The sequence below is a fragment of the Cololabis saira genome, chromosome 6 (assembly GCF_033807715.1).
Source record: "Cololabis saira isolate AMF1-May2022 chromosome 6, fColSai1.1, whole genome shotgun sequence".
NCBI classification, from domain to species: Eukaryota; Metazoa; Chordata; class Actinopteri; order Beloniformes; family Belonidae; genus Cololabis; species Cololabis saira.
Genome location: NC_084592.1, coordinates 43371012 through 43515190, shown reverse-complemented (window position 1 = coordinate 43515190; position 144179 = coordinate 43371012). Strand labels below are relative to the sequence as shown.

The 144179-nt window shown below is 42.1% G+C and overlaps 2 protein-coding genes across 2 annotated transcripts; one reads left to right on the top strand and one right to left on the bottom strand.

Annotated features, from left to right (window-relative positions):
• Positions 1 to 35434: 35434 nt before the first annotated feature.
• Positions 35435 to 131249, top strand: st6gal2a (ST6 beta-galactosamide alpha-2,6-sialyltranferase 2a). Its single transcript, XM_061724626.1, has 7 exons — positions 35435 to 35644; positions 86496 to 86553; positions 91483 to 92507; positions 107343 to 107440; positions 110368 to 110469; positions 117790 to 117964; positions 130808 to 131249. The coding sequence occupies exons 3-7, from the start codon at positions 91547 to 91549 to the stop codon at positions 131053 to 131055; spliced, it is 1584 nt and encodes a 527-aa protein (XP_061580610.1). The 5' UTR covers positions 35435 to 35644; positions 86496 to 86553; positions 91483 to 91546; the 3' UTR covers positions 131056 to 131249.
• LOC133446573 (pinopsin-like) lies at positions 126047 to 142660 on the bottom strand. The gene is made up of 2 exons (XM_061724627.1): positions 142500 to 142660; positions 126047 to 126314 (listed from the first exon to the last, which is right to left on the bottom strand). The coding sequence occupies exons 1-2, from the start codon at positions 142650 to 142652 to the stop codon at positions 126132 to 126134; spliced, it is 336 nt and encodes a 111-aa protein (XP_061580611.1). The 5' UTR covers positions 142653 to 142660; the 3' UTR covers positions 126047 to 126131.
• Positions 142661 to 144179: the final 1519 nt, after the last annotated feature.

The following is a 144179-nucleotide window of genomic DNA, read 5'->3' as shown; positions in this document are numbered from 1 at the left end:
GGAGAACTACAGGGTCAAGAAACAAAACAACTTCTACTGGGCTGTTGATTATCCACCGTGCTGCTGTTATTGTTGTTGTTTTGAATTTGGATACAGGAAGAAGAAGCGGAAATGACGGGAATTGCGTCATGACGTTCTCCGTGCGTCGCTGGTTTGATCCAGTATAGGGCTGCAGCTATCGAATATTTTAGTAATCGAGTATTCTACTGAAAATTCCATCGATTAATCGAGTAATCGGATAAAACATATTTTTGTTTAGTTAAAGAGCAATTATAAATATACATAAGATGTTAGATGTTAATTGACATTACTAAGACTAAATGATATAATACAGTAGGTTCATGGCTGTTCATTTAAAAACCCTGAACTTACACCAGTCGACCAAATTCACTGCCTTCACTCAAAAAACTAAGGATCTTACCAAGAAATGTTCTTATTTCTAACCTAAAAATGCCATTACACCTGATAACACACATCACTTAAAAGATTAGGTGTTTTTCCCACGTGTTAAAATTTAACTTTCATTTGTGTCAAGAACATTTTAAGTTCTAATTAAGTTTTAAGTTAAACTATAAGATTTTGAGTTTGTGTTAAAAATAAAATTATGAGACCTGCTCTATTGGAGCACATTTTCTTTTAGTTAAAACTGTAGCGGGAACAGAAGGCTGATTTATGGTTCCGCGTTACAACAACGCAGAGTCTACGCCGTAGGCTACGGCGTAGGCTCTGCGTTGATTTAACGCGGAACAATACTTTTGGCTTTAGAGGGGGAACATATAGGAGAACGGACCAGAAGAATATAGAGTGGATTAAAAATAAAAGTTAAGCACTGAGCTACATGTGTCTCCCGTCTGAGCATGATGTTACTAAAACCAAACAAATCCGCCGCCTCTTTCTTCTTCCTTTTACGTGCGCGACGACACCGCGTTGTCTCGCATTAAATGTGGTCCGGGCAAAATACCTGCTTTGAGCTGGTGAAATTAAACGATTCATCGAGGCAGAGAAAAATCCTCGATCATTTTTTGTAATCGAATTACTCGAATTATTCGAGGAATCGTTTCAACCCTAATCCAGATATCCCAAATGATTAATTACCATGTAAAGAGGGATAACCCTGTTTGCTCACACATGGAAACACATTATTCCCAATGTTTCAGTAACCGGAATACTGACCTTAACCCCAATTTTGACTGCATGGAAACGTAGTAAGTCATGTCCACGCCGCCTCTGAGCAAAGGAAATAAAGCTCCTGCTGCAACAAACAGCATGATTCATGAGCCGTGCACGTGCGTAGGAGAGGGACAACGTACCAACTTGTTTAAATCTGGGAGCTTTGATTCTTATTTACTTATTTATTCCTGCGTTGAGGGATGAAACTTCACACATCATTCACATCATTCACATCACACATCAGGCTGAAATTCCTCTGCGTCTGCTGCTTTTGTACATTAAAGCAGATCCTCATAAGTGCCGGCTGGTTTGATTCCCGCGCACGGCCCGGCAGGCGCAGATATGCAAATGTGCTAAGTATCCTGTTCTCAGGACGGCGGATGGGGTGGGAGCTCACGCCGACCTGTCCATCAAATAACCGGTTGCCATGGCAACAACCTAGTTCCCCACTAGTGCGGCTGCTGCGATGGAGGCAGGAGGACGGACGCTGCCTGGAGGACGTGTCTCCGCCACTTAGAGGGAAATTACAGGGAGGAAGAGAGCGGACCCAGAATATACTCTCTGTTCTTGGTAACGGATCAGGGCTGCAGCTATCCAATATTTTGGTGATCGATTATTCTATCAAATATTCCATCGATTAATCGAGTAATTGGATACAACTTACTTATACTTTATTAAAGCTCAGTTATAAATATACAATAGAAAACAAGAAGGAAAAGCAACCAATTTTTCTTTTATGAGAATAATTGACATTTATTTATATATTATGCAAACTAGTAAACTGTTACATTTTCCAATAAAAAAATAATTAATTAATTAATTAAAAATAAATAAATAAATAAAAATATGATGTATTAATAAAATAAATATATGATATATTAAAATATATATTATATATTAAAAATGCATATATATATATATATATATATATATATATATATATATATATATATATATATATATATATATATATATATATATATATATATATATGCCTTAGGTTTTTACCAACATGAATCTATATGCAGACAAAAGAAAATTCCAATAAAAATAAATACAATTATTTGAAACTTAACATTTCCTGAAACATAAAAAAAAAAAAGAAACTTGAATCGGGACTTGGAACAAGAATCTTACACCATGTGGACCAGGGCCTTCATTTTTAATTTGAAGTAATCCCACACCTTCGACATCTTCTGTCTCTTGCTCTTATTACTTTCGCTTTGCTGTGTTTTCTCATTGTTGCCGTCACTGTTAAACTGTTCACACACGCCGCTGTCTTCTTCCACTTCATAAGGGACACATGCGTGTTAGCACGTTGTGTCACATTAAAAAGAATCCGTGTGAATCGAGAAGTTTAAATTTATTTTTTATTTAAACAAGGCTTCAAGGCAGAGGAAATTCCTCCATCATTTTTTTGTAAAAATGTTACTCGAGGAATCCTTGCAGCGCTATAACCGATAGGCCCAAGGCGCGGCAACCCGCGGCTCTTTAGTGCCGCCCTAGTGGCTCCTGGAGCTTTTTCAAAAATGTTTGACCTTTTTTTTCCTTTTTTTCTTTTTTTTTCTTTTTTTCCTTTTTTTCTTTTTTTCTCTTTTTTTCTATTTTCTTTTTTTCTTCTTTTTTCTTTTTTTCCTTTTTCTTTTTTCCTTTTTTTCTATTTTTCTCTTTTTTTCTTCCTTTTTCCTTTTTTAATCTCGACATTTCGACTTTTTTCTCGACATTTCGACTTTTTTCTCGAAGTGCATAATGAAAAAAAAAACTTCCCCCAGTTATAACTAATATAGAAACATGCAGCATGTGTTGCCTTCATTCTAAGGCTGATACAAGACTTTTCATTTTTTGCGGCTCCAGTCATATTTGTTTTTGGTGTTTTTGGTCCAATATGGCTCTTTCTACAGTTTGAGTTGGCGACCCCTGCTCTGGAGATGATGAAGCAGGTTTTAAAAAGCAGTTCGCTCAGAAGAGGAGGAGGAAAGGGGGGGAGAAGCTTGTCTTATCAATAACATGCCATCATTAGAAAGGTCTTACATCCAGCTTACGTCAGGCGAGTAACTGGCAGTTAACCAGCAGCACCGGGAAGTAAAAGAGAGAGGTGAGGAAGAAGAGGGAGCTAAAAGGTCTGGGGGAGAAGAACGGCGCCGAAGGAGCCGCTGATCATAAAAGTGGAGCGTCAGGAGGAAAACACGCCGGCTAATGTTGGTAATGGGGCGGCTTTCTAAGGAATTACAGGAAGTGAAAACCTCACGGTGATGAGTGCGACTTCACGCGGCAGGACGCGCGGGGAGAATACAAATTGCCGTCTCAGAAAGTGTGAAGCCTTTGAGTGCGAGGAGGCGATAAAGTTTCCCGACGCCCGGGAGACGGAGATGGAGACGGAGAGAGAGAGAGAGTTGTAAAAGTGACAAAAGGTGAGGCGAGGCAGCGAGCTGTCTGCTGCCGTTTCCCTGGAAGTGACAGGTACAGTGTGAAGAGATCTCCGGCCTCCTGGGGATGGCGGTGAGAAAACAGCAGCACAAATGATTATTGCAGCTGGCGACGGCGGCTGGCGAGGCCCGAACAGCCGGTATCATCTGCAGGAGAGAGAGAGGACGGATTCCAGAGGATGGAATGAAATAAAAGTGTGTGATAATGCTGGATGCCAACCAGCCTGGTTCTTTTTATCCTAGATGCAAAGAATACGTCTGTTTCTTATAATTTCAACTCTGATTTTCGAGGAGACGGCGCCGACGGATCAGGGCTGGGCGATATATCAAGATTTTAATATATATCGATATGTTTTCAAACGCGATATGGCACAAGACAATATCGTTTATATCGATTTAAAAAAAATAATATTTTTTTTTTTTATGATTTTGATCTAGCTTATTTTGTGACAAATTGACTTGAATGTTTTATTTGAGATTTGCACAAATGTTTTGTTATTTGCACAACTGTCAACCTCAGTGGAAAAGTCTGCCTGTTACTGTCTACATTGTATTAATTGCACAGTGTATTTTAATTTAATTGTTATGCAGGAAAGGGATATTTGTTTTATTTTATTGAAGAAGCATTTTTATTCTATATATGCAGGCAGTTTATTTTTATTTCATTTGTTTTATACATTTTGATATTGTGCAGACTGTTTTTATTAAGGGTTTGCCTCAGAAAAAATGAAGCTAACAGAGATGCTAACAGAGATGCTAACAGAGATGCTATGCTATAATGCTTTGGGGGAAACCCCAATTATGTCACAGAAAAAATATCGATATATATCTCGAGTATCGCCATTCAGCTAGAAAATATCGAGATATGACTTTTGGTCCATATCGCATATCCATATTTCATCTATTAAACCAACATTTATTTGCCTAAATGATTTATTTCAGCCAGTGGTAATTCTCCACAGAGCTGCAGGTTTCTCCCCGGGATGAGCTATAGAAGAACTTTTGACATGTGTTTGACTAAACATTTTCAGAACACAAATGAATTAAATCATCTTACATGCCGTGTTGCACACGAGACCCCAGGTTGACCTGGCGATCACGTCTGTACATGAGCTGCTGCTGCTGCGCCCCGGGGCCGGCGGCTCTTCTCATCTCCGAAAACATCAAATTTCTTAACAGGCGTTATTTGGATAAACTGAGCCCAGGTTGGGGATCTTAACGGTTACTTTTACGCCTGAAAAAATATTAAAACTTAATAAAGTGGCATATTAACAGTGCTACAGCTGAAATTAAAACAGCTTTTAGCTCTCAGCTTCCTGATTTTAGGGGTGGTGCTGAAAGTAGGAGTAGTGGGAGTATTGGGACAGACCTGGGAAGATTTCAAGTGCCCTAAAATCTGTCCCTTCTTTTTTAGGGCTAGTGGAAGAAAGTAGGGGGAGTATTGGGATTGGGCCTTAATTTTCTGAAAGGTTGAATGATTTTGTGTCTTAAAGGGGCTTAAACAGCAGGACCGGGGTCTGACTGCTGTGGCTGTTTGGACCGCGTTGTGGTTCTGACAAACTCTGAGAATTCATGTGATCAAATTAAAATTCCCAGCATCTGGATTCGGCCAGATGTGTTGACAAGAGATGAAAGTCCTTCTTAACATAAGTTTGACTAAATTACATCCATCTCTTCTCACATCTTATAGCTTCAGTTCACAACAAGAATCATTTCAGAACTTCTTACCGAGGAAGTTTAAACAAGTTTAAACAAGTCCAGCTAAGTTCAGTCCAGTTCAACTCCATTACAACTGGAATCTGATCCAATACAGAAATGAGAGGCGACGGTCCAGATGCAGGACATCTGCAGGCGGCAGGAGTTGCAAGCAAAGTTCTTTATTTATAAAAATCACCTCCTGAGCAGGAATGATAATAAAAACAACAAAGAAACAACTGGGCGGGCGGGGAAAGAGGCAGGACTGAAAAGCCAGAAGGACCAGAGGAAGGAAGACGAGACTGACAAGATACAGCCGCAAACAATCAGGGAAATAAAACAGGAAACAAGTCAAACACAACAGTAGACCAGAAGAACTAAGAAAACACGACCGTGACAAAGTGATTCGATAAAGTTCATTTTGTCCAGGGCTTTACAATTTAATTTGCTAATAAATTTTGTCGGACAAGAATATTTAGGTTTTTTAAATACCTGACTTCATCAGAGTCACAAGATGGTGTGTGTGTGTGACCCACCAATTACCAGCTGAATCACCAAAACATGTCAAGTATTTAAAAAACCTAAATATTCTTGTCCGAAAAAAAGAATAAAATAATAATTAAAGCTGCAAGCAGCGATGAACGGGCCCTCGCACCAGCAATTTGCACCAATGAAGGTCAAATACTCAAAAACGAGTCGAATGACACCACCCACGACTCTCTGTCAAACCATTCAAACGTTATAACAGAAAATAGGGAGAACCAATCAGAAGAAGGGGCGGGGCTAATTTGCACCAATTATGGTAAAGGACTCAATACCGAGTCCCATGACACCACCCACGACTCTTTATGTAAAACCTTTCCAAAGTTATGGCAGATAATAGTATTCTAGGGGGCACTGTTGAGCCGTTAGGCCACGCCCATTAATGCAAACCATGAAATATCACATTTATGGCCAGACCTGGCTTGCATGCAAAATTTGGTGACTTTTGGAGAACTATCAAATATGGACCAATCAGATGAAGGGGGGGCGCGCTTTTTGGCGTCTAGCGTGGGTGCACGTTATGGTTCGGGCCGTATTAACTGTTGAAGGAATGGCATAAATTGCGCCAAAATGACACGATTCATTCAAAATGTTCAAAATGGCCGACTTCCTGTTCGGTTTCGGCCATGGCACTTTTCCTTAAGTTGCGACATGATACAGGTGTGTACCGATTTTCGTGCATGTACGTCAAACCGTATTGTGGGGCTTGAGACACAAGGTTTTCTAGGGGGCGCTGTTGAGCCGTTAGGCCACGCCCATTAATGCAAACCATTAAATATCACATTTTTCGCCAGGCCTGGTTTGCGTGCAAAATTTGGTGACTTTTGGGGCACGTTTAGGGGCAAAAAGTAATAATAAAGAATCAAAGAAGCAAATAAAATGGTGACAAACTGAATCCAAGAGCCAACCGTCTAACCGCCATCTTGAGGCTCACATAGATCCAAGTTTGGTTGTAGTTCCTCTCAGGGCCGCTAGAGGTCGGATTCAAAGGTGGGTCGACATCCACCGACCTCGGTGTTAAAACGTCCAACTTTAGAGCAGAAACAAACGTATTTACAGCCTCTTTCAGAAAGTGTCCGTCGTCTGATTTCACGCCCCTGACAACTCTCAGCTGGGACTTTGATTGACATGCAGGGGGTGTGTTCCTGTCGGCCCAGGAACACCGTGAATCATGTGACCTAATGCTTCGTCTATCGTCTTAAACAGCCCATCATTTAAAAAAAACAGCAGTCAAACTAAGGAAACGCAAATATTACACCTTGTATGTCCCACTGGGTCATGTGATTTATGTTATTTTAACAATGCCAGCGTTATTCTCTGGCGTGATCACAAAGCAGCTGAACGAGGTCAAACCTTCGCCACGGCCCTCGGAAAACAAAGCACAACAACCAAACAGCAAATGCAAAGTAAAACACAATCAAACGCTGCAAAGCAAAACAACAAAAACACATTTGACATCAGTGGAAAAAGAAGGTGGAGATTCCCGGTCTTTGTTATCGTACGAGGAGGCTTCATGTGGAGATGTCCACAGTCTGCTCCTTTAATGATACGTCTAACCCAGGGGTCGGCAACCCAAAATGTTGAAAGAGCCGTATTGGACAAAAAACACAAAAAACAAAAAATGAAAAGTCTTGTATAAGCATTCTTAGAATGAAGGCAAAGGGCGAAAGGCGAAATGTCAAGAAAAAAGTTGATATGTTGAGAAAAAAGTCAAAATTTCAAGAAAAACATTCGAAATGTCGAGATCAATGTTGAAGTACAATCTCGAGAAAAAAGTCAAAATTTTGAGAAAAAAGTCGAAATGTCGAGAAAAAAGTCAAAATTTTGAGAAAAAAGTCAAAATGTTGAGATCAAAGTCGAAATGTCGAGAAAAAAGTCAAAATGTCGAGAAAAAAGTCAAAATGTTGAGATCAAAGTCGAAGTGTCGAGGAAATAGTCAAAATTTCAAGAAAAAAGTCGAAATGTCGAGATTAAAAAGGAAAGGAAAAAGGAATAAAAAAAAGAAAAAAAGGAAAAAAAGGGTCAAACATTTTTGAAAAAGCTCCAGGAGCCACTAGGGCGGCGCTAAAGAGCCGCATGAAATATGTAAGTACATTAGTAGATATCCAATCCTCAACCCTCAGCCAGAAGAGACGTTCATGCATTTCTGCAACACTTGTTCTTGTGTATTCATGTAATACACAGGCTGGACAACGGACGGGAGGACCGGCATAAAACGGGTCGCCTACTTGACCTCCAGTCGACGGTGGTCCAGGAAATCGAGACGGGAACTTGAGACTGACTCGTTCAGACTCTGATGACGATCCATGAATCTGACTCAGGTGTCTCGATGTCAAACAGCTGAAACGAGGACTGGCAGAGCTCTGCCGGACCTGTGGTACCAGGGATTCGGACCTGTGGTACCAGGGGCGTTGTGCAATGGGGTATGAAGGTACGGCAGCCGCCACACCTTGGCTTCAAGGGAAAATGTAAATGTTTGTTTTTTTAAATACATTTATGGAATTACTCTGTGTCTATTTGTATTGATTATTCTATTACTTTATACATATAGAATAACTACAAATGCAAATCAGAACAACATGATCGATTTCACTAGTTATTAAACACTGCAAAAACTCAAAATCGCAAGAATATTTGTCTTATTTCTAGTTAGAATGTCTAATTTTTAGTCAAAAAAAATCTCATTACATTTAAGACAAGACTCAAAAACAACCATTTTCACCTGTTTCAAGTAGATTTTCACTTAAAATAAGTAGAAAAATCTGCCAGTGGAACAAGATTTTTTTGCTTGTAATGAGAAGATAAATCTTGTCCCACTGGCAGATTTTTCTACTTATTTCAAGTGAAAATTTACTTGAAACAGGTGAAAATTGTCAAATAACAAGTTATTTTTCTGGTGATGACTCTTGTTTTAAGTGTAATGAGATTTTTCGACTAAAAATGAGACATTATAACTAGAAATAAGACAAATATTCCTGGTAAGATTTTGAGTTTTTGCAGTGAGCGAGACTGCATTTGAAAAAGTTCCAATTTTCTTGACCACACAGATAAGCTACATAAACTTCTGTGATGAGTATTTGCTGGACGTGTTGATTGATACTCTAGTTAAGTTCTGTGACTCGTAACCTTGCCATACCTTAGCTTCAACTGAATTGACGCCACTGCCGTGGTACCAGGGGTTCGGACCGTACCGGCTGATCAACGTTTATTTCTGCTGCAAAGCCACAAAAGCGAACGTCAGAACCACTTCCCAGCTCCTTTAGTCCAGAACCCCCCAAACACACGAAGGAAGCCGTGTCAGCAATTATTAAAACGTCAGCAGCGGATCACACGATTGCATAACGAGGTTGTGTCACGCTACATTCTGAAGTTCTTACAGCAATCCGAGGTGAATAATTCAGGCGAGGTCGGACTTTATTCGACAGAAGTCCTGTGACGTGTGTGGTTTAGCGGCTGCCAGGTCCTGCCGGAGGCCTCCCCGCCGCCGCCGCTGGCGGGGCCTCTTTAGGCGCTCGCTCTCCGCCTGGTTGGGAGACGTTTAAGTGGTCGCCGGGAACTCGGCTGTTGTCTCCTCTGGTTAATTCATCCTCCGACTCGCGGCTCGCTGAGCTCCTGGAGTTCATCCCTGCTCTCACCATCACCAGGATACACGCAGCTTTATTCAGGATTATATCGTTTATTTGATTATAGCCAGTACTCGAGTTGTAAATTAAAATCAGGGGGGTGGTGGATTTTATCATATGGGGACAGATAATTTGTGCTGATTACAAATAATATAATATATTACAAATAATAGCAGTGACCAAAACACCTGCAGAAATACTGCAGGAATGACATAGCAGCAGTTAAATGCAGCCTTCTGTAAGCTTTAAATATCCACTGGGCTTACATCTAATACATCAAAACACAACAATAAAAAACACTTTTCTGAACTTATCAATATGACTCTGTCCTTCACAGGATAAGTAAAATGGATCACTGCAAAAACTCAAAATCTTAACAAGAATATTTGTCTTATTTCTAGTTAAAATGTCTCATTTTAGTAAAAAAAATTTCATTACACTTAAAAAGACTCATCACTGGAAAAAAAAAGAACAATTTTCACCTGTTTCAAGTAGATTTTCACTTGAAATAAGTAGAGAAAACATTGTCCAACAAGGAATTTGGTAATTTCGCTCTTTGGTAGTAAAATAAACAATAAAACAAATGTGGAATTTCTATGATACAGAATAAACAGAATAAACATTTAAGGTGAAGCAGTTTGAGGTAGAGAAAGAAAAGAAAAGGGACAGTTCTGTATAAAAATAAAAAATAAAATAAAAATAAAAATAACCTATTTACAATTTTACAAGACAATTATACAAAAAAAATACAAAAAGATTATACAAATTATACAAAGAAATACAAAGTGAGGGGTGCAGCAGAGTGAGGCAGACATGGTTATCAAGGAAGGTGCTAGATGATTTTATTTTTTTTTTATTGCACGTTGATTGGTTACTATGAGACTTTAAAAAATATTTAAAATTTAAAACAAGACTCATCACTGGAAAAAAACAACAATTTTCACCTGTTTCAAGTAGATTTTCACTTGAAATAAGATTTTATTGCTTGTAATAAGAAGATAAATCTTGTCCCACTGGCAGATTTTCCTACTTATTTCAAGTGAAAATTTACTTGAAACAGGTGAAAATTGTCAAATAAGTTATTTTTCTGGTGTTATTTTTCTGTTAATGACTCTAAATGTTGAAATAGCAGTAAAACCACATTCATTGATGAAATGACATAAGGGATGGAAAGGGGGGATGGCAGTTTTACAGGGGGGATGATTTGGACCGTTTGCCATCCCCCCTCATCCCCCCTCAACTCCAGTACTGATTATATATAATTGGAACTGCATTTCACACAAAGAACAGAAGTAACCTTTAACACTTATTTTGTATTTTGAATTATTTCCTCCCCCAAAAAAGACGTTTTTCTCAGATTCTTGCATTTGCTGGGTGTGAAGAAGACGAGGCATGAATAATACAAACCTTCACGTTACCAGCATTCCCTCACGTCTGGCTTTAACTTTATTATTTCACTAGTTCTGGGAAGAAGTCCTTGGCTGGATAAATAATTCCAGACCTGACTAATGTTTCATTTAAAACCTCCACCAGCCCCCCGACCCGTGCCCCGGTTCAACATTTATCCCTGCTAAACGCTGCCGTGGCTGAACCCTGGCTGGTTTTTAAGATGAAACACTCCATTCATGCCAAACATGCACATTATTCTACGTTAAAGGAGAGTTAAGCAGCAACCTCTCAACGTTGATTTGTCTCCGTGCAGCCTGCAGCAGGAAACACAGAAATAACCGACTCTAACCTGCGAGGGAAATGTCTCCTTCACTTTGACAATAGGTGCAGAGGAAGAGATGTTGTTATCTGTGATGACATGAGCCCTGAGCTGTGCTGGGAAACCACGGGCCTGCCGGGTTTGGACCGGACAACGCCGCTCTGTCATGAAAAAACCCCACACGGACGATGAAATCAGCCTTCCTCGCGTCCCGTTACGCGTTTCCTCGAAGCATTTCGGCCCTGTTGTGTCTCTGTCCAGGGCTGTTTCTAGACCAGGGGTCGGCAACCCGCGGCTCTAGAGTCGCATGCGGCTCTTTAGCGCCGCCCCAGTGGCTCCTGGAGCTTTTTCAAAAATGTTTGACCTTTTTTTTCCTTTCCATTTTTCTTCTTTTATTTCTCTTTTTTTTCTTCCTTTTTCCTTTCCTTTTTAATCTCGACATTTCGACTTTTTTCACAAAATTCTGACTATTTGCTCGACATTTCGACTTTGTTCTCAACATTTTGACTTTTTTCTCAGAATTTTGACTTTTTCTCGACATTTCGACTTTTTTCAATCAGTATCTTACGGAATAGTATTAGGGCCAGGCAGGATAAAAATAATATTTTAGAGGAGGAAGATTTTTTTTCCATTATGCACCTCGAGAAAAAAGTCGAAATTTCGAGATTAATGTTGAAATACAATTCCGAGAAAAAAGTTGAAATGTATTTCAACTTTATTATCGAAATTTCAACTTTTTTCTTGATATTTCGACTTTTTTCTCGACATTTCGACTTTTTTCTTGACAGTTCGACTTTTTTCTCGAAGTGCATAATGAAAAAAAAATCTTCCCCCAACTAATATAGCTACATGCAGCATGTGTTGTCTTCATTCTAAGGCTTATACAAGACTTTTTTTCTCAACATTTCGACTTTTTTCTCGACATTTCGACTTTTTTCTCAAGATTGTACTTCAACATTAATTTTGACATTTCTAATTTTTTCGCGAAATTTCGACTTTTTTCTCGAAATTTTGACTTTTTTCTTGACATTTCGACTTTTTTCTCGACATTTCGACTTTTTTCTCGAGATTGTACTTCAACATTGATCTCGACATTTTGAATATTTTTCTTGAAATTTTGACTTTTTTCTCGACATTTCGCCTTTCGCCATTTGCCTTCATTCTAAGGCTTATACAAGACTTTTCATTTTTTGCGGCTCCAGACATATTTTTTTTTTGTGTTTTTGGTCCAATATGGCTCTTTCAACATTTTGGGTTGCCGACCCCTGTTCTAGAACCTCTGGGGGCCCTGGGTAGGAGAGATCATGGGGCCCCCCAGAATCATGACGAATGAAGTTCAGGGCCACAGATTAGCAACGAAATCTTCTATTAAACAATTAACATATGAAATAAATAATAAATATCGTATTTTCCATATATAAGGTGCACCGCACTATAAGGCGCTACGGTAGAGGCTGGGGTTACGTTCTGCATCCATTAGACCAAGGGTCGGCAACCCGCGGCTCCGGAGCCGCATGCAGCTCTTTCATCCTTATACTGCGGCTCCGAGTGGCTTGGGAAAATAAATTACAAAAAAAAACAAACTAAGTATTTAATTGAAGTGTATTTTATTTGTGTTAGTTCTTTAATATTTTAGTTCTAAATTGGAAGATTATTGTGATCTTGACATATTAGAATAAATATATTTTATTGTTTTTCGTCGCTCAAAATAAATGTCACACTCACGAAAGCCCTTATATATATATATATATAAAGCTGGTATTCCCGCCAAAACGCCATCCATGCGTCGCGACTTTCAACCCCAGCAAGGCCAAGTATGGAGAAATGTAAGAAAAGAAAAATATCTGAAGAAAATGGAGCATTCAATGATGCCTGGACAGATTAATTTGCATTTAGCTCTGATGAGAGTGGCCTACCAGTAGAGAAAAACTGTCTAACAATAAACGCTCAAATGTCGCAAGACATTTCAACAATACACACAGAACCTTTGCTGAAAAATATCCAGAGGGAGAAGAGAGAAAAAAGCAGTTCCAGAACTGATGCGGAAGGCTGATCTGACGAAAAATCACTTCAAGAAGTGGCTGAAGTTACGGCTCAATATTGATCCATATATAAGGCGCACCGGATTATAAGGCGCACGGTCAGCTTTTGAAAAATATTGAAGGCTTTAAGGTGCGCCTTTATAGTGCGGAAAATACGGTATCTATCTTAATGCAAACTTTACATACACACTAACGTATTATGTGGCTATGAATGTGTTTAGAAGAAAATGGCTGAATTCACTTTACATGGACTTTAATGTGCAGTAAACTTGCTCGGTGGATGACTGAGTTTGGGATAAAGTGGCAGGCTGCTACAGTAGCAGCACAACTTTTTTATAATGTAACACACATAGTTTACACATTCCCACTTACCACCGACACCTTTTTTTTCTTTTCATCCTCTTCTTGTTTTTTTTCTTTCCGTGTGCCCAGAGAGATATGTTTTTCATTTTTTTTTCAAATTGTGAATCTCTATTGCCGCAAGTCGATGCTGGCTAATATTTGGGCCCCATTAGGGAGGTTCCTGATGGTTTCAAGTTGTGTCGCTGATATGAAGGGATGTTAGCCGTCTGTCGGGGCCCCCCCCACTATCAACTAGCCAGGGACAACTTGGAAAGGGCCCCATGAGGGGGTTTCTGATGCGTTGTCATTACAGCGTCTAACAGCCTGTCTTAACTGCACACGAGCGTCCGACTGTCGCGTCGCACTGCGTGGCATCGGACGCTCTCTGTCCTGAAACACTGAAAACGTTATCGGCCCCCACGTTATTTTGATTGACAGCTGAAACTCGCTTTTTAAAAGGCTGATTTATGGTTCCGCGTTACACCAACGCAGACCCTACGCCGTAGGCTACGCCGTCGATTTTACGCGAAACCATAAATCAGATTCACCGCATTGCCCGTGCGCTCCTGAAAGAAACTCCTAATATAACTCCTAAAAGAGTAAAGAGACAAGTAAAAGAGTTAGTACTTGTAATCATCCTATGTTTGTACTTTCTAAACAGAAAACAAGCTTGATATTGTGATATTTAAATGTTCTTCTATTTTCTTCCTCGCGTTGAAAGTCGGTTGAAAGCGCTGTAGGAAACAGTCATGGATGAGGAACGGCTGATCCAGTTAGTTGAAATGAGAAGTTATCTCTATGATTCCTCCTCATTTCACTACAAAAACCTCAATAAAGTGGCAGAAAGAAATATGATCCTATTATTATATATGATCTTATTATTATATCTTATTATCTTATCAGAATCTTCCAGCTCCCTGGTGATCTCCCTCCAGCTGCCACTTTATTGAGGTTCTTGTAGTGAAATTTCCTACAGCGCTTTCAACGGCTTTCAACGCGAGCTACATGAAGAAAATAGAAACCAGGCGTCCGACAAATGATCAGCTCAAAGCGGCGCGCTGCGTCGCGCTGCGTCGCTCGCGGCCAGTTAGGACAGTCCAATAGAAAATAAAGCAATGGAATTGTTTTTGTCGCTGACGGTCGCTCGCGTCGCATGCAGTTAGGACACGGTGTAAAGCAGTTCTATTATTTTGTTGTTGACGTCAGCCGTCCCTTGGGCCCCCCTTCAGCTCTGGGCCCTATAATTTCCCCGGGTTTCCTGCCCCGTTGCGGCGCCTCTGCCTCTGCCTCTGTTACTACCAAGGCAGTCGGGGGCAAACACAGCTGAATGAAACGTTATGCTGGGAAGCAGAATAAAGGTGCGATAGAGCCAGAAGGACTGAGCTGTGTGAACGGGGCTCGCGTCACACATCGACAGCAACGACGCCACAGAGCTACAGCGTACGTCGTAGCAGAGACGACTCAGAGAATCACAGTAATGACGGAAGAAAAAATGAGAGGGACGAAGCAAGAGACTGCACAAGAGTAAATATTGGACAGTACACCTTTAGAAATCATATAAATTGCTGGATCAGCTTCTATGCTCCAAATATCTGGAACAAACTCCCAGAAAGCCTCAGATCACAAACACCCAGTTTATTTAAATCCAGTTACTTTTAAACTGGATTATATTTTAACCAGTGTTTTTATCTATTGTTCTTTGTTGTTTGAAATCTGAATCATTTTTTTCCTTTCCTGCTACAGTACGTGCTGATGTTGTTTCTCTAAAGCACTCTGAATCCCCTTGCCGTTGAGTTTTGCTTCATTTCGATGGAAAACATAAAACAATCCCAGACGCTGATAAGAGTCCACGTTAACCCAGATGAACTCTGACCCCGCCGCGCGTCGTGGTGAATACTTTAGCAGCCGCGGAGACGCCCGCATCCATCAAGTCACCGATCCAAAATGAAATAAACACGGATGCCGTGTGTGCGTTCAGGCTGAAAGGCCCGTGATTGGGCGGGTTATGGATGTTTCTGGGCTGGGAGTATTGAATGGAGGTGTGTAGACATCCGTCAATGACAGCGTGTGAGTGTGAGGACCCAAACCACAAAGCGACGGGTACAAATAATCATAAAAACAAACAGGCGTTCACGCTCCTGCGGCGGAACGTGAGCTTTCACGTGAAACCAGCGATGCAGCACCTTTTAATCAGTGGTGGAGCCGCTGATGTGATTACTTCTGATTCAGACGCAGCTGCTTAGAAAAAATCATCACAGTTCTTCTGTGTTTTCCTCAAACTCAACCTTGACTATCTGACGGCAGCTCGGCCGTATCCAAACCCAGACTGATACAAAGTTCACCCTGAAGCTCAGACTCTCCGTCTGAACAACTGAAATCTGAGGCCAGAAATGATCTGAATTGAATTGAATTGAATTGAATTTTAATTGAATTTAATTTAATTTTCATTTCGAACATGAAACAGTAGTGAAAAGTTTGAAAACAAAACCAAACAATAATAATCAATAATTAAAGCTGCAAGCAGCGATGAACAGGCCCTCGCACTCACGGCCACCGCCCCCCATAAGCATATCAGAAACGACACCACCCACGACTTCCTATGTAAAACCATTCAAAAGTTATTGCAGAAAAAAGGGCCAACCAATCAGAAGAAGGGGCGGGGCTAATTTTCACCAATTATGGTCAAGGACTCAATACCGAGTCCCATGACGCCACCCACATGTCTTTATGTCAAACCTTTCAAAAGTTATGGCAGATAAAAGTATTCTAGTGGGCGCTGTTGAGCCGTTAGGCCACGCCCATTAATGCAAACCATTAAATATCAAATGTATCGCCAGGCCTGGCTGGCATGCAAAATTTGGTGACTTTTGACGTCTAGCGTCGCCACGGTAACGCTTTTGAAAGAGAAAAGTAATGCGTGGTGTCAGAGGATGGAGACGCACATTTTGATGTATAACACACCTGGGTGCACGTTACGGTTCGGGCCGTATTAACTGCCGAAGGAATGGCATAAATTTCGCCGAAATTACACGATTAATTCAAAATGGCCGACTTCCTGTTCGGTTTCTTTTTGGGCACGTTTAGGGGGGCGGCCCTCCTTTCGTGCTCGGGCCCTAATAAATAAATGTAAATAATAAAAAAAGACAAAAATATAAATAAAACATGCATCCATCATAATTAACATACTCAAAGGAGTAGGAAGAAGTAAAAACGTATTAAATCCTACCCTATAAATTATTTCATTATAATCAAACTTAATTAGAAAATAATTTTTTTCTGTTTCAGATCTTTTTTTTCAGTTTCACATCTTTTTGTGAATGAGTGACAGCATAACAGAGAAGGCGGGGGACGTTCCTCAGTCATGTTACCTTCAGGAAACGTAGGTTGCAGAAGTTATCAGTAGTAGTTTGATTCAACACCGTATATACACCATATTCACGTGATTGGCAGTGGAAAAAACTGATATTAGTGACACATTTCTGTTTAAAAAGCTGTTTTAGACCGTACTTGGCACCAATCGCAGTATAAAAGCAATAAACTATGCCAGACTACAGTTCAACAGCCACACGTTAAAGTTTGACATTTCCCACTTCCACATACTACCGTGAATGCATCGCAGTATCGTTTGCGATAAAACAGCTTTTTAAACAGAAATGTGTCACTAATATAACATTTTTCCACTGCCAATCACGTGAATATGGTGTATATACAGTGTTGAATCATACTTCATGCCTATTTGCAACATGGATAGTCTTGATTTTGGCCCGATCCTGCTTCTTCCTGTTTATTGACCAATAATAGAGGAGCTGGACCAGGAAGATCCGCCCTCCTCATTTGCATAATGAGGCAGAAATGCATCAGGTAAAGTAAAAAGAGGAAATGTGGGACTGTAAAAACAAGGAATGCACATACAAGGAAAAGGAAAAACAAAGTATATATATTTCTGCTTTTATTTTGAAACAACTTTGGTCCACAGCTCTCAGAACTGTAGCAGAACGCGGTACCTGCAGTAAACCTGTGATCTAAGGTCAAATAAAAGCACCAAACTGTTCTCAGATGAGCTTTCTTTCTGGAGAGCTCATCACATGACGGAGACGTTCACCGTTTACGAAACAGGATTCACCGCCGTGCCAGAGAGACCTTTAACCCGGCCCGTCTGAGTCACGCGGAGGTTGAGCTCGCGCCAAGCTGCAGGGCCCAAAACACAACACGTAGCAGCTTTAAACCGCCAATTAACCTCAAACGCATCATCAGGACACGGCGGTGAACCTCCCACGGTGTCTCGAAGCTGGAAGCTCCTTTACTGCTTCTCCTGGATGTTTTCTCTCTCCTCATCCCCCCATGACGACCACTTCTGCTCATTATCACCCTTTTATTCTTAATAGTTCAAATAATGGCCTTTATTTGAAGAATTTCCCACTGAGGAAAAAGAAAAAGCTTAAGAAAAAGTAGTTCCTACCAGCAGCGTGTCATTTAGGCCCCGTACACACGTAGCCGGGTATCTGCTAAACCAAATTTTCCTACGTTTGGACCTGTCATCGAAAACGCAAATAAACGAATGTTTAAAAAAACAAAGTGAAGATTTTTGAAAACTCTGTTTATGTAGATGCATGTAGACAGAGACTACCAGAGTTTTGCGTTTTCGAACGTCACATTATGCTCCAAAACAACAACAAATCTGCTCTGAGTCTGACGTCTAACGTGCGACCCAGAACTACAGATGATCCACCATCTGTTCTCCAAGCTATTTATTAAATAAATGGTCTCTGCTCTTGACCACCGTTTACTGCGTTACACCGACGCAGAGCCTACGCCGTAGGGTATGCGGCGACGCGCAGCCCTACGCCGTAGGGCTGTTTTTTTTTTTTTAAATGATGTAATGTGGATACAAATTATTTTATAAACGGAGGGGGGAAATATTCGGTTTTAAAAATACCCGGCTATGTGTGGACATAGCCTTAGAAAAAAATCTGAATAGTTTACTTACTTTCCACCGTATTCCTGGTAATGATATACATTACCATAAATTAGTATCAAAAATATTGATATTTTAGTTTGAGAATCGATTTTAGAGCATACAGATCAGGTATCGGAAGTATCGATATTACAGTATTGATCCGTGCATCACTATTGCTCACAAAACCAGACCAATGAGTCTGGAAGGTCATCCAACGGGACATCATTCCAGAATCAATAGAGGGAATGCGCATGACGTCACAGATGCGACTTCACAGCGGGGTATGCCCACTGAGTGTCAGAAAGATTGAGTGTCAGAAAGACTGAATGGAAGCGAAGACTTTCAGTTTGAGCAACTGGAAAACATCTAAAATGGGAAAGAGCTGTTGTGCGATCGACTGTACTCATAGATTTAGCAAGAAATCTGAGTTATCGTTTCACAGACTGCCGAAAAATAAGCTTAAGAGAGACAAATGGATCGCTGCAATTCACAGAAACAACTGGATTCCAGACACCGAAACGTGGATTTGCTGTTCCCATTTTGTATCAGGTAATGTTGGATTTTTGGGTAGCTAACGTTAAACGGTCAAATCATAAAGTTCGGTGTCCTCATCACTTTAATTTCACCAACAAATCCTGCCTTGAAGTTGGACCAAGCGTCAAGACTTTTGTAAGCCTTCAAGCTTTGCTTCGTGTATTTCCCTGGCGTACAAATTAAGTACATATAAATATCAGAAAACTGGATTGGTGGCGAAATATTAATGTCCATGGACCACTGGTTCTTGGTAACTGTACCAAATATTAATGTCCATGGACCACTGGTTCTTGGTAACTGTACCAAATATTAATGTCCATGGAGCACTGGTTCTTGGTAACTGTACCAAATATTAATGTCCATGGACCACTGGTTCTTGGTAACTGTACCAAATATTAATGTCCATGGACCACTGGTTCTTGGTAACAGTACCAAATATTAATGTCCATGGACCACTGGTTCTTGGTAACTGTACCAAATATTAATGTCCATGGACCACTGGTTCTTGGTAACTGTACCAAATATTAATGTCCATGGACCACTGGTTCTTGGTAACTGTACCAAATATTAATGTCCATGGAGCACTGGTTCTTGGTAACTGTACCAAATATTAATGTCCATGGACCACTGGTTCTTGGTAACTGTACCAAATATTAATGTCCATGGACCACTGGTTCTTGGTAACAGTACCAAATATTAATGTCCATGGACCACTGGTTCTTGGTAACTGTACCAAATATTAATGTCCATGGACCACTGGTTCTTGGTAACTGTACCAAATATTAATGTCCATGGACCACTGGTTCTTGGTAACTGTACCAAATATTAATGTCCATGGACCACTGGTTCTTGGTAACTGTACCAAATATTAATGTCCATGGACCACTGGTTCTTGGTAACTGTACCAAATATTAATGTCCATGGACCACTGGTTCTTGGTAACTGTACCAAATATTAATGTCCATGGACCACTGGTTCTTGGTAACTGTACCAAATATTAATGTCCATGGACCACTGGTTCTTGGTAACTGTACCAAATATTAATGTCCATGGACCACTGGTTCTTGGTAACTGTACCAAATATTAATGTCCATGGACCACTGGTTCTTGGTAACAGTACCAAATATTAATGTCCATGGACCACTGGTTCTTGGTAACTGTACCAAATATTAATGTCCATGGACCACTGGTTCTTGGTAACTGTACCAAATATTAATGTCCATGGACCACTGGTTCTTGGTAACTGCACCAAATATTAATGTCCATCGACCACTGGTTCTTGGTAACTGTACGGGTCACTGTCAAGTCCAACTGCCTTTAGTTTAAAGCAGCACTATGTAACTTTTCCACCTTAATCTAATATTTCATCATCATCATTGTGATGGTACATCAACTTCCAACAGGTTTAATGAACCTCTGTCATGGTCTGAGGGGTCTGTATCGCCTTCACTGGCACTATGTAACTTTGAGGAGCATGGTAGGAACCCTGCCACACTAAAAAACTACACATTTTTATGGCTTTGACTGCTTTACGGCATACGTCACTTCCCCCTCCTTCCCGATTCCCAGTCGAGACGAAAATGGGCGGGGCGTGGAGTGCAGAGCTCAGCAGAAGCTGGTATCATGGCCGAAGCAGCGAAAAAAAACGAATAAAATAAAAGTTTAATCAGAGGAGGCAAAAGAAAAAGGAAACAAACATACTGCTCACGCCTCGGAGCCTCTTCCGCATAATATAGCAGTCAAAAAAGAAAAAAGTAAGAGTAATACAAAACATGTACTGGATGTTGTACTATTATACTAATTTATTGAAACACATGGCGAGTCAAACATTTACCAAAGCAGCTGCCAAACACTCCTAAACAAGGTAGCCGGAGACGGTGGTTCTGCAGAACTGCGGCAGTAAATCCCTTATAAAGAGTGCAGCTCCGAAGAGGAGCTCCATTCTTTAGTAGGGATTTCATATGGATCATTAATAATCATTATTTTCTCCATATACCGCTCCCTGGCTTCCTTGTTTAAGGTATCCCGGTAAATTCCAGTTCCTTTCCAGCAGTTTAACATATTTTTTTTTTGCGTTTCCTTCTGTTCACTTGGTGAAAGTAGTTTTGAAAGTCCGTCCCGTCTTCATTTACTATCAAAACAAATGCACGCGACGGGACAGGATCTTTCCGGCAGTACGCGCTGGTGCTCATGGGAAATGTAGTGTTCTTTCTGGTAAAGCACTACCGCTTTTGTCCAAAGGAGCCGCCAAACTCCACAAAAGCTGAAAGTTATATTGTGCTGCTTTAAGCCGATGATCGGCTGTTATCCCGTCTTCTCCACTAGTTGCAGCCGTTGTTGCCACTCAGTGTGAGTGAGGGGGCTGGTCCAGTGGGGAAGTGACGTCAATGAATACCTTCTATTCCTGTTAATGATATACAGGACCACAAATTAGTATCAAAAGTACTATAGGACTAATATTTTAGTTTGAGAATCGATTTTTAGAGCATACAGATCTGGTATCGGAGGTATCGATATTTCAGTATTGATCCTCGTATCACTGCTGCTCACAAAACCAGACCGATGATTCTGGAAGGTCATCTAACCAGAATCAATACGTGGAACCCATCGATCCGGACCAGAACTTGATCTTTCTTTGGGTTTCAGAGTCTGCAACCTTTCAGAATAAAATCCACAGACACAGACACAGTTCGTGTTCATCCGTCACGTACGTCAGCCTCTCTGAATCATTCACTCATCTGGATGAGGAGGATGAGGAGGGGTTCTGCCTCATCATCATCATCATCACCTGCACCTTGTTCTGGACGGGACCATTAATTCTGTTATCACGCACGTGATTTGTTCATCAGAGAAGCAGATGGCATCCAATAACCGGAGGGGGGGGGGGGTTGAAAATGCTCAGGCACATCAGTGCGTCGCCATGGAAACCGTCACGCTCTCGCAGGTTTCCTAATGCCCATCATTACCTGAGAGGAACAACAGAGCGGCACGGATTAGTGCGCGTTCCCGACGCTCAGGTGCGCGCCGCCGCCGCGGATCCGTCTCCATCACCTCCTTCTCTTCCTCTCCTCCTCCTCTCCTCTCCTCCTCTCCTCCTCTCTTCCTCTCCTCCTCTCTTCTCCTCCTCTCCTCCTCCTCTCCTCCCCTCCTCTCCTCTCTTCTCTTCCTCACCTCCTCTCCTCCTCTCCTCCACCTCTCCTCATCTCAGCTCTAATGAAGTTCAGCTGAGTGACGAGCACCTGGTGAGGGCGATAAGCACCTGAGTCAGGTGTTGAACAAAGAGCTGCTGACCTGCTGGGGGGGGGGGGGGGGATTCATACGGCTGATTCTGACCCCCCTGGTTCAGAACCAGCCGTATGAACCCCCCCCTCCAGTACTTTCATGACTCATCTGCCTCAAAGGCGCCCGTTTATCGAGCAGCTTGTGCTCGATGGAGGAGAAGCCGGCGGTTTTTTCCAGGCTCCATCTTGAGTTTGTGCCTCAACTGATCCACATGTGTTGTGCCTTAAACAGGGGGAAATAGTGAGGGAAGAGGTATTAAAATACAAACACAGCTCTCGCCTTCACTCGTTTGTAGTAAGTTGGTGTAACGCGGAACCATAAATCAGCCTTTATTCTGGCGAGATCAGAATCAGAATCAGAATCAGGTTTATTAAGTCAGCTTAGAAAACTGTTTTTGACTTGGGATACACCGGCGGCGACACGATGGTATTGTGCCCCTGTTTTGCAAAAAAAAACCTCGGCACACAAAGCAACAGACATCATCACAAGACTTGCATGTGGGTGGGGGGGTCCCGGCACAGTACATCCAAGTGATCGCCGCGACTTCGTGCCGCTCGAAAGCCGGAGACTGATGGGGGGGGGCTGATAAGAGGGGGGTCCGAGGAAGGCATTGAGTTGAGGGAGGTGTGGTTATCAGCAAGTGTGTGTGTGAGCGGTAAGTCCGTGAACTTCGCTCAGAGCTGCTCCTCAGCCAATGTCCTTGATGTTATCAGTTGGCTCGGTCAGTTCTGAAAACAGTCCAAAGATGTTCCTGAGAGGGGAGGGTTAGTGGGGGCAGAGTCACCTTGTTTACATTCCACCAGGCAGATTGTGACCAGAGCGATAGGCCAAAACAGCCCTGTCAAGGCCAGATTATAGAATCAACAATTATATTGCAAAACAGACAGACTCAGTAATTTTCCGTCTGCCTTTAGTCTCTGGTTCATCAATGGCGACTCCAATCAGACGAATTGTGATCAATTCCCACCAAGCCGAGCTTCCAACTTCTCCAAGGTCTTATCCATCTTGCCAATGAGCTCAAAGACCGCCGCCAGCCTGCGATTCTGTTCGAGAATCACATCCAGCTTACGGCTTTGCTCCCCCAACGTTAAAGGTATTGTGACATGAAAAACAAATTTTTCTTGATTTTTTGTGTTTTGTTGGGTGTCTTGACATCAATTACACCCAAAAAACAACGAACTTTTAACATTCAGTGTATTGTGTGCTTTCTGGGATTTTCCGCATAACTATGCAAAAACGGCGCATCTGGTTTGGTGGCGGAACGTGACGTCACGCCCCGCTAAATCACCGCCCCCTCCACCCAGCTCCCTGCCTCCTCTCCTCTCCAGCGCACCATAAAGGCTAATTTATGGTTCCGCGTTACACCGACGCAGAGCCTATGGCGTAGGGTTACGCGGCGACGCGCACCGTATGCTGAACCCTACGGCGTAGGCTCTGGGTCGATTTAACGCGGAACCATAAATCAGGCTTAACACGGAGCTGTTTAGAGCCTCTTCTGTTCTCATCACCGGAGGAAAACTGCTAAGAAGACCCGCGGCCACTGACTGGACTTAAGATAAGGGGACACTGCTGCTTGCATGCCTTTATTTTTATGATTGTTTGCGGTGGACTGCTTTGCCGTGATGCTTTTCCGTGCATGCTTGCTTCGCCTGTCGCTCCCGGCTTAACTCTCCGACGCCGCTGTGAGCGTATGGCTTGCGGGGAGCTACGGTCCTCTGGTCACGGACATCCCCGGGCTGTAGTCGCCCTGTCTGGGCTGTGTGTGTGGGTGTTTGTGGTTCGGTGTGCGCGCGTGTGTGTGGAGACGGCAGAAGCGTGTAGCAGTTGGGTTGGAGGAGGTTGGGAGGAGGAGCGGGGCAATGATTGACAGGAAAGGGGGAAAAGGACGCGTTTTTCACGGCGCAAAAAAACACCGTCATAAAAAGCCAGGCATGGAGTACTAGAGTGAAGTTTTTCTTGTTACACCCTTTTAGACACATTTGAGGGATGTTGGCCAAGACTTTTAATAGTGTTAAAAGCATGTTAAAAATGATGTCACAATACCTTTAAAGTCTGAGTGTTGATCGCCTTGCTTGTCCCTTCAACCACGTCCGGCAGCTCTGAAAGAGCCAAAACAGCTGTCGACGACTTACGCGTTTGTCGGTAGACCAGGAATCCCCCTCCTCCGATCAGGAGAAATCCTGCTATCATACATCCAATTATGAAGGCATCTTCAACGTCCTCGACAGACAGGATCGCCCAACACAACGGTTTCCAATATTTGTAGGAATCCATTGTGTATCCAGCATATATATATATATATATATATATATATATATATATATATATATATATATATATATATATATATATATATATATATATATATATATATATATATATATATATATATATATATCCCTTACCCCCTAACTGCTTGTCGCAAAAATTTGGTCAATTGTGCTGAGAGTTTAACCAGTTAATCAATTCCATGATTGTAGAGTTCGGAGGAGTGAAAAGGAGAGACTCTGAAGACGAGACAGGACAAAAACAGTAGCAGGGCAGATAGATAAGGGAGAGGAGCAGAAAAAGCGTCCGCCTTCGTCGAGAGCCGGAAGAAGAAGATCTTCTCAACAACGGGCAAGCGAGTGATTATGTACATTCACTGAGTGAATATTATGAAAGTAAAATATATATTTCTCGCTAGAAATGTAATCAAAACGCATTTTTATGCAGAAACTAACTCGAAATATTGATTTTATTCACTAAAAATTAGAAATGTCCGCCATGCTTTTTTGTTTGATTCAGTCTGCAAATGATGACATAAAGCATTCTGGGAAATTTTTCTGGCCCTCGGTCGCGAAGTCAGCATCTGAAATCCCTTGCTGTGAAGGGTTAGATTCATACCCCCTACCCCTCGTTATGTCCACTACCCCTACATGCAAAGAGGAATTGGGACACCACTACCCTCACGGGAACGCGCAAAATTTAGGGGTAGGGCTGAAAAGTAGGGGTAGGGGGGGATTGGGACTGGCCCTAAATACGGTTTCTACGCACTTTACAGACATGAAAGTGGTGCAACAGTCAGACGCCATGTGGTGGGACGATAGTAGCATTTACCTTAGCCTCACACGATGACGGAGTTCGCCTGTAACTTAAACAATATAAAAGTACTCAATTCACCTTGTTCCATATACTCTCACACGAAGAAAAGAGCGTTGAAAGTTCACTACTTCTTCACGAACCGGAACCGGAAATGCGTTGCTACCAAGCGAACCAATCACAGCCCTCTCGGTCTGCGTTGGGTCTAGGGTTGCCACCTGTCCCGTAAAATACGGAAAGTCCTTTAATTGAGAAAAAAATGTTGCGTCCCGTATTGAACTAAACCGTTATGACTAATAAGTTGAATTATTGAAATAAATTAACTTTTACACCATATTCTAGTTGAATTATTGAAATAAATTTACTTTACACCATATTCTAGTTGAATTATTGAAATAAATTAACTTTTACACCATATTCTAGTTGAATTATTGAAATAAATTAATCTTTACACCATATTCTAGTTGAATTATTGAAATAAATTAACTTTTACACCATATTCTAGTTGAATTATTGAAATAAATTAACTTTTACACCATATTCTTCACATGCAGACTATATTATACATCTGGGCTGATGTGGACATACGTAGCATAGGAGGCTATTTCAGTTGCTAGTATGGTTGTCTGTCTGTACAGTCATGCAAGTTCAATGCTATTAAAGCACTTTAAACTTTACATCAAAGCATTTTGTTTTTTCATATAAAATAAACACATTTTTATGCACTTTAGAAGTTTTGGGGCTTTTTTTTGGCTCCTGCGCTGCTGAAATCAGGGCGTCCCTTATTTCTATTTCTGAAAGGTGGCGACCCTAGTTGGGTCTGCGTCGCTTCGATGCGTAGTTACATTTTTTGGGAGGTGTAGGCTACGGAGAGACTCCCGTGTAACCGTGTATCCTACTACGGCGTAGGTTTAACGCAGAACCAGAATTCAGCCTTAATGAAGCGCAGCTGAGTGACGAGCACCTGGTGAGGGCGATAAGCACCGAGTCAGGTGTTGAACAAAGAGCTGCTGACTTGCTGGGGGGGGGGGGCAGGTCTGCAGCTCCCCTAGAACACAGACACTGCAGAATTTGGTTGCTTTCCTCCTTCTCTGAGTTGTCAGGCTGAGGGGAGACCACTTTATATATGTTAAAGCAAGAAAAAACATGTTTTTCATAATAGATCCCCTTTAAATTCTTGGGGTGGACACCAAAACTAAAAGCCATCATTACAGGATTTTATTATACTGTTGTAGTATACAGGCTCAGAAATACATAAAGAAACGCCTACTGATATGCATTTGGTCCAAATGATTTGGGATGAAACGCATAACTGACGATAGAAGCTATGTGACCGGCAAGTGTTTTTTTATTTTTTATTTTTTATTTTTTATTGAGACAAGTGGGGGGGCCACTGCTCCGGTGTTCTGTTGATTTCTGCTGCTTCGTCGAAAAATGCTACCGCCGCATAAACCAACAGCGTCTGTCTATCGATTTTTGCTACCGTATCAAAAAATGCTACCTAATGGTTTTCTACCTTTTGTAGAGCTACAATTCTACTGTGTTTTACTCCCTAAACCACGTCCTTTTCCCCCAAGTGGTCCTTGTCTCTTGCCAGGCCGTCATTGTAAATAAGAATGTTCTTAATGACCTGCCTGGTTAAATAAAGATGAATGACTGAATGAATATCAAATAAAGCAATAGAATTGGGGTTTTTTTCTCTTTATCGTATAATGTTCACAAAGTGTAATGCAAATCATGTCATGGGTCGTGTATTTTGAAGGATCAAATACTCAACATTCTATATTATAAATTTTAAATCAACGACATCCACTGCCAATCCAGGAAGCAGGAACACACGGAAACACACGTCAAGCACTGGAAATCTGCAACAAAAAACCACAAACAAAACACGAAACCGGCACGGAGCCAACCAAAACATGAACAGCAATCGACCTAAATCTTGAGATCTGATCGCAGTCTGAGCTAAGCTATCGCTACCGCTACCTAAACCCAAAAACTAGAGAGCCAACATGCAGGTGAACAAGCCAGTGTGTATGTCTATGTGTGTGTGTGTGTGTGTATGTATATGATCATGCGTGTGTGTGTGTGTGTGTGTGTGCGTGTGTGTGTGCGTGTGTGTGTGTGTGTGTGTGATAAACCAAACAAAGCTCCACCTGAAGTGTATCTATAGTGGGGGACGGGGGGGAGCAACCCCGCCACCCGCGAGACCAGAGGCCGACACGGAAGAGCCCGGAACCCAGGCCACCGGCAACCCCACAGAGGGGAGAAGTAGGAGGGAGGCAACCCACCGCCTGCGAGGCCCCCCCCCCCCCGGCGGCGGCCGAGGGGGCCCGCGGGCGGGGCCCCCACGGCGCGGGAAGAAGCAGCCAGGGATCCCGCGGCGGCGGACCGCGACCCAGGCAATCCCCGGCCACCCGGTCCGGGCCGGACACGCGGCCAGGAGGCTCTCACCATTCAGGCCAACGACCCCCACCCGGCAGGGGGCCAGCCTGCCCGGAGAGACAGAGCCGCCCCGGCCGCCGACGCGGGCAGGCGCACCCGCCCCCCACGAAAGTGGCCCTCCAAGACCAGAGGGGCGCCCTGCCGCAGAGGCAGCGGGGGGGACCGGAGACGGGCCCGGAGAGAGGGAACCCCCCAACAAGGCGACACCCGCGCAGGCCCGACAACGGAGGGCCCCAGACCCAGGCATCCCATTCATTCATCCATTCACCTATCCGATATCTATACTAATAATAATATGATATACTATCACAATAATAATAATAATAATAGTAATAATATAATAATAATAATAATAATAATAATAATAATAATAATAATAATAATAACCATCTTTGTATAATATAATATTGATAAATTATTAAGTTTTGATGTCCTGCCAATGGAGGCTCAAATCCTCCATGGCAGGACCCTTCCATACCGCATTCTCACCGACACAGACACACAATCACGCACTGTTTCCCCCTCCCCGGGGGGGTCCAGCACCGCCAGAAGGCACCCCAGGCCGCACGGCGAGCCCCGCCAGGCCCGGGTATCCCGACCCACCTGTCCCAGGCCGGCGAGGGAGCGCAGGTGATGTGGGACCCCCTCCCTCCCCTGGTGTTGAGTGCATGTGATTAATGCCATAAAAACGGGGAGGGGGAGGGCCAAGTATCGATTGACACCAACCCCCTCCTCCCGAACTACGTGTCATTGTCAAATGTATTTATTAAGTGTTGAATGTGAAGTGTCTATTTTGCTGTTAAAACCGTGAGGCGGGGAGTGCCGGGCCACGTGGGACGATGCCCCCCACGACCCGGACCCCCCGCCCTTTGCCTATGTGCGTATGAATCGTGTAGGGGGGGAAAGAGAGGGAGTGGAGGCCGAAGCCAGGAAGCAGGACCAGCAAAGCCGGCCCTGATAAGACACCCGCGTCCCCCCACCGGCCATCCAGTAGACGGGGGGCGGCCCTCCGAGCCGGGCCAGGGCCCCACCGTACTTCCACGGGCGCCCCCGGCGCCGCCGGAGCCCCCAGACGGAGGGGGAAATAGGTCCAACATCCTCCCATTCATACTGACAACATAAGACATAGATACCTGGGAATGGTGCCACCCCGCCGCCGCGCCCGCCCGTGCACCCCCCGGTCAGGGGAGGCCCGATCCCCGGACCCGGCCACCCCAGCGGACACCCCAAGGGTCACTGAGTCCCCACATCCGCAGGGGCACTCGGCCCCCGCCCAGCGACGGAGGACCAAGGCAGCAATGTCCCCCCAGCGCAGACAGCCACCCCCCACCCAGGCAGGGCCGGGCCCTCCGAGTGGGACCCCCACGTCCATGGCCCAGCCCCCCCCGGGAGACCCGGAGACGCCCAAGCCACAGCAACCCCCCCCATAGGCCCCCAAGGCCCCCACCGGCCAGGGACAGGGCCCCACGGCCTCACCCACCGCCCCCCAGGGGCCACCAGAGGCCCGCGCCCCAGACCCCCCAAGCCGACCCCCAACCCCAAGGGCTACGAGATCACCACCCCCCCCGCCCCCACTAGGTAACGAAGCCAATAATCGGGGACCACAGAGAGTGTAATTCAGCCGAATGTTAAAATGGTTGATACATAAACTGGATTTTTGTTTCCAATTTACTAGAATGGTTTTCTTTGTGATACATAAAGCAGTGAGAACCCGGTGTGTCCAATTAGGATCTATTTGAGTGTCTCCCAGGTGACCTAATATACATACCGTGGGGCACACTGGGATTCTGTGGTTGATCCATGTGGATAAATCCTCACAAATCTCCTTCCAGAACCTCTGTACCGGTGTACAGAACCATAAAGCATGCATATAATTATCTGGGGTGTTCTCTGAAGAAATTTGTTCTTAATTTTCTTGCCTGGTTAAATAAAGGTTAAATAAAAAAATAATTAAAAAAATGCACACACCGTTTCACAAATGCACAGACCGATTCACACGTGCGTAGGACAAGATACACAAATGTATGTTTGATGCGCACACAAATATAACCTGATTTACAAACGTTTTTTTGACAGCCCGTCAAACCATCTCCGATCGCGCTGTTTACTTTACCGGGATCACAAGAAAAGCAGAGCAGTGATCTCCTCTCCATCCCGTGTTGCTGTCTTGTTTATTTATCTTTATTCCACCAACTCCAAATATTAATCACTTTTCTAAGTGAACGACACTAACGCAGTTCAAACAGCAGGTGTATCCGCCCCTTTAATCTGATTTGGTTTACGAGTAAATCGTGTTTTATCCACTGCTCTGCGTCCCCCACATGGGGTGCGCTCTTATGATTGGCTGGAACAAAGTAAGACATCTGATTGGTTGCAGATCCTTCCGTGTTTAAAGAAAAAACTTATTTGTGGATCGAGTCACGTCAGGGGAGTCTCAAAAGTCACACGCAAATCCAGCGCAGCTCACAGACAAAAAAACGCTTGTAAATCAGGTTATATTTGCGTGTGCATCAAAAATACATTTGTATATCTTGTCCTACGCACGTGTGAATTGTTCTGTGCATTTGTGAAACGGTGTGTGCATTTGCGAATTATGAGACTGTTGTAGCTCCATACTTCTGGGTGTTTGTTTGTTCATATGGAGGAACATATTTTTTTAAAAAAGGCCTCTTCTCTGTCCTCCGAAGGGCCTCCGGCTCCGTTTCAGTGGATCAGGAGGATGTTTGTACAGTAAACACCGTCTAGTTTACTCTCCAGTCGGCCTCGCGTCCACTGACAGCCAGTTACATCCCTTTGTGCTGTGATTTATTATTCATCGGCACATTTGGCTGCGCGGCGGTAATTGCAGCGTGCAGCCGGAGCGCGCGCATCTGATGGCGCACAGATGAATAAATAAATCTGGATGCTGGCGCCATTTGAACGTTTGACATTTACTGATGAGGCAATTAAGAGAGAGCGACGCACAAACGCGGCCGGGGCTCGTTTCAGAGCCGCCGTCTCTCCCGATCCGTCTCTCCCTCGCTGTTTAAGAATGAAGACCACGGTCGGCTCGAGGGCTGCTCCTCTGCAGCTCTGCTGAAGCTAAAACACAACATAAACCCACATCTGCATGTCCTGAATCTCTCCCTGCTCAGAATCACCACTCAAAACCTGCAGCTCGTGGGAGGAAGCTGGAGTACCTGCTGGAAACCCACGCAACCACAGGGGGGACTTGCAATCTCCACAAATAGGCAACCCCTTGAGTTTAGAACCGGACTTTCTGTTTCCACTGACAAAGAACTGGCTCCGGACCAGAATAACCAGTTCCAAGGTAGCACCAACTCTTTGCTGGTCTAGAGCAGGGCTCGGCAACCCGCGGCTCTAGAGCCGCATGCGGCTCTTTAGCGTCGCCCTAGTGGCTCCTGGAGCTTTTTCAAAAATGTTTGATCTTTTTTTTCTTTTTCTTTTTTTCTTTTTTTTCTTTTTCTTTTTTTCTTCTTTTTTCTTTTTTTTCCTTTTTTCCCTCTTTTTTTCTTTTTTTCTTTTTCTTCTTTTGGGTCAAGGGAGGGTGGAGGGAGAAAAGAAGGAATGAAGGAAGGGAGAAAAGATGGAAGGAAGGAAAGAAGGAAGTAAGGAAGAAAGTAGGAAAGGGAGTAAGGAAGGGAGAAAAGATGGAAGGAAGGGAGAAAGGAGAAAAGAAGGGAGAAAGGAGAAACGAATGAAAGAAGGAAGGAAGTAGGAAAGGGAGTAAGGAAGGGAGAAAAGATGGAATGGAGGAAAGAAGGGAGAAAAGATGGAAGGAAGGGAGGGAAGAAGGAAGGAATGGAGAAAATAAGGAAAGAAGGAAGGAAAAGCAAAGAAGATAGTAAAGGAAGGAATGACGAAAGGGGGGTAGGAAGAAAAAGGAATAAAGGAGGGTAAAAAAGGAGGAAAAGAGGAAAGGATGAAGCAAGGAGAGAGCATGGCAGGAGGAAAGAAGAATTGGGTCATTTGACCCTTGTGCAATTCTTTGACAGTACATGGGTTAAAAGGGATGTAGACGGGCGATAAGGAACGACCAGATCTACCAGGAACTCTGTCTGGAGACAACTTTTGTTGTATTAGACGCTACGTATATAAATAAAATTGAATTGAAAATTGAAAGCACTGGAACCGGTTTGGTGGAAAAGCCCTCCCTGTTATTTCAGTCACAGTTAGCCATTTTAGCTCGGCTGACTTAGTTAATGCCGACCTGCTAATCAATATCACGCCAGGATTTGAGCCAGCAACCTTATAGTTGCCGTTCCAGCCACTCACTTCCATCGTTTCACGGTTCTGCAGCAGCTCACTGCACCCTGGTGCTTGTTTCAGGTGGATTATCTGGGCTGGTAAAGCGCTACGCCGGCGCCACCGGCAGCCTCTGATATTTACGTGTTATATAAGACGTGTAAATAAGAAGTCTGGACAACAATGAGGCCTTGTTGGAAAGATTTTGACTCCCTCCCATATTTCTAGATTCCTAAATATCTTCTAAACGAACACAATGCCATGTTAGACAATGTGGAATCATAACAGTTAGGATAAAATCGACTTCTCGGGGCATCTTTGTTCGGTGGCGGGAGGAGAGCAGCATCTGAGGATCTCAGCAAAACAACCGGCTCTAACAGAGGAGACAGCTGCTTCCTGCTTCCAACTGCAAATCCGCCGCTTTCTGGCCAACGTAAGCAAATCTTAATCAACAGCGATGAAGAAAAGAGAAAACTACTCTGCAAGAAACGTTTGAAATAATGAGTCAGACTCGGGGGAACTACAGTACGGCGTTAAAACGTGTCTTTGCAGAGTTACACTTATTAATCAGTAGACGTCAGTATTCAACATTTCATGCTCGTGATTCATTTCTTTATCTCAATATTCTCTCAAACTTGATGGTGGGGGGATTTAGTTCTGCTGGGCTGGTTATTTTACTGATTTAAAACTAAAAACTGTGGGAGGAGCCAAAACTGTCTTTTACATAGGCACTTATTTTATTGTCACTGGTGTGAAGAACCAAATAAAGTAAAAGAAACCTTGTAACTTCCGCCCTGCCTGGAAATAAATGGCAATCCCGACCATGACCATGATGTAGCGGTTCTTGCATCGGGCCCAGCCAGGTTTGGAGCCCGGCCCAGCGCCAGTCTTTTGGCACCAAGTCAGTACTTTCCTCACACAGCCGGTGGTCGAAAAGTGAAAAACTGGTGCCATGTCTGGTGGTAGCACCAAACTAGAGCTGGAACAGATCTGGTGGAAAAGCCATCCCTGTTTATTAAGGGCCAATCCCTATAAACCCCCTACTTTCTTCCACTAGCCCTCCCTCACTACCACTACCCCTAAAAAAGAAAAACTTGAAATCTTCCCAGGGGCCTGTCCCAATACTCCCCCTACCCCTACTTTCAGCACCACCCCTAAAGCGGGGGGATTCCTCGTCTATCGACAAACGCGTAAGTCGGTGACAGCTGCTTTGGCCCTCTCCGAGCTGCCTGACGTGACTGAAGGGATAAGCGGTGCGACTAACACTCTGACTTTAACGCTGGGGGAACAAGGCCAAAGCTGGATGCTATTCTTGAACAGGCTGGCGGCGGTCTTTGAGCTCATTGGCAAGATGGAAAAGACACTGTAGAAGTTGGAAGCTCGGCTTGGCGGGAATTGATCACAAATTCGTCTGTTTGGAGTCGCCATTGAGGAACCAGAGACTTAAGGCTGACGGAAAATTACTGGGATCTGCCTGTTCTTTTCAATAAAATTGTTGATTCTATAATCTGGCCTTGACACAGCGGTTTGGCTGATTGCTGTAGTCACAATCTTCCTGGTGGAATGTAAACAAGGTGACTCTGCCCCGGAATAACCGTTCCCCCTCCAGATCATCCGCAGACCTGTTTTCAGAACTGACCGAGCCGTCTGATAACACCAAGGACATTGGCTGAGTCAGCTCTGAGCGGGTTCATGGACTCACCGCCACACATACATTTGCTGATAACCACACCTCCCTCATTCTCTACGCCTTCCTGGCTATAAGTCTTGTGAAGTTGATGTAAATTTGTCATGTGCTTTCTGTGCTGAGGTGTTTTTTGGCACTTTCTCACTGTGTGCATACACAGTGTGAAGATGCCTTTTTTTCCCTCCTCCCCCACCCCCAACGTCACCCTTTCTCTGCTTTGTTCCGGTTTCGGGTCGCTGCTCGTTGTGGTCGACCGGCCGGCAGCTGAGCGGATTTACTGTACTTGTATTGCTGCTTAGTTGTCCTGAATTGCCCCTCGGGGACGAATAAAGTTTCTCTGAATCTGAATCTGAATCTGAATAAAGTTGAAATACATTTCGACTTTTTTCTCGGAATTGTATTTCAACATTAATCTCGAAATTTCGACTTTTTGATGTTGAAATACAATTTCGAGAAAAAAGTCGAAATGTCAAGAAAAAAGTCGAAATGTCGAGAAAAAAGTCGAAATATCGAGAAAAAGTCGAAATTTCGAGATTAATGTTGAAATACAATTTCGAGAAAAATGAAATTTGGTGAATAAAGTCGAAATTTGGTGAATACAGTCGAAATTTCGAGAATAAAGTTGAAATACATTTCGACTTTTTTCTCGGAATTGTATTTCAACATTAATCTCGAAATTTCGACTTTTTGATGTTGAAATACAATTTCGAGAAAAAAGTCGAAATGTCACTTTTTTTCTCGAAGTGCATAATGAAAAAAAAATCTTCCTCCTCTAAAATATTATTTCTATTTTTCTATCTCCTGCCTGGCCCTAATACTCTTCCGTAAGATACTGATTGAATTCACAATGAAAATTAAAGAAAGAGGGTTTATTGTGTAAGAATTTGGATTTGTGGATGTGGAATTTTGCAAGGATAATCAACAAATTAATAAATAAACCTTTGTCCTTCCTCTCCTCCTTACGGAGGAGTATTAGGGCCAAGCAAGAGAAAAAGAAATTGAGAGTGGAAGATTTTTTTTATTGTGCACTTCGAGAAAAAAGACGAAATGTCGTGAATAAAGTCGAAATTTCGCATTTTTCTCAACATTTCGACTTTTTTCTCGACATTTCGACTTTTTTCTCGAAATTGTATTTCAACATTAATCTCGACTTTTAGACTTTTTTCTCGACATTTCAAATTTTTTCTCAACATTTCGACTTTTTCCTCGACATTTCTACTTTATTCTCAACATTTCGACTTTTTTCTTGAAATTCTGGTTCAACATTAATCTCGACTTTTCGACTTTTTTCTCGACATTTCGACTTTTTTCTCAAATTGTATAATGAAAAAAAAAATCCTCCTCCTCTAAAATATAATTTTTATTTTTATCCTGCCTGGCCCTAATACTCTTCCGTAAGATACTGATTGAATTCACAATGAAAAGTAAAAAAAAAGAGAGGTTTTTGTGTAAGAATTTGGATTTGTGGATGTGGAATTTTGCAAGCATAATCAACAAATTAATAAATAAACCTTTGTCCTTCCTCTCCTCCCCTCATTCCCCCACCAGCCTCTCCTCTCCTCTCCCCCCCTTCAGTCTCTCCTCCGCCCCGCTGACTCCTCCTCCTCATCGGCTGTGGATGATAGAAAAAGGGCCAGCAACAATGTGACAGACACAGACCGCAGCTCTCACCAGCAGCGGTGCATGTGCAGCAGCAGCCGGGGGCCGGAGCCGGAGCCGGGGCAGGGAGACCCAGGAGCCGGGCTGAGACCCAGGAGCCAGGCTGAGCCTTAGGGGCCGTGGAGAGCCACCCAGGGGCCGCAGGAACCGGGCGGACCGCAGCGGAATGAGGCCAGCATCCACCCCGGACCCGCGCACGCTTTAGGTAGGGCTTTGTTTCTGGATTTACACTCGGATCTGCGCGGAGCGGCTTTGTCTCCGCGCACAGCGGCCGCGGCGGAGGAGAGGAAGGATGTGCAGCCGAGCCGTTCACGGGTCTTTTTGTGTCCGGTGTCCGCGTTTCTCTCCCGGAGCAGAGAGAGTATTTATCCCGGTGTTGACACACGCTCGTCAGCTGGGACTGACGCGCCTGGCCTGGACACTTCACAACTTACTGTAGGAGAAGGTCTCCTTCATCTCCTGCTTTTGCACAAAAAAGGGGGAACCTGAGCCGAGAGAGGAGTTTTAAATATTTATTTCATTTAAAGAGACCTAATTCTATCATTTTAGTCATTTTTACTCATTTTACTTTAATTATTTACTGTTTTTTGTGGCTAAACACCGGGTGTGAGGTTCCCTTTGGTGGATGGCGGTGACACAAATTTGAAGGCAAATGTAAAACAAAGGCTTATTTATTTATGTATTTATTTCGTTTGTGATCGGGGCGCCTCCAAAAAACGTTTCCTAGGGGGGGCCAGATGGGGCCACTTAAATTCTTGGGGTGGACACCAAATCTAAAAGCCATCATTACAGGATTTTATTATACTGTTGTAGTATACAGGCTCAGAAATACTTAAAGAAACGACTACTGATATGCATTTGAAACGCATAACTGACGATAGAATCTGTGACCGGCAAGTGTTTTTTAATTATTATTATTTATTTTTTATTGAGGCAAGTGGGGTGGCCAGCAAATTTGTAGGGGGGGCCGTGGCCACCCCTGGTCCCCCCCCTGGTGGCGCCACTGGTGTGAGGTTCCCTGTGGTGGATGGCGGTGACACAAATATGAAAGCAAATGTAAAACAAAGGCTTATATATTTATGTATTTATTTCGTTTGTGACTGGGGAGCCTCCAAAAACGTTTCATAGTGGGGGCCAGATTGGGCCACTTAAATTCTTGGGGTGGACACCAAATCTAAAAGCCATCATTACAGGATTTTATGATACTGTTGTAGTAGAGAGGCTCAGAAATACTTACGCCTACTGATAAGCATTTGAAACACATAACTGACGATAGAATCTCTGTGACCGGCAAGTGTTTTTTTAAATTATTTTTTAATTTTTTTATTGAGGACAGAAAATTTGTAGGGGGGGCCTTGGCCACCCCTGGCCCCCCCCTGGTGACGCCACTGGTGTGAGGTTCCCTGTGGTGGATGGCGGTGACACAAATTTGAAGGCAAACGTAAAACAAAGGCTTATTTATTTATTTATTTATGTATTTATTTGGTGTGTGAACCACATGGCTCGGCGGGGGGTGCAGGTTATGTGAGTGTGTGTTTTAGGTATTTAGGTGCAGGTTTCTGCTTCTATCTCACCGCCCTGAGCCCGGGAGTTACTCGGATGTCACGGAGACACATCACCTTGCAGAACCGCTGGCGATGAGGCTGCGACTGGTTCCGAGCAGGATGAAGAGCGTGCTGCTCGCACACGGCCGGCGCTCTCCCCGGTCCTCGGGCTTCAAAGGCACCAGCCCCCTCTTTGCATTTCCTCCCTCTGCTGCACGAACCAGCGCGGCGTGGAGAATTCAAAGCCTCTCTCTCCGGGTTGTGGTGACATTGCATCAGTGAGACTGTTCTGATGTTTGTTTGCGTGCAGCTTTGCTGGAGAGTTGTTGTTGTCGTCGAGGCCGCTGAGAGGTTACGACAAGGACGGGAGTTTAGATCTAAACTCCACGGTGCCTTCAGGCTGAGGAGACGTAGGTTTTTAGAAATCCAAGGCTCATGTAATCCACCTTTTCCTTTCGCTGGGACACGTTCTGATTAGGGCTGGGGATCCATTCAAATATCAAGAATCGATTCCGATTCTTAAGATTCAGAATCGATTATCAAGATTTGATTCGATCTGATATTGATTTGGGTTAGTGTTAATGAAACTGTTTTTTCAGCTGTTGCATGAATTATATGACTGTAGTTCTGCAACATATTAATACTAGTATTATATTGAGATTCAACAGCAAGTATTGCAGCTAATGATGCTGTAAGGACCAATCAGCTCCCAGAATGCTGATAGAACTGCTTTCAGAAACATCGTGGGTCAGAATTACCAAACAGATCCAGGGAGGAAACGGAGACGGATGAAATCGGTTTTATTTTTTCCCACATTCCGTTTAAATTTTTTCCATTTTTGGTCTATTTTGGTTTTTAATTTTTGAGAACTTGGTTTTTAGCATTTTATGCAAATGTAACTCCAATACATTATATAAAGTAATGAAATATAGACAATTTATGCAATTATAACTGAAAACTTTAATGTTTTCATACCTTTAAACATATTTAAAGGCAAAAACATGGCACCAGTTATTCTCCTGTCCAACAAAACATTCCTTTTTTGGGCATAAACAAAAAAATACCAAAAGTTGTAATGATGAAAAAAAATCGATCTTTAGACATACGAATCGATTTTTAGGAATTAATATTCGATTTTAATATCGATTTAGAATCGGAAAATCGATTTTTTTCAACACAGGCCTAATCAAAATTACAACTAAAGGAAGTAACTAAAGCATGCAGCCAACAGTCCTGGGGAGCCGCCACCTAATTTACTTTACATTCATTCTCATCAAATCTGTCCCAATCCTCGTTTCACGCGTCGCTACCAGAACCACATCCAAACTGCTGCCGAGCTGAAGCGAGGACTGGCAGAGCTACGCCGGGACCCGTAGCCGCTCGGCCCGCGGCTACCGGGGTCAGACCCGTCATGAACTGCGTTTCCATGCATCAATAACCCTTTTAAAACCCGAATATTGGCAATAACCCAAATCTGCACGGCCATGTAAACACCAATAACCCCTTTGAATAACCAGAACCCTGGGTTACTCCTTTTATAACCCGAATATTGGGTCATGTAAACGCCAAACGGAATATCCCCATCAAACGGAACATGAATTTGTTTTCTGCACATGCTCTGTTCACAAGGAATCCTGGTCTTTTCAGTCCAGGAAGTTCTTCTAAACACGGAGAAACAAGACCAGGAGGAGACTAATCACTTCATAAATGTAATGAAGGATATGAACATTTTGGCATTTGTAGACGGTAGAAAGATTTAAAATCGGAGAATCGATCTTTTCAACACAGGCCTAGTTCTGATCCACAGACCGGCCGCTAGAAACGCATCACGGGTCTCCAAATGGACACCTGACAGTTGCACATGTGCGTCTCCATTTTTAGGGAAACGGTTGTGACTCCCTTAAACATTGCGTTGATGCTTTTACACCCGACTATCCCGTTACCGCTGCAGGCTGGTCGTGGCCATGTCTCTGTCTCTGCAGCCGGAGGCTTGTTGTGTAAAAACGTGGAGGAGAGCCAGGTACGCCGGCACATCCCACTTTGAGTCGAAATGTCGAGAAAAAAGTCGAAATATCGAGAAAAAAGTCGAAATGTCGAGATTAATGTTGAAATACAATTTCGAGAAAAATGAAATTTTGTGAATAAAGTCGAAATTTTGTGAATTAAGTCGAAATTTCGTGAATAAAGTTGAAATTTCGAGAATAAAGTTGAAATACATTTCGACTTTTTTCTCGGAATTGTATTTCAACATAAATCTCGAAATTTCGACCTTTTGATGTTGAAATACAATTTCGAGAAAAAAGTCGAAATGTCACTTTTTCTCGAAGTGCATAATGAAAAAAAAATCTTCCTCTAAAATATTATTTTTATTTTTCTCCTGCCTGGCCCTAATACTCTTCCGTAAGATACTGATTGAATTCACAATGAAAAGTAAAAAAGGAGGGTTTTTTGTGTAAGAATTTGGATTTGTGGATGTGGAATTTTGCAAGGATCAACAAATCATGTAATCCACCTTTTCCTTTCGCTGGGACACGTTCTGATCCACAGACGCGGCTGCGTCCGCTACAAATGCATCACGGGTTTTCAAATGGACACCTGACAGTTGCACATGTGCGTCTCCATTTTGAGGGAAACGGTTATGACTCCCTTAAAAATTGCGTTGATGCTTTTACACCCGACTATCCAGTTACCGCTGCAGGCTGGTCGCCGTGTCTTTGTCTCTGCAGCTGGAGGCTTGTTGTGTAAAAACGTGCAGGAGAGCCGCTCCAGGTACGGCCGGCACATCCCACTTTCATCCCCAGACGCAGCAGCAGAAGCTGTTTTTATATGAAGCCAATCGATATTAAGTTAAATCCACAAACTGAGTTTTGTTGGGCAGACTTGCAGCACAAGGTTCCTCCCAGATAAAACACTGTTTGTTTGCAAGGTCGTGCATTAAACAGACAAAACAGCAGCTCCACCCGAAGCTCCCGACCAAAACAAACGAACAGAAGCGTCTTAAAGCATCTAAAAGCGTGTGCGTGAGGCCCGGACGTCGGCAGGCGCTCGTCTGCTCTCAGACCGGTGCTGGCTGAGTTGCTCACTTATCAGTTCATCTGCGCCCTCACAACTTGTGTAGTAGTTGTGAGGTTGATAAACACGGCCGTGCCGTCAGCTGAGAGGACGCGGATCGGCCCACGAGGCTTCTTTCTGCAGAACAAGTGTGAGTCAGTAGCTTAACCGGGTTTATGATTTATGAAGCTGCAACATAAACGTGAAGAGAAACTGGTCCAAGAGACGACAATATAATAATCAGAGCTGCGTTGATGATGCGTTAAATGATGCAGTTTTTGTTTTAATACAATATTAATGCATGTTCTCTGTGGTTTGGAGAAACGAGAAGCGAAGCTTTAGGTCACATGACCCACTGGTGACGGAAATCACCCACCGCATGTCAGTCAGACTTAGGGTCAGACACCTGTGGCCCGTTTGTTTTGTTCCGATTCAGGGGCTAAATCGATACAGTTGTTCCGTTTCTCGTTTGTGGAGTTTGTGTTCACAAGGCAAACGTCTGTACCGTTTCAAAGCTGATAACAAATGCCATGCACGAACCAGCTGCTCTCTGATTGGTCAAATGAACGCGGAAGAAGTTTCCTCTTCCGCCTACGGCGTAGGCTCTGCGTTGGTGTAACGCGGAACCATAAATCAGGCTTTACACATTCATTTATGTGCGAGCGGAGCTCAGCGGAGGCGAGATGGCGCCTGCCGCAGCCGGGTTTGCGCTGCACGAACCCTGCCCGAATTGAACATTTTTTAATTTCACCGTGCCGCGCTGGGACGACATCTCGGCACGTCCAATAGGAGAGAAGGTGGTGGAGGCTGCACCGACTCCTCTCCTTGCGCCGCTGTCGCACGAATGGAGTTGTGTCGGTTGCTGTGTCGATTATATTCTCACTACAAATAAAAAAAATGAACCGTTTCAGGCTCTCCTAGGATCTCGGATCGCTTGTTTTGTGCCGTTTCAGAGAGCGATTGCTGTGTTCACATATACCAAATGTTCTGATCTTTAGGGGGAAACGCTCCCTGTTCCGGAACAACTGCTCCAAACGGGACAGAGGTGAAAGCACCCTTAGCTTTAGCTACCAGCTTCAACCAGTAGACGCACAACGGTGGACTTGAGGATGAAATCAAACCTCACCGTCGTGTTTAACCAACGCTGGTTGGTACAAACCGCTGGTCACAGAGTGACGACGGCTCGCCATCAGCTCGCCGTCGGCTGGACCGAACCCTTCCGACCCTAAAGGTCCCAGATCTGGGCCTTCAATCGGCTCAAACACGGAAGTAAACAATGACTGTGTTTCCATGCATCAATAACCCTTTTAAAACCCGGATATTGGCAATAACCTGAATTTGCACGGCCATGTAAACACCAATAACCCCTTTGAATAACCCGAATTTGCTCATATTCAGGTTTTTAAAAACCCCAATATGACCCCTGGGTTCCTCCTTTTAAAACCTGAATATTGGGTCATGTAAATGCCTAACGGAATATCCCCATCAAACGGAACATGAATTTGTTTTCTGCACATGCTCTGTTCACAAGGAATCCTGGTCTTTTGAGTCCAGGAAGTTCTTATAAACACGGAGAAACACAAGACCAGGAGGAGACTAATCACTTCATAAATGTAATGAAGGATATGAACATTTCTGCATTTGTAGACGGTAGAAAGTACCGGGATAGAAGATTTACAAGAAGGTGAGCGAAGCAGCATTTGTTTTGGATTTGGATACAGGAAGAAGAAGCGGAAATGACGGGAATTGCGTCATGACGTTCTCCGTGCGTCGCTAGTTTGATCGGGATATCCCGAATGATTAATCACCATGTATACAGGGATAACACTGTTTGGTCACGCATGCAAATGGAATATTCCGAATGTTTCAGTAACCGGAATATTAGCAATAACCTGAATTTTGACTGCATGTAAACGTAGTCCATGATTATAGTGACGTAGCACAACAGATTCAACAAAATAACCTGGGCTATAAGTCTGCATAAACCTTCCTAAGGACCGGTTCAGACAAAAGTCCCAAATCAGACTTTTTTGGGGGTCAAATAACCAGGTCAGGCTCCTTCAGGGGTATTTGAACACTCAAATCTGGCCCAGATCAGATTTTTGTTTAAATCAGATCTGTTCACTTCCATATTTGGCCCTGAATCAGACCCAGGTTTGTTTTTTCTCAATGTGGTCAGTGTGAACAACCGGATTTGATGCGACTTTTACATCTACGTTGATATTTGTCTCTGTTTATTCCTGCCATAGTTCCAGTCTGTTGCCTTTGCTCTCTGTGTTATTGTTATTCTGCACATGCAGGTCAGTTTTAAGCTGCAAACAGTTCACACTGGAATCTGATGTACTGTAGGTCACATTTTAAAAGTTAACGTGAACAGCCAAACACAAAAATGGGATCTGCGGAAAATATCCGGATTGAGCGTTAAGACTTGCAGCGTGAACGGGACCTAAAATGTGCCAAACACAACTCGGATCATAACTGAATGAAATACAACATATCAAACTTATACAGGGGGGCCGCCGTTTCCAGCCCGTGAAGTACACGCCGGTTTTTCTGTGTTGTTGAGATTTCAACACACATGATTCTGCTGTTTGTTTTCAAAATTGAGATGCAAATATGTATATTATATTGCAAATAAATATATTTCAGTAGGAAATACGGGGATACATGAATGGATTGATGTTTTTGTGTAAAGCCTGATTTATGGTTCTGCGTTAAATTGACGCGGAAGGAAGGAAGGAAGGAAGGGAGGGGGGGGGGAAGGAAGGGAGGGAGGGAGGGAGGGGAAAAAAGAAGGAAGGAAGGAAGGAAGGAAGAACGAATTAAATGAGCCTGAAAGATAAATTCCCGTTGATGACGTTTTTGTGTAACAAACATGGCGGATCTGAGAGCGAGATAGATTTATAGTTAAAAAGATGGAGTTGAATTGGTATTTTTTTTTATCGTTATCGGGATAAATGCCAGAAATTATCGTGATACATTTTTGTAGTCCATACCGCCCATCCCTAATGGATAGATGGATAATACATGGATGAATAGATGGACGGATGGTGTCTGGTTGAATTTTCAAAAAGATGCCAAAAACAGTTGTATTCGACTGTTCTGAACAATAAAACCTGTAGTTTTTCGCCTGAGGAAATGCAGATGTGCTAACGGAGCCAGAATGGCCGACCCTTACCTGGACCTTCTGAACTAAAACCTTCCCCGTAGCAGAGGAGGTTCCTGCAGACGGAACGTCCACATGTTGATTTGGTCGTAGGTGAGCTTTGCTTTCTTGCTGTGGGCCATTTATTCCTTGCCAGGAACACAGATGCTGTGATCTTTTCAAAATCTCATGAGAGTTCCCTTTAATATGACAACAGAGGTATCCAGTTAAGCCTTGTGGTCCCAGAGATGTACTTGTAGTAAGAGTATGCAAATTCAAGAAAAATAGGCTCTGGGTTCGTAGTTAATCAATCATGTTAGAAACAAACATGGTTGGAAACCAAAAACGCTCCGTATGAACCCATGTAAGATGTGAAGGAGTACGTTGCATTGTGACGTAGCTGCAGAAATCACCGTGACGACCCGACCCCGACATGTGCAACAGACATAAAGACTTTTGAAAACATTTTGTCAGTCGAGATGATGAATTCTGCAGTTCTGTCCGTCCATTTCTCTGCTTTTATTGGGGGAATTTCTCAGAGTTTTCTTCCTCTTCCTCTCCGACTTGACGAGCTCTCGACGGCTCCTTAAACTCCAAGTTTTGCTCCTGATATTTGGAGCATCATTCGTTGCCACTTCTGTGCATCTTAATGAGTGTCAGCTCTTTTCCCTGCTCAGATTTTCCAGCTTAAAACAGCAACAACTTGCCAACGTGACGCTAATGTTTGACATCCGCGTCCAACGGCTCACGAGCCGTCGCCGCCGGGATCAGACGGTGCTGAGGCGTAAACGCTCACTCGTACTGGTGTTTTAAAACATCACATTAAGACAGAAACATCTGTCAAAATTACATCATCTGTCTTTAAAGACACTGGTTGTTTATGTTTTTTTGGGGGGGTTCTTGTTTTTTACTATTAAGCAGTTTGTGCTTTTTTATTGTACGAAAAGTGATTTATAAATAAAGCTTGATTTGATCATGTGGTGAAAAAGTAGTGCTGGGGGTAAACGATTATCTTTAAAACGATTAATCCGGTGATTATTTTATCGATTAGTCGACTAATCTAAGGAGTAATTGGACGATTATTCGATTATAACAATTATTTTTCTGTTCGATTTAATAAAAACCATAATGTATCAAATATAAAAAATCCTTAATAATATAGTTTATTAAACAACAGTTTTGCACAGCAAAATAAAATTATACAAAATAAAAAAGCCAGCCTGTTTATTCTTACAGTCCAACAAATCTCTCCTGTAAAAATTACAAAAGATTTGAAATATGCATCGCAAGTTGTCCAACTGTGTTAAAAATAACATATTTGGATAAAACAGGGCACTGTTTCACACTAACTTACATATTTTTATCACATAAAAAGTCTAATCACGGAAGGAACCTTTCTATGGCGGATGGAACTAAAAAAAAAACAGTTGTTTTCGGTAGGAATCATTTTCCGGTGGCACTTAAGCTCGTCCTACCGGTAAAAAAAAAGTTTTTCATGCCGGTAAACGGAGTTATGACCAGAAAACATCAAATGTGGGAGCTGATGCAGGCCATAATTTGATCATGTGACATTTGTTTTTACAATTATTATTTTTTTTTTTATATTTTGTAATTATTATTGTCCCGCCCCCGAGAGAGAAGGGGGCGGGGCCTCCTCTTTAGATCCAACATGCCGGTGTGCTGGTCTGGTATCCAAATGGCGTTTGGGACCAAATTTAAAGTATTCACATACTTTTGATGACGTAGGGATGTTTTTTGGGGGCTTTTTGCAGGACTTTGTTGGGAACGCTGTGATGATGTCAAGTTCTACATTCTGCAAACTGTTTGTTGTGGTGACCCATGCGTCCATGGCGACGCATCGATGGCAAAGTATGACATCGACTATATTTTTAAGTCGGTGCGTCGACATCATCGATGCGTAGCTGCAGGCCTGTGGAAAAGACATTATTGTTGATTATATTCAGCATAAAATCTATGGAGCTAGAACAGTCTCAAAATTCGCAAATGCACACACCGTTTCACAAATGCACAGGACAAGTTTCACAAATGCACAGAACAATTCATATGTGCGTAGGACAAGATATACAAATGTATTTTTGACGCACACACATATATAACCTGATTTACAAACGTTTTTTTGTCTGTGAGCGGCGCTGGATTTGCGTGTGACTCTTGTCCTACGCACGTGTGAATTGTTCTGTGCATTTGTGAAACGGTGTGTGCATTTGCGAATTATGAGACTGTTCTGGCTCCATAAAAATCCAAATGAACACAAAAGGGATGAAAAAAGAAGCATTGCTGATGTTGTTTTTTAGCTTTCAGGGTGTGAGAGTGACCTCACGGGAAAGGGAAAGGAGAATTTCAGCATCCGTGTATCGTTTGCGTGATGTCGGAGGTTACAGGACCTCGGTGTTGGACTCAGATGTGCAGCGTTTTAAATATCGCACCATTGGAGCTTTGAAGCTGCTCCAAACAGTCACAGTTGGTTTGAGGGGAAAGATGCAGAATCACATCAGAAACTGGTTCTAAAAAGGAAAAGTAGCAGCGCAGATCCATCTGTTACCTGTAAAGTTGATGCAGGAGACTCGTCAGGAAGCAGCAGGACGGCGTTGATCACACGGTTCTCTGTGTGGCGCCGTGTCCTTGGCCGTCACCCCGAGGAGCGTTTTCGTCCTCCGCCAGCTCACAGAGACGCCTCTGGTTAGTGAGGCCGGGCTCCAATCTAGGGATGGGCGGTATGGACTAAAAAATGTATCACAATAATGTCTGGCATTTATCCCGATAACGATAAAAATTACAATAAAAAATACTAATTCAACTCCATCTTTTTAACTATAAATCTATCACCACATTCAGTCTTTTAGTGGAGCACATTAATGAAAAATCGTTCACTTTGTGGTACAAGCGCCAAATTTGGTACACAAGTGCTTTTGGACCTACTATCTCATAAAAGTACGTTGCCCACTTGAACAAACAAAGTGGCCACCATTTTTCAAGATGGCCACCATTCGAAGTGGTTTGAAACAGCGTTTGAACTATATTTTGATTGAATAGTCCTATTCTGATGGTTTATACATTGAAATATGTGTTTTTGCACATGAGAAATACAACTCTGCATTTAGAAAATCAAAATTATTGAATATTATGATGATACAATGCGAATTAAATGAAAAAAACACTCACAAACAAATACATTAGTTTCACTTTCAAGCTTTTGGACCTGTAAGCTACTTGTACGGGAGGCCACGTAGAGGCTGTCTTTGTCTCCCCCATTTTTTATTTTTTTGTATAGGCTATTCTTTTTTTTTTTTTTTTTTTTTTAATTTTTAGATAACGGTATAAAAACACAGAAAAGGTGTCGAAGCATAGGCTGCATGTTTTACAATCCAGAACTTGAATCAACATAACTTAAAAAATAATAATACAAATATCCAACTCAAACATTCAACTTAAACTTGGTTGTTCTATTTTCTTAGCCCTCACATGCACAGGCACACAACTGTGTGCACTTCAGGCCGAAGCGATAGCATTTGCATCGTCCTTGGCATTCAGTCTTGCAGCCAATTGCTCACAAGTCTGAGCAATGGGTGGAAGGGTTGTCCAGAGAACTTGCCAGATCTGACCATCTTTTTGCCAGCCCCAGTTGGCAGGACTTTCAGTTTGCATTTTGCACACTGTTGCTTGGCCCCATATGCAGGCAGCTTGGAAAGCAGACCGTTTCACATGCTGAACGAGGGATGCGCTTGTTGCTGGAATGGCATCATAAGACCTTTGCTTCCGAGCAAACAAGTCCAGTCTTGCCTCATCAACCTTGCATGTAGTACTTTGCTTGTCATACATGGTGATGACAAACTTCTCAAGGATGTTGAGGTCTGCATCTTCTATGATAGGTGGGTATTGGCTGAGCTTTTTGAAGACAGGACTAACTGCAGGGCAAACCTCCCATGCTTGCCATGCACTTTTCTTGCTTTTACCACGGAAACCTGACACAACATCGCAGCCAGTGAAGGCATGGAAGAACAGCATGCCACTGGATTTCTCTGGGCCAAGATTCACCACCATATCATGAATTGGCAACCACCTAATGGACTGACCCTGGCCAAATTCTATCCAGATCTTTTCCAAGCCTGCATCCTGAAGAGTCGCAAAAACATTGACTGCAACCACAAGAATATCTGTGTCGCATGCCTTATTCAACACAGACTTTATCTGTTGCTTGGCTGCCACAATGCTACCTCCATCATCCAATCTGGATGTGTCTAACCTGATGGGCAACAGGTTGATTGCCTGAAATAGAGGTATGTTTTTGGCTATCATGGAATAGCCGTCAGAACTACACTCATAACGGGTAGGGGGAGACTTCAACGCTGATTTTGTATCTGTCTGACAGAGGCAACACTTGCTCCAGTCAGTTTTAGTAGCACAACTCAATGGATTATCGGCAGACATCTTATACAGTTGAAGGTCGAGGGATTATCCTTTTACCACCCAAACATACAAAATATCATAGCACATTGGAATATGGGATGCAACTAGGTTCAAGTATCTGGTGCCCTACACCTACCCCGATCGTTCATCCAGTGCCATAAATCCTGTGCGATCTGTACACCATCCAGGTAACTAAAGCCCCGTTACCCTTGGCTCGGCTATCCCGCGCTGGCACATCCTGTCAATTCAGGTGCGGCTATCTAACTACAATACTACAACTAACTAAACTTCTAGTTGAATCTAGAGTAGATAGCATTTGGGACACTAAAGTAAACTACAACTACAGTTAGTACACTACAAGCTGACACTGAACCCCATGCTGAGTTTCACAGCAGTGATGTCACCAGTGTGCCCTGGTTGTGCTTTGACATCACTCTTATAAAAAATTACTAACCAATAAATGTTGACCACAGAATTTTAATGAATTATCATTTATATTGCTAAATTAGTACTTTTATTTCAGTAAAGAACGCTTGTGTTGCTGTATGTGTGTGTGTGTGTGTGTGTGTGTGTGTGTGTGTGTGTGTGTGTGTGTGGGTGTGTGTGGTGAGTAACAGTCAAAAGTTTGGACACATTTTCACAAATGATTCACACAAAAAACAAATCCCTCAGAATTCTGCAGATTTTCACTTAAGATCATTGCAGAAAACTGAAGAAAAAACGCGAAAACGCTACTTTTTAGTCATTTAATAGCCATTATCTTGAAAATTGGTGGCCATATTGGAATTCAATTGACACCATCGAGTTATTCCAGTCATAATACATTCATTTTGATGCTTGGATCATTAACATTCTTCTGTTAATTCAAGTTCTACCTCGAAAACCTTTTTTTGGCGTTTGACGAGGCGGCCATCTTGAAAACTGGCGGCCCTCTTGGATTTTCAGCTGGGCAACGTACTTTTATTAGAAGGTATGTCCTGGACATCATTTGTACCAAATTTGGTGCTTGTACCATGAAGTGAACGATTCGGCTCAAAAATGGACTTAAGCAGCCCCACTATTTGGAGCCCCCAAAACACTGCTCTAAAAGAATACTAAATACTACTAAACTACACCAATTAAACTGAATTAATAAAAACCAATTAAATTAGTACACCTGTACTGCAAAACTGTAATGACTCAAATGAAACAAGTTTGAAATGTAAGAACAGATTCAACATTTATTCAAACTGTATGGCTTAAACAGTGGGATAACAGTGAACCAGCGAAAGTACCTTGTCCTTCAAGTTTTCTTAGCTTATAAAATCACAAAGTAGAAAAAAATACAACCTGATAAATAAAGAAACAGGACAAATAAATAAAAGTTCACTTAAAATAAAATCCTATCAGTGATGACTCTTCTAATATAAATAAAATGTGCAAATTAACCTGTGGTTGGAACATGCCACAAATTAGATACTATTGCAATTTTTTTTTTGTAATAGTCAAACGTTATATCAAAATGTAACAACCATTTTAGTGATGCACCGATTGTTCGGTAACCGAAATTGTTCGGCCGAAAATGGCAAAAAAACACTTTCGGTGTTCGGTGGAATAAGTGGGGAAAAAAAACGAACAATTAATAACGGCGTTGTAATATAAGGAAATAGACTGGCCGCTCCGTCCCGTAACGTTGCGCACTACATAAATCGTTGGCCAACCAAAAACTAACCCCATAAGAATTTAACCTAACATTCACCAGGAGGTGGAACCAAAACAACATAATGCTGGGAAATTCAAAAATTTTCATTTTTTTATGTTCAATAAATATTTTCTACCTTGTAATTTTGTAAAAAGATTTTTTTCTTTGAAAAGCATGCCTAAATCAAATTTATTTGATTTATGCAATGGTGAAAAAATTGGCAAAATAAATGAAAAACTGCTGAAGAACCATGTTCGGTATTGTTCGTGTTCGGCCAAGTGTTTATTATTATTTTCGGTTTCAGTTTCGGCCACAAATTTTCATTTCGGTGCATCACTAAACCATTTCCTTATGTTTTTGCAGACTCTGCATATAATAGATGATGTTTGCTCCTCGTCACTCTTTTTAAATCCAAACCAGTTCCAGAGCTGGAGCCTCGTTTAACAACGAGCTCCTCGCTCTCAGATCTGTCTTCCGCCATGTTTGTTACACAAAAACGTCATCAACGGGAATTTATCGTTTTTACCACGAGATGACAAATTCTTACCGTGGGGAATTTTTTTGACGGTATATCATGAACGGTAAAATATCACCCATTCCTACTCCAATCACAGCCTTTTCAGCATCTAAACTTACCGGTTCCATCAACGATGTCGAAGAAAACTCGCCGTCGTAGCTGAGGTGGATTTCTGTGGATTTCTGTCTGGTGAAGCAGAAGTTTTGGGGCTAAAAACATCCGTTTTCCTCCCTGAAACACAGTTTTGGTTCGATGATCGACGGCAGCAGTGAGACCCGGCGTTTGTTTGGGTTTTTCTGGCTGTACGGTGGCGGTCCGCTCAGTTCATGGTGAAAATAATTAGAGTAGAACTCTGTTGCTGAAAAGTGCAGGACGCATTCAGCATCCGTCAGATTAATGGCAAGGCCGTCACGCCGTCCATCAGCAGCAACGGCGGGAGTTTAATCCGTCTGGGTTTATTAAAATCTTCTCAGTCGGTGTCAGATTGTAAATATCAGTTTGATGGATGTGGTTATGGAAAGGAAACGGTTGTTCTTTAACTTCCCGAGGAAGTGGAATCAAAGGTCAAAAGTTCCCTCCGTTAAAGTAAAATGAATAACCGTCCCACGAGGGACTTTAGGTTTCCCTTTTAGGTTTTTTTATCAAACGTTGTTGCGTCAAATCATGTTCATCAGAGATAAGATCAATCATCACTATTTTTGGGCCAATATTGATAAAATTAACACCTCTCATCTAGGGCTGGGCGATATATCGAGATTTTAATATATATCGATATATTTTCAAACGCGATATGGTATGAGACAATATCGTTTATATCGATAAAGCTTATTTTTTTATTTTTATTTTTTTTAATGATTTTGATATAGCTTATTTTGTGACAAATTGACTTGAATGTTTTATTTGAGATTTGCACAAATGTTTTGTTATTTGCACAACTGTCAACCTCAGTGGAAAAGTCTGCCTGTTACTGTCTACATTGTATTAATTGCACAGTGTATTTTAATTTAATTGTTATGCAGGAAAGGGATATTTGTTTTATTTTATTCAAGAAGCATTTTTATTCTATATATGCACGCAGTTTATTTTTATTTCATTTGTTTTATACATTTTGATATTGTGCAGACCTCTGTTAATAAAGGAACCTGTGTGACATTTGGCACGAGGCTTTGTATTAAAACTGACTGTTTTTTTAAGGGTTTGCCTCAGAAAAAAATGAAGCTAACAGAGATGCTAACAGAGATGCTATGCTATAACGCTTTGGGGGAAACCCCAATTATGGCACAAAAAAAGTATCGATATATATCGAGTATCGCCATTCAGCTAGAAAATATCGAGATATGACTTTTGGTCCATATTTCCCAGCCCTACTCTCATCATAGAAACATGAATAAATTCAGACCTTTTTGAGTTTCTGTTGTAGACATTGGATGTGATTGCAGTCCACTCGGGTCAGCGTGAACGCGGAAACTGCAGCCTGGTTGCATCAAAATTTCCCCTTTTCCACCAAACCAGTTCCAGGGCTGGTTCTGGTTCTGGTTCTGGGACAGTGCTGAGTTTGGAACCGGGCTTTCTGTTTCCACGGACAAAGAACTGGCTCCGTTTCCAAGGTAGCACCAACTCTTTGCTGGTCTAGAGCAGGGGTCGGCAACCCAAAATGTTGAAAGAGCCGTATTGGACCAAAAACACAAAAAACTAATATTTCTGGAGCCGCAAAAAATGAAAAGTCTTGTATAAACCTTAGAATGAAGGCAAATGGCGAAATGACGAAATGTCGAGAAAAAAGACGAAATTTGTCGAGAAAAAAGTCGAAATGTCGAGGAAAAAGTCGAAATGTCGAGAAAAATGTCGAGATTAATGTTGAAGTACAATCTTGAGAAAAAAGTCAAAATGTCGAGGAAAAAACTCGAAATGTTGAGAAAAAAGTCAAAATGTCGAGATTAAAAAGGAAAGGAAAAAGGAAGAAAGAGAAAAAAGGAAGGAAAAAAAGAAAAAAAAAGAAAAAAAAGGTCAAACATTTTTGAAAAAGCTCCAGGAGCCACTAGGGCGGCGCTAAAGAGCCGCATGCGGCTCTAGAGCCGCGGGTTGCCGACCCCTGCTCTAGAGGAAAGAACTGCTTACGTCAGCGGAGGGGGTTGGAGTTATTCAGACCAACGGCAACAGCAAGACTGGGAGACGGAGACATTTTCAAATAAGAATGAATCTGGATGCAGCAAAGCATCATGGGAGGAGGAGGAGACAACCTGTCTTTTAGAGACGTGTCCACGGAGGAGCTACGTGGACCAAGTCCTATTAGAGCAGATACCTGGTTGTTGCTGCAACTTTCACACAAACGCAGCGACGTAACTGACGTTTGCAGCGACGTAACAACGTGTCTCCTCTTAACACCCGAGCTGTGGGAAAACAAACCGGTTCTCAGCTGGTTCCCAAGTTGAACGAGTCGTGAACCAGAACCAGCACTGGAGCCAATTTTGTGGAAAAGTGGTAAATGAGGCCTCGGCACAACTGTTGGGGGGTTAGGGTTAGGGGTTGGGGGTCGTCTGTGGCGTCGGGGCTCCGGGATCTCACTTCCACCTGACTACGGGGCGTCTTACGGGCGCCGGAACAGAAAGGCGTCCTCGGAGAGCCCGGTAGGAGACGGAAGATACTACGTAACCCAACCACCAGCGCCGTGTCGTCATTGACTACGTTTACATGCAGTCAAAATTCGGGTTATTGCTAATATTCCGGTTACTGAAACATTCAGAATATTCCGTTTACATGGTAATTAATCATTCAGGATATCCCGATCAAACCAGCGACGCGCGGAGAACATCATGATGCAATTACCGTCATTTCCGCTTCTTCTTCCTGTATCCAAATTCAAAACAAATGCTGCTTCGCGCAACTTTTCTCTCATCTTCTTGTAAATCTGTCTATCCCGGTACTTTCTACCGTCTACAAATGCAGAAATGTTCATATCCTTCATTACATTTATGAAGTGATTAGTCTCCTCCTGGTCTTGGTTTCTCCGTGTTTATAAGAACTTCCTGGACTCAAAAGACCAGGATTCCTTGCGAAAAGAACAGAAAACAGATTCCTGTTCCTTTTGATGGAGAAATCCTGTTAGGCGTTTTCATGAACGAATATTCGGGTTTTTAAAAACCGGAATATGAGCAAATTCCGGTTATTCAAAGGGGTTATTGGTGTTTACATGGCCGCCCAAATTGGGGTTATTGCCAATATTCTGGTTTTAAAAGGTTTATTGATGCATGTAAACGCAGTCATTGTGGCTGCAGAACCTCTGAGCGGTCTGAGGAAGGTCAGTGAGGCCACTGGTGAGTGCCGGGCGATCGTGGAGACCTGACGTCTGCAGAGTGATGGACACATTTGTCCAGTTATCGCCGGGCTCATCTGTCACGTGCCTCTCGGGCGATGGCGGCCCGGAGCTCGTCTTTGATCATCAAAGCCGCTCATCTCGCCTCAGATCAACGTTTCTGATGAACACAGATTGCTCCACATTTCTTTTCACACTCGCTGTCGTCTCCACGCCAGGAAGCCCGAAATAACACGGCGTAAAGAGGCCTTTCGTCTTCCAAGTCCATCTGCTGTTGGGAGCCCAGCAGGTTGTGTGAGATGTGATTGTTTTTGTGTTAAAGTAAAAGCATCAAAGCAGCGAAACATTAAAGCTGCAGCTGAAACAGATTCAGGTGAAACCTCCATTTATCTGAGTGGTTTCATCATCATCAGGACCGTTGTGACTCTCTGGCTGCACACGCCGGTCCGTCTCCGTGTCTGATGATGCTCGCGTAATTGTAGTTTTGGCCGCGGTTCCAGTTTCGCTCCAGACGCCGCGTGCACAGACTGAGGTGTAATTTCAGATGCGTCTCCGACCGACGACGCCAGCAGTTATTGGAGCTCGGCCCTCGGAGGCGGGAGGTGGCGGCCCCTCGCCCCCGCCGGACGTCCGAGGTAACGGGCTTTACTTCCCCGTAGGGATGGGCGATATTTTACCGTTCACGATAAACCGTGAAAAAAATTCCCCACGGTAAGAATTTGTAGCTCACGGTAAAAACGATAAATTCCCTTTTGGTGACGTTTTTGTGTAAAACTGATTTATGGTTCTGTGTTGAAGGAAGGAAGGAAGGAAGGAAGGAAGGAAGGAAGGAAGGAAGGAAGGAAGGAAGGAAGGAAGGAAGGAAGGAAGGAAGGAAGGAAGGAAGGAAGGAAGGAAGGAAGGAAGGAAGGAAGGAAGGAAGGAAGGAAGGAAGGAAGGAAGGAAGGAAGGAAGGAAGGAAGGAAGGAAGGAAGGAAGGAAGGACATTAGCCTGGAAGGAAGGAAATGGGAAGGAAGGAAGGAAGGAAGGAAGGAAGGAAGGAAAGACATGGGAAGGAAGGAAGGAAGGAAATAAATTAGCCTGGAAGGAAGACAGGAAGGAAGGAAGGAAATAAATAAATTAGCCTGGAAGGAAGGAAGGAAGGAAGGAAGGAAGGAAGGAAGGAAGGAAGGAAGGAAGGAAGGAAGGAAGGAAGGAAGGAAGGAAGGAAGGAAGGAAGGAAGGAAGGAAGGAAGGAAGGAAGGAAGGAAGGAAGGAAGGAAGGAAGGAAGGAAGGAAGGAAGGAAAGAAAGAAAGAAGATAAATTCCCGTTGATGACGTTTTTGTATTGTTTTTTTTTTTTTATCGTTATCGGGATAAATTCCAGAAATGATCGTGATACATTTTTTACTCCCTACCGCCCATCCCTACTCCCCCGGCGCTGTGAACTTCCTGGGAGGAGGTTTCGTCCGTGGGATTCTCGGCTGCCGTTTTTATGTTTGTGTGCAGTTAAAAAGACTCAGCCGACGTCTGAGCAGCTTATTGTGGCGCAGCGTTCGCTGTAAGTCTGTGATACGCTGCTAATCTGTGTGGCAGCGAGCGCCCCGAGTTCACAGAGATTATTAGGGAGTTAAGCTCTCTGAAAATGGCTGTAGAGCTGCAGATTAGTGGCTTTGTTCTTAGTTTGGCCATTTAAACTTCTCCTACTTGATAAAGGCAACAGCCTGAGTGGGAAACGAAAGACTCCCATCGATGAGCCTCTTCTGGAAAACCAAAATATCACCACGAGAAACCTGTAACGGAAAAAACGTTAAACCTTTTCACAATTTTTTTTTTTTAAGACTCAACAATAGTCCAGTTTAGCCTAAAAGTCGCAATTTCGCAGTTGGCCCTTGGTCAGCCTTCTGATTGGTCCCTGACTGACCAATCCGAATAATCATCCTCCGTTGCTACATACGGGTCAGAATATCCGGTCGGACAAAACAGCCGTCTCTCTCGTTCACATCAGTGGAAAAAGCCTAGTTTTTACTTGACTTTGTTTTAAACTTTGTTTTAAGTAAAAGGAACACTTGTTGTGTCGTGAGTAGGGCTGGGCGATTTTGGACAAAAATAAAATCCCAATTTTTTTTTTTTTTTTTTTTTTTCCTGTAAACCCGATTTTCGATTTCGATTTTTTTTGGTAAAACTACAAAAGACAATTTATTCTGAAAGAAAAATAAACAAATTTCCCTATTGGGAATGAAGTGCAACTGAAAGATACTGTAAATCCTCCTTCAGTTTAGTAAAGTGACAACATTAACAATCTTCTTGACCAAACAAAGTAAAAAATTGATTTTCCGATTTTCCTTTTTTTAACATCGTCTTGATTAATAAATCCGATTTTAGATTTAAAATCGATTAATCGCACAGCCCTAGTTGTGAGGGTGCAGCGTATCTTTATGCCCAAACTGGCAGAAATCGGATCCGTACTTCCAAAACAAAGTCGGCTCGCCAGGAGGCTACAACCCATAGCTACGACCGGGAAAGCTTTTATTTATTTATCTTAAAATGTGGTTTGCTCGGGGCTGGTAAAAGAGAGAATTACAGGAATACCTTTCATCCCCAAAACCAACGGTAAATTATGAACAATGTCTGCTTTGGATAAAGCTATGTGGACGCCACACCTTCCACCGCTTTAGCTATCAGCTAAAGTCATCAAAAGATCTTGTTTTTGCTGAAAACTTCGTTTTTTTTAAACTCACTACACGATAAAGTGTAGTGTAGTTTTTATTCACATCTAGTTGCTTTTGATTTTCTTTGGTACAACAATTCAAAATAAAGTGATGTAAAACCCTGTTTTTACAATGAAAGTGGACGGGAGAAATAGCAACGGCCTAGCAACGGGGGCGGGGCTTGACAAAGGGTCAATTGTGGGTCTCCGGCACCGTTGGATGTGACGTGGTTGGTCATGTGACTGATCACTAGGAATGGGTGATATTTTACCGTTCACGATAAACCGTCAAAAAAATTCCCCACGATAAGAATTTGTCATCTCGCGGTAAAAACGATAAATTCCCATTGATGACGTTTTTGTGTAAAGCTGATTTATGGTTCTGCGTTAAATCGACGCAGACCTGCGGCGTAGGTTACGCGGCGACGCGCAGCGTACGGTGCGTGTCGCGGCGTACCCTACGCCGTAGGCTCTGCGTCGATTTAACACAGAACCATAAATCAGGCTTAACAAACATGGCGGATCTGAGAGCGAGGAGCTCGTTGTTAAACGAGGCTCCAGCTCCGTTATCTGGAACTGGTTTGGATTTAAAAAGAGAGACGAGGAGCAAACATCATCTATTATATGCAGAGTCTGCAAAAAAACAGTGAGTGCAAAGGATGGCAAAACAAGTAATTTATTATATATTTTACATTATATATTATTATATATAACATATTATTATCATAACAGCTGCTGCTGAGGTCTCCACCAGAGAGGTGTAAGAATTGGTGTAGTTTAGTAGCATTCAGTATCTTTTAGAGCAGTGTTTTGGCTCCAAAGACTGAATGTGGTGATAGATTTATAGTTACAAAGGTGGAGTTGAATTGGTATTTTTTTATCGTCATTTTTATCGTTATTGGGATAAATGCCAGAAATTATCGTGATACATTTTTTAGTCCATACCGCCCATCCCTACTGATCACACGCAGCCTTCGTATGCGTTGGTAGCAGCAGTCCCGATGATTGTCCACGTTTCTTCCGTTTTTTTCTTCTTTGGTTTCTTGTCTTGCAGGACGAGAGTTCATTCGTCAGGTGTTTTACCTTGTCGCAGTTTCAGAATTGTCGCTATTGTTTTGTGGAGGAGTGGAATAGAATGCCACCTGTTTGCTTTCCGTAACTCTGAGTTTCAGTTCTGTTTCCTACTGAACATCAACGTGTTGAACCTCCACCGGAGGCCGAGCTGCGACTCCTGAACGAGGGAGGTTTGACACGGCCGTCACGTCTGAGCGGCTCCTCTCCGTCCTCGGCGGGCGTCAGCCTCCCGGCTGTATTTATGAGCCACGTCGGGAGGCGAGGAGCTGCGTTTCCTTCACGGGACCTTGCTGTTGGCAGCCCTGCATTCACCAGAGCCCCGTGAAAGTTCTCCATCCAAAACCGCCAGGCGGGTGATGAGGTCACGGCGACTCTTCTCTCTGTTCCACACAAAGACCTCAGTCTCCATGTGTCACTTCCTCCCTCGGACTGAGACTCGGTTGTCTCGGTGTTTGTGACCCGTCTGCATGCGGTTTCGTCTGTTCCTCATCTGAATGAGTTGGCGGGGGGGACGGACATCCTGATGTGTCTGGTAGAACCGGCCGGCCAGCGACCTCTTCCAGGTGTCGTCTCGGTGTTGCGGTGACTCGCTTCCTCCAGCAGAACAAAGACTGGTTTCGAGCTGCATTTCAGTTTGGTTTTGAGACGAAGAAGCAGAAGTTTTGTGGCTAAAAAATCAGTTTTCCTCCACAAAGGCCAGTTTTGGTTTGATGATCAACGGGACCAGTGAGACCCGGCGTTTGTTTGGGTTTCTCTGGCTGTACAGCGACGTTCCGCTCAGTTTCTGGTGAAAATAATTTACTGTATATGTGAATCAGTTACTAGTTACTGAAAAGCGCCTTCATTCAGCAGCCGTCAGATTAACGGGAAGTCATCACGCCGTCCATCAGCAGCAACAGCGGGAGTTTAATCCGTCTGGGTCTCAATCGGTGTCAGATTGTAAATATCGGTTTGATGGATGTGGTGATGGAAAGGAAACGGTTCTTCTTTAACTTCCCGAGGAAGTGGAATCAAAGGTCAAAAGTTTCTTCCGTTAAAGTGAAATGAATAAAAACCAGCGGTCCAACGAGGGACTTTAGGTTTCCCTTTTTAAGGTTTTTTTTTTAGACCAAGTTTTTATCAAACGTTGCTGCGTCAAATCATGTTCATTAGAGATGATATCGATCATCGCTGTCATTGGGCCAATATTGATCAAATTTAACACCTATCATCATAGAAACTAGTGCTGGGCGGTATGACCAAAAATGTATATCACAGTATTTTTCAAAATTATATCAGTTTCACGGTATATCGCGGTATTTTTTTTTTCATGCACAACTGGGTGTTAACCACATTTTCTAATGATTTGGAAAGGAATTGCTCTAGTAAATTGGCTTAGAATGGCCTATTTTATTGTCATGAGGAGGAAATATTGTAGAAAAAAATTAATGTCCACAGTAGTATAAATACAGGTTTGCATGGCCTCACGTGTGCCGGCGCTAAGACGCCGCGGACGCATGGTGTGTCGTCGGGCTGTGTTTTCCTTCATGCTTCCCTGCAGCGTCACATGCAAACACAAACACACGTACCTGGCAGAAACATTTCTTTATATCATGTTGTCTGTCGCCCGCGATATTTTTTCTTTTTTTGGCCGGCGCCATAGTTGGCTGGCTACAAACTCTATACATCCCATAATGTATAATAATATGCCCGCGCTCTCAGCAGCGGTACTCGCATCGTTAAGGCTGATTTATGGTTTTGCGTTACACCAACGTAGAGCCTACGGCGTAGGGTACGCAGCGAGCGGCCGTACGGTGCACGTCACCGTGTACCCTACGGCGTAGGCTCTACGTCGATTTAACGCCGAACCATAATTCAGGCTTTACTAGGCAACGAAGCAGGTTGACTCCCGTTGCAGAACAGCGCTGCAGAGGCTCCTAAATGTAAATGATCATTGATTTTTTTTTTTTGTTTAGGCCTGGCCCATACATTGGTAGGGGAAACAGTGTCCAGTGGCGCAGCGGAACGTAGCGCCGCGCGGCGTTCCCAACGTTGTGTGCGCTACTGTACATACTCACCGGTATTACGGTATATGAAAAATTCATATCATAAGAAAAATAAACACCGGTATTCGGTATGGACTGCTATACCGCCCAGCACTAATAGAAACATGAATAAATTCAAACCTTCTGACTTCTGCATCCTGCTCCAAGAGCCATGTGTGTTTTCTGGAAACAGACGGACCGCGACGGGTCAGAGAGACGCCCCCCCCCCCCGGGATATCGGTCATCGTTACTGGTAGTTGTTGCTTTTCTCTCTGAAACGAGACGGCTTTGTTGGAGTTCCCGGCCTGACCTGTCAGGACCTGATCTCTCGACATAAAAGAGGATGAGTCAGGGCTCCTTCTTGTTTTTCACAAAGTCTTGAATCTGGTTAAATCTCTCTTTTGTGTGTCTTTTTACACGTAAACACCTGCGATCCTGCTTTTAGAGAAGCATCGGAAACTCAACGATCAAAAGGACCAAGAATGCCCCCGTTTGGAGTTTTTAGATAAACCTCTCAAAGTCATGTCTTCGACTAAACTCTGATCAGACTTTTGGTATTCAGACTCTGACTCACTCTGCATCTCAATCTGACCTTGGAGCGGCACGTCGATGCTGCTCTGAAGAGAGAAATCAGCGTTAAATGCAGCAGAATCCTCAGATGGGTCTCCAGGAGTCGTTATGGATCGATTTATTAACCTCACATCAGTTTACAGCACGTCTTTATGCATGAGTGCACCTTGAAGTTTGGTTATCCTGTACTTTTTGCATTTTATTGAAATGAAATGAATCATTTATTTTGGCGAAACGCTTTAGCTTGAATATTAGAGAATTTATTGCATCATCATATGTTTCTAGTGCAGGGGTCGGCAACCCGCGGCTCTTTAGCGCCGCCCTAGTGGCTCCCTGGATCTTTTCAAAAATGTTTGACCTTTTTTTTCCTTTTTTTCTTCTTTATTTTTATTTTTTCCTTTTTTCTTTTTTTTCTCGACATTTTGACTTTTTTCCTGACATTTTGACTTTTCCTGACATTTCAACTTTTTTCTCAAGATTGTACTTCAACATTAATCTTGACATTTTGACTTTTTTATTGACATTTCGACTTTTTTCTCAAGATTGTACTTCAACATTAATCTCGACATTTCGACTTTTTTCTCGAAATTTCGACTTTTTTCTCGAAATTTCGACTTTTTTCTCGAAATTTTGACTTTTTTCCTGACATTTTGACTTTTTTCCTGACATTTCGACTTTTTTCTCGACATTTCGACTTTTTTCTCGACATTTCGACTTTTTTCTCGAAGCGCATAATGAAAAAAAAAATCTTCCCCCAGTTATAACTAATATAGAAACATGCAGCATGTGTTGCCTTCATTCTAAAGGCTGAAATATGCTTCTGCGTCAAACCAACGCAGAGCACACGCCGCAGCCGTGACGCCGTGCTGAACCCTTCTGACTTCTCCGTCTCTCCATTTGGTCGTGGTGCAGTACCCCCCGCGGCCACTAGTTAGCGATCTTTTTCTGAATGGTTTATCCGACTTTTCCGGTCACAGTAAATCAAAGAGATAAGGACAACTATTGTGCAAAAAACAAAAAAAATCACACATAAACGAAGAAAAGAGCCCTGGAAGTTCACTACTGATTCAAACCGGAAACCGGAAATGCTTCGCTTTCAAACGAACCAATCACAGCCCTCTCGGTCTGCGTGTGGACGGCGTCTCCTCGACGCGTAGTTACAATTTTCAGGAGGTGCGCGTCACTGACGGCGCAGGTGACGGCGTGTAATTCAGCCTTAAGGCTTATAAAAGACCTTTCATTTTTTGCGGCTCCAGACATATTTGTTTTTTGTGTTTTTGGTCCAACATGGCTCTAAAACATTTTGTGTTGCCGACCCCTGGTCTAGTGAAAGAGAAGTGACTGTCTGGCAAACGTGGAGTCTTACTGACACTTCCAGCCCAGTTCTGGACAAACGCCGCCATTGTCACCGACGACATGGAGGAAACGGCGGCTCCTTGTTCCCAGAGCTGAGAGACCGGCCGTCACGCGCCGTGGACGAGGGCTGGACTGGCACCGGACCAGAAACTAGTTCCCCGCTGCACAAGTTTGGTCCGTAAAGCCAAATAAACTGTAAATGGTTTGCACCTTTTTAACTAACAGTAATCTGGGCTCCAGGAAGTGTTAGAGGTTAATCATTCGTTAGTTTGTTAATATTTATTTCGGTTAATCACAAACATAAAAATCAACAAACGAGATAACACAGGTTTTTCTTTGGTCAACATTGTGATTATTTTGACTGAAAAGGTCTGGGCTTGAAGCATAAAGCTTATCTTGCCCACCTTTTAACAGAATAGACTATACAAAAAGAACAAATGAAGTATCATAAGTCTACACAAATGATAATAATAGTAATAATAATAATAACAATAATGACGATGATGATAATAATAATAGTAATAATAATAATAATAATAATAATAATAATAATAATAGCAATAATGACGATGATGATAATAATAATAATAGTAATAATAATGATGATAATAATAATAATAATAATAATAACAATGACGATGATGATTATAATAATAAAAAAAATAATAATAATAGTAATAATAATAATGATGATAATAATAATAATGATAGCTCTGAAAACAGAAAGTGAAAAGATGCTGAGGAAACCGACAAAACCAATTTAGGTTGTCATTTCATCGCATGCATGTGTACATTCTTCTTTGTTTGCTTATTGTGCTCCTATATATGTGTCCATTACCTTTGCTTTGAATAATATATTGTATGCTTTTATTGAGTTTGCTAGTTTAAGGTCGTTGCGTAATGAGTTCCACAGTTTTACTCCTAAAACGGATAAACATCTGCCCTTTGTATTCGTCAACTCAGACAGCACCTTTATTAAACACACAGCCTGGTTTCTACGGTCGCATCCTCTTTGGATTTAGGACATGGAAAGTTCAGGATCTGAAAGCTGCAGATGTCCGGGTTCTGATCCCTGTGGAGCTTAAACGCCACGGCAAGCCCCGCCCACCTTCCTTCAGGGGGCGGGGCTTACCGGCAATTTGGCTTTTAGCTGATTCCTTTTAGTCTTTCTTGTATACCCTTATGTTAACTACCTGTTCTTGTTGTTTTAACCCAGGTTTTATGGTTTTAGCATTTCTTGCTTTCTAGACCTACTTTTAGTATTTTATGTTATACTTTTATACTCTTTTAGTGTGTATTTTAACTTCATAGCCTATCTTATCCTGCTTCCTTTTAGCTTTTAGCTCCAGTTTTATGTTTAACGTTTTATGTAAAGCACTTTGTGTTGCATTTTTATATTTGCATGAAAAGCACTATATAAATAAAGATTGATTTGAGTGGAAGACTCTTCTGGCCTATAAAATCTTTTCGGAAGTTAAAATTTGACCTTGTTAAATGCTGTTAAAGTTAGTTTAGCCTCGACTCTGACGGAAGACCTGCAGTCGTGCAACAATTTAACCTGAGAAACAGTAAAAGTAAAAGCTTCTGTACTACCGATGATGCACGAAAGTCTGCACGAAAGTCCCTGCGAGCTGCTGAAGCGTCAAACTTTGCATCTCTTCAGTTTCCCTCTTTTGCACGTTTCCTCTTGTACATACAGTACGTAGTCCGGGCGAAATAACTGCTTTGAGCTGCAAAATTAAACGATTCCTCGAGGCAGAGAAAATTCCTCGATCATCTTTTGTAATCGAATTACTCGAATTATTCGAGGAATCGTTTCAGCCCTAGTTTGTTGTCAAAAAAAGTCACCTTTTTATTATCCACCCTTCATATGCTGATTAAATAAAAGACAGAATCAGAGATTTACTCGTTGGGATTAAAGGTCGGGCTGTGATTTTGAGCGGCGTGATGCTGTTTGGGGGTTCAGAGCAGAAACTGGAGGTATAAGTAAAAGTTTCTGTACTACCGATGATGCATGAAAGTCCCCGCGAGCTGTTGAAGCGTCAAACTTTGCATCTCTTCAGTTTCCCCGACTGTCTTTTGCACGCTTTTTCATGTTTGCAGGATGTGAAATGTGTGAACCGTGTAGTTTGTGCGTGGTCGTGCTGCTGCAACGCTCCGCCGTGCATGAGTGGCAGCTCCATGCGCGGCTGAAACGAGCTGCACGGCCTGCAGTTTTGCCGTCGCCTCCTCGTGCTCGGTGCCGCTCGTGAGAGGCAGGTAGACCGGCTGCCGGCGGCGTGTGCGCTTTTCCACAGGAACGCTGGTAGCAGGGCCGGTTCTAGAAAATGATGACTAGGGCTGCATCTCAGATCAGAGGGGGGGCATGATACCAGTCAAACAATAATATTTAAAGTGTCTTTCAAGTGCATTTTTGCAGCAATATTGCTGCAGAACAAAGACAATGCTACATTTAGTCTGGGCTACCTCACCCATCAGACAATCTAGCAACAGGAAATAAAACATAGAAAAATAAATAACAAAAATAAATATAACCATAAATATAAACTTGCTTGCGTCGTTGTGCTTGACCCACTTCCGAATATCCACCGTTACTTTGTGTTAACGGAGCAGCAGAGAGCAGCGTCTTGCTGGTGCAGGAAACTGCTGGAAGCAGATGAGTGACGGACACTGGCTGATTTATGGTTCCACGTTGCACCAACGCAGAGCTTATGGCGTAGGATACGCGGGGACGCGAACGTACGGTGCACGTCGCCGCGTACCCTACGCCGTCGATTTAACGCGGAACCATAAATCAGGCTTAACGCGTGCGCACTTGTCAGTTTTCTTTTCGTCTTTTCAACTGAGCATGCTTGTTCAGATGGGGACAAAGACTCCTGGAGCTGCAGACGGAGGCGAGAAGCAGCTCGGATTAAATGAGCTGCATCTGTCGCCAACGTTTGGCTCCACGTTCCCCGGCTTTCTCCTCTGGAGGCAGCGAGGCCGCCACCATGTGGGACACCCCTGCTCCCCCACCGACCCCCCCGTGTAATTACGCCGGCCGCGGCCCAGCTCTCCAGCAGGACCACTGCACTTCATTACAGCTCCAAAACCCCCAAAGTGCAGCTGGTAAAAACAGCCGACAGGCCGAAAATAACCCGAAACCCCACATGTGAGAGCGAGCGGAGACAGGCGCTGTCAGAGCGTTTCATCTGCCGCGCCTGACGGCACGTTTATGTAAACATCTTTATTTACTCTAATGAACGGGAGAGTTACTACCTTTCACTTCAAAAGGCAGAAGCTTTAAACAGCAGGACTTAAAGCCTCCGTATCTCCTGAGTTAATCCTGCCGCTGCTCCAACATGACGGCGTAATGAAAGGCTTCCTCCTCCCTTTACCTCCACCGCCCCCCACGTCCTCCTCCTCCTCCTCATGTGACCTACATTCAGCTGCGCCGCGTCGCTCATGCAGATGTTGAGCGCAGACATCCGCTCCACCGACGGCGCTCGTGTCTGTGCATGTTTGCGCCGGCGTCTGTCATCTCCAAGCCCACGCACAAGAGCAGCATTAATACTGCATCCTCGTTGCATCTCCGCCTGCGGGAGCAAATGTTTGTTGTTGTTTTTAATGCTACTACCAGCCAGGCCCGGTTCTACCAGGGTGCATCAGCGTTGCACCCTCAGTTTATGTGTTTGCATTAGGGATGGGTGATATTTTACCGTTCACGATAAACCGTCAAAAAAATTCCCCACGGTAAGAATTTGTCATCTCGCGGTAAAAACGATAAATTCCTGTTGATGACGTTTTTGTGTAAAGATGATTTATGGTTCTGCGTTAAATCAACGTACGTGAAGGAAGGGAGGAAGGGAGGAAGGGAGGAAGGGAGGAAGGAAGGAAGGAAGGAAGGAAACAAGGAAAGAAGGGAAGAAGGAAGGAGAGAGCAGAAGGAAGGAAGGAAGGAAGGAAGGAAGGATATGAGCCAGAAAGAAAGAAAGAAAGAAATGAGCCTGAAAGAAAAAAAGAAAGATATGAGCCAGAAAGAAAGAAAGAAAAAAAGAAAGATATGAGCCAGAAAGAAAGAAAGAAAAAAAGAAAAAAAGAAAGATATGAGCCAGAAAGAAAGAAAGAAAAAAAGAAAGATATGAGCCAGAAAGAAAGAAAGAAAGAAAGAAAGAAAGAAAGATTTGAGCCAGAAAGAAAGAAAAAACGATAAATCCACGCACAACGTGCGTGAAGGAAGGAAGGGAGGAAAGAAAGATAGAAAGAAAGAAAGAAAGAATCCCTAATCCAGATGCACGTTGAGGTTTAAGGAATAATTTTAGCTCAGTGCGAATAATAATAATAATAATAATAATAATTAAAGCGGTCCGCCGCGTTCTGCTTGTGAAATCTTGATTTCTTTCATCTGGAGGAAGCTTTTCTAGCGAGGCTCCAGAGATCTGGGCCTCGTTTAGTTCGGACTTTGTCGGCGAGGCGGGTGATTTTGCCTCGCACGCTCGCTCAGCTTCTTCACAAATTTGCACCGCGGCCTCCGCTTTGGGATTAATTTGCAACTTCTTCTTCTTTTTCTTCAGCGCGCACAAAGACATGCGGGCTCCCGTTAGGACGACGATTTATTCAAACCGTCTTTTCAGAAAAAACCCGAAGCTCGCTCGTCTGAGTGAAGTGTGAACTCCGGGATGTTAATGAGTTTGAGGATGTTACTCCTTTAATGTAAGATGTAAGAATCCTCTCAGGATCTCGTATTTACCTCGGCACGGTTATTGATGCTCGTGCATGCTTTTGGAAAGCAAGAATTTCACAGCTTTAAACAGATAAAGACCCTTTCAGACCTAAATTTGATGATCGACTGATGGCGCCCCCTGCAGTTATTGCAGTGAATTACAACACCGGATAAACCGCTTTACCGAGCGGTAAAGACACGTTTATCTGTGTCATTCCATGTCGTTTATATGGACCAGGAACTTGGTTTTCCAGGAGGAAATGTGGCTTGTAGCACCCTATAATGTAATAATTTCCTGAAAATGACGCCTGAAAATGTAATAAAATTTGCACTTAACTCAATCAAAAATGTAATAAAATCCAATCATGTAATAACTTCAATAATGTAATAAAATATCCGGACTGATATTGTAATAACATTTTTACCGATAATGTAATACCTTATCACATTATTGGGAATTTATTTCATCTTCAGGTGGGTCTTTTTTTTTTTTTTTCAAAACTGATAATGTAATACTTGACAAATAATGTAATACATATGTTCATTTTCAGTCCAGAGTTCTACATTTTGTGTTTTAAGTATCTAAGAATGTTATATACGCTGGATTTGAAACACCAGAATGAATATTGGGTTAAATTGCAGACTTTGAGTACCATGTAATAAATTCCCAATAACGTAATAAGGTATTACATTATCGGTAAAAATGTTATTACAATATCCGTCAGGATATTTTATTACATTATTGGGGAAGTTATTACATTTTTGGGTTTTATTACATTTTCGATTGAGTTAAGTGCAAATTTTATTACATTTTCAGGAAATTATTACATTATAGGAAATGATTACATTATAGGGGGCTACATGGCTGGGAAAAAAAATCTTGAATGATTGTGAGCAGCGGCTTGCTAAACGTTTGGTGAAAGCAAATCGTAATAGAAGGGCTGCTGCGTTTCATCTTGTTGTTGCCACGCCAACATCGATGGAACTCAAAAGACTAAACGTCTGTTCAGCCTGAAGAAAACCACTCATCAGGAGGATAATCAGGAAAAAGAGGCTTCAGTTTACTAGCGAGCGTAAAGATGGAGTCTGGAGCAGCGGAGGTCATGTGATCTGGTGAGCCCAGATTTACCCAGAGTTCCAGAGTGTAGGCACATCAGATGAAGTGATGCTCCCAGCATGCGTAGTGCCTACGGTACAAGCCCCGCACTTGTTGGTGTTATAAATGTAATCTTCATAAGAACATGTTTCAACACGAAAAACAGAAAACATGGTGATGAGATTGTTTTCATAATGATTTTTTTTTTTCTGAAAACTTTAAAGATCTCATTGTTTTTCATCAGCTGTTCACAGAAAAGAGGAGAATAAAAGAAATTCATTAATATCAGAATTTGTGGTTTGTTGTCAACAAAAGTAACCTTTTTATTATCCACCCTTCATATGCTGATTAAATAAAAGACAGAATCAGAGATTTACTTGTTGGGATTAAAGGTCGGGCTGTGATTTTGAGCGGCGTGATGCTGTTTGGGGGGTTCGGAGCAGAATCTGATCTCCATCTTCCATCTTCTTCCGGCTCTCGGTGAAGGCGGACGCTTTTCTGCTCCTTTGGCGGGAATTGATCACAAATTCGTCTGTTTGGAGTCACCATTGATGAACCAGAGACTAAAGGCAGACAGAAAATTACTGAGTCTGTCTGTTCTTTGCAATATAATTGTTGATTCTATAATCTGGCCTTGACAGAGCGGTTTGGCCGATCGCTCCAGTCACAATCTCCCTGGTGGAATGTAAACAAGGTGACTCTGCCCCCACTAACCCTCCCCTCTCCCACGAACATCTGTGGACCTGTTTCAGAACTGTACCGAGCCGCCTGATAACATCAAGGACATTGGCTGAGGAGCAACTCTGAGCGAAGTTCACAGACTTACCGCTCACACACACACTTGCTGATAACCACACCTCCCTCATCTCAACGCCTTCCCAGCCCCCCCCCTTATCAGCCCCCCCCCCAACGCAGTCTCCGGGTTTCGAGCGCCATCACATCATGACGCAATTCCCGTCATTTCCGCTTCTTCTTCCTGAATCCAAATCCAAAACAAATCCTGTTTCGCGCAACTTTTCACTCACCTTCTTTTAAATCTCGCTATCCCGGTACTTTCTACCTTCTACAAATGCAGAAATGTTCATATCCTTCATTACATTTATGAAGTGATTAGTCTCCTGGTGTTGCGTTTCTCCGTGTTTATAAGAACTTCCTGGACTCAAAAGACCAGGATTCCTTGTGAACAGAGCATGTGCAGAAAACAAATTCCTGTTCCTTTTGATGGGGATATTCCGTTTGGCGTTTACATGACCGAATATTCGGGTTTTAAAAGGAGTAACCCAGGGGTCATATTCGGGTTATTCAAAGGGCTTATTGATGTTTACATGGCCGTGCAAATTCGGGTTATTGCCAATATTCGGGTTTTAAAAGGGTTATTGACTGCATGTAAACGCAGTCACTGATCTCTGTTACTTCCCTCTGGTCATCGGGAGAAACCATGAATTTGCTTCCTGATGCATCTGAACATTCATCCCCTGAACTGAAACTCTTGTCAACCCGTCTGACGGTTTGTGGAGTTGGGAGCGCGAGGGCGGCGAGCATCATCACAAAACTGCTGGAACAGATGATGTGACTGTCAAACCATCGAGCTGCTACAGAAAGGGCTGCTGGACATGCGCGGCTGCACGGCCCGGGGGGGGGGGGGGGGGGGGTACAGTACGTGTTTCCCTCCATCAGACTCCCAACATCAGTTCATGTCATTCTCCAGCGTCTGACGAGCTACAGAAGCAGAACCGCAGCTTGTGATCTGGAGTGTGTGCGTGTGGTTGACGGTAAACGTGGGCGTGGCCACGACTCAGATCTAGCCATCCTGGTAATTTAGCCCGAGCTTTGAAATCAGAAATAGCAGCAGTGGGATGTACAGTAGCACTGGAGGGGCGTGTTTGCTGTCGTCCTCACCACAGGCGGTGTTAAAGGAACTGCACAAACCTTCTGTGATGTCATCCATAGGTTAAGTTTACCACACGCTATCGTAGCTTAGCTCATATTAAATTCATTCCCCTCTGACTGAAGTTGTCCTGATTTTAGATATAGATATTCTTATACACGAATCCATTACTGCGGTGGCGGCTCCCTGCCAGGCTCTCTTAATGTATTTGTATCATGATTTGTATCATCGGAAAACTCCTGTCCCCATCGCGTGCATTTGTTTTGATAGTGAATGAAGACGGGACGGACTTTCAAAACCACTTTTCTGTTTCACCAAGTGAACAGACGGAACGCAAAAAAAAAAGATGTTAAACTGCTGGAAAGGAACTGGAATTTACCGGGATACCTTAAACAAGGAAGCCAGGGAGCGGTATATGGAGAAAATAATTATTAACGGTCTGGATCCATATGAAATCCCCTATAAAAGAGTGAGATTTACTGCCGCAGTTCTGCACAACCGACGTCTTAGGCTACCTTGTTTAGGAGTGTTTGGCAGCTGCTTTGGTAAATGTTTGACTCGCCATGTGTTTCAATACATTTGTATAATAGTACAACATACAGTACATTTTTTGTATCCCTCTTACTTATCTTTTCTTTTTTTTGACTGCTATATTATGCTGAAGACGCTCCGAGGCGTGAACAATATTGTTGTTTTCCTCGTGAAATAATTTTTTTCCTCTGCAGCTACAAATAAGAGTTAATATTTTTTCCTCAACAAACTAGTTTTATCTGAAGATTGGGGTTATGTATGTATGTATTCTGTCTCATCCGGAACTGAGATAGTTCTGCCCTTCAATTAGAGACCTGTAATTGCGTGAATACGTTGATTCAACATTGATTAGATTTTGCTATTAGAACTGGATGATTGATTGATTGATTGATTGATTGATGGTTGATCCAACATTAACCAAAAATCAACTTTTTTGACCATAATTCAACATTGATTTAACATCTTTTGCTATCTGGGACACCCAGCCGAGGAAGAAGCATGCCAACAGTAACTGTTTCTCCGTCATGTGCCCGAATGAACGGTTTGTAAAATTTGCCCCCTCCTGATATGATTTATAGATAATCTTTGTCTCCGACTCGAGGCTGAGGGTTGGGGGTTAGGCGGAGGAACGCTGAAGGAGTTTCTGACCACCGGAGCTGCAGCTCAAACAAGGCCGGTATCCAAATTCATGCATTTCTGGGCCTGCAGTGAGATTTGGCTGCCTTAACCCAAAAAAAAAAAAAAAAAAACCGTCTCTGCTGAAGCTCAAGTTCATAAATAACTCTGGTTCCCAGTTGTGACGGTGCACACACCCACTCAGCACCCACTCCAGCCTCCCTCCAGCAGCCTCCCTCATGTACGACCTCCCTGGAAAATCAATCTGGCTCATGATTAGGAGCCACACACCGAACATGCAGTCGTTCCAGATCCCAAACGCCGCCCCACTTCCTCACTTTTTACGCTTAAAAGCTCGTCTCAAACCGCTGCGAGGTGAAGAACAAGAGAGCGCACCTCTGCTTTCGGGAGCTTCTTCTGGTCTGAGCTCCAGTCGGGGGAACGATGAGGGAAATGAAATGTGCAGAAAAGAGAAGGAAAGGTTTCTCTGTTGCAGAAACCAGCCTGTCATTCTGAGTCATTTCTCTTTCTTTCTCTAAGCCGCGTTGGTCCGGAACCGCCGACGGTGAATAATTATCCATTTTCTGGTTAAAGCAAAGATTAAGTTCCTCTTCCTGGAATTGCTCTGTATATTTTCTGTAAATGTCATGTGGCGCTTCGCTTCAGCGGAGACCGGCATCAGCTCGGTGCAATCAGACTAACACCAGAAGCTGCAGCAGAGCATGCTGGGACTCGGGAAATATGGTTATATTTTAAAGGAAAAATAAAAGGTCACACTGTTTAATTCTCCTCTTCACGGATCTAAGTCGGTCTATGAGTCTGACAAACATTTGACACTAACCTTTCAGGATACTTTTAGTCATTTAAATGTCTTTAGCTCCTGCTAACCCTTTGGATTCCATATTGGGTCTGTCTCCAGGGTTTAGGCCACGTTTACACGTAGCCAGGTATTTACAAAAACTGATATTTTCCCCTCTACGTTTTCAAAAATATCCTCGTTTACACGGACCCGCATAAATATGCTGTTAACGTCATGCCAGCCAATCAGAATCCTGGAAAAAACATCAACAAATGACACGTGTAACTTCCAGTTAAGGCTGATTTATGGTTCCGCGTTACACCAACGCAGAGCCTACGGCGTAGGGTACGCAGCGACGCACGCCGTACGGCGCGCATCGCCACGTACCCTACGCCATAGTCTCTGCGTCGATTTAACGCGGGACCATAATTCAGGCTTTACTTCCAAGACGGAACGAGAGTCTTTCGTTTGGAGTGACAGAGATGTGGAGTTACTTTTAATTGTGACTTTAGAATATAAAACAGGTAAAATAAAAGAAAATATTGACGGTGGCCAAACAAATTGTAAACAAAGGTCGCACTCATGACGCTGCTGGTGACGTTTGTCGCATAATGTGACGTAAATCTCCGTTTTACTCCGTTTTCTCTGTTTAGACGTGAAAACAGAGTTTTTGAAAATCTCCACTTGGCCGGAGTTTTCAGAAATGATTGTTTTTGGGGGCTTTGACCTCCGTTTTTGTGTAAACGAACGGCCAAAACGCATGAAAACGCCTCCGTTTTTGCTCCGTGTAAACGGGGCCTTAGATACTTGCATGACTTTGCCTTAAATAAAATGAATATAAATCCTGGAAAAAAAAAAGGCTCTTCTTGTTACATAAACACCTGCAAACCAACTTCACTGCAGGACGACCTAAAACATAAAGGATGGACCGAATAAAACTAGTTCCAGATTTCTTCCTTCCCGAGCACTTAAACCCAAAAACACAAGTACATCGGAGTACAAGTACTAACTTTAGTAGTTTATGTTGTTTTTTTCTTTATAGTTTGTGCCAGTGGGATCATGTCAACGTTAAACAGAAGAGGTCCCAGAATTGAACCTTGGGGAACTCCACATGTGATTCTTATCTGCTCAGATGTAAAGTTTCCTGTTGACACAAAGTACAATTTCGAGAAATTGCATTTCAATATTAATCTCGACATTTCGACTTTATTCATGAAATTTTGACTTTATTCACGAAATTGTATTTCAACTTTATCCTCGAAATTCCGACTTTATTCACAAAATTTCGACTTTATTCTTGAAATTGTATTTCAACATTAATCTCGACGTTTCGACTTTTTTCTCGTCATTTCGACTTTTTTCTCGAAGTGCACAATAAAAAAAAAAAATCTACCTCTCGCAAATATTTTTTCTCCTGCCTGGCCATAATACTGTTCCGTACATCACCCCCCCCCCCCCTCCCAATTTGCTGTATTTGCATACAGTATTTGTAATAAGTCAAATTATGGGCCAGCTGAAATTGCAAAAAGGACATATTTAAATTGGTTCTCTAAGGAACTGAGCCCGGACACGTGTGTTGGGTTATTATGGGATGCTTAACTTTGCATCTTCAATGAGATGAGCTCTAAGACTCTTCTTAAGCTCAGAAGCGTGCAAAGCCGGTTTTCTGTGACTGCTGACACTCCAGGCAGGTTTCCTCCTGCCTGGTGATAAATAATAATGCAGCAGCTTTTATATTCTTGATTATTGTAACACTTGACATTTATCCTCTGGAGTGTTTGTGACAGCAGCCAAGCAGCCATTAATAAAACATAAATGCTCTAAACTGGACCAAACAAACACAGCTGCACTCTCAAAAAGGCTTATTAGGACTTATTATCCTCGATACTTTTGAGTCTTAAATCAACTAAGGCCAAGTTTATGCCGAGTGAAATGTTGCTGCGAACCGTTTAAACCGTGACGGCGTCCGGATCGTATTTCACTTCACTATTTGACACGTTGGCTTGTCGTCGCTGGGTTTAAAGTGTTTGTGTGCAGCTGGGGTCCCTGGCACGACGCCGGGGCTTTTAACGGCCGGCGTGAGGCGAGGTGAAGCCCAGGCAGCGGCCCAGACGACGGTAACGGGTGCCAGAAGTGCGAGCGCCGCCTCGTCTCTCCGGGCCGGGGTTGTATTAAATCACTATTTCCACTTTTTAACTGGTCAATAAAAGCTGAGACGAGCTGGAGGATGAAGAGAGAGAAAGAGAGAGAGAAACGCTCGATGGAGATTCTCGTTTACGGTCAGGAGGGATTTGTTGACTTGACTAAATGGAAACGAGAAAATACACCTTTTATATTATATCCATCCATCCATCCATCCATCCATCCATCCTTCCATCCCTCCCTTTGTCCGTCCATCCATCCATCCATCCATCCATGCATGCATCCCTCCCTTTGTCCATCCATCCATCCTTCAATCCATCCATCCATCCATCCATTCTTCCATTCAATTCAATTCAATTCAATTCAATTTTATTTATATAGCGTCTAATACAACAAAAGTTGTCTCTAGACGCTTTCCAGAGACCCAGAACATGAACATGAACCCCCGAGCAATTATTACATAAACAACGGCAGGTAAAAACTCCCCTAGTGGGAGAAAAACCTTAAGCCAAACAGTGGCAAGAAAAACTCCCCTTTAGGAGGAAGAAACCTGGACCAGGACCAGGCTCATAAGGGGGGACCTTCCTGCCGAAGGCCAGACTGGGGGTCGGGGACGTCAGCAGTACAGCAGGCAGGTGGAAGCAGCAACGGGATGACCGGGGGTGGGGACCGCAGGCCAGCACGCAGCTCCCGAAGCTCCGGCCCAATCGGGAAGTCCCAGGTTGGGGTGCAGGGTCGGGGAAAGGTTGAAAAGGGGCAGGGCCAGGGAGAGGAGTCTTGAGGGACGAACCTTCTCCCCCGCCCAAAAGGGGCCGTTACCCTGCCCCTCTCACTCCCACGCTGCAGGATCCGGTGTTTTGCATTCAGAGATGCTCTTCGCCACCGGCAGAGGATGCTGCACCAAGAAAAAAGAGAAGAGAAAGGGGGGAGCGACTCTAACACACTAGAGTTTACACTACCTAGAGATTTACCAACACCAGCTAGAGGTTACTAAACACTAACTATAGGCTTTACTAAACAGAAAGGTTTTAAGTTTAGTTTTAAAGGTGGAGGTGGTGTCAGCCTCCTTAACCCAGATTGGAAGTTGGTTCCATAGTAATGGTGCCTGATAGCAGAACGCCCGCCCTCCAAATCTACATTTGGATACTCTAGGAACTATGAGTAAACCTGCACTCCGAGAACGGAGAGCTGTGCCAGGAACATAAGGCACTATCAGGTCTTGCAAATAATGCGGAGCTAAGCCGTTTTGGGCTTTATACGCAAGTAATACAATTTTAAATTGGATTCTGAATTTTACGGGTAACCAATGGAGCGATTCTAACACTGGAGAGACGTGAAGACGGTATCCATCCATCCATCCATCCATCCATCCATCCATCCATCCATCCATCCATCCATCCCTCCCTTTTGTCCATCCATCCATCCCTCCCTTTTGTCCATCCATCCATCCATCCATCCATCCCTCCCTTTTGTCCATCCATCCATCCCTCCCTTTTGTCCATCCATCCATCCATCCATCCATCCATCCATCCATCCATCCATCCATCCATCCATCCATCCATCCATCCATCCATCCATCCATCCATCCATCCATCCATCCATCCATCCATCCATCCAGCTGCAGGTCTTGGCCTCATAAAACCAACAGAACCACATCATCTGCAGAAACCCCTCCACCCCTCCACCTCTCCACCCCTCCACCCCTCCACTCGCGCAGAAACTCTGCCTGTGAAAGTAATGAACAGAATGGTTGGGAAAGAGCAGCCTTGGCGGGTCCAACCCCCCCGGGAAACCAGCCCTGCTAACAAATCAATAAATCAATTCCAGTTTGGTTCAATTAGTAGTAAATTCCTCTCTTCATTCCTGTCTGTCAGTCTTTTCTTTAACGGCTTTAACCGTCGCCGGAGCTGCTGAAGAACAGCTCAAGCTCCAGCAGAAAGAGCTCGTGGTTATCGGTCGTGATAACGACCGATCCTTGACACGCCGGAGGAATGAGTCCCGGTTTGATTTACAGACTGTTCAGGGATTCCACCCCTGGAACCAGCAGGCCCACCCACATGACCCGCCCCGTCCAGACCTCAGACGGCTCCAAACATGTGACACGTTCAGCCCTGGGGAGGATCTGAGTCGCTGACGTAAACGGCAACACTCAGAGCTTTCTTCTCCTGAAGTTTGATTTGACTTAATTTGAATGTCTGGAGTTGATTTCTGGGATTAATGGAGACCAGGACGGGTGGTTCGTCCACTCATCCACCTACATTTCTGCAGAAGTTTCTAGGGCTGAACGGTTTTTGAAAATAATCTAATTGCGATTTTTTTCCTCAATATTGCGATTTAATATGCGATTATTTTTTTCAAGGCCCTGTTCTCATGTATTTTTCAACTACACAAGCAATAAATCAGTCTGTTTTATAATAAACAATGTCAGATTTATTTAAAACACAGATTACAACGATAAAGAAAACAAATCTGTGCCTTTACCTCTTTAACACGTCTACACATGGGTCGTTCTCTCTGAACCCAATCACACGACACCAAACCGGGTTAAACTTTAGCCAAAATGAGGCGTAGTTTAATAGAAAAACACAGAAAAACTCCCACAGGGAACAAAAAAACCTTCCTCACAGGGAACTCAGAACTTCTTCACAAATAACTCAAAAATCACAGAGAGAAAAAAAACCACCAGCAAACTAACAAACAAACCAATGAAGCTCAGAGTTAACAAAACCAACCAGCAATGAACAACTCGCAGCCCCGCTGTTTAACCTTTAACCTTTCCTCCTGATGAGCTGACGGGCTGCAGGTGTGGTTTAAGGCTGATTTATGGTTCAGCGTTACACCAACGCAGAGCCTACGCCGTAGGGTACGCGGTACGCGGACCGTACGGCGCGCGTCGCCGCGCAAAGTTTACAAAGTATTTTTGTCTGTGAGCTGCGCTGGATTTGCGTGTGACTTTTGAGACTCTCCTGACGTGACTCGATCCACAAATACGTTTTTTTTTTTAACACAGAAGGATCTGCAACCAATCAGATGTCTTCCTTTGTTTCAGCAAATCACCCCACGTGGGGGACGATTTACTCGTAAACCAATCAGATTAAAGGGGCGGATACACCTGCTGTTTGAGCTGCGTTAGCGCCGTTCGCTTAGAAAAGTGATTAATATTTGGAGTTGGTGGAATAAAGATAAATAAACAAGACAGCAACACGGGATGGAGAGGAGATCACTGCTCTGCTTTTCTTGTGATCTCGGTAAAGTAAACAGCGCGATCAGAGATGGTTTGTCGGGCCGTTCAACCAGAGCCGTTATATTTGTGTGTGCATCAAAAATACATTTGTATATCTTGTCCTACGCACGTGTGAATTGTTCTGTGCATTTGTGAAACTTGTCCTGTGCATTTGTGAAACGGTGTGTGCATTTGCGAATTATGAGACAGTTCTAGCTCCATAGGTATCTGCTCTAATAGGACTTGGTCCACATGGCTAAAAGACAGGTCGTCTCCTCCTCAGACTCATGATGCTTTGCTGCATCCAGATTCATTCTGATTTGAAAATGTCTCCGTCTCCCAGTCTTGCTGTTGTCGTTGGTCTTAACAACTCTGCCCCCTCTGCTTATGTAAGCGGTTCTTTCCTGTAGACCAGCAAAGAGTTGGTGCTACCTTGGAACCGGTTCTTCTGGCCCGGAGCCAGTTATTTGTCAGTGAAAACAGAAAGCCCGGTTCCAAACTCAGCACTGGCCCAGAACCAGAACCAGAACCAGCCCTGGAACCGGTTTGGGTATTTTGCTGTTCATCTGTTTCCAGATCTCAGTAGAGTCTGGAGCCTGAAGCTTCAGTCCTGCCTCAGTTAATGTCAACATCAGGTTTTTAAAAGAGGACCGTGTTCATGGGTCTGTTTTCTCTCTGATAAAAGGACTCAGTCCGGGTCCTCTGGATCACTGAGAGCAGCTGGCGCTGGTTCTGGAAGCGATTAGACGCTCGTGCAGCCAGACGGGAGCAGACCATGTGACCAGGGCAGGAGACGGCCGGACGAGCATCAACCAAGCGCATCCTGCACGGCTGCAGGGGAGGAGGAGTTTCTGAAACTCTGGTGCTCCTGATCACTCCCGTAGGAGTCATTTCTGGAGACCCGGTCGGCCCGGTACGTTCTGTACCGGTGGGAATGGCTGTGAAAGAGTTCAGTTCAGTGAACTGAATCGGTCTGTCGTAAATCCGGCTGGAGATGTCCTTTTCGACATTTCTCCACCCAGATGGACGGGTTTAGTCATTAGAACCAGCCGGTCCCGAGGCCAGACGCTAGGGATGGGCGGTATGGACTAAAAAATGTATACCGATAATTTCTGGCATTTATCCTGATAACTATAAAAATGACGATAAAAAAAATACCAATTCAACTCCACCTTTGTAACTATAAATCTATCTCGCTCTCAGATCCGCCATGTTTGTTACACAAAAACTATTTCTTTCTTTCTTTCTTTCTTTCTTTCTTTCTTTCTTTCTTTCTTTCTTTCTTTCTTTCTTTCTTTCTTTCTTTCTTTCTTTCTTTCTTTCTTTCTTTCTTTCTTTCTTTCTTTCTTTCTTTCTTTCTTTCTTTCTTTCTTTCTTTCTTTCTTTCTTTCTTTCTTTCTTTCTTTCTTTCTTTCTTTCTTTCTTTCTTTCTTTCTTTCACATACGTTGTGCGTTTGATTTATTGCAGAACCATAAATCAGCTTTACACAAAAACGTCATTGACGGGAATTTATCGTTTTTTACTGCGTTTTTTTTACGGTATATCGTGAACGGTAAAATATTGCCCATCCCTACCAGACGCTGCTGAAATGTTCATAAACTTGCCAGAACAGCAGAGTTTTTCACAGCATAACATTATCAGCCTGTTTACCGGAGAAACTAGAGGGCCGACTGAAGGACGAGGGGAAATGGGAGGTTTCATCAGGGACGATCGGGCCGTCGCCCCGGCAACGCTGCGAAGGAAGCTTTAGGCCCCGTTTCCACGTAGCAAAAACAGTGGCGTTTTCATGCGTTTTGGCCGTTCGTTTACAAAAAAACGAAGCTCAAATCTCCAAAAACGATAATTTCTGAAAACTCCGGCCAAAGTGGAGATTTGCAAAAACTCCGTCTTTCACGTTTGCTTGTAAACGGAGGGACACGGACATTTAGGCTTCAGAACGTCACATTATGCGACAGAAACGTCACCAGCGTCATGTGTGCGACCTATGTTTACAATTTGTTTGGCCACCGTCAATATTTTCTTGTATTTTACCTGTTTAATATTCTAAAGTCACACTTAAAAGTCACACTTAAAACTCCACTTCTCTGTCACTCCAAACGAAAGACTCTCGTTCCGTCTTGGAAGTAACTGCAGTCAAGGCTGATTTATGGTTCTGCGTTACACCAACGCAGAGTCTACGGCGTAGGGTACGCGGCGACGCGCACCGTACGTAGGCTACGCTGTCGATTTAACGCGGAACCATATTATTCAGGCTTCACACGTGTCATTTGTTGATTTTTTTTTTCCAGGATTCTGATTGGCTAGCATGACTTTATCTTCTCGTTACACTGCCCCCTGCAGGTTTGGCTGCTCATAGCACCTTAACAGGTATTTATGCGGTTTCGTGTAAATGATGGTATTTTTCAAAACGTAGAGGGGGAAATATCAGTTTTTGTAAATACCCGTCTATGTGGAAACGTGGCCTTAGATGTCCTTCGTTGGAAGGAGAATCAAAACGAGGTTTCACGCTGAAGTATTGATCAGCCCGGAGCCACATAGACGTACATGAGCGGTTTGTCAGCGTTCAGCACGCGAGGTCGCAGAACTGGGTCGTCCATCTGCTGCATCCATACGTTACTCGCTGTAAACCTGTAACGGCTCTCCCGGGGTCGCGCCCGGGTCGGCCTCGCCGCCCTGCCTTTATGGGGGAAACGGTGCAGACAAACCAAGAGGAAGTCAGAGGACTTGGAACGTGTTTGTAACCATCTGGCCATGGCTTTTCAAAGTGTTTAAGGAGTCTTGTAAAACAGACTAATAAGGTCCTCGTAAATTTAAGATGGAGGTGCTAATCTCTGAAAACTGTAATGGGTCACATGACCACAGTGGAGATAAAAACGTCACAACAGAGGGTTTATGGGTCGGAAGTTAGAGGCTCGACCTTCGTTTAATGTCGCTGAAACCGCTCATGAACAGAAATGCAAATAACTATGAAGTTTTTTATATGAAGTATAATAAAAAACAATATTCTGACTGAAAAAACCTGGTTTTCCGAGCCTTTACAAAAAAACATAAGATGGATAAGAACTTTAGAAGATTAAACATTAAATCAACAAAACATAAAAACTTGAACTTCAAATGAATTTCCTTTTTGGGGATTGATAAAGTAATATTGAATCTGAATCAGTTATTTGTTTGTTTTGAATATTTCGAACAATCGTGAACAACAATCAGATTTCAATCAGCTTCTGAAAATAAGGAAACAAAATATTCTTTTTATAATTTTTTATATTTATTTATTTTTATAATATTTTATAATATAATTTGTATAATTATATAATTTTTATACCATTCTTTTTCTGCAGCGATGAAAACGTGATTGTTGGTTCTGTTTCCTCACATCATTGTTGTCCGGCTCTTTTGTTCTTTTCTCTTTTTTGTGCCGCTTATTGTTCGGGCTAGCTAAACATGATGCTACGCTATTTTCTTTTGTTTATTTTTTTTCTTGCTGAAAACTGGTGATTGGACTATTCAGTTCACAAAAAGGTTTTTTTTTTCTTCCCTCCTTCATGGGCGTCTGGACCCCAATGTAGCTGCACAGGTTGCAGCTCCGATAACTGTTGTTTAATTCAAACCGTATAAATCGGCGGACGGCAGCTGGAGCTAACGCGGAACGCCGTATGATTTCGTTTTGTAGTTTTCACGACGTCTGATGAAGGAAACGAGCGACGTAAAGGAAGTAAAACGTCAGAGACAGTGGCGGAGCGCGGGTCTCAGTCCAGAGGGGGCGGAGCATTCTCCATGGGCCTGTATGATAGTCATTTTAACGTTCAACAACATCATCCTACCCATCAAACAATGTTTATTCTCACTTTTATTGAGCAAAGCCTATAGGCCTATGCTGCAGAAAGCACAGTAAAGTAACAAACTTTTTCAGAAGAACAAACACAAACTTAGGCCTGACAGCTGTCAATCACCTGGCGCTGAAAACTCAGATAGTCACGGACTGACTCAGTTCTATCTTTCATACAGCTTAAATACAAAAAAAAAACATTCCACAATCTATTTAGATAGATATAGACACATCGGTCTATAACATCATTTCTGAGCTCTATAACAGAGAATAGACTCTAGTCTAGTTGACAACAACACAAAGCTCATTCAAATAGGCAGGTGGTCAAAGCTACCACAACATTCTGATAAAGAAATTATTTATGAAGGTTACACTGACTCATCAATGGCAGTTGACTCTTCCATAAAACTTCTACATGCTTAGTCCTCTTTTAAACTTTAGCGAGTTTAGTCGGCAAATTGGCTGTAACTGTTAAGGCTGATTTATGGTCCCGCGTTACACCAACGCAGAGCCTACGGCGTAGTGTACACGGCGACGCGCAACGTACGTGCGCATCGCCGCGTTCCCTACGCCGTAGGCTTCGCCATACCCTACGGCGTAGTTTCTGCGTCGATTTAACGCGGAACCATAATTCAGGCTTTACAGCCAATCAGCGTTGGCCGCACAATGCACATTTGATCGTAATTATAGTCTACAATTTACGATTATATATGAACGTATCACACAAAACGGGGCCCTATCATTGGGCCCTTTGAGCTTGTGGGCCCCGGGGCGCCCGCCCCCTGGCCCCCTATCTGGCTCCGCTACAGGTCAGAGACATCAGTGTGACGTGTGGGCGTGGCCTGTGTTTCACTGCGACCGCTTTGGTTGATTCTTGCTCATGTCTGATGACGGTGCGAGCCAAACAGCCGCCGCCGCTGCTGCTGCGGTGTCCAGACTAGGGATGGGTGGTATGGACTAAAAAAATTATCACGATAATTTCTGGCATTTATCCCGATAACGATAAAAATGACGATAAAAAAGATACCAATTCAACTCCACCTTTGTAACTATAAATCTATCTCACTCTCAGATCCGCCATGTTTGTTACACAAAAACTTCTTTCTTTCTTTCTTTCTTTCTTTCTTTCTTTCTTTCTTTCTTTCTTTCTTTCTTTCTTTCTTTCTTTCTTTCTTTCTTTCTTTCTTTCTTTCTTTCTTTCTTTCTTTCTTTCTTTCTTTCTTTCTTTCTTTCTTTCTTTCTTTCTGGCTCTTTTCTTTCTTTCTTTCTTCCTTTCTTTCTGGCTCTTTTCTTTCTTTCTTTCTTTCTTTCTGGCTCTTTTCTTTCTTTCTTTCTTTCTTTCTTTCTTTCTTTCTTTCTTTCTTTCTGGCTCTTTTCTTTCTTTCTTTCTTTCTTTCTGGCTCTTTTCTTTCTTTCTTTCTTTCTTTCTTGCTCATTTCTTTCTTTCTTGCTCATTTCTTTCTTTCTTTCTGGCTCTTTTCTTTCTTTCTTTCTTTCTGGCTCTTTTCTTTCTTTCTTTCTTTCTTGCTCATTTCTTTCTTTTCTTTCTTTCTTTCTTTCTTTCTTTCTTTCTTTCTTTCTTTCTTTCTTTCTTTCTTTCTTTCTTTCTTTCTTTCTTTCTTTCTTTCTTTCTTTCTTTCTTTCTTTCTTTCTTTCTTTCTTTCTTTCTTTCTTTCTTTCTTTCTTTCTTTCTTTCTTTCTTTCTGGCTCATTTCTTTCTTTGTTGCTCATTTCTTTCTTCCGTCACGTACGTTCTTACCGTGGGGAATTTTTTTGACGGTTTATCGTGAACGGTAAAATATCGCCCATTCCTAGTCCAGACGCGCTCGTAACCTCCCTCCCGGGGGGAGGAGGGGGGCTCATCTCATTTCTGCTCGCTGTGATTCACGTTTCTGTTGCATTAGCAGACATCTCTGAACGGCCCGCTAAACCCCCCCCTCGCTCCAGAACCTCCCCCTCCGGCGTCTTCGTCTTTTCAATCTGCATTTCACTCGTTCAGAGATCTGAGCTCCGTAATCCGTGACGCTCCCTTTGTCGCTGCCGCCAAGTCGTTTAGTCACCCCTCGCCGTCTGGCAGCGCCGTCCCGCCGTGGTTACTCCCGCCCCCCACCCCGTCCCCCCCCACCGCCCCTCCGTCTGAACCATCTGATTCTGCACAGTCGCTGAAGCGAACGTCCTGATTGGTACCAGGTGAGGGTGGGGGGGCCCGGGGGGCCCCGGGGGGCCCAGCGAGCAGCCGTGCGTGTCCATGACTTCTCCGCCGGGCAGCTTGTTGTTGTTGTTTAGTTTAGTTTAGTTTATTGGTTTGCACAGTTTTAAAAATATACAGGAAATATCAAATATAAATACTATTTGAAGCCTCCACCGAAGTTATTAAAATGTCATGTGTTATAAAGAACACAAGATTAATATACAAAAACAAAAAGTATAACTACGCAAAAGTGATGGCAAACTAATAATGCAATATATAAATAATAAAGAATAAAAACAAAAAATAAGTGTGTGTGAGTGTGCATGGGATATTGTTTTTACAACTTATATTACTTATATTGACTCCTGAGCAAATAAGACGGTACATGTCACTATGAGTGAAACACAAAAAAACAAAAAAAAAGAACATGGATACATGTACAACCTTACATTGGGAAAACAGTTACAAAACAGCAGTCAAGTTCCTTCAAACGTCTTTTGTAACATTTCAAAGGGGAAGAGTCTTTGCCAGGTGGGAAAAATCATTCCACAATTTAGTCCCTAAATCTCACCGAAAATTGACGTCTGCAAGTGAGAAATTTAGGAGGATGAAGATCTGAGGATTGTCCAGTTGAATAAGAATGAACCTGTGAATTTAATTTAAAGTAAGTCTGGAACTGTCCAGGAATTGTCGTTGGTTCGGCTCTCGTCGTCTCCAGGTGGTCAACGTCTGCTTTCCCTCCGAGGAACATTTACCCCGGTCGGTGGTCGACGTGTCGGAGCTAAAGCCCCCCCCCCCGGGGGGCCGACACCTCCACCCCCCCCACAAGTGGTCACATGTGTTTGTGCAGATGTGCTCGTGTCAGATTCCATCCGGTGTTTTCCTGCTCCATCTGGCCCTGTTGCCCCCCCGACCCCCCGACTCCCCGACCCCCGACCCCCCGCCGGACCAGGAATGAGCCCCGGCCTGCTGTGTGGCCCCGGGAGCTTTAGGCCACGTTTACACATAGCCGGGTATTTACAAAAACAGATATTTTCCCCTCTACGTTTTCAAAAATATCCTCGTTTACACGAACCCGCATGAAAACGCTGTTAACGTCATGCCAGCCAATCAGAATCCTGGAAAAAACATCAACAAATGACACGTGTAACTTCCAGTTAAGGCTGATTTATGGTTCCGCATTACACCAACGCAGAGCCTACGGCGTAGGGACTTTAGTTAATTTAGTAATTAATGCAGAACGACTGAGGTTTTGAGGAGAATTAACCGTTATTTTGGTATTTTTCCCGCTTTGACGGCTGAACAAAAACAGAAAATAACGGTCCGGTGCTCCAAGCAGAACTTCTCTTCTGAAGTACCAGAAGTACTAGAAGTACTAGAAGTACTAGAAGTACTAGAAGTATCAAAAGTATCTGAAGTATCTGAAGTACCTAAAGGACCTGAAGTATCTGAAGTACCAGAAGTACTAGAAGTATCAAAAGTATCAAAAGTAACTGAATTATCTGAAGTATCTGAAATACCTAAAGGACCTGAAGTACCTGAAGTACCAAAAGTACCAAAAGTATCAAAAGTATCAGAAGTAACTGAATTATCTGAAGTACCTAAAGGACATGAACTATCTGCAGTACCACCGCGTCAGCTGTGTAGAAGTATCACCGGTTCCATCTGCAGCGGTTCCCGTCTCTCCCACGGGGAACATTTCAGGCGATCCGGCGGCTGATAATCTTCATAGCTGAGCTTTAATTATGTTCGGGGGGAAATAAAGTCCATTTGTTCAGCGATGGCTGGTCGTCCTGCTGCGTGCCTTCGGTCGTGATGCTCTGCTTCCTCAGACGCTTCACATTCTCCACAGCCGCACTCCGGTTTCCTGCGAGGAATGGAAATGGATGCTGGGATATTTTTGACTTCTTTTTTTTAAACACAAATAGAGTAACAACAAAAAAAAGCAGGTGCCATAATTAGATGAATTGATCCGTCATCCTTCCTTTTGGTAAAGAAACAACAGTTTTGACTCATAAAGACACAGAGACGGGTGATTATTGTTCTCTTCTGTTAGTGGTTTTAATATTGTGGCTTGTTGAAATGTTGCAGTACCTCTCCTGACCACCAGGGACTGAGTTGGTCTTGTTGAGGAATAGTGTCTTTTATACTTTATACCGCCAGATCCACAAGTCAAAGACCCAGTTTGGCTTCAGTTACATCCTTCACATCAACCCTCCGACAAAAATATTTAGAGGGTTGTCATGGAAACACAGCAATCTCTTTCTCTCTCTCTCTTCGCCAGTTGGGTAAGAATCATTTCCCTCCATCGCTGGGCGGGGGTCGCGTGCCCCTGCGTTTGTGGGGACTCCCTGACCCTTGGGGTGTCCGCCGGGGTGGCCTCGGGGGGGGGGGTGGGGCCGGGTCCGGGGATCGGGCCTCCCCTGGCCGGGGGGTGCACGGGCGGACGCAGCGGCGGGGTGGCACCATTCCCAGGTGTCTATGTCTTATGTTGTCAGTATGAATGGGGGGATGTTGGACCGTTTCCCCCTCCGTCTGGGGGCTCCGGCGGCGCCAGGGGCGCCCGTGGAGGTACGGTGGGGCCCTGGCCCGGCTTGGAGGGCCGGCCCCCGTCTACTGGATGGCCGGTGGGGGAACGTGGGTGTCTTACCAGGGCCGGCTCTGCTGGTCCTGCTTCCTGGCTTCGGCCTCTGCTCCTCCTCCTTCCCCCCCTACACGATTCATACGCACATAGGCGAAGGGCGGGGGGTCCGGGTCGTGGGGGGCATCGTCCCACGTGGCCCGGCACTCCCCGCCTCACGGTTTTAACAGCAATGTAGACACTGCACATTCAACACTTAATAAATACATTTGACAATGACACTTAGTTCGGGAGGGGGGGTCGGTGTCAAATCGATACTTGGCCCTCCCCCTCCCTGTTTTTATGGCATTAATCACATGCACTCAACACCAGGGGCGGTAGGGAGCTCTGGCTGCTTCTTCCCACGCCGTGGGGGCCTCGCAGGCGTTGGGTTGTCTCCCTCCTACCTCTCCCCTCTGTGGGGTTGCCGGTGGCCTGGGTTCCGGGTTCTTCCTTGTCGGCCTCTGGTCTCGCGGGTGGCGGGGTTGCTCCCCCCCCTCCCCACTATAGATACACTTCAGGTGGAGCTTTGTTTGGTTTATTACACACACACACACACACACACACACACACACACACACACACACACACACACACACACACACACACACACACACACACACACACACACACACACACATAGCTACATAGACATATACACGCTCACGCCATATTTTCATGGCTAGGAAAATATGGCTCCTCCTCAGAACTCTTTAAGGTTACTTGTTCATCTGTTTGCTAAAAGCGTGTGTGATTTAAAATGTTTTAAATTTGATAAATAGATCTGTGTGTCAAAGTTTCCTCCAGCTACGATTGGCAAAGAGCCGTATGTGCTTTTATCACCACACGTTGTAACTCCTCGGCTTCGTGTTCCGGTTTAGAGGAGACTTTAAGATTTTACTGGAGGTTTTTAAGGTTTTAAATGTGCTGGTGCTGTTTTTATCTGTGTGAACGTCTTTATAACCCGGTCAGAGTTCAGACATCATCCGGTCAGACGACCTTTACAGTTCCCAGATCCAGTTCTCGGTTGTACTTACCTGTACAACCGAGAACTGCTCAAACTGTCTGTGCCTTCAAATCTCCAACCCTTTAATTCAGCAGCAGCTTCAGACATCTTGTCATCAGATATTATCTTTATTTGTGTTTTCTTTCCATTTGCTTTGATCTACTTTATTTATAGCCTTTTATTGTCTACATGTAAACACACTTTGGACAACTTGAGTTATTTTTAAATGTTCTATATGAACATATATACGGCTAAGAGTCATTAAACTTTAACCCTGTTTTCCTTGTTACATATTTCATTTTTTTGCTTTTTGCTTTTCTGTTTCTTTTATACGACGGGGTATTAGGGCCAAACTAAGAAAAAAAATTGAAATTACGAGAATAAAGTCATAATATAATGAGAATAAAGTCGTAATGTTGCGAAAATAAAGTCGTAATAGAATAAAGTCGTAATATTACGAGAATAAAGTCGTAATAGAATAAAGTCGTAATATTATGAGAATAAAGTCGTAACATTACGAGAATAAAGTGGTAATTTATGAGAACTCTAACAGGAAGAGCATCTTCTCCCTGTGTTAAAATGAGGAATATCTTGTGAAGTTATATTTATATATTATATATTACGACTTTATTCTCACAACATTATGACTTTATTCTGGTAATTTCCATTTTTTTTTTGTCTTAGTTTGGCCCTAATACTCTGTCGTACTTTTAAGGTGAAGGTAAAGCTAAAGCGTCTTCTCATTCAGACGAAGGCTCCAATATTGTGATTTAAATGCGTCAACGTTCAACAGAAACATGGATTTCAGCCCTAAAAGAAGTCTAAAGCTGCTGGAGATATCAGGGCAAGCTGGGAAATTGGTGGCGCTCATCTCCTTGTTTAGTTCTGGGTGGAAAGCAGCCAAGTCCTCCACCTTTTTGAAGAAGGCGTTTTCCTGTGATGTGTCTGTGGGAGCGGTTTGTTTTCATGCAGGCATGTGCTCTCCTGACTCGGCTAATTAGTCCCTCTCTTTCCTCTCAGGGTCGTGTTTATGAGCTGGCAGACATATGGGCAGGAAGAAGTAAAAGCATCGGTTCAGGTGAGTCCCGCAGACGAACAGTTATTTCCTCTCCCCCCCTCCTGCTCAGACTAGAATTTGTGGGTAATTTAGAATTTATTAAAGGATTTGCCCCTTGAGATGTAACATCTCATTTTCAAGGGGGTCCCATAAAACATACAACATTACAATTTATTACATTACAGTACAGACATACATGACAGAAAACAAACACAACCCCTACCCACATAAGTCTAGTTACAAAGTAGGCTAATTGAATAACCGAAACAATGAGATAAATATAACATAACGGAGAAAAAATAAATAGAAAAAACAAATAAAATTAAAGCTGCAAGCAGCGATGAATGGGCCCTCGCACTCACAGCCACCGCCCCCCATAAGCATATCAGACATGACACCACCCACGACTTCCTATGTCAAACCATTCAAAAGTTATAGCAGAAAAAAGGGACAACCAATCAGAAGAAGGGGCGGGGCTAATTCAAGCCAATGAAGGTCAAGGACTCCATACAGAGTCTGATGACACCACCCACGACTCTCTATGTCAAACCATTCAAAAGTTATAGCAGGAAATAGGGAGAACCAATCAAAAGAAGGGGTGGGGCTAATTTTCACTAATTATGGTCAAGGACTCAATACCGAGTCCCATGACACCACCCACGACTCTTTATGTCATACCATTCAAAAGTTATGGCAGAGAAAAGTTTTCCAGGTGGTGCTGTTGAGCCATTTTGCCACGCCCATTAATGCAAACCATGAAAGATCAAATTTATCGCCAGGCCTGGCTTGCATGACAAATTTGGTGCCTTTTGGGGAACTATCAAATATGGACCAATCAGATGAAAGGGGGGCGCGCTTTTTGGCGTCTAGCGTCGCCACGGTAACACTTTTGAAAGAGAAAACTAATGCGCGTAGTCGCAGGATGGAGACGCATATTTTGATGTATAACACACCTGGGTGCACGTTACGGTTCGGGCCGTATTAAGTCTCGAAGGAATGGCATATATTGCTCCAAAATTACGTGATTAATTCAGAATGTTCAAAATGGCCGACTTCCTGTTCGGTTTCGGCCATAGCGCCAAGAGACTTTTCTTTAAGTTGCGACATGATACAGGTGTGTACCGATTTTCGTTCATGTACGTCAAACCGTATTATGGGGCTTGAGGCGCAAAGTTTTTTCTGTCTGAACGAATCAGATGAAGGGTGGGCGCGCTTTTTGGCGTCTAGCGTCGCCACGGTAACGCTTTTGAAAGAGAAAAGTAATGCGTGTTGTCGCAGGATGGAGACGCACATTTTGATGTATAACACACTTGGGGGCACGTTACGGTTCGGGCCGTATTAACTGCCGAAGGAATGGCATAAATTGCGCCAAAGTGACACGATTAATTCAAAATGGCCGACTTCCTGTTCGGTTTCGGCCATGTCGCCAAGAGACTTTTCTTTAAGTTGTGTACTGATACAGGTGTGTAGCGATTTTCGTGCATGTACGTCAAACCGTATTGTGGGGCTTGAGGCGCAAAGTTTTCAAGGGGGCGCTGTTGAGCCATTTTGGCACGCCCATTAATGTAAACCATTAAATATCAAATTTTTCGCCAGGCCTGACTGGCATGCAAAATTTGGTGACTTTTTGGGCACGTTTAGGGGGGCAAAAAGGCCCTCCTTTCGTCAGAAGAAAGAAAGAAAGAAAGAAAGAAAGAAAAATTCCTACAGATACAATAGGGCCTTCGCACTGAAGGTGCTCGGGCCCTAATAAAATAAATAAATAGAAAAAAGGACACAAAAAAATACATAAATAAATTAAAAACCTGAGAATATAATGCCAACTTAAAACAATGAAAAGAGGTAATAGAACGCAAAAAGAGAGGAAGATTATTCCAATCTGATGGAGCTTTAAAATAAAATTATCTTTTACCAACCTCTTTTAAAATTCTAAGAACAAAGAAAAAAGGAAAATTCATATGTCTGAGTGAGTATGGAGAGTTATATGGAATCTTTCTGTTATTTTAAATATGGAGGACAGTGAAAATAAACACATTTAAAAAGGAACTGAAGCCAGTGAAATTGCCGTCTAGATTTGGTTTGAAACCAGTTCAATGAATCAAACGTAAAACAATGATGTTCTGAAAGGACAACGTAACACAAATCTACATCATGAATAGGGGTGTAACAATATATCGTGCCACGAAATTTCGCGATACAAAAACGTCACGAAACGTGTCGTGGAGGTGACAAACTGTATCGCGATATTGGGTTATTTATATTAATATGTTGTGTTGACTAGTAACGCGCAGCGTATTGGTGACGACCGCGCCTCGACCCGCAGACCAAAATCTTCCTCCGCTCAGAAGAAACTAGTACCGTTTTGCGGTCCCGTTTTGAGCTCTGAACTTTTATTTATGTAAGTCTGGTGTAGAGTTAAGCCTTACCTTATTAAATTAAACCTTTTTGGGGTCGTGAGTAGGATAAACACGGGGACAACTTCTGCTGAGTTCCAGTGTACTTTAATGTCCCTCAACAGTGTAGGATTTTAGAACATCAACACAGCACCTAGTGCCGTACTGTGGCGTATCACTCCGCCCAATCTAAAACAGACTAATCACTACAGATAAACTGACTAGTGTCATTATAGTCCCTGATTTACATCAGAATATAAAGAATATATTTATAAAATAATGAACCCTGAATTACCAAAATAACCTTCTTAACAAAAATAAATCTCCTCTTACACTTATAAGGTGAGCATGAATCAATCTTTTTTATGATGTAAAATTGTATTTATTTATTTACTTTTATTTATTTATTTAATTTTAGTTGTTAAATTTCTGGAAAGAAAAAAGTCAAATCATACATGAGAGAAACTATTCAGTTTGTGGCTAAATATTTGTACTTGTATGAAACTGAAGATGCATAATGCAAACCTGACATTTACTTTTAGTTCAGTTTGTGGAAAATGGTTGGCCTGGCTTGCTCTTTAAAACTTAAACAGTTATAAAGAACTAGACAATTTCCTCGCAGAAATTGCGAGAGTGTCACGGCGGGCTGCTGCACATTTGTGTACATTTTGCAAGCAATAAAGGTGAAGGACTCAAAACTAAGTCTGATGACACCACACAGGATTCTCTATGTCAAACCATTCAAAATATATTTCACTATAACATATCAACCAATCAGAAGAAGGGGCGGGGCTAATTTGCACCAATGAAGGTCAATGACTCAATACCGAGTCCAATGACACCACCCATGACTGTCTATGTCAAACCATTCAAAATATATTGGACTATAACTTATCGGCCAATCAGAAGAAAGGGCGGGGCTAATTTGTATATATAATATACAAATGTATATATTTATATATATCATAAAAATAATGGACTGTTGATCATCTAAGGTCAAAAGGTCAGGGTTTACATTTCTCCATTTTCCAGATTAAAGTATATGAAGTCTGTACTGACTGGGTCATGTGACCAGTTCTGGCTCAGTCTAATCACTCAGCAGCTGTGCTCTGGTTGCTAGAAGAACAAGAACCTCGACATGAGGAAGGTTTCGGGTTCGCTGTGAGAAAACCCCAGATTTTGCCTTGTGACAAGCTCTCAAATAACTCCGATTTGTGAGAAAACCGTACCTCCTACCAGAAAAACAAAGACATCGTGAGAGCCACAGAACCCGGCAGATTCTGACAATCTTAATTTTATTCAGATATTCCTTAAAATGTGTTAGTAACGGCAGTTCGAAAACAAAGTGAGATTTTTTTGAAGAAAAGTTTTGATTATATTGCAGTGAATGGGGACTGAGGCAGGAATTGGCGAGGCTTTAGCCCTCCCCGTTTAAATTTTGTGCATACCCCACCTGTCAAAGTCACATTTTATGAATCCCAACATCTATGTCTACATTCTGACCAAAAATTATCTTTCTAGCTTTCACGGTTCGGCCGTGAGCTCGAGTTACACATAAAAATTAAGGTCATTTTTTTAATGTCCCTCCCACTCTAAAAAATTAGAGCTCCACTCTAAATTTGACAAAAAAGTGATTTCCAGTCCTCGCTTGAGGGCTCATATCTTGAAAAGTGTACATCTTAGCAAAAAACAGTTTCATGTTCGGAGAGAGAAGAGAAGTTTTCCTCCGTTTTGAAGTTTGAATGACATTTCTACGTGCGAGTATGAGAAAGATACGTGACTCAGAAAAAAGATGAATTTTTATTTTATTTTTTACCTCCTCCCATCCACAGTGTTACATTGTGCGCCATAGAAATACATGGGAAAATCTCCCCATTAGTTTGGAAATTTGGAAATGTTTTTGCACTTCTGTTGTTAAATTGTAGTTAACTGTAGTTAAATTCAGGGCCTACAACTTTCTAAATCGGTTCAGAATTTTTCGAGTAACGGTGTGCGAGTGGTGAGGCCCCAAAGTTCTCCCAATGCATTCCGGATGGCGCTAAAAGCACACGTTTTTGCACGTTGCGCAAAAACGTGCACGCCAATCGCTAATAAAAGTCATAGCACACGATTCCCGCTTAAGGCGCACGTTTCTACGTTTTTACTTTTCGCGTTTTCTCAAAGCTGTGGGACTAGTTACGTGCCGAAGTTTTGTCCGGAAAATGAATAAGATGAAACGCACACAATAACAATAGTGCCTCTGGCTGCGCCAAGAGGCACTGCTCCTCCATAGCTACTGCATAGCTATGGAGGAGGCGTGCCACTTGGCGCAGCCGTGGTACCAATTACAAACTGTAACAATAGGGAAAATGCACAGCATTTTTTTGTATTTTGTGTCTTTCAAATAAAAGACCTTTTTATCCAGTCATATGTTCCTCATGCAAGGTTGTTAAAAAATACTGCTATAATATCATATCGTTATCGTGACCTCAATATCGTGTATCGTTTCGTGAGATTAGTGTATCGTTACACCCCTAATAATGAATGAGGACTAACCGGGAGGTTTTGTTTTTTCCAGGCCTCCAGCTGACCTCTGGGCCACGTCGGCGGGGCGGCGGTGGCGTTTGCGTGAGCGAGGGGGGATGAAGTCCAGCATGAGGCAGTGGTGGCGGCTGGTGCTGGCCGCCATGCTGGCCTGGGTGCTCCTCTTCCTCGCCCTCCTCTCGTACTTCCTGGACGCCCGCGTGGACGAGCCGCTCACCTCGGCCGGCTCGCTGCTCTCGCAGCATCCCGACACCCGCCGGCTGGCGTCCATCCAGGCGTCGCACCAGCGGCACGCCGCGCTGGGCTCCCGCTTCCAGCAGGCCTTCCCGCTGACGGCGGCGTACCGCCCGGAGCCGTCCGCCAGCGCCGCCGCCTCGGAGGCCGCTAGCGTGGAGGCGAGCCACGGCCCCGACGGCGCCTACGTGGCCTACGGCAGCCAGGAGGCCGTAGGCCGCCGTGACTACCTGGACCCGCAGAGCCTCGCCGCCTGGTCCTCCTTCGGCACCGAGAACGTGGGCTCCCACTCGGACCCCGGAGTGCGGAGCCGCGAGAGAACTTTCCAGGGGTCGGAGTATCAAAACCAGGCCGGCGACGAGGACGACGACGCGCGGGAGAACGAGGATGAGGAGCCGGATAATGTGAGGACTATGGCGGAAGGGCGGAGGGCCGGGGGCGACTCCAGCGACCCGGAGGACCGGTACTTCTCCCGGTCGGGCCTGCGGCTGTGGCGCGGCCGGGTCTCGGCCGGCATGCTAAGCCCGCGGCTGCAGCGCGCCATGAAGGACTACATGAACGCCAACAAGCACCACGTGTCGTACAGCGGGCGCCGCAGCGCCAGCCAGAGCGCCCGGGAGCTGCTGTGCCAGATGAAGGCCCAGGCCCGGCTCAGGACGGTGGACGGGTCGGAGCAGCCCTTCTCCCGGCTCGGCTGGGACGGGGTCGTGCCGCCGGTGCCGCTGGAGCGCGTGCACGGACGGCGGGAACGGAGCAGCTTCCAGACCTGTGCCGTGGTCACGTCGGCCGGCGCCATCCTGCGCTCGGGGCTGGGGAGAGAGATCGGTGAGTGAAAAACACCCGGCCGTACACGATTGTTTAAAATTGGTTTTATATTTGAAATTAATATAATATATTAATATATTAATTATATTTAATATCAATTAATATTTATATTTTATTTTTATCAACATCATTTTTTTTAAATGTTTTATTAATATTTTATTTTTATTAATATTATTAACGTTTAATATGCAATTATTTGATTAATATCGATCATATTTAATATTTTTTTTAATGTTATATTAATATTTTATTTTTATCAACATAATTTTTTTAATGTTTTATTAATATTTTATTTTTATTAATATTAATATTTCTTATTAACGTTTAATATGTAATTATTTAATTAATATTGATCATATTTAATATTTTTTTAAATGTTATATTAATATTTTATTTTGATCAACATAATTTTCTGTATGTTTTATTAATATTTTATTTGTATTAATATTAATATTCTTATTAACGTTTAATATGTAATTATTGAATTAATAGTGATCATATTTATTATTTTATTAAAATGTTATATTAATATTTTATTAATATTTAAAATAGTAATATATAATTAGTCTTATCGACAGTCTCATAAAACAGTCTCATAATTCGCAAATGCACACACCGTTTCACAAATGCACAAGACAAGTTTCACACATGCACAGAACAATTCACACGTGCGTAGGACAAGATATACAAATGTATTTTTGATGCACACACAAATATAACCTGATTTACAAACGTTTTTTTTGTCTGTGAGTTGCGCTGGATTTGCGTGTGACTTTTGAGACTCCCCTGACGTGACTCGATCCACAAATAATAATAATTTTTTTTAACACGTATTTGCACAACCAATCAGATATCTTCCTTTGTTTCAGCCAATCATAAGAAAAACGTTCAGGTTATATCAGGTTATATTTGTGTGTGCATCAAAAATACATTTGTATATCTTGTCCTATGCACGTGTGAATTGTTCTGTGCATTTGTGAAACTTGTCCTGTGCATTTGTGAAACGGTGTGTGCATTTGTGAAACGGTGTGTGCATTTGCGAATTATGAGACTGTTCTAGCTCCATAGTAAATGTCCTAAATATGAAGCTAAGCTAAATGTTCAAACAGCTGAAATAAGAGCTCTCAGAAGGAGGGTTCGCTCCGCCGCTGCGTTCTAGTGCCTGTTCGAGGCCCAGTAACCGGATGTTAGTTGGTATTTTTGTGAATGATGTGAAAGTGGGTGCCCTACTTCTCAGTAAACATATTTAGGCTCCAGGCTCAGATTAAAACCCTCGACAAATATCGCTGAGGCTCTGAAGGGAGGAAAAAAAAATCACTAAATGTATTCTTAAATCAATCGATGTACAAAAAAAATAAAGTTTTGAAGGTTAAGGCAAAAAGATCTCCCAGATTTGAGGGGAAACACTCGTCTCAGACGAGCTTTTTCACTCCAGTTACGCTGTAAAACAGCTCAGATTAACTTGAGGGTAGTTAAATCTTCACCCGAGGCCACGGGGAATAACATTTGCTCAGGTTTTATTCGTCTTTCAAAGATTAACTCATCAAACTGACGCTTCACAGTTGACCGTGTGCCTAGTAGGTTATACACCTCCTTGTTTCTCTCTCCTGGCTTTTGAATGTTTTTCTTGGTTTGGAGTCCTGGCAGCTCCTCGTCTAAGTGGGGAGAGTGTGAACTCGGCGACAGATGGCTCGCTAGAAAAAACAGACCCCCCCCTCCGGTAACCAATCAGCCTTCTCACATCACATGCAGCTTCCTTCACTTCTCTGGAGCTGATAAGGAGCTGATTCTGCTGCTAATACTGATAAACGTGGAGACTAGCCAGACCCGGTTCCCAGTACTCGAGTTGTAAAAAAAAATCAGGGGGGATGGTGGATTTTATCATATGGGGACAGATAATTTGTGCTGATTACAAATAATATAATATATTACAAATAATAGCAGTGACCAAAACACCTGCAGAAATACTGCAGGAATGACATAGCAGCAGTTAAATGCAGCCTTCTGTAAGCTTTAAATATCCACTGGGCTTACATCAAATACATCAAAACACAACAATAAAAAACACTTTTCTGAACTTATCAATATGACTCTGTCCTTCACAGGATAAGTAAAATGGATCACTGCAAAAACTCAAAATCTTAACAAGAATATTTGTCTTATTTCTAGTTAAAATGTTTCATTTTAGTAAAATAATCTCATTACACTTAAAACAAGACTCATCACTGGAAAAAACAACAATTTTCACCTGTTTCAAGTAGATTTTCACTTGAAATAAGTAGAAAAATCTGCCAGTGGAAAAAGATTTTTTGGCTTGTAATGAGAAGATAAATTTTGTCCCACTGGCAGATTTTTCTACTTATTTCAAGTGAAAATTTACCTGAAACAGGTGAAAATTGTCATACAAGTTATTTTTCTGGTGTTGACTCTAAATGCTGAAATTAGGGCTGGGTATCGATTCAAATGTCAAGAATCGATTCCGATTCTTAATATTCAGAATCGATTATCATGATTTGATTCGATCCAATTCGATATTGATTTGGCTTAGTGTTATTTAAAATATTTTTTGAGCTGTTGCCTGAATTATATGACTGTAAAATAACTAGTGAAATAATAATTTCACAATAATTATTGTGAAATAAATAACTCAAACAGGCCTTTCAATATCCATTTAAAGTGCAAAAAAGAAATTGCAACAGTTCATGCAGTAAACAAATCATTTTAGCTTATTTAATTTATTCTGTCACCACGCACACATATTGCCATGAAGCACCTGCATTTTTCAGAAGTATCATGACAAACTGTGTGTCCGACTACTGGGATTAAAGTTCACCTGGCCAAAATGATGAAAAAAAAAAATCAAAATAAAAAAAAAAAAAAATCGATCTTTAGACATAAGAATCGATTTTTAGGAATTAATATGAGAATCGATTTAGAATCGGAAAAAGATTTTTTTCAACACAGGCCTAGTTGAAATAGCAGTAAAACCACATTCATTGATGAAATGACATAAGGGATGGAAAGGGGGGATGGCAGTTTTACAGGGGGGGGGATTTTGACCGTTTTTATTTCAGGGGGGATGCCATCCCCCTCATCCCCCCTCAACTCCAGTACTGCTGGTTCCGGGCTGAACTGGTTCCTCAGATCTAAAAACCTTGTGGGCGAAAACGTTTCCGCCTGTCAGCACTTTCACTTCCTGTGCTCTTCCTCCGATGTGAAATCGACTTCAGCAAATCAGCAAAAAAGTACATTTTAAACACAACAAGTCTTGTTTTTATGGCTCGTTGCAGCTGATCAGCTGATGTCTCATCCGGGTCACCTTGACTTCTACCCTAATGTGACGCGTACGGTGGCACCATAATACAAGAAAACATCCCTGTAGATCAGGGGTCTCCAACCTTTTTCCCTCTGAGACAGTGTGCGAAATACCCATCCATATTCGGGGGGGTCCCTAACTCGCGTTTTCTTTTCTTTTTTTGTTTTTTAAACAGTGTGGCCCTATACAATAAACAATCAGCCTACTATAGCTATGACAAATACACGCACACTTTTAACCATTTTAGATGCACGTTGTTTTACTAACAGGAGGCAAAATTGTGCATTACGATGCAGAATGTTATTTACAAATTAAATCTGATAATTAAAATAAATAAAAGACATGTGAATAAATGAATAAATACCAGGTATAGGACACTGGCGCACGATCAGTGCATTGCAGAAACGAATAAACAAATAAAATAGACTAAGTTATTTTTTTAGATAAATAAAAAAATACAATGAAAAGGAATTGTGCATTCAAATAACAGTAATAACAACAAATGCCACTATCAGAGACGTGCAATCAGTGCACTTAAACAGATCCTCAGCCTGCTAATGATGACTGATTATTTAACGTTATGTAACCATCCAGGAAATTATGTTTTAACACAGCTGTGTGAACACATTCACAAATAACACTCATAACAGGCCATAATGCAAAATAATAATAACAATAATTAAAAAAAAAACATTATCTCTCAGGTGGGTTCAGGCCATATTAAGCAGGCTGGCCTCTTACCTTAAGTTAAAGCAAGTCACTGCTAGCAGCGGGGGCGCAGTAGCATCTGCCCCGGAGCACTCGGCCTCGACTTCACTTTCTTCACCAGAGGGTGGGAGAGGAACGGGACCCTGTTGTGACATCTTCTCTCTCCTCATCTCTGGCTGCCACTCATACCTTTTTTGATGTGAACCCAAAGTGTGCAAGTGACACTCTGAGTTAGCTTCTGCTTAGCCATGTTATTGTGGCATCTCAACTAGCCTGTCATTGCGCTGTGCTGGCGCACATGGCTAATTTGCATACATAAAGGTGCAGGACTTGTGTTTAACCAATAAAAGTTTTGAATTGTGAATACTTGATATGGCGATCTCTTAAACATATTTAATCGACCATTAGTGACAATCAAATTATCATATATTATTATATAGCCTAATTAATTTTTTTTTTGACAACATTGAGACCCCCCCTAAATTTGGCTTTTGAGCCCTTCAGGGGGGCTCAAGGGTTAATCGGGGGGGTCCGACCCACTCTGCTCTGAGAGCTACTTTTACTAAAATGAAAGTGGACGAGAGCTACTCATGTTTTGTAACATTTATTCCATACTGTAACCCAAACAAACTTAACTGTCCACAGTTAACATTTTGTATCAAAACACCACAAACAATGTTTAAATCATCTGCATGTGCATTTTGGCTTTCTGTATGTACTTTTTGTGTGTATCTCACACTATTACAGTTTTTTTCGATTGCTTACACACTAAAATTAAAAGTAGTACACTATTAGCAAAACCTTACACTCAAGAAGCAAAACATCAGCCCATATTTGCACAACTATAAGCACATTGTCAACCTGACACTTGTTGCAAAACTCTACACACAGTGATTTTCAAAACACTAAACACACTAAACGTACATTAGACACAAAAATGTATCATAAAGTCACTTCTTTGCAATACCAAAGCACTGACTGTCAAATTAGTACATCGTCCAACCAGTTGGTTCAACACAGTCATCAGGTGTGTAAACACTCGTTTGCTTAAATGTAGACACACCAATCAGGTGTATCTACACTATAGAAAGCAGCAGGTGAGCTCATTGGTCTTCAAGCACAAGAGTCAGAGAAAGACTACAGTTTTTCTCGATTGCTTTGACACATTTTGCACATCATGGGTCAACTTTATCTATTGCTCACACCTTCTTTGCGCAGCAAGAGTCCTCTCTGGCGAATCGGTTAACTATTTCTCATTGCTATCACACAATTTTCTTTGACTTTTACTGTAATACACTTTTCAAAACAGTTAACACACTTCTCACAAAGAGACACAAAACATAACTGATTTACCATGGCAACACATTGCAGACACTTTGTAGCAGTGAATTGGAACTGCTCTCTCAATTCTAAAAATTATCAGCACCTGTGTGAACTCTCTTTGCAAAACAAAGCAAGTACCGGTAGTCCTCAACCTATCAAAGAGGTCAATAGCTTGAAGTTGACACCAAGCATGGATCGAGGAGGACGTGGATGAGAACATGTGGCCTGATCGTCAGGCCCGTGTCGACAATGCGTAATTTTCCTGTATTTTTATTTTTTTCATATTTACAGGGTTTCATTTCATTGTGTTTCATTTACAGTACTTTCTTTGACAATTGACCTTTGTTGTACTGCATATTGAACCCTGTCATTTTGCTTACGTGCATGTGACAAGTACTGCAATAAATATTTTTCTGTCAGAATCTTGCCATTTTGTACACAGTAGAACAAATGTAAATCAATGGTGTTGACAGGAACTTCAGCAATACAAAAACAGATCTACAATATTTTACTGTATACACATTTTCTGATTTTACTGTAAATACTCTGTGACAGTATATTTCTAAGTTATATAACTAAGTTAGAGTGCTCAATACAAAACCCAAATTGTAGTATGTTGTCAGTTGTAAAATAGTCAATACTATGAGGGTGTTGAACAAAAGTTGATATTGATAGCTGTGGTTTCAATTTTGTTATCCATCGTTACAGTAAATAAATGAGAAAACACACATTCTAAAAAAATTCTAGGTTTTGATGGAAAAGTTTGGTTTTGATGGATGTGTGACAAGTTTTGAGAAAGTGGTGTCATTCTGCAAACATCATACAGTGTTTTGGTTATTTCAGCTTCTGTTAAGGGCTTTGTGTGAGCTGTTTTGAAAAAGTAAACTGTGAATGGAAAAATGGCCCAAAACGATCAAGAAAAACTGTATATTTGTACTTTGTTGATAGTAGCCTACTCTTATCATAGGGACGTAGAAGTGCTAAAAGTGTTTTAGGTTTATCACAGCAGAGTGTAACTCGTGCAAACAGAGTATAGTAATGTGAAACGTGTTTGTTTCATATGGTAACAAAGTGTGGTTTTTAAAAAGAAGTGTATAGTTTTTACAAGCGTGTTTAATTTTGCAAAGGATCTGTAGTGTTTTGCTAATTTGGTGTGTTGTTGTGCTAATTGTGTGTAGTGTTTTGAAACCACGGGCCCTGTTTTGAAAATCATGCTTAGGTAATCAAGAAAAACTGTAAATGAAATAAGAATGCTATCAAAACAAAATGCAATTACAAATACAGATATTGTTAATTCACTCATCATTTGTTATATCTGCCCATGTCACAAGAGTATTCATCTTTTCTTTTCGTAGACTGCAACTTTACCTGTAAATCTCAGAAACTGCTTGAGTTTCCTCTCAACTCAAACCGTTGCAGAGTTACAGAGATTTAAAAAAAGTACTTTTTCTCCGATAAAAGTCGAGGTTGCAGCCGAGACGAAGGCCGTTCTCACTTTTAGCCACAACATCTTTAATCTCTGCAGGTGCTTGTGGGTCCGTGCTGCGTCACCAACCCCCATGTTTGTGTTTGGCTTGTGCACGTTGCCGTAAACAGAGGAAGGGCGTCTGTCTCCGGCTGTCACGCTCTCCGCTGTCAGACTTTCAGGTCTGGTTTCACACGGCCTCCTCGGCCGTGCAGAGGGGCGTTTCCGTGACCTTCCTCACCCAGGTCCATCCTGTTACCTTACCTATCCACTTGGTGCCTTGTGGCACATAAGGCCTCAACAGAGCTCCTCCACTTATGACGGTCGGCTGCTGCAGTCCTCACTTCCAGCCATGATTTCCATCCTCCTTCCCCTTTCTCCTGCTCGACGGTACGTCTCCAGGGGGTCTTTGGTCTTTGGTCTTCCCCGTCTTCTCTTCCCTTCTGGTGCCCGAGTCATTGCTCTGTTGCAGTCGTTGTTGTGATCCTGCCGCAGTATGTGCCCAATCATCTTCCATCTTCGCAACTTCACCTCATTGCTGAGTGGTCTCATATCAGCTCTTTCCATATGGAGCCAAATCAAGGCCAAAGGTTTTGCTAATTTGAAAATAAAATTTGAACCTGAAAATTCTTTTTTACAGTAATTTTTTTTTTCTTTTCAGTATCAGATCTTTTTTTCAGTTTCAGATCTTTTTTTTTCAGTTTCAAATTTGTTTTTCAGTTACAGACTTTTGGCCCCGATGTGGCGTGGGGGGCGTGGCATCATGAGTGACAGCAGAACAAAGAAGTTATCAGTAGAAGTTTGAATCAACACTGTACATACACCATATTCACGTGATTGGCAGTGGAAAAAACGGATACTAGTGACACATTTCTGTTTAAAAAGCTGTTTTAGACCGTACTTGGCACCAATCCCAGTATAAAAGCAATAAACTATGCCAGACTGTACAGTTCAACAGCCACACTTTAAACTTTGACATTTCCCACTTCCATATACTACCAAGTACGGTCTAAAACAGCTTTTTAAACAGAAATGTGTCACTAGTATCAGTTTTTTCCACTGCCAATCACGTGAATATGGTGTATGTACAGTGTTGATTCAAACTTCTACTGATAACTTCTGCAACCTACGTTTCCTAAAAGCAACATGACTGAGTTACGTCCCCCGCCTTCTCTGTTCTGCTGTCACTCATGATGCCACGCCCCTCTCAGTTGATGCCACGCCCCCTACGCCAGATCGGGGCCAAAAGTCTGAACCTGAAAACAAAATTTGAAACTGAAAAAAAAAGATTTGAAACTGAAAAAAAAAGTTCTGAAAGTGAAAAAAAGATTTGAAACTGAAAAAAAGATCTGATACTGAAAAAAAAAATTGAAACTGTAAAAAAGAATTTTCAGGTTCAAATTTTATTTTCAAATTAGCAAAACTTTTGGCCTTGATTTGGCTCCATATTTCCAGCAGTTGTATATTACTGATGTGATCCTGCCAACTTATTAGGAGTGTTCTTCGTAGGCATCTATTATGAAATACGTCGACAGCCTTGTTGTCTTCTTTGTTCATGTTCCAGGTCTTGCATCCGTACAGTAATACTGGTACTAGTAGTGTCTTGTATAACTTCAGCTTTGTTCTTCTGGTGATGCTGTTAGAGCTCCAGGTCTTCCCAAGTCTGACAAACGCTCCTCTCGCCTTCGACAGTCTATTCTTTAGATCAGGGGTGTCAAATGTGCGGCCAGAGAGAAGTTTCCAACGCAAAAAAACGAAAATGTTAATTTACTAAAAAGGAAGGCATAAATAATTGCCATGAATCGCAGCATATCCGATAATATATTTCTTCTACAAATCCATCGTTATTCCACAAAGAGAGCAGTTTTTGACATTTTTTTAGTTTTCTAGAACGCATTTGCCGATTTTATTTATTTGTAGACGGTCGTTTGTTTTTATTAACTGACTACTATTATATATTTTCGCAGGAAAAATATCACTGCTAAAAAATATGATAGAAGATATTTATTCTGAGAATTTCAGTTTTAAATACGAGGATAGTGACAAAGTAAAACAGTTAAAAAAGAAGTGCTGACTTTTTCGGCACACTGGCCTAAATATCCGCACCAATTTTTAAAAATAAATACACTTAATTGTACTGGAAAAATCTGTAAATCACAAAGAAAGATTTTGCTTTTAATTAAATTTCCTATAAAAAAGCGAAATATAAAAATAAACATACTTTTTTCTGTTTATCTTTGTAAATGATATTAAAAGTATCTTACATAATTTGAAAAAAAACGAGAAATTTCAAGAAAAGATCCTGAAGAAATATATTTTACATAATTAGAGTGTAAGCAAAGTGCATATTTCCTTTAAAATTAACTAAACTGATATTGGATTGGATATTGGATATTGGAGAAAAAAATTGGTCAAATCCGGCCCGCCAAGCAAAATGAGTTTGACACCCCTGCTTTAGGTCCTTCATTCCGCCTCCCTCTTTACAAACTGTGGCTCCTAAATAGGTGAACTGCTCTACTTCCTCCATGTCTTGCCCATTGATTTGGATTTTCTCCTGATTTCTTGTGTGAATCCTCATAGTTTTAGTTTTTTGTGTATTGATCCTGAGTTCTATCCTGAGTACGACTTCGGACTTTCAGGTCTGGTTTCAGACGAACTCCTCGGCAGGGCTGGGGATCGATTCAAATGTCAAGAATCGATTCGATTCTGATGCTTAAGAATCAGAATCGATTATCACGCTTTGAATCGATCCGATTCGATATTGATTTGGGTTACTGTTAATAAAACAGTTTTTTGAGCTGTTGCATGAATGATATGACTGTAGTTCTGCAACATATTAATACTAGTATTATATTGAGATTAAACAGCAAGTATTGCAGCTAATGATGCTGTAAGGACCAATCAGCTCCCAGAATGCTGATAGAACTGCTTTCAGAAACATCATGGGTCAGAATTACCAAACAGATCCAGGGAGGAAACAGAGGACGAAAGAAGTCACTTTTATTTTTTCCCCATTTATAAGAATTTGTTTTTTAACATTTATGCAAATGTAACCCCAAGACAGTATATAAAGCAAAGAAATATAGACAATTTATGCAATTATAACTGAAAACTTTAATGTTTTCATACCTTTAAACATATTTAAAGGCAAAAACATGGCACTAGTTATTCTCCTGTCCAACAAAACATTCCTTTTTTGGGGATAAACAAAAAAATAACCAAAACCAAACCAAAAACGTTTTTTTTTTTTTTTTTTTTTTAAATCCATCTTTAGACATATGAATCGATTTTTAGGAATTAATATGACAAATCGATTTAAAATCGGAGAATCAATCTTTTCAACACAGGCCTACTCCTCGGCCGTGGCGAGGGGCGTTTCCGTGACCTTCCTCACCGAGGTCCAGTGCATACATGTTAATGTCACGGGGTGGTGTTGGCTCAGCGTGTCATCATCCCAGCGGTTCTTCCTCCCAAAAGTAAAATATTCTTGCATGATGCAACCCGGCGATCAGGACAAATGTTACGGAGCTGATTAACTATTGAACAGACTGGACGCAGCTCCGTCTGCATCTTCAGCCTCCGGAGGAAATCAGGCTCTATCGATCTGTTGTCCTTCCCAAAGACAACACCTCGGTTACGTGAGTGATTACTGATGATCAGAGGATTAAAGAGGGAGTCCCCTCCGTCTCTGGGCCTCGTCTCTGGTTCTGTGTGTCCGAGTTCCCAGCGAGAGCTCTGGTTTGGTTCAGCGTCCGGAGCCGGGATGATGTGATGGGGAGAGGCCGCCATCGTGTGGAGGTCGGACTGAACAACACCCCCATGCAGCTCGGCTCAGACCACACACAGAAAATTAGAATATTGTGATAAAGTTCTTTATTTTCTGTAATGCAATTTAAAAAAAAAAAAAAAAAAAAAAAAGTCATACATTCTGGATTCATTACAAATCAACTGAAATATTGCAAGCCTTTTATTATTTTAATATTGCTTACAGTTTAAGATTAGGATTCCCAGAATATTCTAATTTTTTGAGATAGGATATTTGAGTTTTCTTAAGCTGTAAGCCATGATTTATTATTAAAATAATAAAAGGCTTGAAATATTTCAGTTGATTTTTAATGAATCCAGAATGTAGGACATTTTTGCATTACAGAAAATAAAGGACTTTATCAGAATATTCTAATTTTCTGAGACAGTCCTGTAAACATAAACACCAAAAGCTTTAAATGTGCCGTTTAGAAGTGACTGAACATCAGAATCACTGGAATTAATTAATGGACTTCTCAAAGTTTCTCAAATTATTATAGTTCTTGGTCCCTGCAAAGATTAAAAGAGGAACCAAAAACTCATAAATTATAGTAGAAATGACTTTAATTTCAGTAAAGTAGGATTTTGTTCTTACTTTCAATTCAGTTTTATTTATATATCGTCTATTTCAACACCAGTTGTCTCTAGGATCTTTCCAGAGACGAGAACTTGACCCCCGAGCAATTACTTAAACATTTGCAGGTGAAAACTCCCCTTGAGAAACCTGGACCAGGACCTGGATCATAAGGGGGGGGTCTTATACTTATTTGTTTGTTTGTACTGTTTATTCCGAATATGCCAGGAAGCAAAATAATAAAGCATAGAAAACCCGAAAATAAATGACATATTCGAAAAGGAGTGAGAAGAAGCATAGCTTATTAGCTCTCACCCCTTTGTCTAAAATAAAAAAATATATATATATTATATATATATATATACATACACATATACACTGTATATACATACACACATACATATACACATACATAGTCTAGATACTGTATCCATATATACACATACACACATACCTAAACATACCTACACATACATGCACACATATACATATACACATATATATACCCACACATACACACACACACAGGCTTCTCTGCCTCTCATCGCTATGCCATATCAAATGAATGATAATAAAGAATAATCATGGATGAACTTTATCCTTCGTACCCTTTAAACAACATATTTTTGTACATTTTCTTGAACTGTTGGATGTTTGGACTTTGTTTGAGTTCCTCCCTTAGGTTGTTCCATAGCTTGACACCGGTAATAGATATACAGAAACCTTTCAAGGTTGTTCGTATGTTTAAGATTTTGAAGTTATGTTTCCCTCTTAACTGATACCCTCCCTCCCGATTCCTGAATACATTTTGGATATTTTCTGGTAATTGTCTGTTTTTTGCTTTATACATGATGATTGCTGTTTGGTAAGATATGATGTCAGTGAATTTCAGTAATTTTGATTGTATAAAAAGTGGATTTGTGTGTTCCAAGTATTTGACCTTATGAATAGTCCTTATTGCTCTTTTCTGTAGGATGGTGAGTGACTGTAATGAAGTTTTGTAATTATTTCCCCAAATCTCAGCACAGTAATGTAAATATGGCAAGACCAGTGAACAGTAAAGTGTGCGAAGTGAATTGTGATCCAGTAGTTGTTTTGCTTTGTGTATGACTGCGATGCTTTTTGAAACTTTGGACTGTACATGTTTGATGTGTGGTTTCCAACTCAGTCTGTCATCTACTGTAACCCCAAGAAATTTGTTTTCGTGCACCCTTTCAATTTCAATCCCATCTATTTCTATTATATTCTATTCTATTATAAAGGCTTATACTTTATACTTTATAGGGTTGCCACCTGTCCCTTGAAATACGGAATTGTTCCATAATTGGGAATTGGGAATTAAAAGTTGCGTTCCATATTGAACCAATACGGACACATACTGTATTATGCTATTATTTATTTATGTAATAATATACAGGTGAAGGTCGGAAAATTTGAATATATTGCAAAACTTCATTCGTGGTAAATTCAACTTAAGGTGAAACAAATGTATTATTTCCCACTACATGTAAAGTGAGATATTTCAAGCCTTTATTTGTTATAATTTGGGTGATTATGGATCACAGTTTATGAAAACCCCAAATAAAAAATAAAGGTATAACATATCTTGCTTTGCATGTAATAAGACTATGTAATATATTAGTTTCACCTTTTAAGTTTAATTATTGAAATAAGTTAACTTTTACACCATATTCTAGTTGAATTATTGAAATAAGTTAACTTTTACACCATATTCTAGTTGAATTATTGAAATAAATTAACTTTTACACCATATTCTAGTTGAATTATTGAAATAAATTAACTTTTACACCATATTCTAGTTGAATTTTTGAAATAAATTAACTTTTACACCATATTCTAGTTGAATTTTTGAAATAAATTAACTTTTACACCATATTCTAGTTGAATTATTGAAAAAAATCACGTGAATTCAAACATTTTGCTGCAAATATGTTTGATAAAGGTGATAAAGATCACAAGAAAAAAAACATGAATGGACCGAGTTGGTTCAGGCTTCATTGTGCATCGTAGAGGTCAGGTGGGGTGGGGGGGGGGCTAGAAATGCAAACAAAAACACAAGCAGCATTCCTTGTTTCTTCTCCGTCTTCTTTTACTCTGTTCTTCTTTTTCCCCCCTTTTTTTATGCTGCTGGTCGTTTGCAGGCAGGAAACAAAGGTCCAATACCGCCCCCTGGTGGTCAGCTGGGACCAGAGCTGGTAGAGGAGCCAAAAATTGTACTCAAGTAAAAGTACTGTTACTTCAGAATAATATGACTCAAGTAGAAGTAAAAAGTAGTCATCCAAATAATTACTTGAGTAAAAGTAAAAAAGTACTTGGTGAAAAAACTACTCAAGTACTGAGTAACTGTTGAGTAACGTCTGATTTATTTTTTTAACACAACCATTCAAACAGACAAAAGTACAAAATAATCATCTTCAGGCAAATTAAATCAATAAAATAATAAAATCAATTAAAATTTATAAAAAAATTGCTTAAATTAAGATAATCTTAAAGTAAATTCACGTACTTTAATAAATAATAAAATAAAAAAATAAATTAAGCACAAGTAGCACAAAATTTCAAGCCTTGAACTTTTCTTTTTTAACCAGGCAGAACTAGAACAAACATGAACTCATAGAAACTCTGTGTGTGTTTGAGTCTGTGTAAATGTGACAAAACATGCAAAAACAAACATTTTTCCCAAAGAATCACCCAGTGATGTCATGAGATTGACGCGTACGTGGATAAAAGGGATAAAAGAAAAGTAACAGCTCAACGTAGCCTAATGTAGCGGAGTAAGAGGAACAGTTTCTTCTTCACAAATCTACTCAAGTAAAAGTAAAAAGTATAGTGATTCAAAACTACTCCTAAAAGTACAACATTTCCCAAAACTTACTCAAGTAAATGTAACGGAGTAAATGTAACTCGTTACTACCCACCTCTGGCTGAACTTTTTAAATATTGAAGTTTGGGAAAAATTGTGATAAAAGAAAATACATTTTCTTCCTCAAAAACGTATATTTCATATGGTTGAGTAGAAAAAGAGATGATGCGAGCTTATACGCCAATAAACTCGGACGTGTTTATTGTATAATGTGGGATCACGAGCCGGAGCATCATCCGTTATTCTGTCGGCTCAGAGCCGCTGGAGGACGGCTGAGGCTGATTAATCGATCAGCAGACGGGAACACATTTATCTGCAGTTATTACTACAAACATCCATCAAGCTTGAACATTTTTGCGGGCCCCGAAAAGGACGTGAATGAAAAAACAGATCTTTTCTGAGATGATATTGTTCAGCGGGCCTGGGATCGTCTCCCCCCCGGAGACCTGGAGGCGGTTGCCGGGAGACGGAGGTCTGGACCACTCTGCCTCCAGCAAACCCGGATTCACTTAAGATGATGGATGGAAGAGACAGGAAGGTGATTTTGATAAGATACTGAAGCAGAACCTGAAATAAAAGCATTCGGTTTGTACGTTCAAACTATTAAAACTATTAAAACCAGCCTGTTCTCAGGCTTCTGCCGTCGTATCACCTGTGGTCATCAAGGGTTGAACGTGATGATGCTTTCACCTCCAGGTCACTTCACTACCTGCGATGATGCTGCTGCCGTGTTGACGGGGTTCATTTGCTTTGTCTTTCAGACTCCCATGATGCAGTTCTGCGGTTCAACGCTGCACCGACTGACGGCTACGAGCGCGACGTGGGGAACAAAACCAGCATACGCATCATCAACTCCCAGGTGAGCAGACGTCCGGCTCCGGGGGAATGAGGGAGTGAGTCGGCGGTAGAAATGCAGGTTTTCCAGCTGTTTCCAGGGATTAAACGCCGGTCCGGAGGAAGAACCGGTAAACCCCCATTATAAGCACCTTAATTGGATTTTGAACACCAATCATCTTGCTTGAAGAAACAACTTGTCATTCATCACAAAATGCTTGAATGCTTAAGTTTTCCATCTTCATTTTATGTTTCTATAGGTAAAGGAAAAAAATGTGCAAAAGGGAGTTTTGAATGCATTTTTATTCATCCCAATGACTCGGTTTCTTTTTCTCCGGTGTACAATTTTCAAAAATATGAAATATAACATATTTCATTAAACTAATTAGCACATATAGGGCAGTCTGCAAGTGCACAGCCTTTGCAGATATATGTCACACCTGCAGCACACAGTGCAGTCCTCCTTTTGAGGGCAGAACTGACATCTTTTACGCTGGGGAAGTTACATTTCAAGTTAAAAAAATATCGTTTAAAGGATTTTTTGTTTTTCTTTAACACAGGGCATTGTGACCCGAGGACAACAGGAGGGTTAAGCCTCAGATTTTAAAGAAATAACAGTGTTTTCACGTACAAACGTGAAATAAAAAAGTGCAACTGAAAAATATTTCCCAAAATATCTGGCTTTAGCTGAGCATCCACTAATTAAATGCACAAATACAGAAGGAGTGAAGTTATTCTGTCATTAATCAAGCTTTAAACAGGAAGCTGATGTGACATCAAAATATCTCAACAGCCATTTTTAACACACTCAGGTGGTGTTTTCCTGCAAATACATGAAAAAAAGGGAAGTACAGGACTGTCTCAGAAAATTAGAATATTGTGATAAAGTCCTTTATTTTCTGTAATGCAAAAATGTCATACATTCTGGATTCATTACAAATCAACTGAAATATTGCAAGCCTTTTATTATTTGAATATTGCTGATCATGGCTTACAGCTTAAGAAAACTCAAATATCCTATCTCAAAAAATTAGAATATTCTGGGAAACATAACTTTTCCAACATTTCCAAATTTCCAAACTAATGGGGAACTATTTTCCCATGTATTCCTATGGCGCCATTCAAAGCGGATGGGAAAATGTTGAGAAAAAAAGACAAAATTCACCTTTTTTCTGAGTCACCTATCTTTCTCATACTTACTATACGTAGAAATGTCATTCAAACTTCAAAACGGAGGAAAACTTCTCCTAAAATGTACACTTTTCAAGATATGAGCCCTCAAGCGAGGACTGGAAATCACTTTTTTGTCAAATTTAGAGTGGAGCTCTCATTTATTAGAGTGGGAGGGACAATAGGATATTTGAGTTTTCTTAAGCTGTAAGCCATGATCAGCAATATTAAAATAATAAAAGGCTTGCAATATTTCAGTTGATTTGTAATGAATCCAGAATGTATGACATTTTTGCATTACAGAAAATAAAGAACTTTATCACAATATTCAAATTTTCTGAGACAGTCCTGTATATCCAAAAAGGCTGAAAATGATGTAGGTTTACCTGAGAACTTTACCATCATCTGAGTCACAGGTTCCGGGCCCAGTCAAGACGGGTCTGTGACCCAGTTCTGGGTCCCGACCCACCAGTTGAGAATCACTGCTCTAAGGAACGTGTTTATCTCGTTTTAAACATTACGAATGCTTCAGACTTCCTCCTCTGCAGCTGCACTGATTAATTATTTAAGAGCTTCTCAGGACAGAAAGGTCCCGGTAACTCATGAGTACTGAGTCCCATCGATCGCCTCCTCCCAAAGTACCGGCCATATTTCTCCAGGTATTTCTTTAATCTTAACTCTTTAATCATAATGTCGAGCCAAAAGCCGTAAATATGTTTTATGGTGAATAAAATATTAAAGGTAATATTAAAGGTAAGCGTCTCGGTAAGAGTCTCGGTTCTGGCATCGCTCCATCGCCGCTGCGCCTCAGTCTTGACCCGGGAACATCTGAGAACATCTGGGAACAGCTGGTCAGTCGACCTCTGAGCCCTCGCCGGGTACGAGGGTTTACCGGTCCAGTCAGGCGGGCCGGCGCAAAGCCTTGAGGCCGAGCCTTGAGGCGTCTAAACACAAGTGATAAAAGTTTGAACTGGATCTGAACCAGACGGGGGAGACGGGTGGAAGGAGGCCAGAACCGGAGCATCACATTGACTATGTTTACATGCAGTCAAAATTCGGGTTATTACTAATATTCCGGTAACTGAAACATTCGGAATATTCCGTTTACATGTGTGATTAATCATTTGGGATATCTGGATCAAACCAGCGACGCGCGGAGAATGTGATGACGCAATTCCCATCATTTCTGCTTCTTCTTCCTGTATCCAAATTCAAAACAAATCCTGCTTCACGCAACTTTTCTCTCTCCTTCTTGTAAATCTTCTATCCCGGTACTTTCTACCGTCTACAAATGCAGAAATGTTCATATCCTTCATTACATTTATGAAGTGATTAGTCTCCTCCTGGTCTTGTGTTTCTCCGTGTTTATAAGAACTTCCTGGACTCAAAACACCAGGATTCCTTGTGAACAGAACATGTGCAGAAAACTAATTCCTGTTCCGTTTGATGGGGATATTCCGTTTGGCGTTTACATGACCCAATATTCAGGTTTTAAAAGGGTTATTGAGTGCATGTAAACCCAGCCTGCGCGAAGACAGTCCCTTGTGGAGCACCAGTGCTGCTCCTGCTCCTTTAATGTAACTTGTAGCGGGGTGTTTAAGATCAGACTTTATTTCCGGTCCTGGCTCGGTCCAGATCAGTCTCAGGGGGGTCACATGACTCCAGAGGCAGATCCTCTCATCTCCACGTGGACCTGAGGCGTCTTAGAGCGGATTCAGAAATAAAAACCAGTCTGGTCACATTTTAAATCAAATCTACCTTGGTTGTGTTTGATTCCTGCAGATTCTGGCGAACCCCAGACACCGGTTCAACACCAGCTCCATCTACAAGAACGTGACCCTGGTGGCCTGGGACCCGGCGCCGTACGCCGTGGACCTGCACAAGGTGGGTGTTAGTGGGGGAGGAGGAGTGTTCTGGTTTTGATTTGATTTGAAGATTTTATTTCGAACATGCATGTTAAGAAAATAATACAAAAAAAATGTGTGTTTTATAAGTAAGCTTATTGAAACTCTTATATATGTAAGAATGTATGTAGATTCAGGGGTAGGACTGGATAAGTGTTTACTTCAATCCTACTCCGTTTCGAACTTGTTGGCTTACTTATAAAACACACATAACCAAACACCCCTACTTTAATAACTATTCAATATGGTGATATAATACTCAGTTATATGTAGGGACGGGAATTGATAAGATTTTTCCGATTCCATTTTCAATTCTGCTTAACGGTTCGATTCTTTATTGATTCTCTTATCGATTCTCATTTGGAAAGAAGGAGAACAACAGGTCGATTAGCATCAACTTTGTTTTATATCTTTCAACAATATCAGATAAAATAATATTCTTCTGTAGAAATTAACTAAATACAACAAATTATTCTGTGGCAATTACACAAGAATGTCCAGTAACATGTTCAACATTTTTCTAATGGAAATTAAACATTTTTCTCCGATTTTTCAAAAAAATATCTGAGCTGAGGACTCAAAAATAAAACTCAGAAGCCAGTGAAAAAAACAATCAACTCAAGTCCAATGGAACTGTGCATTGTGCAATTCTGCTAGTAGTTAGTATTAGCAGGTTTTACAATAAGGCAAAAGGCGCTAACATCATAGGCAGTGTTAGTTTGTTAGTTACCTGCAGTATTAACAGCAGAGGACTGGCTAACGTTGTCGCTGCTGCAGGTTGAGAAGATTCACTCCGGACTCCGAACAGATCAAACACGCAACATTCATTAAAAGTTATTGCATCCTTTTTGGTAAAATGTAACCAAACTTTTGAGCATTTATGCCGCTTTGTCTCCATGTTTTCCTGCTGGACGCGTCATTCGCGCCCACTGGAATCGATAAGGGAACCGTTTGCAAAAAAGTCAAACGATTCCAGGGAATTGAAACACTGGGAACCAGTTTTCAACAAGAACTCGTTTTCGATTCCCAACCCTAGTTATTTGTATATATAAATCTAGTCAAAAACAAAACAAATCAAAGCAAACAAAAAGAAAACGAAACAAACGCCCAGCATTTAGTTGTGCTACTATGTATGTACGTAATAATAGAAGTAATTATAATGCATAGTATTACATTATCATTACTTTACTATAATACTACAATATAACAGAGAACAATAGACAGCAATGGTATAACAATATACTTGAATAACTATATAAGATTAGATATGATATATATACACTGGTTCATATATTTACCTCCAATTATATACATAAACATTACTATAAATCTATATATCGACATATCTACATATAAATATAAATCAATGTATATTAGTATGTGTGTTCTGTGACACCGATGTGGGAAAACCTCACGGTTGGGCAGGAAAAGCAGCGCAGGAATGTGGGAGCACGTTGCCGTGGCAACCTCTCGCCTCCCTCCTCCCGCTCTCATCTGCCTCCCCGTCTTCCCTCCACCTGACTTCCACGTCTCCTTGAGAATCCTTTTTGTCTGAAGGATTTAAATGACGTGTCTGTTCCTGACGACTCGCGTCTCCCTCTGACGGGGTGATAATCGCGCCACCCGTCGTCCCGCGTGACCTCCGCCCCCGTCACACGACACCACGTCAGATGATCCAACGCTGCTTGATTAAACTGGACGGAGTGACTTTTACCTGCAGACCTGCCGCTGGTCGTCCTCCAGCGCCGCAGGCGTGAAAACTGCACTTTATTGCTGTTAAAGAATTTGTCAGGCCGAGACTCAAAGCAGGACTCAGATGCAGAGATATTAGATAACAAAAGGCTTTTATTGAATTCACCGGAGACCTCGGGCCGAGTGACAAACAAAACGCTATAAACAAAACTAGACACTATTCTCTGACTATAAAAGAAACAAATAAACACAGAACGCTCAGTATGGAGGAAAAACCTGCATATATAAAACAATTAGGCTTCAAACACAAATCACTCTTAAAGGGGACCTATTATGAAAAACATGTTTTTTCCTGCTTTAACATATATAAAGTGGTCTCCCCTCAGCCTGACAACTCAGAGAAGGAGGAAAGCAACCAAATTCTGCAGTGTCGGGGCCAGGGAGAGGAGTCTTGACGGACAAACCTCTCCCCCGCCTGACCGGGCCGTTACCCTGCCCCCCTCACTCCCACACTGCAGGATCCGGTGTTGTGCATTCAGACAGAGGATGCTGCACCATGTACAAAAGAGAAAAAAGAGAAGAAAAGGGGGGGCCAGCACAAGAAACTACAGGAGCGACTCTAACACACTAGAGTTTACACTACCTAGAGGTTTACCAACACCAGCTAGAGGTTTACTAAACACTAACTATAGGCTTTACTAAACAGAAAGGTTTTAAGTTTAGTTTTAAAGGTGGAGGTGGTGTCAGCCTCCTTAACCCAGATTGGAAGTTGGTTCCATAGTAGTGGTGCCTGATAGCAGAACGCCTGCCCTCCGAATCTACATTTAGATACTCTAGGAACTACGAGTAAACCTGCACCCTGAGAACGGAGAGCTCTGCCAGGAACATAAGGCACTATCAGGTCTTGCAAATAATGCGGAGCTAAGCCGTTTTGGGCTTCCAGTCTGATCCAGTCTGATGTGGCTTCTACGAGCCATTCAGATTCTGCTCCCCTCGTTACGTAACCAAAATGCAAACCACGCCCACAACTATAAAACCGTGTAACTGCATGCGAGCGTCCGACTATCGCGTCGCACTGCGTGACATCGGACGCTCTCTGTCCATCTCCCTCCAGCAGCTGAACTTTATTGAGGTTTTTCTAGTGAAATGAGGAGGAATCATAGAGATAACTTCTCATTTCAACTAACTGGATCAGCCGTTCCTCATCCGTGACTGTTTCCTACAGCCCTTTCAACCGGCTTTCAACGCGAGCAACAGGAACTAAATAGAAGCAGGTTGTCCGACAAATGTTCAGCTCAAAACGGCGCGCCGTGTCGCTGCGCGTCGCTGCGGCCAGTTAGGACAGTCCAATAGAAAATAAGGTAAATGGAATTGATTTTGTCGCTGACGCTCGCTCGCATCGCATGCAGTTAGGACACGTGTAAATAACTTCGCGGGGGGGGCTTCCGCCATTTTTTCGTAGCGGTGTATCGCGTCATTCAAGCAGCCAATCAGCACAGAGCCTCATTATCATAGCCCCGCCCACTCAGAATCCTGCATGGATAATGAGGTTAGAGAATGGGAAGATAAAGACATGGATCAGAGGCTGAATTTCTAATTTATTTAGCAAAAACAATCAAAAGCTTGTTTTTAAGACATTCAAGGCCTTTTTAAAATAGGTATTAGATGCCAAAATAGGTCCCCTTTAAACAGGAAAAAACCAAGAACTATGAAAGAAATCACTCTTTAACAAGGAATAAACAAAGCGCTATGAATCTTGCTATGGTAGAAAATTTACAAACAAAAAATAACTCTCGAACAAGGAACATAGAGTTTACTATGGTGATTACTAGGCTGTGGACCAAGACTCTGGTGCAGGACGAAGACACTCTGGCACAAGACAAGGGGAACACAGACTATTTAAACCAGGGGTGTCAAATGTGCGGCCCGCGGGCCGCATGCCGCCCGAGAGAGATTTTCATGCGGCCCGCGAGAAGTTTCCAACGCAAAAAACTGAAATGTTAATTTACTAAAAAGGAAGGCATAAATAATTGCCATGAATCGCAGCATATCCGATAATATATTTCTTCTACAAATCAATCGTTATTCCACAAAGAGAGCAGTTTGACATTTTTTTAGTTTTCTAGAATGCATTTGCCGATTTTATTTCTTTGTAGACGGTCGTTTATTTTTATTAACTGACTACTATTACATATTTTCGCAGGAAAAATATCGCTGCTAAAAAAGATGATAGAAGATATTTATTCGGAGAATTTCAGTTTTGAATACGAGGATAGTGACAAAGTAAAACAGTTAAAAAAGAAGTGCTGACTTTTTCGGCACACTGGCGTAAATATCCGCGCCAATTTTTAAAAATAAATACACTTAATTGTACTGGAAAAATCTCTAAATCACAAAGAAACACTCTCGGATGTAATAAGAAAGATTTTGCTTTTAATTAAATTTCCTATAAAAAAAGCGAAATATAAAAAAACATACTTGTTTCTGTTTATCTTTGTAAAATGATACAAAGTATCTTACATAATTTGAAAAACCCCCCCGAGAAATTTCAAGAAAAGATCCTGAAGAAATATATTTTACATAATTAGAGTGTAAACAAAGTGCATATTTCCTTTAAAATTAACTAAACTGATATTGGATTAGATAATCAGAATCAGAAATCAGAATCAGAAAAAGCTTTATTGCCAGGTCAGACATAAATCAGACGAGAGAACTTGACTCCGGTTTACACCGATGGCACCATTAATACGGACGCCATTTTTAGAGGAAAGATGACACTGGGGTGGGGGGGAGGAGGGAAAAAAAGGCATCTTCACACTGTGTATTAATACCTAGTGTCAAGGTGCAAAAAGACACCTCAGCACAGAAAAGCAACAAACACACAACAATACAACATCACAAGCTTATGGGTATACGATATGGGCAGGTCGGGGGGGGGGGGGGGTCCCGGCACAGGTCCTCCAAGTGAGGGCGGCGGCCATTGCCAGCTGGCGCTCCAACCCGGAGACTGTGTCAGGAGGGGCTGCTGATAATAGGGGGGTGCCAGGAAGGCGTTGAATATGGGGAGAGGGGGGTGTGTCAGTGTGTGTGTGAGAAACTGTGATGCGATAAGTCCGAGAACCTTCGCCCAGAGCGCAGTCAAACGTCCTTGATGTTATCAGGCAGCGGTACAGTTCTGGGAGGGAAATTCGCAGGTGTGGGAGAGGGGAGGGTTGAGTTGGGTGCAGAGCGTCATGTTTACATTCCTCCAGGGAGATTGTGACGAAGAGGCCTGCCAAGCCGCTCCGTCAAGGCCAAATCAAATCAACTATTTGCAGGCAGCTCAGTAATTTTCCGTCTGCCTTTCAGTCTTCTGGTTCTTCAATAAAACTCCGATCAGACGAATTTGTGATCAATCCCCGCCAAGCCGGGTGCCCAGCTTCTCCAAGGTGTTCTCCATCTTGTTAAAGAGCTCAAAGACCCCTGCTAGCCTACGATTCTGTTCAAGAATCGCATCCAGCTTGCGGCCCTGCTCACCCAACGTTACAGTCTGAGTGCGGAGCCCCGTGCTCAATCCTTCAGCAGCTTCAGGCAGCTCAGAAAGAGCCAGAACGGCTCCCGCAGACTTACGCGATTGTCGATAGGCCAGGAAGATCCCCACTCCAATTAGAAGAAATCCTGCTATCGTAAATCCAATTATGAAGGCGTCTTCAATATCCTCGACAGATAAAATTTTGAGACACATCGGCCGCCAGTTCTTGTACGCGTCCATCGTGTAACCAGCAAAAAATGTTCCGTCGGGGCAGGAGGGCTCCCTAACCCCCTGGCTTCTGGTTGCAAAAATTTGGTCAATGGTGCTGAGGGACCAGTTAATCAATTCCATTCCAATAGTAACAATAGTAAAAAGAAAATAATTAGAGAAAAAAAATTTCCGCACCGTTTTTGTTATTTTGAGCGTACAAGAAAAAAATTGGTCAAATCCGGCTAGCCAATCAAAATGAGTTTGACACCCTTGATTTAAACCAATGGAGGGAAATAGGTGACAGGTGGAAACACATGAGGAAGGGCAAGTGACCTGAAACGAGAGGAGAATTACTTTTCAAAATAAAACAGGAAATGACAGGACAAAACAAACCCAAGACAACCTCACCACGGTGTGAAAGAATTTTATTTTGAGTATTTAATCACATCTTTGTTCGTCTTTCCCTCTGGGATCAATAAAAACGCTGGGGAACGCTGACCTGTGCTCGAGTCGTCCCTTCCGGCGCTGCGGCGATCGATCCGGTGTTGTGTCTGCAGTTCCATCCGTGCGCGGTGCCGTGATCACGTCTCCATCGCGAGGGATTTCTGTCTAATTTAAAAGGATTAAACCTCATTTTCCATTCAGCTCGGATGTCATTGATCCTCCAATTAAAGTTGTGTTTATTTAATCAGAACCTGCAAACTGCTGACGCTGGACGTTGGTGTTGAATTAGAGGAACGATTCATTAAAACAACGTTAGCAGATGGTGATGGGAAGTAGAACGGGCGGATCTGAATCAATCAGACCTGATTACGTCTCCGTTAAACGGCTTCATCCACCGCGCAGATCTGCTCCCGGAGTCTTCAGTCACGGAGACGTTTACGTGCTCAGAGAGTGAGAGACGGTTCTGTCAGGTCTTTGCAGTTCATCATGTACCGTCATGTACTTTAAACAGAAAATGTCAGGGTTTTTTTTTCCTTCTTTAATTTAATTTACACTAACTTTTACACATGTGGACACATTTGTTGGTGCCTTTGAAATATCTTGAAACTGACATAAAATAAGTAAAAAGTCATTTTCTGAAAACTAACTGATTTGAATTCTGCTTCGAAAGAATCATTAAAAAAATACCCATTTCTCTAATCTCTTAATTAATGCAAAGTTTAGAAAACTTTTTCTGTAAAAGAACAAATCTAACCCACGTGGAGTTGCTGCACCAACGGGACGCGTCCTCCCATCTGTCTCGTCACCGCTCCATTAATGCGGTGTGACGTCATCTCGCGGTAAAAACCATAAATTCCCGTTGATGACGTTTTTGTGTAAAGCTGATTGATGGTGCTGCGTTAAATCGACTCACAACATACGTGAAGGAAGGAAGGAAGGAAGGAAGGAAGGAAGGAAGGAAGGAAGGAAGGAAGGAAGGAAGGAAGGAAGGAAGGAAGGAAGGAAGGAAGGAAGGAAGGAAGGAAGGAAGGAAGGAAGGAAGGAAGGAAGGAAGGAAGGAAGGAAGGAAGGAAAAGAACAGACACACAGGATGTATGCAGCCTTGTATCGTCTGGTGTAATGTTAAAATATAATAAAGAAACGTCTCGTTGGAACACTGTTCTTTTGAAGATGGTTTCTTGTTTTATATCGTTTTGTGCTTTGCATCGTTTCTATATTTGCAGCGTTTGATGATGCTGCATTTGTCTTTGTTTTTTGCAGCACGTTTTTTCATTTGCTCCACGTTCCTCTTTTTGTACCTCGTTTTGAGTTTGTGAATTTGAATCGTTTCTGTACTTGAAGCCGTTTTCCTTAACTGAGACGCATTAGGCCGTTGCAGTGCGTTTGGCCCTTGTCGGCCACTGTAGTAAACGGATCTCTAACCCCGGTTCTTCTCGGCTGCAGTGGTACACCAGCCCGGACTACAACCTGTTCGGCCCGTACGTGCAGCACCGGAAACTCCACCCCGACCAGCCCTTCTACATCCTCCACCCCGGCTACGTGTGGCGTCTGTGGGACGTGATCCAGGCCAACACCCAGGAGAACATCCAGCCCAACCCGCCCTCGTCCGGGTTCATAGGTGAGTTCATGCACGTGGGTCCACGTCTCCGCTCCGTCCTCCGTTTACGCAGCCTCCCGACAGAACCTTATTCCTATACTTGTAGTTATTTTCTGCTGATAAACCCGTTAAAGTGTTTCTGTGTTTTACATCCATCCATTTTGTAATTATTAATCATAAAACATGGTGTAGAAGTCAGCCGGAGCTTTATTATTATTTATTATTCTATAAAACTGGCTGCAACAGATGTTCAAGTGTCTGTTTAAATGGAGGTTCTATGCCGGCCTCGAGGCCCAAATCATGCCTTTTCTTTCAATTATCATAAATTGTTATTATTATAATAATAATAAGAATAATATTATCATAAATGATTTTTTTTCACAAATATTCATAAATCCATTGAATCCCCTCTACGTCATCTCCGCCCCCTCGCTTCATCCCTTCTACTCGACTCCTTCTGAGGACGGGCCGACCGCTTCCTCTTATGACTTCTCTTTTGTTTGCGATGAAAACATTTAGGGCTGCAGCTATTGAATATTTTAGTAATCGAGTATTCTACTGAAAATTCCATCGATTATTCGAGTAATCAGATAAAACATATTTTTGTTTAGTTAAAGAGCAATTATAAATATACATAAGATGTTAGATGTTAATTGACATCACTAAGACTAAATTATATAATACAGTAGGTTCATGGCTGTGCATTTAAAAACCCTGAACTTACACCAGTCGACCAAATTAACTGCCTTCACTCAAAAAACTAAGGATCTTACCAAGAAATGTTCTTATTTCTAACCTAAAAATGCCATTACACCTGACCTTCTTTTCACCCTTCCTTTTATCCCATCCGCCTTTCCTTCTTTTCTCTCTTCCTTCCTTCCTTCCTTCCTTCCTTCCTTCCTTCCTTCCTTCCTTCCTTCCTTCCTTCCTTCCTTCCTTCCTTCCTTCCTTCCTTCCTTCCTTCTTTTCTCTCTTCCTTCCTTCCTTCCTTCCTTCTTCCCTCCCTTCCTTCTTTTCTCCCTTCCTTCCTTCCTTCCTTCTTTTCTCCCTTCCTTCCTTCCTTCTTTTCTCCCTTCCTTCCTTCCTTCCTTCTTTTCTCCCTTCCTTCTTTCCTTCTTTTCTCCCTTCCTTCTTTTCTCCCTTCCTTCCTTCTTTTCTCTCTTCCTTCCTTCCTTCCTTCCTTCCTTCCTTCCTTCTTTTCTCCCTTCCTTCCTTCCTTCCTTCCTTCCTTCCTTCCTTCCTTCCTTCCTTCCTTCCTTCCTTCTTTTCTCCCTTCCTTCTTTCCTTCTTTTCTTTCTTCCTTCCTTCCTTCCTTCCTTCCTTCCTTCTTTTCTCTCTTCCTTCCTTCCTTCCTTCCTTCCTTCTTTTCTCCCTTCCTTCTTTTCTCCCTTCCTTCCTTCCTTCCTTCCTTCCTTCTTTTCTCTCTTCCTTCCTTCCTTCCTTCTTTTTTCCCTTCCTTCCTTCCTTCCTTCTTTTCTCCCTTCCTTCCTTCCTTCCTTCCTTCCTTCCTTCCTTCCTTCCTTCTTTTCTCCCTTCCTTCCTTCCTTCTTTTCTCCCTTCCTTCCTTCCTTCTTTTCTCCCTTCCTTCTTTCCTTCTTTTCTCCCTTCCTTCTTTTCTCCCTTCCTTCCTTCCTTCTTTTCTTCCTTCCTTCCTTCCTTCCTTCCTTCCTTCGTTCCTTCCTTCTTTTCTCCCTTCCTTCCTTCCTTCCTTCCTTCTTTTCTCCCTTCCTTCTTTCCTTCCTTTGTCCCTTCCTTCCTTCCTTCCTTCCTTCTTTTCTCCCTTCCTTCCTTCCTTCCTTCCTTCCTTCCTTCCTTCCTTCCTTCCTTCCTTCCTTCCTTCCTTCCTTCTTTTCTCCCTTCCTTCCTTCCATCTTTTCTCCCTTCCTTCTTTCCTTCTTTTCTTTCTTCCTCCCTTCCTTCTTTTCTCCCTTCCTTCTTTTCTCCCTTCCTTCCTTCCTTCCTTCCTTCCTTCCTTCCTTCCTTCCTTCCTTCCTTCCTTCCTTCCTTCCTTCCTTCCTTCCTCCCCTTCCTCCTTCCTTGACCCAAAAGCCCAAGGGTTAAAACGACTCAAAACAATGAAATAAACAGAGTAATGAGTAATGAGAGGCTTCTTGGCAGGATTTGGTTTCAGGCGTCATTTCTCTGGAGAAACGGCTCCGTCTCGTCCGTATCTGCAAACATCACGCCGCCATCTCTCGTTGGTCTTAGTAGGTACTTTATTGTGAAACTTTGCAACTTTCTTTCCATGTCAGTCCAGGACGTGTCTTTTCGTACCAACACATGTGAAAGTTATTGTGACTCTTAGTCGTTACAGATGACTTCATGTATAAAAAAAACGCATGCAAAGAAAGAAAACAAGTCATTTCAGAGACGGAAGAACCTCGACGGACATTTAAATGAACACCAGCAGACCAGGATCGTAAATGTTCAAATACATACAAAGGTGCAAGTTCGGACCACGTCCTCATGTGGAAACGTTTTTTTTTTTTTACTCTGTAACATTTACAAAGCACGACAACAGCTGGAGGAAAGGCAAAAAGATGTTTAAAGGTCACATATTCTGCAGTTTTTGATCTTAATGAAACTGTTGTACTTGGACTCTGAAACTCTGAGACTCCGATGGATCTGCAGACTGTATCTGAAGAACTGTGAACGGACTTGTGTGCCGGCCGATTCGCGCTTGATTCAGTCGCAGTTAGCCACTTTAGCTTAGCTGACTTAGCTATGATGCTAATTCATTTTACGTTCATTCCGATCAAATCCGTCCGAACGTCAGCTCTGTTTGCAGCAGGACCTCCCGTTTCCAATGTTTTCATGGTTACATCGGAAATGGCGCTCTGTTAGCACAAGCTGCCGCTACTAGCGAAGCTCCGACCCGGCCAGACCCGTTGTTCTGTTAATAAAACTGACCAAAACATGTTCTTGTTTGGTCTTTTAGGTCTTTACGTACAGCTCTGAACTCAAAGCCGCCCTAACATCGTGTCCTACCTGCACGCGAGTGTCCGACTATCGCGTCGCACTGCGTGGCATCGGACGCTCTCTGTCCACACTGAACGCGTTATGGGCCCCCACGTTATTTTGATTGACAGATGAAACTCGCTTTTTAAAAGGCTGATTTATGGTTCCGCGTTACACCAACGCAGACCCTACGCCGTAGGGTACGCGGCGACGCACCGAACGGTGCACGTAGGCTACGCCGTCGATTTTATGCGGAACCATAAATCAGCCTTTATTCACCGCACTACCCACCCGTGCGCTCCTGAAAGAAACTCCTAAAATAACTCCTAAAAGAGTAAAGAGACAAGTAAAAGATGGGTGAGTACTTGTAATCTTCCTACATTTGTACTTTCTAAACAGAAAACAAGCTTGGTATTGTGATATTTAAATGTTCTTCTATTTTCTTCCTGTCACTCGCGTTGAAAGCCAGTTGAAAACGCTGTAGGAAACAGTCATGATGAGGAACGGCTGATCCAGTTAGTTGAAATGAGAAGTTATCTCTATGATTCCTCCTCATTTCACTACAAAAACCTCAATAAAGTTTATTGAGGTTTTTGTATTGAAATGACTGTTTCCTACAGCGCTTTCAACGCGAGCGACAGGAAGAAAATAGAAGCAGGGCGTCCGACAAATGTTCAGCTCAAAACGGCGCGCTGCGTCGCGCTGCGTCGCGCTGCGTCGCGCTGCGTCGCGCTGCGTCGCTCGCAGCCAGTTAGGACAGTCCAATAGAAAATAAAGCAATGGAATTGATTTTGTTTTTGTCGCTGACGCTCGCTCGCGTTGCATGCAGTTAGGACACGGTGTAAGAGCTGAGCACCAATAGTAACGGCTTCCAGCCATTGGCTGTGAGAGCCGCCAATCAAAAGTCCACGCCCCTTAATTTTGCTTAAATGTGTAATTTTACCTGCTACGAGGGAAAAAAATCTAATCTGGACATTTTGACCTGGAGGTTGGTAAAAGGCTAACTGCTGAAGCCTAACCGCCCCCTCTGCTCCTCGCCCCCTCTGCTGTTAATGATTACCTTCATACAGCGGTCGGACATGGTACTTCCAGTCACGTTGCCACGGTGACGAAAACAGTTAGAGCTCGTTTCTATTTGAACTAAATCGTAGCTGGAGGGGGCGTGTCTAAAGGATCCCCAAGTACGATTATTGACCTCGTGGAATAAAAGCTTGAAAGCCATGAGCTGAGCATCTTACAGTCTGAGTTGATTGGTGAGCCTTTGAATGTCAGAAAAAAAGCACAATATGGGACCTTTTTGAGTTTAACTGAAGCGTCAATCCATTAAACTTCTGATCAAAGCACAAATATATGATCTGGCAGCTTCACGGTGGCACAGCGACAAGAAAGACAACAAAATGAGCCTGGAGGTTTGAGTTTCGGAGCAAAGAGGGAAGAAGAACTTGAGCTGAGGTGAGCAGAAATAAAAGCTGAGTCATGTTTCCTGAACGAGGAGAGACGGCGTGACCTCCAGAGGTGGAGGGAGAACAACACGTTTCAATATCTGCTATCGACGAACAATAAACACTGCGACAGAAGCAGGTTTTTTTAGACGCAGTATTTCATAAAGAGCGAAAGTGAAGCCACCGCGGGCGCCGGGCTTATGAAGTTTATTAGAAACCGAGAACACGCCGGAGCTGCAAACACGCCGGAGCTCAGCGAAGGTTACGATGGAGCAGCTTTGATCCGGCGTCTGTTTACTTTGGAGGCTGCACTTCTGTCAGCCGAACACCCAACAACTCCTCGTTCCAGTCTTCCAGAGCAAAATAAGAGGAAAAAAAAGGATTTTCCTCGAAAGCAAACGGATCATTTCAACCATAAACTGTTTTGACGAAGCAACAGTTGAACATGTGGATTTATGGGAAGCAGAAAGCTGCACAACTGCACAGGGAAGCGATCGTGAGCCTGATAAACGATAGTTTTTCTGATCGTCCTCCCCACTTCCCCGTCCGGGCTTCATTTCCTCCTGGGTCGTCTTCTCACTTGGTTCCTGGCTTCACCGTAGTCTCGTCTAGGCCTGGGCGATAAACCGAAAATTTACCGAAATTCACTGCGATGACCAACGTCAATTTTCCCATGTCGGTAAATTTGGTGTTTTGATAAAAAGAAAATGAAGGTATTTTGGTCTGTTTGGAACGTGTGCTGATAGGCTAGTTTCATTCCCCTTTAAGGGCGTGTCTGTAATCACGTGACTCCACCCAGTCAGTCTGAACGAGAAGGGAAACCCAAGAAAATGGCTGATGGTTCAAACGGAGAAGCGGCTGAAGAAAATAACAGAGCTCTAAAGTTTCACGCCTTTCGACAACTTCACACACTCTCGTGCCACACGTGGCATTTCTCACGCTGAGAAATTAAGGCCCTGTCCCAATCCCCCACTACCCCTACTTTTCATCACTACCCCTAAAATTTGCGCGTTCCCGTGAGGGTAGTGGTGTCCCAATTCCTCTTTTCACCTAGGGGGAGTGCGGAAAACGAGGGTAGTGTGTATGAATCTGGCCCTTCACAGCTAGGGATTTCGGATGCACCCATAGAAAAAAAAACAACATGGCTGACATTTCTTATTTTTTTAGTGAATAAAATCAATATTTTGAGTTAATTTCTGCATAAAAATGCGTTTTGATTACATTTCTAGCAAGAAATATATATTTTACTTTCATAATATTCACTCAGTGAATGTACATAATCACTCGTTTTCCCGTTGTTGCGAAGTCTTTTTCGAACCTCGTCAGAATAAAGGCTGATTTATGGTTCTGCGTTACACCAACGCAGAGCCTACGCCGTAGGTTACGCGGCGACGCGCGCCGTACGCCGTAGGCTCTGCGTCGATTTAATGTGGACCCATAAATCAGTTCCCAAGCCGGCAGGCAGTTTTCATTCTGAAATTTTCGGAAAAAATTTCTTAACAGGCGTAGCTACAACTGTTAGATTTCATCTATTAAACCAACATTTATCTTCCAAAATTATTTATTTCAGCCAGCGGTAATTCTCCACAGAGCTGCTGCTGCGCCCCGGGCCGGCGGCTCTTCTCCGAAAACATTGGATCAAATTTCTTAACAGGCGTTATTTGGATAAACTGAGCCCAGGTTGGGGATCTTAACGGTTACTTTTACGCCTGAAAAAATATTAAAACTTAATAAAGTGGCATATTAACAGCACTACAGTTGAAATTAAAACAGCTTTTAGCTCTGGGCTTCCTGATATGGTGTGACGTTTGTGCAAACGTAACTACGCAGTCGCTTACGTACCCGAACGTAAACCACGCAGTGACGTAGCACGTAAAATTTAGGGGTAGTGCTGAAAGTAGGAGTAGTGGGACAGGCCCCTGGGAAGATTTCAAGTGCCCTAAAATCTGTGGCTTCTTTTTTTAGGGCTAGTGGTAGAAAGTAGGGGGTGTATTGGGATTGGGCCTAACTGCACCGCACAGTAACTCCAGTAACTCTGTCTCGAACCAACCAGCCAATCAGAAAATAGACATTTGTTGTTGTTGGGTAAAGTCTGAGTTTCAGCTTCAAGCGCTTCATTAAAGGAGCTGTATATAAGAGCAATAACAAAACGAATCATAAAATGACCCCGATATGTCGACAGACATTTAAAAATCATGTTCATTTCAAATACTTATGTCACTGACAACAGCATTCAAGCCAGGATATTCCAGTTTAAAAAGAGGAGTTGCAGCCCTCAACTGATGTTTATGTTGTCATTTTTTGTTTTGGCCTGAAGCTCCACCCTCCACCTATCTCCCAATCACCAAGTCAGTATTGTTTCTGAAGCTCCACCCTCCACCTATCTCCCAATCACCAAGTCAGTATTGTTTCTGAAGCTCCACCCTCCACCTATCTCCCAATCACCAAGTCAGTATTGTTTCTGAAGCTCCACCCTCCACCTATCTCCCAATCACCAAGTCAGTATTGTTTCTGAAGCTCCACCCTCCACCTATCTCCCAATCACCAAGTCAGTATTGTTTCTGAAGCTCCACCCTCCACCTATCTCCCAATCACCAAGTCAGTATTGTTTCTGAAGCTCCACCCTCCACCTATCTCCCAATCACCAAGTCAGTATTGTTTCTGAAGCTCCACCCTCCACCTATCTCCCAATCACCAAGTCAGTATTGTTTCGGCATCCGGGTTGCCAGCTCGGCTCTAATTATGGCAGCCATGGCAGCCTACGTTCCTGCTGCATTCTGCAGCCTACCTGGCAACCTCTGGTCGGGGGGAGGAGGGGGAGGGTACACGCCGCTCAACAATATTTTGAAAGTGACTGCAGTACCAGTTTTGGACATTTCTTACAGACGGCTCCTTTAATGCGTAGCAGAAGTTATAACACACTTCACTCTTAACCGCAAACGGGGACACAAACCACCACCATTCAGGCGGCCAATTTCATGCTAAATGTGTCTTTCTTTGTTACATTTTTTTTTTGTTTAGAGCAGAATGAGACCACTTCTGTCAATAATAACAATATTAATGAATACAGCACACAGACAAATTATTTAATATATCATGAAAATTGTGAATAGACAACGGCCACTACAGTGTTTTTCTAAGGTTCCAAAACCACCGCGTTTATCGTGCATTTATCGAGGTAAAACTGCCGGATTTATCATGATATTGATTTGAGGTCGTATCGCCCAGGCCTGGTCTCACCTGCAACCCGTCGGGTCCAGGTGAGACTACGTCACCTGTGGAGGAAACTAGAGGCAGAAAGACGGGGGGGGGGGTCCGGTGAGCAGCCAGATAATAATCAGGTCCACGAGCCCAGAAGACGGCAGCTGCTCGGCGTTTTAAACAATTCTGCAGAAAGAAACAAGCGCTCACATGTTCACCGCCGGGCGGGTTTCACTCGAAGCTGCACATCAAAGATTGTTCGTTTGTTTTCTGCTCTGACGAAATGAATGAATGAGAGAGAGAAAGAGAGAATCCCTGCAGACGGGCTCCGAAATCTGGGGGGAGGGTCTTCAGAAGAGACGAGGAAAAAAACAATCACATAGCTGCAACGTTTAAGATCCGGGAGAACGTCGCGCTCCGATTGGACACATGCACATCTGTGAGCGCTTCCGTCTTTATAAATAAATACACAAATCCATCAGAAGGACCGAAGCGGACGTCCTGGCTGCAGTCCCGCTCCGGGTGGCCGGACAGGAGCGACACCGGTCCTCTTTGGGGGCTCGTCCGGGATGTCCGTGGTGTCCTGGTCAGGCGGTGGCGTCGAGGGTCGGCTGGGCGGCCGGCGTGACGCTGTTGGAGATCTGGGCCACCGTGTTGGTGTAGACTCGGCGGTTCAGGGGGATGACCGTCGTCTTGGACGGCATGGACGTGTTGCCGTTCTCCGACGACCAGTGGTGGCAGTGGAAGAGGATCAGGAAACACCTGTAGAACTGGGAGGGAAGAGGACAGGGTGAGCAGAGCAAGACTGTTTTCTCAGGTTTCTGTGAAGAAAAACAAAGTTTAGTTCCAAAATATCAAAAGACCAATCAGTAGCAGAATGTTAAAAGCTGCTTCACGTGGCGGTTCCCCGTCTGACCACATGGGGGCGCTCTGATCCGCTGGCGCCGCTGGTTTTTTTATTCCCTCGTCGGCTCTGTTTCTTACGGAAGAGTATTAGGGCCATGCAGGAGAAAAAATATTTGAGAGGGGAAGATTTTTTTTTATTGTGCACTTCGAGAAAAAAGTCGAAATGTTGAGGAGAAAAAGGTCGAAATTTCAAGAATAATGTTGAAGTACAATTTCGAGAAAAAAGTCGAAATAATGAGAAAAAAGGCGAAATTTTGACTTTATTCTCAAAATTGTACTTCAACATTAATTTCGACATTTCGACTTTTTTCTCGACATTTCGACTTTTTTCTCGTAGTGCACAATAAATCAGTATCAGGGCCTGCCTGGCCCTGATACTCTTCCGTAGTTTCTTTACAAATTGATTTATTTAGTTTTTAAGAATTCACCACTCACATTTCAACTTTTATCGATTTTTTTTTTTTTTTTTTTTTTTAAATATTTTACTTATTCACAACCATGTTTGACGTATTTTTTTAATCAGACTTTCTACTGTTTTCATATTTTTAATTGTTTTATGAATTTTGAGTTTATTTGAATGTAAAACTCATTTGCTTACATGCAATTTATATGTTTTTTATAAATATAATTTCTCTCGACTCCGGTGCACCGTGTAACGCCGCCTTGTCCCACTAGAGGCGCTGTTGGTCGTTTCTCACGTCAGAAAATTAGAATATTGTGATAAAGTTCTTTATTTTCTGTAATGCAATTAAAAAAAAAAAAAAAAAATGTCATACATTCTGGATTCATTACAAATCAACTGAAACATTGCAAGCCTTTTATTATTTTAATATTGCTGATCATGGATTACATTTTAAGATTAAGATTCCCAGAATATTCTATTTTTTTGAGATAGGATATTTGAGTTTTCTTAAGCTGTAAGCCATGATCAGCAATATTAAAATAATAAAAGGCTTGCGATATTTCAGTTGATTTGTAATGAATCCAGAATGTATGACGTTTTTGTAATTGCATTTCAGAAAATCTCAATATTCTAATTTTCTGAGACAGTCCTGTATATCGTGTTTGATGGTTTGTTTCACTGTGATTGCATCTGCCTGACTCTTGGTGCTCCCTCGTGCCCGGGTCATCGTTGTAAATGAGAAACTCTTCTCAACTGACCTACCTGGTTAAATAAAGGTTAAATAAAATGAAATAAATAAGAGCGGCGGCGTGCAGGCGGAGCCGCGAGCAGAATAACAATCAGCCGCGAGCTGATCAACAGAAGCAGCGGCCGCGGGAGGCCGCGGGAGCGGCACGGCAACAAAAGAGAGGCAGTTAAACATACGTGAGCCACGCGGCGCACGTGCCGCTGCCAAAACCCAATCTTCATATATTATGTCTCCCGGCCGGTTTTCTTTCATCTCCGCCTGAGGGAGGCTGCAGCCGCGCGCACGTGATGTTTTCCTGCACAACTGAACTTCACATGAATGTTTAAAAGCTCTTTCTGCGGCCGAGCGGCTCCGATCACCGGAGAGTTCAGACGCTTTGGTTTGGTTTTTCCTGGAGATTCATCAGATGTGGAGAAGTTTGTTCAACAGATGGCAGGTTTACTATGGAGCCAAATCAAGGCCAAAAGTTTGGCTAATTTGAAAATAAAATTTGAACATATTTTTTTTTACAGTTTAAATTTTTTTTTTGTCAGTATCAGATCTTTTTATTTCAGTTTCAGATCTTTTTATTTCAGTTTCAGATCTTTTTTTCAGTTTCACATCTTTTTTTTCAGTTTCAGATCTTGTTTTCAGTTTCAGATCTTTTTATTTCAGTTTCAGATCTTTTTATTTCAGTTTCAGATCTTTTTATTTCAGTTTCAGATCTTTTTTTCAGTTTCAGATCAAATTTTATTTTCAAATTAGCAAAACTTTTGGCCTTGATTTGGCTCCATACTGTAGTTTACCCACTAAAATTGTCAAAACTTTCATTATAAACTCGAAGGTAACGGTGAATAACACACTTTGAGGACTCTTTTGAAATACAAGACATCATAAAAAAATCAAATCAGACAACTCGGGGACGTTTCGTTTCCCGGCAACTTAGAAAATAAAAGAGAAAGAAAAGCAGCGAGTCCTTGAAAGCACAATTAGCATCATGAGACTAAAATATGTTGTCGTGCAACGCATCCCGGGTTTGTTACAATGATGTCTGTTTGATAACTTGTTGCTTAGCAACAAGCGTCCAAAATAAAATTGAAATTTCTAAGAAAATATAAAGTTAAATATCGCAAAAACTGTAATAATCGGCACATTTGAGGTTTAATAACCATTTATTCCCGAAGCGAAATCAAGTTTTTGAAAATTTTTAATGATGTCTTGTCTGATGTCTGTTTTAATGATGGCATGTAGCGCTTTTTTGGCCAGGGTAGCACTTTTGACTTTTGAGAAAAGTAATCCGTGAAGGCTTTTCTCCGGTAAACGAGGTTTCATTTTGGCTCAAATCTAATATCATTTGTGACCAATCAGCAGCAGAATATTCAGAATATTCATTCCATGTCCGACCACATGGGGGCGCTCGTCGGCTCTGTTTGTTTACAAATAGATTTTAGTTTTTAAGATTTCATCACTCACATTTAAAGTTTTTAATGGATTTCTTTTTTTGTAGATTTTAAAATTTTTATTAAATATTTTATTTAATCACAACCCTGTTTGACCTTTTGATGTATTTTTTTAAGCAGACTTTTAACTTTTTTTCATATTTCTTTTATTGTTTTATGTATTTTGAGCTTATTTGAATGTAAAGAATGTGAATATAAATATATATATAATTATAAATCTATATTATTTATATATATATATATATATATATTTAAGCGTCTTTGAGATCTTTTAAAAGCGCTCTATTAATACAATTGATTATTGTTATTATTATTATTATTATTATTATTATTATATAATAAATATAATAAAAAATATATATACATATATATTTCTTTATTATATCATATATTTTTTTTATTATATAATAAAAAAAATACAATAAATATAAATCCTATAATTCCGCTCGACTCAACGTAATAACAAGTAATAGCAGTCTAGGCAGGATGGAGATGCATGTAATGTCTGCCAGGCCCCCCATACAAATGCATAGGTTTCTGTTGCCATGGTAACAAGCCCCATAGCATAGATTTCCTAAAACCCACCTGAGCCCATTTAACCGGTGGGTTCATCTCTCCGTCTGCACATCTCGCCTCCCACGAGCTTCTCTGAGCGACCGGAGCTTCTGAACCCTCCGACCCCGAGCAGAGCGGCGAGCGAGTCGCCGTCACCGTCTCCGGCGGTCGAACCAGAGACGTTTTATAAACTCTACCCCCCACTACGGTTGTGTTTCCTGTATCTGTGTCATGTGGGTTTCCCCACTGCCCGTTTAGGAGACTAACAGCAGGTCCTGAGTCTATTGAGTCCTATGGGAAAAGTGAACGTGAGCACAGATTATTACCAATTCCTTCGCCCCATAGTAACCTAAGTAAATATGGGACCCATTTTTCAAAAGCCACAAACCTTCTGAACATTCTGACACCAAAAAGGCAATTTTCAGACCGACAGATTAGGAGAAAATGAACTTTGTTTGAGACCTGTCTCTGTCTGAGCAACGCACTCTCGAGAGATTTGTCTCTCATAGCTTTCCCCTTTTTTCTTTTTTCTCTTTTCTTCTTTCTTTTTTTTGTAATTTTTCTTCTTTTTTTTCTCTTTTTTTCTTCCTTTTTCCTTTCCTTTTTAATCTCGACATTTCAACTTTTTCCCCAACATTTCGACTTTTTTCTCGACATTTCGACTTTTTTTTTGAGATTTCTACTTTTTTTTTCGATATTGTACTTCAACATTAATCTCGACATTTCAACTTTTTCCTCGACATTTCGACTTTTTCCTCAACATTTCAACTTTTTTCTCGACATTTCAACTTTTTTTCCGACATTTCGACTTTTTTTCTCAACATTTCAACTTTTTTCTCGACATTTCGACTTTTTTTCTCAACATTTCGACTTTTTTTCTCAACATTTCGACTTTTTTCTCAACATTTCGACTTTTTTCTCGACATTTCGACTTTTTTTCCGACATTTCAACTTTTTTTCCGACATTTCGACTTTTTTTCTCAACATTTCTACTTTTTTCTCGACATTTCGCCTTTCACCATTTGCCTTCATACAAGACTTCATTTTTTGCAGTTCCAGACATATTTGTTTTTTGCTTTTTTGGTCCAATATGGCTCTTTCAACATTTTGGGTTGCCCCTGATCTAGAGTATCTTTGGTCGAACGTTCAGGTGTTTCTACGCGTTCAGCGAGTGTTTTCCAGGGCCTGACCTCCTTGTGTTTTTGTGTGCAGGCATCCTCCTGATGATGGCGCTGTGCGAGCAGGTGCACGTGTACGAGTACATCCCGTCCAAGCGGCAGACGGACCTGTGCCACTACCACGAGCACTACTACGACGCGGCGTGCACGCTGGGCGCCTACCACCCGCTGCTCTACGAGAAGAGCCTGATCCAGCGCATCAACGCCGGCCCCGAGGCCGAGCTCTGGGAGAAGGGCAGGGTCACCCTGCCGGGCTTCAGCACCGTCGACTGTGCCGTCTGAGACACCAGATCCAGCCTCGCCCACACACACACACACTCACACACACTCCGAGGGAGAGGTGCAATAAAGCCGCTGCAGACCAGGAGGCTGGAGCTGGACCCACGCAGAGCATAAGCCATAGCTCCCACCGCCCCCCCGGGGGGGAATCAGCGGCCAGGTTTCATCGTCTGAGAGCTGGGGAAATAAAAATAAATACAACAAAAACTCTGCTTTAGCTGAGCCACGTTAGCGGTTAGCTAACTGACGTACAGTAGCGCCAGATTCGTGTTTTAGAATTAAAAAAAAAAAAAAAGGTTTCAGTAATTGGATGTGTTTCGTACGACAGAGTATTAGGGCCAAACTAAGACAAAAAAAAATTGAAAATTACGAGAATAAAGTCATAGTATGATGAGAATAAAGTCGTAAAATTATGTGAATAAAGTCATAATGTTGCGAAAATCAAGTTGTAATAGAATAAAGTCGTAATAGAATAAAGTCGTAATAGAATAAAGTCGTAATAGAATAAAGTCGTAATATTACGAGAATAAAGTCGTAAAATTACGAGAATAAAGTCGTAACATTACGAGAATAAAGTCGTAAAATTACGTGAATAAAGTCATAATGTTGCGAAAATCAAGTTGTAATAGAATAAAGTCGTAATAGAATAAAGTCGTAATAGAATAAAGTCGTAATAGAATAAAGTCGTAATATTACGAGAATAAAGTCGTAATATTACGAGAATAAAGTCGTAAAATTACGTGAATAAAGTCATAATATTATGAGAATAAAGTCGTAACATTACGAGAATAAAGTCGTAACATTACGAGAATAAAGTCGTAACATTACGAGAATAAAGTCGTAAAATTACGTGAATAAAGTCATAATGTTGCGAAAATCAAGTTGTAATAGAATAAAGTCGTAATAGAATAAAGTCGTAACATTACGAGAATAAAGTGGTAATTTATGAGAATAAAGTGGTAATATTACGAGAATAAAGTCGTAACATTACGAGAATAAAGTCGTAACATTACGAGAATAAAGTGGTAATATTACGAGAATAAAGTTGTAACATTACGAGAATAAAGTCGTAACATCACGAGAATAAAGTCGTAATAGAATAAAGTCGTAATATTACGAGAATAAAGTCGTAACATTACGAGAATAAAGTCGTAACATTACGAGAATAAAGTCGTAATATTATGAGAATAAAGTCGTAAAATTACGAGAATAAAGTCATAATTTTACGAGAAATAAAGTCGTAATATTATGAGAATAAAGTCGTAACATTACGAGAATAAAGTCGTAAAATTACGTGAATAAAGTCATAATGTTGCGAAAATCAAGTTGTAATAGAATAAAGTCGTAATAGAATAAAGTCGTAACATTACGAGAATAAAGTGGTAATATTACGAGAATAAAGTGGTAATATTACGAGAATAAAGTCGTAACATTACGAGAATAAAGTCGTAACATTACGAGAATAAAGTGGTAATATTACGAGAATAAAGTTGTAACATTACGAGAATAAAGTCGTAACATTACGAGAATAAAGTCGTAACATCACGAGAATAAAGTCGTAATATTACGAGAATAAAGTCGTAACATCACGAGAATAAAGTCGTAACATTACGAGAATAAAGTCGTAACATTACGAGAATAAAGTCGTAACATTACGAGAATAAAGTCGTAATATTATGAGAATAAAGTCGTAAAATTACGAGAATAAAGTCATAATTTTACGAGAAATAAAGTCGTAATATTATGAGAATAAAGTCGTAACATTACGAGAATAAAGTCGTAATATTACGAGAAATAAAGTCGTAATATTATGAGAATAAAGTCGTAACATTACGAGAATGAAGTGGTAATAGAATAAAGTCGTAATAGAATAAAGTCATAATATTACAAGAATAAAGTCGTATATTACGAGAATAAAGTTGTAATAGAATAAAGTCGTAACATTACGGGAATAAAGTCGTAATATTACGAGAATAAAGTGGTAATTTATGAGAACTCTAACAGGAAGAGCTTCTTCTCCCTGTGTTAAAATGAGGAATATCTTGTGAAGTTAGTATATATTATATAATATATTACGACTCTATTCTCGTAATATTACGACTTTATTCCCACAACATTATGACTTCATTCTGGTAATTCCACGACTTTATTTTCGTAATTTACATTTTTCTTTGTCTTAGTTTGGCCCTAAAACTCCGTCGTAGTTTCGGTCGTGTGTAGTCCGTGTTTTGCAGTAATAAGGGCGGTCCTCCTCCTCCTCCGCCGAAAGGGAACGCCACTGTCTTTTTTTAAACTGCTGAAGACGAATGTTGGAAATAAAACAGGTTTTTAATCCACACGCGTGTGTGCAGGAAACGCTGCAGGTCAAAGGTCAGAGACCCGGCGCTGCACTCTCATTACTGTACATATCCTCCAGCGGAACAGGGCGTTTTTTTTTGCTCGTCACGAGGGTTTGATGTCCGACTACTGATGCTGACGAGCGTCGTCATGGTTACTGTCCTGTGCACACTGACTGTCCGGACTGACGCAGAGCAGCTGATCTCTCTCCAGCGATGGACTTCCTAACTGCCGAGGCAATCACCCCATCCCTCGTTTGTTCTGTTGGTTTTTATCGTCGTGCTGAATTCACTCCTTTTAGGGCTGGGCGATATGGAGCAAAAGTCATATCTCGATATTTTCTAGCTGATTGGCGATACTCGATATATATCGATATTTTTTTTGTGCTATAATTGGGGTTTCCCCCAAAGCATTATAGCATAGCATCTCTGTTAGCATCTCTGTTAGCATCTCTGTTAGCTTCATTTTTTTCTGAGGCAAACCCTTAAAAAAAACAGTGAGTTTTAATACAAAGCCTCGTGCCAAATGTCACACAGGTACATTTATAAACAGAGGTCTGCACAATATCAAAATGTATAAAACAAATGAAATAAAAATAAACTGCCTGAATATATAGAATAAAAATGCTTCTTGAATAAAATAAAACAAATATCCCTTTCCTGCATAACAATTAAATTAAAATACACTGTGCAATTAATACAACGTAGAAGGTAACAGGCAGACTTTTCCACTGAGGTTGACAGTTGTGCAAATAACAATACATTTGTGCAAATCTCAAATAAAATATTCAAGTCAATTTGTCACAAAATAAGCTATATCAAAATCATTTTTAAAAAAAATCATAATATATATATATATATATATATATATATATAAAATGTATGCATTTTCCCATAATTTCAAGCGGAATGATACTAGCAAAACAAGAATATTTAAAGTGTATTTGAAATGCTTTAATGCAGCAATATTGCTGCAGAACAAAGAAAATGCTACATTTAGTCTGGGCTACCTCACCCATCATACAATCTACACTGCAAAAATTCAAAATCTTAACAAGAATATTTGTCTTATTTCTAGTTAAAATGGCTCATTTTAGTAAAAAAAATCTCATTACACTTAAAACAAGACTCATCACTGGAAAAAACAACAATTTTCACCTGTTTCAAGTAGATTTTCACTTAAAATAAGTAGAAAAATCTGCCAGTGGAACAAGATTTTATATATATATATATATTTTTTTTTTTTCGAGAAAAAAAAAAAAATATATATATATATATATATATATTTTTAATAATCGATATAAACAATATTGTCTCGTACCATATCGCGTTTGAAAATATATCGATATATATTAAAATGTCGATATATCGCCCAGCCCTAACTCCTTTTTATTGAATGTAACTTAACCTCTGCGTGTCGAGGTTTGAATCCTCGCCGGAGCTCATTCCTGCCGTTTCATATTCCCCTGAATCCTCTGATATTAGTCTGAGACCCGAGCGAGGCTCAGAGCGGAGGATAAACGCAGGAATCTGGGCTCGTATTAACCCAGATTTGACCCTTGACCCCCTCGCGTTCGAGCTCCGGAGGGTTCGGCTCGACACGGAGAGCAAGGTCTTTGTGGGTTTATTGCCTAAAAACAGATTTTATTACGATAAAAATGTCCGTTTGCCTTTTTTAGAGATTTGGTGAAAGATGCCAAAATGTGTCATAAATGTTGATTTTTAAACATTTTTGGATGTGAAACGATGACTTTTAGTGGTGGAGTAGAAAGAAACTGTTAAGTGAAGTAGAGATTATACGGAGATACGTTTTAGTGTAAGTGGAGAAGCATGATGTGAACTTTTTAAGCCAGACTGTAAATAATCAAAAGAAAACGAGCCACTGTTTATACTTTTATCATGTTTGGTGCCAGTTTTCAGACTTTTTTTTTTTTTTTCATTTTCTTTTTTATTGGCAGTGCTAATAAAATAATTTAAATTGTCTCCTAATAAATTTTGTGAATATTCAATAATGAAACTCTGGTATCCAGATACGTCTTTTTTTCTGGGAAATGTCTGGGCGGGGTTTAAGCTGAACCCATGGATGTTACAAGTACATTAGTTAAACAAAAGTAATCTACATCCACCTGTTCAAACGTGAAACTGCTGCTGACAGTAAGACGGGATTTTATAATGTTTATTTTTTAAACTATGGTCTCAGCCGTCGTGGTTCTCTTCCAGCCACCAACTTGAGCCGTCTCTTCAGCTGCGAGTCCGTAGAGAGACTCTCCAGTCTGGGTTACTCCAGGACAGTGTTGGGACTAACGCGTTATTTAGTAACGCGTTACAGTAACGCCGTTAGTTTTGCGGTAACTAATACTCTAACGCATTACTTTTTAAATTCAGTAACGCAGTTACCGTTACCAAGGGTGCGTTACTCCGTTATTTCTGGCTACAGTGAAGCTTTTTTTCCCCACACGCGGAGACCGGAGGAAACGTAGTGTGGATGTGTATGTGCATTTAAAAACATGACGGTCATGGCGAGACCGCGGTGAAGTTAGTTTTACGTTGGTTATTCGTTGGATATTCGACAGAAATGCCCCCAGAGCGAATGTCTGTGGAATATCCAACATAAAACTAACTTCACCGCGTCATGGAGAGCCGAGAGACGGCGAGTTTCGCAACGTGGAGATACCGTCATTACAGTAATCCCTCATTTTTCGCAGCGATTACGTTCCAAAAAGAACCCGTGGTAAGTGAAATTCTTTTTAAAATTAAAAAGGCTTCAAATTGCAGAGATCAGCACCGCCTCGCACGTATTCCACTGCTCTTCTGAGCCGCTGCATCCCGACTCTGTAGCGTCTTTTTCTCCTAAAGCTGCAGTGCAGGTGTGTTTTTTCAAGAGAAGAAAATAGTTATGGGTCGTTTTGTCGCTTTTTTTTCTTCTGGGCAAAAAGATTCTTATAAACCGACACCATTGATTATATTTGAGACTGTAATGAACGATTCATCAAAGGGTCCTGTTCCTGAGCTGCTGCTGAAGCTCATTGGCCGTTCTCAGCTTGTTGCTAAGCGACCAAGTTATTGATACAGGAAGTGAAGAAGCGGGGAGACTGTTTAGCCAATCAGAATGCAGAACACGATGCACAATGTAAATCCATACAGAACCTGCTGAAATGAAGGCTAGAGGGGCATTAATGGGAGCATTTAAAATAATGGTTTTATTTAAAGTAACTCAATAGTTACTTTTCATAGTAACGCATTACTTTTTGGTCTAAGTAACTGAGTTACTAACTGAGTTACTTTTTAATGAAGTAACTAGTAACGGTAACTAGTTACTATTTTTCAGTAACTAGCACAACACTGCTCCAGGAACATTTAAACCTACAGCTCGCAACATGCTCGGATCAAAGTCTTGATCAGGTGATTGTGTGTAAAAGATGGACTGGAAAGCTGATCTCAATAGTCTCAAGGGTGAAACTGGTGCAGAACTGCCTTAAAGCTCAACAAGCTCCAACGAGCGCCAATAAGGGTCAATAAGCGCCATTTAGGCTGCTTTCACACCCGTCCCGTTTGGAGAAGTTGTTCCGGAACAGGGAACGTTTCCCCCTTAAGATCGGGGGCCTCATTTAAAATGGACTGCGTAGAATTCATACTAAAAGTGCATGTACACTCAAAAGCCGAAAATGCCGGGCGCAAAAAAAAATCTGGATCAATAAAACCATGTGCACGCAGACTTGCACGCAATGTTCGCTTTATAAATCACAGTCCAGCTGGAAGGCTGCGCAGCTGAATCCGCCTCATATCCTGCCCTCTACACGCCCACTTTTTTACCATAAATGGTATGTATTTGCATATGGATGAGCCTGCTGAGCATGCACAGCGGCTTCCTGCAGCCTGTTTGGCTTCAGGATGAATGAGACGTGTCGAGCCACCGTACTGAATTTCACTGAGATCTGAGATCGAGATGTTGAGGATGAGGTGGAGGACAGGACAGACAGTGAGAACATAATCGACACAGCAACCGGTACAACTCCATTCATTGTGTATGTGCGACCGCGGCGCAAGGAGAAGAGTCGGTGCAGCCTCCACCACCTTCTCTCCTATTGGACGTGCCGAGACGTCGTCCCAGCGCGGCACGGTGAAATTAAACAATGTTCAATTCGGGCAGGGTTTGCGCAGCGCAAACCCTGCGGCAGGCGGCCTCTCGCCCGCCGCTGAGCTCGCTCTGCGCCGAGCTCACATAAATGAATGGGTAAAGCCTGAATAATGGTTCCGCGTTAAATCAACGCAGAGCCTACGCCGTACCCTACGCCGTCGGCTCTGCGTTGGTGTAACGCGGAACCATAAAGTCGGCAGCTGTGGTCTGCGCTGAAAGGGGCATGTTGTTTATCCCGGGGTGCAGAAGAGGAAACTCCTTCCGCGTTCATTTGACCAATCAGAGAACAGCTGGTTCACGCATGGCATTTGTTATCAGCTTTGAAACGGTACAGACGTTCGCCTTGTGAACACAAACCCCACAAATGAAAAACGGAACAACTGTATCGATTTAGCCCCTGAATCAGAACAAAACAAACGGGCCACAGGTGTGAAAGCACCCTAAGGTTCAACAAGCACCAATAAGAACAAATAAAGCCCCAGATTTTTCCTTTCTGTTGGTGCGTCTGTTCATGTCCGTTCTCCTGCACCACCAACTACAACGTTGCTTGCGTAGTACGCGACGAGAGCGCGTCGTACCGGCGGTGACTGATAGGGGGCAGTAAGCAGTTGGAAAAGTGATTCAATATTTAGTAGTAGCAGTAGCAGATTAGAACGACAAACAAGTTAACATGACAATATTGGATGATGTAGGAGATTATAACATTGCTTTGGTTGCGACAAAGGAAACGGCGCCAGCGACCTCACGTCGTCAATTGTGGCCAGCTGGTATCAGACCAGGACCAGCCGGTTTCTGACCAGTAGGGATGGGCGGTATGGACTAAAAGATTTATCACAATAATTTCTGGCATTTATCCCGATAACGATAAAAAAAATACCCATACAACTCCATCTTTTTAACTATAAATATATCTCGCTCTCACATACACAAAAACGTATCAACGGGAATGTATTCCTTCCTTCCTTCCTTCCTTCCTTCCTTCACGTACGTTGTGCGTCGATTTAACACAGAACCATAAATCATCTTTACACAAAAACGTCATCAACGGGAATTTATCATTTTTACCACGAGATGACAAATTCTTATTGTGGGGAATTTTTTGGACGGTTTATTGTGAACGGTAAAATATCACCCATTCCTACTGACCGGGACCAGCCGGTATCGGACCGGGACCAGCCGGTATCGGACCGGGACCAGCCGGTATCGGACCGGGACCAGCCGGTATCGGACCGGGACCAGCCGGTACCGGACCGGGACCAGCCGGTATCAGACCGGGACCAGACCACAGTGAGAACTGCAGGTCTCTACGCGTTCAGTGTCTTTTTGAGAACGTGCACGTGGACACGTCAAATGATGCAGGATACGCCGGGCGGCCATGATGATACGCAGTCTGAACTGCAAGTATATCTGGGGCTTAAGGGTCATTAAGCGGCAATAAGAGTCAATAAGCATCAATAAGCATCAATGAGCGTCAATGTGCGTCAATAAGTGCCAATAAGGTACAATAAGCATTAACCTGGGTCAACAAGTGGCAATAAGGGTCAATAAGCACCAATAATAATAATAATGACTTGGATTTATATAGCGCCCTTCTAGGCACCCAGAGCGCTTTACAGGGATCATTATTCATTCATACACATCCTCACTGGTGGTGGTAAGCTACATTTGTAGCCACAGCTGCCCTGGGGCAGACTGACAGAAGCGTGGCTGCCATATCGCGCCAAACGGCCCCTCCGACCACCACCAACATTCATACACATTCAAACACATTCACACGGGGCAAGGTGGGTAAGGGCAAGGACACTACGACAGTAACTGGGATGGAGCGGGATTCGAACCGCCGACCTTCTGATCTTTGGACGACCCGCTCTACCACCTGAGCTACTGCCGCCCCCAATAAGTCTAATAAGCACCAGTAAGCACCAATAAGTCTAATAAGCACCAGTAAGCACCAATAAGTCTAATAAGCACCAATAAGCACCAATAAGTCTAATAAGCACCAATAAGCACCAATAAGTCTAATAAGCACCAATAAGCACCAATAAGTCTAATAAGCACCAATAAGCACCAATAAGGGTCAATAAGGGTCAATAAGCACCAATGAGCGTCAATGTGCGTCAATAAGTGCCAATAAGAACCAATGAGAACCAAGACACGCCAATAAGGGTCAATACGTCTGAAAAACGGTCCAATCAACGAGGAGGTTTGCAGGGAGGCTGAGTGAGAAAAAGGGAGGATTCGCTTGGAGTCGCGGGTTGTAATTTTTTAGCTCCATTTTAGGTTTTACACGAGCTAAAGAAGGTTTCTCCCTGCTCAAGGTTTCTTCCCTCCTAAAGGGGAGTTTTTCCTTGCCACTGTTTGGCTTTAGGTTTTTCTCCCACTAGGGGAGTTTTTACCTGCCATTGTTTATGTAATAATTGCTCGGGGGTTTATGTTTATGTTCATGTTCTGGGTCTCTGTAAAGCGTCTAGAGACAACTCTGTTGTATTAGACGCTATATAAATAAAATTGAATTGAATTGAATTGAAAAGACGCGTCACAATTTACTTTCAAGTGCGCAAAGTTCTGTTCTCCAAGGAAGAGTATTAGGGCCAGGCAGGAGAAAAAATATTTTGAGAGGCGAAGATTTTTTTTTATTGTGCACTTCGAGAAAAAAGTCAAAAAGTCGAGAAAAAAGTCGAAATGTCGAGATTAATGTTGAAATACAATTTTGAGAAAAAAGTCGAAATCTCGTAAATAAAGTCGAAATTTCGCCTTTTTTCTCAGCATTTTTTTCTCGAAATTATACTTCAACAATATTCTCGACATTTTGACTTTTTTATTAAAATTTCGACTTTTTTCTCAACATTTCGACTTTTTTCTTTAAATTGTATTTCAACATTAATCTCGACATTTCGACTTTTTCTCTAAGTGCATAATGAAAAAAAAATCTTCCTCCTGTAAAATATTTTTATTTTTCTCCTGCCCGGCCCTAATACTCTTCCGTAGTTCTCGGAGGGAATCGTGGGCTTTTATTTTGTTGAGATTTGCGGAGGTTTTCCGGTGTTTGCTGACGGCATCTTTCTGCCTCTCCATCTCTTATCAGACGTCTTCCTGCTCCTCCCCCTCGCGTCTCTCATCTAATCCCATTTCCTCTGATGCCGGCGTTACCTAAAACTGGACGTGGTAATGAGAGTTGACATTCATTTATTTAAACACTGAGAAAAGAACATCATCTTCTTTACTCTCGGGGCCAATTTTTTACGACTTGTTTTTGCCCTGTTTGGTGGGATTTTCTGCACCACACTGCTCCTGGAGGACTCTCAGCTTTTTTTACCCCGTACTTCCTGTCTGCAGCTTCCTCTGCCGGGGGGGATTGCCGTGATTTATTTCTCTCCATCTAAGTGCGTGTTTGCAGCTGTTGTCCTTGTTTTTATTGGGTAAATAAAGTTGTTATTCATGCACACGGGTTTCACTTTGACTTTGAATGAATCCATCCCAGCAAAAGAAACAATAAAAATAAATAGTTTAGTTTAGTTTTATTTGGTCCATTAGTCAATCAAAACATGCACCACAGTAAAGCTGGATATATAAAAAAAATGAACCAAAAAAGGTGTAGACTGAAGCCGTAGCTTATATGATGCCTACCATAAATAAATAAAGGAATAAATGAATAAATAAAGGAATAAATAAATAAAGTTGTTATTCATGCACACGGGTTTCACTTTGACTTTGAATAAATCCATCCCAGCAAAAGAAACGATAAATAAATAAATAAATAAATAAATAAATAAATAAATAAATGAACAAATAAATAACTGAATAAATAGATAAATAAACAAATGATTACCGTATTTTCTGGACTATAAGCTGCTACTTTTTTCATAGGTTTTCAACCGTGCAGCTTATACAAAGGTGCAGCTATTCTGTGGATTTTTCTTCCACCGCTCGGGGCGCTCTAACCGGAATTAGAATCAAAACTGAGACAAAATAAATACAAAGAAGAATACACTACTTCTTCTTTAGCAGATAGAAGTAGAAACAGATTGCAAACAGATAAACAGATAAATAAATACCGGTTATTTTCTCTTGGTTCTGTCCCGTTTTAATCAGCAAAGTTGCTGCCGTGTTAAAAGACACTGTTAGGAAAGATCTATTTAGGTACAAACATGTACATCATTTACAGTTCAAAATCCTTCTGTACATGTAGTAAATATCTAATCTAACAACATAAATATCTGCGGCTAAATATCTTTCTTTTTTTTTTTTTAATAGAGCGGGTGAGGCTTGTATGCAGGTGTGGCTCATAGTCCAGAAAATACGGTAAATAAATAAATAAACGAATAAATGAAGGAATGAATAAATAAATAAATAAATAAATAAACAAATAAAGTTGTTATTCATGCACACAGGTTTCACTTTGACATTGAATGAATCCATCCCAGCAAAAGAAACGATGAATAAATAAATACATAAATAAATACTGTATTTTCTGGACTATAAGCAGCACCTGTATATAAGCCGCACCCGCTCTATTTTAAAAACTGTAAATGTAAATGATATGAATATGAATAACTGTAAATGATGTACATGTTTGTACCTAAATAGATCTTTCCTAACAGTGTCTTTTAACACGGCAGCAACTTTGCTGATTAAAACGGGACAGAACCAAGAGAAAAATAACCGCTATCTATTTATCTATTTATCTGTTTGAAATCTGCTTCTACTTCTATCTGCTAAAGAACAAGTAGCGTATTCTTCTTTGCATTTATTTTGTCTTAGTTTTGATTCTAATTCCGGTTAGAGCGCCCCGAGCGGTGGAAGAAAAATCCACAGAATAGCTGCACCTTTGTATAAGCTGCATGGTGGAAAACCTATGAAAAAAGTAGCGGCTTTTAGTCCAGAAAATACGGTAAATAAATAAATGAATGAATGAATGAATGAATGAATGAATGAATGAATGAATGAATGAATGAATGAATGAATCGACCGACCTGTTTGTTCATGAGGATGTAGATGACGGGGTTGATGACCGTGCTGCTCTTGGCCAGCAGCGACGGCACCACGCTGGCCACCGGGCTGATGATGTTGGGCGGCCCGAACGTGGCCATCATGGCCACCACGCCGTACGGCATCCAGCACAGCATGTAGCAGGCCGCCGTGGTCAGGACCATGAACAGGATGTGGTACTCCCTCCGCCGGGCCGCTGTCTTCCGGATCTTCCCCACCTGAGACACCACATCATGGAGGAATACGTTAATTATTATAAGATTTATAAGATAAGATTGGCTCAGGGCCGCCGCAAGGGGTGTGCGAACCGTTCGACCGCACGGGGCCTTGCATGTTTTTTTTTGTTTTTTTTTCAAAAAAAAAATTTTTTTCGTTTTTTTTTTTTTCCCTTATAAATATCAACAGTCACGTTCCATTACAGACCTAAATGTGTACTAGTCTGTGCATATCAATAAATATATGTGCAATGATGCGCGTGTCTGTTGTTCAATACAACTGATCAGACCAAGCGCAGACACAAGGTGCTCTGATCCAGACGGTGGAGTTGGAACAAACTGTCACACAATGTCGAGAAAACGAGACAGAATCAGGAAATTTCCATCAGGGGATGAAAAAAGAAAATAACTAAAGAAAATGGAAGAGTTTAATGCCTCTCTGAAAGGCTTGTTTGATAAATTTGTTACAAAAATCACAGATCCGACCGGGTCTCAAGCAGCCGTGGGGCCCCGTGTCGGGGCAAGCCCAGATGATGATGAAGCAGGGGAAGGTATCCAGTATTTTGCTAATTGGAGAGTTAAAATTGCGCATATAGACACCCGATCCGACCCGAAAAAACCCAAAATTTCGCGCACGCTCGCTACGCTCACGCGCGAGGCCCCCCCCCCCCCCCAGCCATTTCGCACAGGGCCTCGCAAATCTCCCAGGCGGCTCTTGATTGGCTTATCTGACCAGGCTGTAAACTGGTTCTCAAATTATTTATCAGGTAGAACACGGTGTGTCCAGGCCGCTGGATCATCTTCTTCCTTTCTTCCTGTTCTAAAGGGCGTACCTCAAGGCGCCATACTAGGGCCGTTGCTGTTCACAATTTATGTTAATAATCTTTGTGATAATCTGGCTGATTGTGTCTCATTTCTATGCGGACGATATGGTTATTTATTGTTCATCTTCGTCAGCGTTACAATCCCTTGAGTTCTTGCAAACAAAAAAAGTACAATTTTTTCCTTGAAAATGTAACGAAGTAAAAGTAAAAGTACAGAAAAATGAAAGTATCAATAAAAGTATAAATTCTCAAAAATCTTACTTAAGTACAATAACGAAGTACTTGTACTTCGTTACTTTACACCACTGCACATGTGTAGAAACGTCAGCCATTACGGCCTGCGCTCACAGAACTTTATTCAGATGCAGGTCACAAGAGCCAGAACTGAACTGGGTAAAAAGGTTTCAAGTTTTCTGCCCCGTCAACCTGGAATGATGAGAGAAGAACTTGAAATTGGTTGATCTAGTATCCTTGGGTAAATTCAAATCCATTTTAAAAGACAGAGAAATGAGCTCTCTCGGTTCTTGTGATTGCCCCGTTGTGTAAATTTTACTATTGTTTTACTATTGTTTCCCCGGAATGTGTGACTGACTGTCTGTGTATGTATGTATTGTTGTATTTGTTT

Excerpts from the sequence above, each read along its gene's own strand:
- st6gal2a (XM_061724626.1), top strand. The coding sequence starts at position 91,547 with ATGAAGTCCAGCATGAGGCAGTGGTGGCGGCTGGTGCTGGCCGCCATG. Across the intron at positions 92,508-107,342 it reads GGGGCTGGGGAGAGAGATCG|ACTCCCATGATGCAGTTCTG; the intron begins GTGAGTGAAAAA and ends TTTGTCTTTCAG. Across the intron at positions 110,470-117,789 it reads ACGCCGTGGACCTGCACAAG|TGGTACACCAGCCCGGACTA; the intron begins GTGGGTGTTAGT and ends TCTCGGCTGCAG.
- LOC133446573 (XM_061724627.1), bottom strand. The coding sequence starts at position 142,652 with ATGCTGTGCTGGATGCCGTACGGCGTGGTGGCCATGATGGCCACGTTC. Across the intron at positions 126,315-142,499 it reads ACATCCTCATGAACAAACAG|TTCTACAGGTGTTTCCTGAT; the intron begins GTCGGTCGATTC and ends CTTCCCTCCCAG.